Source organism: Amyelois transitella, chromosome 7, assembly GCF_032362555.1.
Source record: "Amyelois transitella isolate CPQ chromosome 7, ilAmyTran1.1, whole genome shotgun sequence".
In the NCBI taxonomy this organism is placed as follows: Eukaryota; Metazoa; Arthropoda; class Insecta; order Lepidoptera; family Pyralidae; genus Amyelois; species Amyelois transitella.
Genome location: NC_083510.1, coordinates 9,503,409 through 9,636,037, shown reverse-complemented (window position 1 = coordinate 9,636,037; position 132,629 = coordinate 9,503,409). Strand labels below are relative to the sequence as shown.

General features: G+C 35.4%; 2 protein-coding genes and 1 long non-coding RNA gene across 3 annotated transcripts; all 3 read right to left on the bottom strand.

Moving 5' to 3' along the window:
• Positions 1-3,644: 3,644 nt before the first annotated feature.
• LOC106130207 (uncharacterized) lies at positions 3,645-8,156 on the bottom strand. Its single transcript, XR_001228492.2, has 3 exons — positions 7,580-8,156; positions 5,258-5,534; positions 3,645-4,367 (listed from the first exon to the last, which is right to left on the bottom strand). It is a non-coding gene; the product is annotated as an uncharacterized LOC106130207 (long non-coding RNA).
• A 9,255-nt stretch (positions 8,157-17,411) lies between these two features.
• LOC106130173 (uncharacterized) lies at positions 17,412-86,069 on the bottom strand. The gene is made up of 9 exons (XM_060945296.1): positions 85,269-86,069; positions 32,067-32,188; positions 26,332-26,533; positions 25,469-25,554; positions 23,609-23,738; positions 22,891-23,016; positions 21,723-21,838; positions 21,153-21,259; positions 17,412-21,072 (listed from the first exon to the last, which is right to left on the bottom strand). The coding sequence occupies exons 1-9, from the start codon at positions 85,641-85,643 to the stop codon at positions 19,607-19,609; spliced, it is 2,730 nt and encodes a 909-aa protein (XP_060801279.1). The 5' UTR covers positions 85,644-86,069; the 3' UTR covers positions 17,412-19,606.
• Positions 86,070-86,657: 588 nt separating this feature from the next.
• LOC106130174 (uncharacterized) lies at positions 86,658-112,774 on the bottom strand. Its single transcript, XM_013328949.2, has 12 exons — positions 112,762-112,774; positions 97,241-97,379; positions 96,932-96,996; positions 96,055-96,193; positions 94,648-94,760; positions 93,432-93,566; positions 92,917-93,051; positions 92,254-92,473; positions 91,536-91,681; positions 90,817-91,155; positions 90,213-90,410; positions 86,658-89,726 (listed from the first exon to the last, which is right to left on the bottom strand). The coding sequence occupies exons 1-12, from the start codon at positions 112,772-112,774 to the stop codon at positions 89,626-89,628; spliced, it is 1,743 nt and encodes a 580-aa protein (XP_013184403.1). The 3' UTR covers positions 86,658-89,625.
• Positions 112,775-132,629: the final 19,855 nt, after the last annotated feature.

Sequence of the window (132,629 nt, the reverse complement as noted above, 5' to 3'; positions counted from 1 at the left end):
ATAATGGAGAGACTGTGAACGTAACAAATATGAACGAAGACCTTGACAAAGCGTTATGTTTTATCATCCCGCTGTCTGTATCTCTCAAATCAACCGCGGGTAAGCGGGAGGGGGGATAGATAATACCTAATACATTTTGCTTTATCAGCGTTCGAAAATCTTGCTAATATGAAAATTAATAAATTTTACTGCATAGGTAAATCTAGCGAAGAAGAAAATGAACGACTTACTGACATACCTATAAACGTAAAACCGAAATCGCTGGGTTTAGTGACTTGAAATTTGGCGTGTAGCTTCTTTATGTGGTCTAGGGATGCACTAAGAGAGGATTTCCTAAAATTCCCGCGGGAACAGGAATTATGGTGATTTTTCCTTTTACGAGGGCGGAGCCGCGGGCTTATTCTAAAAAATAAACCTATAGACTTATAAACTTGGGAGTTTTCACTTGTAGTCAACGGGCTAGCAACCTGTCACTATTTGAATCTCAATTCCACCACGAAGCCATACAGCTGCACGTGGCTTTTCAGCCTATTCGAGACTTTTGGCACTGTCTTCCCCGCAAGGGATATAGACGTAATTTTTGTATATATGTATTTTTTACTTTTTGTAGGTACCTATATTCATACCTACTATATTATTCTGTATATTCTTGTCGAAAATTTGGAATTATAAGTGAATCTTTGGACACACTTGATTAAGTCACCAATCAAGCAATATTATCTTCAGTGAGTTTGCACACACACACAGACAGACATAAACACGTACACTTATAACACAACGCTTTTTTGCACCGGGGGTTAAGCTAAGAACACTCGATTAAATCATCATTGCATATATTCGATCTTCCTTTCTCACTTTCAACTCTAAAATATCTAACAATATCCGCACGCACGACACCTTTAATAAAAAAAAAACTTAATTGAAATCGCTTCATCCTCTGTGAGCTATGACGCCATAGAAAGACAGGCAGGCAGACAGACACATCAAACTTATAACAATCCTCTTTTTCCGTCAGTTTCCGATTTTAAAAAAAGGAACAATTTTAACAGTATTTTAACAGTGGACGGCCTCTGTGGCGCAGCGGTAATACGCTTGTCTGTGACACCGGGGGTCCCGGGTTCGAATCCCGGCCAGGGCATGATGAGAAAAGAACTTTTTCTGATTGGCCTGGGTCTTGGATGTTTATCTATATAAGTATTTATTATTATTATAAAATAAAATATAGTATCGTTGAGTTAGTATCTCGTAACACAAGTCTCGAACTTACTTCGAGGCTAACTCAATCTGTGTAATTTGTCCTAAAAAAAAAAAAAAAGTATAAATAAAAACGTAGCAATAAAGATAGAAAACTCTTACCTATTTTTATTGACACACAGTAATGATACCGTCTGTCTGATGGACATGTAGGTAAACGTCGTTATTTGTATACCTGCCCGACCACCAAGCACGTGAGAAGCGGCGGTAAAAACAGATTAAAACGGTGAATCGACGATTTTTTAAAACTGTATAAAAATAATAGCATTTTTAAGGATGATGTCATGATGATTTTCATGGTCCCAGTGACAGTCCCTGGAAGGTACCACGGTAATTATTTCACCCGTGGTCCAGGAATTTAGTATAAGCCAACTTATAATACTTATTTTAGGAAAATATTGGCGAATCGTACCTATTAACACACGAAGGTTCCGTAGGAATACATACAAAACTAGCGACCCGCCCCGGCTTCGCACGGGTGCAAAATTCGGAAAAAATTATACATAAAAACCATCTTGAATCACTCTACCTGTTACAAAAAACCGCATCAAAATCCGTTGCGTAATTTTAAAGATTTAAGCATACAGACAAACAGACTAAAATAGCGACTTTGTTTTATACTATGTAGTGATAAAATCACATATTTATCCCTTCATGGGATAGACTGAGTGAAAAACCTTGAAAAGCCTAGGTAGCTTAATGCTGGAATAAGATAAAAATGATTCGTAAAAATAGAGAATGTGAATATCGAAATTTGCTCATAATATTAATTTCATCAATATGTCTTATATTTAAATGAACGTAGCTTTTGAGATTGTTGACTCTGTTTACCCCGTAAGGGATAAAGACGTGATTTTGTGTATGTATATGTTAATGAAATATAAGATTAACTACCTTTCTTGACTGAGGCTCTAACTAATTTTTGTTAGAAGTTTATACAATTTATTTCTTACAATGTTACCCTACAAAGTTTGTTTAGTTAGAGTTTGAGGATAGACTCTTATTGACTTTAAGCGAAAATATACAAACAGTTGGCACAGTCTAAAACTGTCTTAGCAATTCCTATCGATCTGCATAATTGACAAATATACGTAGATACTTAATTCAAAGCTCTTCTCTAAATAAAAAATTAAAATGACTGTGACATAGGAACGGAAATAACGAAACGTTATTGCCATTTGCCTACGGTACCCTAAAAATACTCTTTCGCAAATTATCGCCTTAATGCCCATTTCTAGATTCGATCGATTGACAATAAAAAAGAGAAACCATATATTAGGAACCATTCCTAATGGGGGAATCCCCTGATTATATTTATAGGTATTCTCCAATACTGCCAAGCGTTTTCGTTTAAATTTTATGGGGAATCCCTCAACTTTATCTACATCAATATTAAGAATATACATATATATATATATATATATATATATATATATATATATATATATACATATACAGGACAAATGTAATGCCTGCGGAACCGCGGCTCTTACGATGGTCTTATATATGCTCCAATCCGTGGAAACTTAAATATCGCGATTTAGATTTTATTGCTGTTATTGGATGATAGCGTCGCGTGATTGGCTGTTGTGATTTATGGCATACAGATGTCGCCACAAGTTTGTTCTTAAACTAGTACCTACCTACTTTGTACCTAAAAGACTGGATCCCACAACAAATTGTGACCTGTTGCTTTTTTGTTTGTGTGCTTTCTTCATAATGTTTGCTTCTGATACGAAATTATCTAGAACTACTAAACGGAAGAATCTTAGAAATCTCTTTTCCGGAGGCAGAGACTACATCTTTCCACTTGCTACGATCCCTGTATACTTTGTTCTCTTCATCCACATTCATAAGTCTCTTCATGCAAGCTAGTCGGTTTCGGGTAGGTTTCATCTTTTCTAGTTAGTTAATACTCTAGAAAAAATGCAGTTGGTGGAATTTGTGGTCTTTCAGTCTTTGTGAGACTATTGGCTCTGTCTAACTCGTAAGGGATAAAGGCGTGATTATATGTATGTATATAATTTCATAATGGTTTCACAAAATGTTTTTTGTTTAAAGCTCTACTTGTTAAACTCACTTGTTGTTGTAATGGTGTGATGAGCTGCGATAAGACAGACGTACATATAATTAAACTTTTGGACTAAGTACGTAAAAATATGGTGAAACTTGAAGACTACGGAACCCTAGAAAGAGACAGTCTACTCCAGGTCGAGTTGGAGGTCTAAATTCTAATAAGTATTTCAATTTCTTTTTTTAAACCAGAAGGGTTGATTCATCTAAAATTGTAAGCAGAAATTCATTTAACACCTACTAGCCCGTGTATGGAGAGACACGTTCTCAGATATTTAAACATCCAGAGGTTCAAATTCAAACAAAGAATGATGGAGACTAGCACAGTAGAGGCATTTATTAAGACAAAGTATATTAGTATAAAGGTACCCTTATCACAATAATTTTCAGCGTTATTTTGTTGAATGATTGAGATTCTGATGATTGAGAGTATGTAATAACCTGCTCATTTACAGGCATCAGAAGGTGGAGGCGGGGGTTTTGGTTTGCACACTTTACCGCCGCCGCCTCGAGCCGACCTAATCGCGGCGGCCACATTGCCGACACGCTCACGGACTTGGGCAGCGACCGCATAGACGAATTCTATCGTTGCACACGGGTCTAATAAGACAGCACGAATGTTCTCCAGGCGGGATCTCCAATCATATTCTCGCATTTTGCATAGAAAGTATGCAAACGAGATGTACAATGCGATCATACCAATAAATAAGCCCATCCAATAAAAAAATCCTCTACGTCTGGGAGGCTCTTTCGGTTTCAGACAATTATGTGGCGTGGGACGTGAGGGCCGGCTTGAGAAAAGGCTTAAGAATCTGGATAAAAAGGAATCGTCAGGTCTGCTGCGAGGAGCGGGAGCGGCGCGCTGCGGCGGCGGCCGGACCACCCTGACGGCTATGGGTGAATTGCTTGCACCAGATGACCTTGGAGAATCAGTTCCTTTGCTTTTTTTAGCCTCCGCTGCAGCCTGGGCGGCTCTCGACGCTCTGATCTTACATTCCGCTTCTAAAGCTTCCTTTAGTTTCCTTTCTCTCTCCTCAAAACTGAAATAAAAATTATAATGGTAAACTAGGTAAGTAGGTTGTGTATAGATAGGGACTTTTGCAGAAACTTCCAATTTCAAAACTATTTGACCCAATTGTATGCCATAATTTAAAAAAAATCCGATGTATGAGTATCTAGTGCATAGAAATATATCAGTCATCTTTTACTTTCATACCAGAACAATATAAGCTCGCGGCTCCACACGCGTTAAAAGTATAAATAATAAATATAGGTATATGGGACAAATTACACAGATTGAGTTAGCCTCCAAGTAAGTTCGAGACTTGTATTACGAGATACGCACTCAACGATATTATTTTATAATAAATACATAGGTATAGATAAACATCCAAAGCCAATCAGAAAAAGTTCTTTTCTAATAATGCTCTGGCCGGGATTCAAACCCGGGACCTCTGGTGTCACAGCGTAGCGTATTACCGCTGCGCCACAGGGCCGTCGTATCACGCTGGTATCTGAATTCCAGGGTCTTTGGCTTAACGTTGATAATACTCGTATGTTGGTGGATCAATCAGTGTCGTTTGTTTTAATTGATAGGTAGGGTATAAAGCGCTTTTTTGCCGTGTGGTTCCCGGCACCAGTACAAAAACGAATAGGACCACTCTATCTCATTGTCATGGATGTCGTAAAAGGCAAGTAAGGAATAAATTAGGGATTCTTTTAAGGCGATGGGCTAGCAACCTGTCACTATTTGAATCTCAATTCTGTCATTATGCCAAGCAGTTGAATGTGGCCTATCTGTCTTTTCAAGATTGTTAGCTCTGTCTGCGCCGCGAGTGATATAGATGTGACTATATGTATGAATGTGATATAATTATGCATACAACTCTCAATATAGGAACCAATTCATTACAAACGAAGGCTCACTTACCAATCACACATAATTTAGTCTGAGCTGACAGCGGCATTAATTTTAATAATCTTCATCAATGGACGAAGATGACCCATAAAATGTTTGGGGTCATTTTGAGGTATTTTTTAATTACATTGTTATATTAAGTTTTATTATATTAGGGTTTGTTGTAGACCTGAGTTGTAGGCTGACATAGACATATCTGTAGATATGTCTAGTGACAGGATACATTTTCATCACATCAAGAAGTATTAATTGTACTCCCGATTCATTTTTTCTTCTTGTGTATTTTGCACTGCAAGAAAAAAAATAAGAATAAAAAAAAAATTAAATAAAATAAAAAGATTTTAATTTGTATATCGTTATAGTTATATTTATAGGTATAGTTCTTTATTGTTAGTGCAGTGGATGGTATATGCGCTATACGAATTTCATTCAGGTCTGTGGTGGCAGGTCAATTGATCCTGCACGTCTTTGTCCCCTTAATGGAATTTTAAAATCATGTACTTTAATATGATTTTATCACGACAATTGATTTGTTTTTACTATAATTATACATTTTTAACTAGCTGTGCCCGCGACTTCGTCCGCCTGGAATAGTTGTTTTGGGCATCATTCATTGATCCCTCAAGGGTGAATAATTTTCCCCCTTTTTTTCTCATTTTCCATTATTTCTTCATTCCTAAAAGTTGCAGCGTGGTGTACTATAAATGTCCTTAAGCCTTCCTCGATAAATGGTCTATTCGACACAAAAATATTTTTTCAATTCGAACCAGTAGTTCCTGAGATTAACGCGTTCAAACAAACAAATTCTTCAGATTTATAATATTAGTATAGATGTACAGTTTAGTAGACTTAGGGTTCATGTTTGATATGATTTTTGCTCCTTTTTTGTTTGAAAACGTATCCCGGATATGCGTTGTATGGATGAAATACCTATTTCTAGATGATGTGAATGCCGTGTGGTTCCCGGCGCTTTCTCATGGATGTCGTAAAAGAGGACTAAGGGAATAGAACATTCATCTCGCGCGAGCTACCATTTAGATAGTTGGGATTCAAAGCAGACAGTACATTCACATCAGGATGTAAGTAAGTAATAATATAACAAAAACTTAGTAGATAAGTACCTACATTGAAACAAAAAAATGTATTTAAAATAAACACTTCCACTGATAACTTTTTATCGTTATCATAATGATGTTGATAACAATTTCTTAGAAGGTTTATTGTGTCTTGTACCTAATAGATAACAAATAATTTGATCATTGTTTGTTAAATATAGATATAAATAAATTTTACTAAAGGGGGAATCACAAAACAACAAACTAACATACATGCATACATATAATCACATCTTTATCCCTTGCGCTGTAAACAGAGCCAACAGTCTTGAAAAAACTGAAATGCCACGCGTTATGGAATTGAGATTCAAGACGTGATAATATGTTTATATGAATTAGGTATAATAATATATATGACATGGATCTATCTCAACTTTTTGATTTAATTTCATGTTCATCAGATATGCTTGTGGTTCCCGGCACCGATACAAAAAAGAATAGGACCACTCCATCTCTTTCCCATGGATGTCGTAAAAGGCGTCTAATGGATATGCTTATAAAATTGCAATCCTTATTTTAGGCGATGGGCTAGCAACCTGTCACTATTTGGATTTCAATTCCATCATTAAGCCGAGCAGCTGAATGTGGCCATTTAGTCTTTCCGGGATTGTTGGCTCTGTCTACCCCGTAAGGGATATAGACGTGACTATATATGTATATGTAATATGTGTTCAACAGATACGAATGAATACAGTGATTTGATTTTCATGTAAATTTCATCATTAAGCCTTACAGCTGAACGTAGTCATAGCGTTTTGAAAAGGCTATTGGCTCTATCTTCCCATAGGGGTTAAAGACGTGATTATATGAATGTGAATAGTTAACAGGTATTTAACTAGGACCCGTCCGTCTCGTTCCCACGGATGTCGTCAAAGGCGAATCAGGGATAGGCTCATAAACTTGGGATTCATTTAGGCGATGGGCTAGCAACCTGTCAACTATTTGAATCTCAATTCTATCATTTAGCCAAACAGCTGAACGTGGCCTATCAGTCTTTTTAAAACTGTTGGCTCTGTCTACTCCGCAAGGGATATAGTTATAGACGTGATTATATGTATTTCAAATTCAAATTAAAACATTTACTTGCATAATATGAGTACAACAAGGTCTTAAATATTATGTATAACAGATCTTCATATTTACCCTTTCGGATGTTGCAAACATTTTTTATGTATTAGTAGACATACAAACTTATACATAGTATGTATTAACTACTTACCGGTGTATCGCCTTTAGTCTTCTTACACGTGCAAGTGTACGGTGCAGCGAGTTGCTGGTTGTAAGTGTCTTTCAGAGACCCCCTGCAGCCCGTGAAGTACAACTTGTAGATGAGAGCTAAGACCCCGGCCCCCACCAGTAGACCAGCGGCGATGGGGACCCACTCGTTGTCCCCAGACCCACCACGATTACTCATACTGAAGACTTATATAGGTTCCCTGATAACATGGCATGACATAGTCCCAACATTGGATATGGCTTTACTTGTTTTTGTCTTCAGCCGCCTCAGGTGCGACCCAATGTGTTAAGGCAAATTGCTTAGTTATGTTCTCGTCAGTACCACGTAAAGGTCCGTAGTATTATTAAGTTGAGTACTCTGTGGCTTATTTTTAGAGAAATTTGTAATTCATAGCTTATATTAACGGGGTACCCATTTTCACAATCAATTTATCATTTGGAGAGAGTATTGCAGATTTACGAGTGACAGAATTGAGTTATCAATGACGGGACGTTATCAAATATGGGTCAATATCTGTCAATGCAGGACAGATAAAAAAAAGCATTTCTTACTTTTAATTTTCTGTATTCCTACATAGGCACTCTATTGTACAATTATAATTCTTCATTCCTAGGTGTTGCGCTCAGAACCACAGATTAAAAACTCAGAACAATCAATCATTCCACATAATACAACGTGTTCTCACTTTTTAGAATTTTGTTTTTTTTTTTTGTATACTTTTTGAATTTTATTTTTTACAAATGAGCCGAAACATTGCTGGAATAAGTTTGATAAATATAGATAGATTTCGTTAATCACCTTCAACTTCAGGTTAGGTAGGTACCTACATATGTTATAAACATACACAGTTTAATAAATCTGAATTCCCATAGGAAATGCTACAAGTTTCCCATAGGATTAGTTTTCTACTGGATGTGGAGACTTCATATGCAAAAAATGGACTAAGAATTGAGGATGTTGAAGACTGAACAAAGTAGAAGTGTCAGTAAGTCAGATACAAGGCTAGTTTTTAAAATTAAAAATCTATGTTGAACTCTGCGGCGTCGACCCTTATTAGAATAATAAAATCAAGAAATAAGATAACAACTACCTAGTTTTAATAACTAGGTATCAAAACAATTTCGTTCCGAGTAATAGTATATCTACTACCGTAATAACTTCCGTGAGTGTCTTATCACGTATCAGTCACTGATATAAAAAATAGATCTGTTACATATCGCCATCTTTTGACCAGGCACAAAATAAAACATACTTTATGAAACAAAATATATTTAATACCACCTTCATTTTACAAATTATTTCCTCAGTATTGGCCTCGTACGGCGCTGACTATAACTATTACAAAGGTATGTAAAAGACACAACCGTATTAACAAAATGTTCTAATTGTTAGTGCCTTACAAAACAAGGAACGTTAGATATTATTTACAGAAAAACTTACATCAACAACAGGACAAACACATACGAGGATATTTTCATAACATAGTATATTTACCGGACATTTTTTATTCAATGTTTATGAGGACTAAAATATTATTTAATAGATTTATATCCCCGCATGCGCCGCAATTTCTAATCTTCAAAATCACTTGTAACTTCCTAGTATTGTGAAAATGATATGCATGTTACGGTGAAACATTGCCCCTGATAAACAAACTCTAAATAAATCTATCTTTCCGAGTAAAGGTAATTATTTAGCGATAAAATTAATTCGTTTTAGATGATTAAAACTTATTAAGAAATCACAAGGTCACGAAGGACTTGAAACTGTTGTAGCGGACTCACATGCAGTTCCATAAAAAAGTCGTCCTCAAGAGCGTAATTAAAATAAAATATAAAACCACGTGAGCGTCCGCTTTGCAATTTCAAGCCTAAGGGTCAATGCACATAGCAGACCGGCATAGCAGAAGCTTTTTTTATGGAAGTACTGCACTTATAAATTAGAAATACGGAATTAATTGCAGCGTTCTAGGTCCATTTCTCGATAACGATATCCGATTGCAGCAATTTTACTATCATTTGACATTCAAGAGAATGCTACCTAGCGCAATACTGTTGCGAAAATTATAGCAAAAGTCCTGATTAAATTACGAGAGAGGGTAAGAAGGAAAGTGTCTTAACAACAAATGTGAAAGTGTCAACTTTACATTTTTATGTAAAGTTGACACTTTCAATTGTTTTTCTGTCAAATATTGATATAATTTCTAATCAAGGGCAAACTGACTTATATTATTTCTTGTCTTACAAGATGTTTTTTTATTGGAGTCGAATACCTATATTTTGGCAAAACATGACTGATAGAAAATAAAACATGTTCTATTGCACGATTGAACTAAATAGCATATGTTAGTATACTCCCAACAGGTACATCTGACAAATCTAAGTTAAATCTATGACTTAAAGTTACATTAACTAAAAACCGTTGTGTCTAAATCAGGCAATTCAGTCTCTTAAGGCGATCTCCAACCGCAAATAATTGCAACGTAAATATTTGTATAAGTATCAATAAGTTTCCTTAGGCTGCCTTCACACTGGTGCGATAGTAGGGCATGCCTTCTCATTAAATAGCCGCACGACTTCGAAAATGCGAACGTTACGAATCCAATGTGGAGGTCCTCGTGGACAGACAAGTCCGCTGCTTTAGGCCATTACGACCTTTTCTATAATAGGTACTAAATTATTTTTAAGCCAGTGGGAGTAATTTCACATTTTCTCACGCTGAAGAATGAACTCAATTGTTTAATCTCATGAGTACAAAGTTGTTCATTTTCATTATGGTCCTTGTAGAATTACTAAAACTGCCAAAAAATAACCTTGCCTGGTAATTAATACGCGATGATCGCACCATTAAGTCAACGTAGATCTACTTCCTCTAAGACGTAGATACAATTCGATAAGTACTTAGAAGATAATGTTTTAATATATTTTAGTAATATACCTATTGTAGGTATGAAAAAGGCTTGGAACTGCGACGCGCCGTTCCCCAAAAAATGATCCTACGCGAGACATTTTGTATGAAACTGCGCGGGCGTTGGCTTACTCCTCCAAATGCTTGGGTTTTCACAGAAACAGTTGTTCGTTATCAATTCCAAATAATACATTGATTTCGATGTGGCTCAAACAATTCAAGTGTTCAGAGGAGTTTTAACGCAGTTACAAAGGCTTTAATTTGAAGTCTACAGAAAAAAAATATTTTTGCTATAACTGTGTCCCGTGGATTCACTCATAACGAGTGATATTATGGGAACAGTTTGCGATAAGCAGCATTTGAAATTTACCCGCTTTTAAATTTTAACGTTACGAATCCCTACAATAAATATTATCGATGTATATATATTTCATATAAGTAATTTAATAGCGACATTTTGCCTGAAAATAAAATGTTTATTAAACATACTTACCTTATTCGAAGCTTATTATATGAGAGGGGCAGCTATTTCCGGTCCTAGTACTAGTCTTGACTTCCGGTTTAGGTCCACGCATCCCTCCTTCCGTCTCCTACCACGCCTCCCCCCACCAAGCGACACTAGCGCCACCACAGGCAGTTGGATTTTGAAGTCCAATATTTTCCTCATTGAGTAGTTTTTATAACACCAGGTAGATGTATAAACTAAGCTTCGAATAAGGTAAGTATGTTTAATAAACATTTTATTTTCAGGTAAAATGTCGCTATTAAACAGTACTGTACCGTTATTCGAAGCTTATTATATGAGAGATTTGTCTATTATCGCCTGGTGGTCGCTAGGGAACGTCAATGTGATCAAAAAGACTTTAAAGTCATCGAACCTATATTTTTATTAAAATATAGGTAGATGGTATAGGTGCCAGCAGTGACGAGGCATAGGTGATTATTAATGTTTTATTGTAAATCAACACATTGTTACTATATGTAGACAAATATATAAATTATAACAAACAAAATTATAAAAAGAAAATATGAAATCTGAGCATATGATTTTCTAATTTAGTGTATTAATCAATCATCTGTAGGAGTAAACAAAGCGGAAATAGAGTGAGCATGTGCTGAGGAGGGTGTTAACTCTCTCCGATAAAATCTAAAGAACGTATTAGCAGATTTCCAGTTTCCCCTGGAAAGTATGTCTTCCAGTTGGAAATTTTCTATCCAACTCTTAGATGCAACAGCTGATCTCAGACTTCCTGGAGTGGCTTCTATTCCCGCGTCATTAAGTAGTTTCTTCACCCAGCCTCCGATAATTGTACGCGAAGCGGGTTTAGGGGTTCCTGTTATGGTTACAAAAAGACAATCACTTTTAGCCCGGGATCTTCGTTCTTGCGTAAGGGCAATTAGATGTTTTACCCAGTATACTGGACAGAGTAGGTTATTCTCCTCATTCGGCATCAATTTCCAATTGGATTGTCGTCTTTTATCGGTATCGGTTTTAGAGCCGAAGGCAGGTGTGAAAATTATTGCATCTTCTGACACTGAGTAGTATTCAGGTGAAATTCTTAGTAATGTGAGGTCATGCACTCGTCTTCCTGAACAGAGTAGAAGAATGGTTGCTGTTCTTTTTGCTGCCTCTAATATCTCAGATTGACCGGTCGCCTTTATGCTCAAAAAGCGAATGAGGATATCCGTATCCCAAATGGGTGGTTTACTAGGTCTAGGGGTCGCTAAAGCAACGGCTTTTAGCACTTGCTTTACCAGGCTATTAGAGCTTAACTTCTCTTGGCCTTCTGGGTTGACAAATGTAGAAATAGCAGATTTATGGACAAGAATAGTGCTAAGTGAGAGCTTTTCTTTTTGGTGTAAGTCGGCTAGGAAACGCGCGAAATCAGATCCCGATGGATTATACATATCAATACCTTGTTCCTTTGCCCACTTTATCCATCTCTTCAATGCGGGCCGATAAGTGTTAAGCGTGGACCTACGCCAACTTGATGACAGCAATTCACGTTGTTCTGTTGACCAATTGGTTAAGTGTTGACTCCACCCCCACATTTCCATATCTCCTAAGTCATTTCTAATGCTTTGGATGGAGGTAGTCCTGTCGATAAGTCTATCGGAACTTAGCGTAGATTTATTACGATGAAGGGGGCAGTCAGATAATCCGCTGATGCGTTGTTCAGATGTGATGGAGGAAACACCCATGCTAGGTGGTAAGTCCATGTTTTGTTGAATGCATCGTGAACTTGCGCTCGGTCGTCCGTTCTGTCGAGCAATGTGTAGGGAACTACGTGAGCCCGACGTGATGTGAGTAGATCGATTACCAGATAGCCCCACTTTTTGAACACCTTCAGAGTCATAGCAGATTGAAGGTGAAGCCATACTGGGGAGGGTGCACCCCGTGACAGACAGTCTGCTTTGCAGTTGAAACTTCCTGAGATGTGGTAAATATTCAGGTGAATATAGTTGAGTAGTTGAATTGCTATTAAGCAAGTAAGTTTTATCAGGTCTGTGGATTTCGTTCCCCCTTCCTTGCGGAGGTAGGAAACTGTTTCGTTGTTTCATTTCATGGCCAAGGTCGTAGAGTTCAGGTGCCGACCGTGATCTTTTAATGCATTGATAATAGCGAGCATTTCCTTCGAATTGTAGTGGAGATGCTGCTGGTTCGGTAACCATGTACCTTTGAGCAAGTCCAGTGCGAATGTTGTCTGGTTGCGTAATAATGCTCGATCCTGATTTACTAAAAGGAAGTCGTTTAGATACACTAGTACTAGAGTTCCTTCGTTTTTCAGTTGTTGTGTGATCCAATTCGTCATTGTTGCAAACACTTTTGGAGCAGAACTGATCCCGAAGGGCAAGCAGACCATTTGTAGGAGCTGATTGCAAAAAATCAGCCTTAGGAACCGTCTGTGACTCCTGGCGATAGGTAAGTGGAAGTAGGCGTGATGAAAATCGATATTCATCATCCAGTTGCCTGATTGAATGAAATTTGGTACCTTTTGAATGTTTATAAGTCTGAACTTTCCCGGACAAACAAATTTGTTCGGGTTTTTTAGGTTGAATATGGGCCTTGACGTGCCGTCGCCTTTGGGGCATGGAAATATTGTCGACACAAAGCTGGGTGTGGACTTTACCGTTTCCAATACTTTGTTTTGCTCTAAAAGCTTTTTTATAATGGCAGCAGCTTCGCCTATGTTTCGAGTTTGACGTCGGAAACTTGGCATTCTCGGTGTAGGCCTTGATCGAAGTGGTATTCGATAGCCTTTTAACATGTTGAGGATGTGAGGCGGCGCCTCTCGATCCTGCCAGTGACGAGGAAACAGACTGAGCTGACCGGCACGGAAGGCCTGAGAAGAGTCAGTATCTTTTATTTGAGTCTCTCCTATCCCGGCGGGATGAGGGAGAGAAGGATCTGTTACTCCTGGGTTTGTCCTTGGGTCCTTGTCCTGGGTTTCCTCTTTGACTCTTATTTTTTTCCTGAAAGGAATACTCTTTTGTCTTCTTTGACTGTGCACCTTTTTGCTGGCTGAATTGAGGCTTTTTCTGGGTTGTGCCATGCGCTGATGTCCCGGGACCGTTCTGCGGAGCAGAGTTGCGATCCCTGGTTTTCTGCCAGAAGACTTTCCTGATGCCGCCAGCTTTTTCCAAAGCGGTGCTAAATCTTTCAGTTTCAAATAAGTTCGAACTTGATGGAGGTATTTTCCGTAGACAGCTTTTATGAAGCGGATCCTTCACCAAAGAGAGGATATTTTCTCTGCGTTGCTGAATAATCTCCGCTCTATGCCCACAAGCTAATTGCATGGTCTCGTTTGCTGCTTTACTGTAACCACTTTCTAAAAACATGCTGTTTAATTTTTCGTGAATTTCGGTGTATGTTAGTGAACCATTTTGACTTGCTAGTAAAAGGAGATTTTGCATCTCTATTTGTAAGGCCTCACCTTGTTGTAACAAAGCAAATGTGATGCCTGCAAATGCCTTCTCCATGTTGACATATGATCTGGAATTGTCGTATTGCTTTACCTCATCATTCGCTTCTAAGCTGGTAAAACCCGGAGAGTGCAAGCAGGTTTTCTGTACGTCAGCATAACGCACACTGTTCCAGTCAGAGCTGTTAAACCGCTGTAGTTTCATTAATTGTTGAAGCATATGATCAGGGGTGTTAGGGATAGCAGGTTCTTTGATTTTAGTGCTCAAGGTAAAATTGAGCTTTGCTTGGTTAGAATCTGGACAAGAACCATGATGTGATTGATTGTCTGACTCATATAATTCCCCACTGACATAAGGGTCAATGCTATCATTACAGGATGGAGTATTGTGTATGTTAGTTGTAGAGGCTACGTGGCTCTTAAGTTCATTTACTTCCCTGATCAGCTTTTTAAACATGCGGTTACTCACGTTAAGCCTCTGTCTTTTCCTCTTTTTGCGTCCATGATCATTTGATGAGCTAGATGAGGATGAACTGGAGTCTGAACTCGATGATTCAGAGTGCTTCCTTTTATTTTTCGCTTTCGGGCGATCGTTTCCAATTTCACCAACAGTGCGCTCTGTTGGGGTTTCTTCATTCATACTGAAAGAAACTCTGAAAGAAACCTTAACGAATTACGGGCTTTGAACCCGTCCGTGGACGTTAGATATGACAAAGGAAATAAGTTAAAAACAATTTACGAACAAAGCGTTTGGAAAAATAACCAAATGAACTGACAAAAATATTGAAGGTAGTTTTATATTTTATTAGATAGGTAAACCAAAACACTATCTATGAACTGTATCACAGTTAGAATATCTGTTGTTTCGAACAGATACGGAAGTTTTAAGGAGAAATTAATAATTTAAAAGTACTCACAGTTTTTTCGATATGAAATACCTTTTACAATTTCTCAAATATTTTTCCTTTTACAATTTCTCCTAGAATATTTGACTAGTACCGATTATGCGGTCACAAATATGCGTAATGCGTATTGTAGAACCGTCTCGGACGGAAATAAAAACGCCAATGAGGAAAATATTGGACTTCAAAATCCAACTGCCTGTGGTGGCGCTAGTGTCGCTTGGTGGGGGGAGGCGTGGTAGGAGACGGAAGGAGGGATGCGTGGACCTAAACCGGAAGTCAAGACTAGTACTAGGACCGGAAATAGCTGCCCCTCTCATATAATAAGCTTCGAATAACGGTACAGTACTGTTTAATATATTATATAAGGTTAGCATATTAATTTATAAATAGGCATAGCTTAAGTTAAAACACTTATTCGCCAAAGTATCTAATAAAATATGAAAGTGCAAAAATTAAGGATGAAGCAACAGTGGTTGAAGATTGAGAGGTAAAGTAAGAACTATCGGATGCATACGGGGTACTAATATTAGCATTGATTCGTTCTTAAGTGTTATTTTTTTTAAGTTGCTAGTTTTAAGTAAGCTGCCATTTCTTAAAATACCCCACTATATCATCGCTTACAATTCGATAGCTCGTGAAGCATTACTTGAAAATTCTCATATTGCAAGTGCATAATTAGCTGAAATAGAAGAACCTGTCGGACTGGACGGACATTCTTAATTGCTCTTCGTTATAAAAAACAAACGCTTACTTTCAAATGACACATTATCATGACAATATGTTTCAAATTAAGGGTGAATGGTGCGTAAAACATGAACGGAGTCGCACTTAAAACGAATAAAAATTGACCAATCAGGTAACTTTGTCGGTCATGGAGAGATGCTATTGGTTGACATCACAATGCTCCTAATAAGTGATCTTAAAAGGTCTATTTAACCTGGCACGTAACGTGACCAAAAGTATGTTTTTATATTATTCTTGAATATACGATTATAATAGAGAAGCTGCGAAATAGCGAAGCAAAATATAAATAAAAAGCAGCGTTAACAGAATGCGAACAATTATGCAGATTTCAAGTAACATTTTAGATAATATTTACAATATAACTGTTTTGGCACTGAAATGGGAACAATTAACTTTTTAACTGAGTTGGTGATTTAGTTAACACGTTCAAAATATGATTTCACCTGATTTAACGCTTCCGAAGTTATTCGATCTAACAAAAGATCGCAAAGATTACCCTGAACAATTTAAATAGATGTTTAATATTAAATACATATACATATAATACTGTATTTACAAAAATATTTGTATATAAAATTATTGTTATGTTTTTATGAGATAAGTAGAATGAAACGTGTAAGAAAATTAAAAAAAACCTGGATTAAATAATAAACTACTTAAAAGTACTGAAAATACAAGGGGCTCCTTGTACCTACTTTGAATTTATGGTTACAGCGGTGGCTGATCCTTACAGTTACGCCACTGATGTTGTTTAAAGGGAATACTAGCTTTTATCAGCTCATAGAATATCAATTAGATTAGAAATCTAATCTAAACCGTCTTGCCCAAGTAAGAAGAGGTCAAAGCAGAATTAATAGTCATGCTTGTAGAAATTTTCTTGGAGAATTCCTATCTTGTGTTTAGTTTGTGGCCTGTGGTAAAACGCTAAGAAAATGGCGGAACTCGATCAGCTGATCATTGTGGTGACGAAATAATCACTGTCATTCATATAACAACCAAAGTCTGATATCTAAATCAATAAAAATATAACCGTGACGAAAGACACTTTCTACTAGCTCCAATGGTAATGAAACGAAATTAATTAGGTACCACAAAAATAAAAACAATGATTTTATTATTTTCCGGGTCGGCGTCCTATTATAGGATCTAACTCGGCATGAGGATGACGAAGAAACTATTAAATTTCTGATCCAAAATCCTGTCCTTATTAGTCTTTGGTGTAATTATCTCATAAAAACATAACAAATTCCCCAGAAGGTTGATTTGACACAAGTTTGTACATTTTTCCTATGATTTTTTTTCTTCAATGTTACTTCATCGCCATTACCGGCTTCGCTTAGCTCGAAGTAAATGGAATCCTTCAAAAAGATTTTACGGGAAAGGACAACAAATGTAACACAATTGAAACTGGTTGCGTTTTTGTTTTCGTACTGGTTAGTTTTTCTATACCGTTTTTTTTCCATTGAAATCAGAATTGCACTTAATTTTTTTTATGAAGTGACTTCCTTACTAACTTCTTACTTTGAATTAAAACGCGTCATTTCTATGCGACAACGGACGGGCCGACAGATTATTTGATATAAATAACTATAAAAATTAACCATAAACTAAGAAAAAGAAAAACAATACGGCAAATATTTATCGGCTAAAATTACGGTGTCTAACGGTAGTTATGTAATAGACAATAACTTACTACTTATATAATTAGCTATAATTAACATCAGTTCTTATTTTCATACCGAAATACAAAAAAATATTATGACGCTAGTACCTATTGAAACATATATTTATTTAAAAAGAAACATTATGTACACTTAAATAAATCAACTGGCAAGTACTAAATATAATACTGTATATAAATTATAGTTTTTTTTAATCTCATTATATTTACAGGACGTCTCTTTTTACATTAATGACGTAAAATTACTTTACTATAACTGGACTAACAAGCCTTGTTCAAAGACCTCTTCCTCATTTCCGCTACAAAAATCAGAACTAACTTCAACCTTTCCTAATAGCTAGTCTTTTTACGACTATAATTATTCGACTATTAGTCCCTGTCGATTTGAACAAGTTCGATATAAAAAAAAAAAAACAAAATAAGGGGCTAATTCACTAACTTTAAAGATGCATATTGTCTTATCTACCTCCCTCTCCGACTCTTAAACTAAACAAAGAGGTAGAACAAGACATATCGCTTATCAAGGTTCGAATAGCTCAGAGACCCAACTTAACTGAGAAAAATATGCTACTTTTAAATCATTTCAAAAAACTTTGAACGATAAATTGAAGTAGTTAATAATATTATAATTCCGAATATATACCATACTAAAATGTTTTCGTTATTCAATTGTGCCAAACCTGTCTCTGCAAAATGGCGACCTATTGGTAAAGGCAAAGGCGATCGTCGGTGTTGCCAGGCTAACCCAAGTGTTGCTGACAATAGTATGTTTTTTTTTCTTAACGGGGTGAAAATTTAACTTTCTCAAACGACAAAGACCGATAGACGGTGTTTTTTTTGACTAGCTAACTGGCATAGCATAGACGCATTCTCAAAACAATAAAATGCCGTTTCTTCAGTCGAAAAATTAAACTACATAATGCTATTTAAATATCTCATTCCAAATTTCAAAGTTTTGGCGCTTTGACTATGTAGTTATAAATAAAATGGATTAGAGTCGCTACATTTTAATGTTTCGTATTAAATTTAATTTTTATATCAAAATCAATGAATTTGGAGTGTAATTTCAAATAGCAGTTTGTAGTAAGTTTAACTTGATATAATATTGTCGTCAAAATTTTAATGTGTTCTACTGACACGAGCCTTATATTGATTGTAAATACGGATCAATTTACAATACTAGTGGTAAATATAACATCTATTGGTGATTCTTAAATATGTTTGATTTTAATGACTAATATGACAAAAAGGGATCGATTAAAAATATTTTTTAATATTTCTGTGACATTCCGTCATATATTTTTGGTGTGTCCTCTTATCAAATTATTTCCCATTCGCGTACGAATGATTGATAAAGGGACGGGCAAAATGGAAATCACATGTTCCTATATTCAAAGCAGTTTTAACACTGCAATGCAATTAAAAGTTATAGGACACATGTGTTTTAAAGTAAAAATTGGGGAATAATGATATTAAAATCCATTTAAATTTGGATACACATTGTATGCGTAATCTGACAATGATCACCTAGTCACTTTTCTTCTTTCGATGAACTCGAGTACAAATTTGTATTAACGAAATAAAAATATCGAACTTAAGAGTCTTAAATATGATTATTGCTTTGCATTTATATAGGTAAAAATATCTATATTTCTGTAACACTATGGAAGTCACGAATCTTTTGACACATGCCGCCTTAAAACACTTTATTGCACATCCGCTCCAGAGAGCTGAGGATCAGTCTGTCGTGAATTTAAAAATCGAAGAGCACGAACAGAACATTTCTTTTAAAATGAAATTATGATTGGTTCACACAGCCATCCCCGGGGGAACGGCCGGCCCCCGTTCGCTATGATTTCTTGTCGAAAAGTGGTAGTTTAGACTTAACGGCGCCCTCGCAGATCATCAGCCGCTGCTGCGCCAAGCACTTTCTGCCGCAACCGTCGTCCACCAGCTCGCACAACCGGCTGGCCCCGACTCCTCCGCGATGCTTCACGTCGACAAAGTATTCCTTCTCCGCCCGCTCCCCTTCTTTTCCCTTCCCGAATTGCAACATCTCCATTTTGCTCCCGCTCATTTTAAACCTCGAGTGGCCCTTTAATGATCTTTCGCATTTGAAATCGGCGCCCTTCCTCTCGAAGTATTCGACTATCTTGGAGATCTGCGCCGAGCGGACGTGCCTCGGGATTCTGTCGTCGCAGTACAAGCTGTCGGAGCCGGCCAGAGACGCCACATCCTCCGAGCTGTCCGTGTATACCGATGACGTCCTCTTGCCGCTCAACAACGGCGGCGCCAGCGGGCCGCGCAACGCGTAACCTAGCTCGGCTTCGTCGAGCGGCGCGTGCGAGACGCAGCCGCCGGGGCACTTGGCGCGGCCGGCGCAGCAGCAGCGCGTCAGCACGTGGTACTCCTTGACGCGCTCCCCGGGCTCGGGCGTGGCGGGGTCCGAGTCGGGGCGCGCGGCATCGAGGCGGCCGCACAGGAAGGGCGAGGCGCGCCCCGGGGACTCGTCCGCCTCGTCCGCGCCGCGCAGCGAGCCCAGCGGCGTGCCGCCCGCCGAGTCGTCCGCGCCGGCCGCGGCGGGGCGCGGGCGCGCCGGCCGCGCGTTGAACATGCGGTCGTAGATGAGCAGGCAGTCGGAGCACATGCGCACGCGCTCGCGGCCGCACTCGGAGTCGGCGTCGGTGTCGCGGCTGGACTCGTCGAACTCGTCGTCGAGCGAGCGGTCGGAGGCGGCGTCGCGCTGCCACCACCAGCAGCGGTGGCAGCCCATCAGCGAGCACGGGCACATGGCGCCGTAGCAGCAGTCGGCGGGGTGGCGCGGGCAGAAGTCCTCGTTGGCGACGGAGAAGATGCCGCTCTCGCAGGAGCCGCGGCGGCGGAGCTCGTTGCCGGGGCGCGGCGCGGGCGGCGCGGGGTCGGCGCGCTCCACGCTGTTGCGGCGGCTGAGGCCCGGCGAGGAGGGCAGCGAGGCGCAGCGCGGCTCGTCGTCCGAGAGGTAGGGGTCGCCGAGGCGGACGAGCGGCGAGGGCAGCTCCACGCAGGAGGAGAAGGCGCCGGCGCGGGAGTGCGGCGGGAGGATCTTCTTGACGCCGCGGAAGCTGTGCAGCGGGCGGCGCGCGGGGTGCGGCGCGGCGTGCGCGTCCCGCAGCAGCATGATGTGCGCCAGGCGGTGCAGGCGCGCCAGGCGCGGCGGCGCGGGGCGCGCGGCGCCGGCGCCGCCCAGCGCGGACGCGGAGCGGTGCGGCGCCGCCACGCCCGCGCCCGCGCCCGCCGACACCCACTCCAGCTCCGACAGCGAGCGCCGGTGCTGTACTGTAACAGAGGACGGGCACGTTACTAGAGATCATCGCCTTGAAGTTGTGACTACTAATGAAATGCGAGTGAGAACTGACGTGGATCGTGTATGGCGTTGCGCGGACTGCCCTCGGAGCGGTACCGGTGCGGCCGCCGCCAGCCCAGCAGGCCGGGGCACGAGCGCGGGCCCGACGACTCCTCCTCGCTGGAACACAAATATCATCAGCATTGGCAACGTTGTTGTCAAAGAAAATAAATAAACAAATAAAACTACCCTCTCAAAACAAAACTTGATTGGAATGACAGCAAGACAGACATATGACTATTATGATGTAGGTAGGAGCGACATAGAAATATGAATTTTACAGCTCTCATTCCAATCATAACATTTTAAGAATTTATAGAAAGAAATTGTCGTAGTGGTTGGTATCCCTGCCTCTTCTCTTCTTTTCAGGTGAACTACTATGAGAAGGGTATTCATCTCGAAGGGGTAGTAGCCGATGATGTTAAGCCCCTAAATTAATAACTCAAAAGGACTGAGCTCTCTGTGACCAACATATATTTTCCAATATTCTGCAATTAATTCAAAAGTCTGCAGTGTAATTCAATTAGGAACAGCAGTGACTTTAACTGTAAGTAATGTTTGATCTAATTTAAAAAATGCTCACCTCTCGTGCGTGTTGTTCGGCGTGTGGCATCCCCATGCAGCCTCGTCCAGCCCCTCCTTCACTTCGGCGAGCTTGCTCACTATTTCCGGGAATAGTGGACGCGCCTTGGGCTCGTACTGTGACACGGTAATACATGAGAAAATATAATATTATGGTTCTCAACTCTGTCGGAAGGAGACGGAGTTGAAAACCTTTGCAAATCTATCCGAGGACGTCAAAAAGGAAAAAATAAAAGCTAAAATCTGAAAACAGTTTTTAACGAGCGAAGGACTATCGCCGTTTCGCATCATATTATGACGTGTAACGGGACAGCGATAGTTTTTCGCGCGATAAAAACGGCATCGCGCGTGACTTGCTAGGCTTGTTTTTTGGTTGGCGGTCAGAACGCAGTCTACCTAATCAGTTTTGTTAGCTATTCCTAACCTGGGCTTTGAAGCAACACAATTATATATAGTTGTTGAAATATAACTTGATCTGTCATAGAGACAGAAGAATGGCATTACCTGTATCTATGGCGTACGAGTAAGTGCGAAAAAGACAGACATATTGTACGCATTTGTCACCTGTCACAAGAGGTATATGAAAACCGGGCAACCCCCCAAATGATGACAAGTCACAAGCATCGATGTACAATCCCAATAAAATGTTCCAAACAAATTCGTCCATCCGTTCAAAAATAGATAATAATGTATTACAGTAAGGCACACGATCTTCAATTATAAAACCCTTTTCATTGTGAACGAGAAGGGTTTGTGTGTTTGATTGCAAAAATAAGTTTTATTTTCGATGGTACATATCTATAAAAATTACGTATAAAATGGTAAATCTATATTATCGTTGATCGAATGTGACACGGTATAAAATAAGTGAATAATTTGGTGGATACTCACGATGATGATGCCGTGTGGTTCCCGGCACCAATACAAAAAAGAATGGGACCACTCCATCTCTTTCCCATGGATGTCGTAAAAGGCGACTAAGGGATCGGCTTACATACTTGAGATTATTTTTTAGACGATGGGCTAACAACCTGTCACTATTTGAATCTCAATTCTATCCTAAAGCCAAATAGCTGAACGTGGCCTATCAGTCTTTACAAGACTGTTGGCTCCGTCTACCCCGCAAGGGATATAGACGTGATTATATGTATGTACGTATGTATACTCACGATGCAGCAATTGAATGCGAGTCGCAAGAAGTCGGGGACGGTGGTCTCGTCGCAGAGCTCCACGAACGCCATGTAGTTGAGGCCGAAGTTGTCCGTGCGCGGCAGCACGTCCGGGTCGGCGTCAACCTGCATTGTACAATTTATAATTGAATCGTTTCAGTGCCCGTTTGAAATTGGATGTTACAAAGTAATAATATGTTAAAGAGCTCGGTGTTCGAACGGTTAAGGTGCCACAATAAAATGCACAAGAAATGCGTGTGTGCCCCCACAGCGTTCAAATCCTACTCAGAAAAAGTAATTGGCTGCACCAATGACTTTTCTGAGTTATGCATATTAGGTTGAGTTCCAACCGATGCTCTTAGGGTGAGGGAAACATCGTCAGGAAACCTACAACATACAGGCAACACCCAATCCAGGATCCACGATCAAACTCTTACCCCGGGCTCCTCTCCAGAGTGGTGAGGATGTTACCGGGATTTTTACCCGGAGTAAGAAGAAGACCAATATGGGCTAGGTACCCCTGCAAGCGTTATTACGGACAGTTGCAAGTCGCTTCGTGTTGAAAATTATAAGGAGGATCTAAGATTATAAGGATCCCAAGCTCGTTTCTAGAGACTGGGACGAACGCCAGGATGAAGAATGGCATGTATTATACACTCTGTGTAAATTGAGTGAAATAAGAGAAATTATTCTTATTCCAATAACTACTGATACTAACCCTGGCGATGAGTTGGCACAATATGATGCCGTATGAGAAGATGTCAGACCGGTGGTCGTACCAACGCCCGCGCAGGCATTCCGGGGACATCCACCACGGCGAACCCACGCTAGGTAACCGGTAACCGTTGCTGGAAAAATTTATAAAATGTCATATAAAAAAGAAGAACAAAGCCTTCAGAAAAACTTCTTTAAAAGGTACCGAACCTATGCCTACAATATTACTTATGAAATAAATATAAATAAATAAATATATACGGGACAAATTACACAGATTGAGTTAGCCTCGAAGTAAGTTCGAGACTTGTGTTACGAAATACTAACTCAACGATACTATATTTTATAATAAATACCTATATAAATATAAAAACAATCAGAAAAGTTCTTTTCTCATCATCCTGTGTCACAGACAAGCGTACTACCGCTGCGCCACAGAAGCCGTCAAATATAGGTTAATTCATATAATTCTAGAGTATGCAGTGACTACTATGGTACTACAGTGTTATCAAATTCGCGACTCATGAACTTGTACATAAGACTGCTTGTAATTATATACCTGATTAAGAAAATTAAAGAATACACGTTGTATATTTATGTGTGTGTAGAATGTACGGCACTATTGCGGGTGCTTACGTGATGATACCCCTTGCGGGATAGGCAGAGCCAACAGTCTTGTAAAGACTGATAGGTCACGTTCAGCTGTTTGGCTTAATGATAGAATTGAGATTCAAATAGTGACATGTTGCTAGCCCATCGCCTAAAAGAATCCCAAGTTTAGAAGCCTATCCCTCAGTCGCCTTTTATGACATCCATGGGAACGAGATGGATCCTTTTCTTTTTTATTGGTGCCGGGAACCATACGGCACTTACCTAAGCTTAACCCGTTCAGTAATTTTGCTTCTGTCTAATGAATACCTGATGAACATGAAATTAAAGTTGATAAAATTATTAAACTATATTAAAACATAAATACATACATATTATCACTTTTATATCCCTTGTGTTGTAGACAGAGCCAACAGTCTTAAAGACCACGTTATGGAATTGAGATTCAAATAGTGACAGGTTGCTATTCCATCGCCTACAAGAGGAATCCCAAGTTTTTCAGCCTATATCTTTGTCGCCTTTTACGGCACTAAAGACATATTATAAAGTTGGCTTCAATTGTACTTTTGCGCTATAAATAATAAGAATTAACACATCAAATGCGCTCAAACGATACAGAATATATTGATCAAGGGACGATCGTCCTTCAACGGTCACTGGCTGAGAATGGTTTGTTTTATAAATACCGACACATTTACTAAAACAAAGGTCTGTAAACATATCTCGAATTTCAACTACCTACCATTTATCCGACCGTGTCGCTGAGTAAATAAACAATCTTCCTAATAGAATGTTTGTTATTCCTTGCATAATCTCGACTGTCAGAACGCTCGTGCCGCCATATATCATCATAATGGTCACGCGAAATTGCGTGCAAGTTAGACAAGCGGGAGCGTATAAAAGATACTTTAAAGAGTACATAGACACATCATGTCTTCATCCCTTACGGGGTAGACAGAGCCAACGGTCTCGAAAAGACTGAAAGTTCAGTTTGATTGTTGGTTGTCATGATTGGTTATTCTAAATAATAGTGCCTTGTCTCAACAAATAAACTTATTAAACTGATTTTGGAAAGTATTGAGAGTGATTTAATTTTATTAACATACAAACCTATCTAACTAAATTAATTACATGACATGAGTAAAAAAAAAAAATTACTTTCTTTAACGTTACGTTAATTTAACACTGTCACATTAAATTTATACGTAAAGTTACATATTTATTTATAAATTTAATGTGACAGTTTGACACTTACACAGGATGAGGGATCTTGGCCGCTAAACCGAAGTCCGCAACGACAGCCGTATACGTTTCTTCCTCGTGTCTTCTTAATAACACATTCTGAAATCGAACACGTTAATATTTACTCAATATTCTATTTTAACAAATAAGCATGCTCAGAAAAGATTTAGTAATTTATAACGAAGTTGAAATAGAACTTTGAATAAGCAAAGTTAAATCTAGAACCACCTGATTATCAAAGTATTAAGACTTTTTATTGCGGAGGAACGTTGCTTGACTTACAAACAACGTACCTTCATATAGTCACGTCTATTTCCCTAGCGGGGTAGACAGAGCCAACAGTCTCGAAAAGCCCACAATCACGCACGATCTAGCAGTGGTGAGTTTGGATTACGCAAAGCCACTTTAGCGTGACCCCCATTTATGTACTCGATTAGGGCGTATTGTTTCATTACTCACTTCAGCAGAGAGCTCTGGTCGTAAAATGCCTTATTCACAGAATATCTCTCGTCTCTAAAGTAAGTTTATAAACCAAAATTTTGTTATCATGATAACTCTAATTTTAATAATCATTTATTAAAATTAAAGAACTGAAACTCAAATATGATTTTCAAAGCAAACTCATGTTTGCTTTAAAATCAGATTTGAGTTTCTGGCGCTACATTTAGCAAAAGAGACAATCAGCAAAAGAGACGTTTGCGCTTAAACCCTCTATGGAAGACTTGAGTGATTGCAGGTTCTAGACCCAAGATGCTCCAAGGAAACTCAACACATATATAAAGCATTGATATCATCAGCGACATCGGCAGGAGTTCCGTGGTCATCTTGCTCTATGTAGCCTCTACTAAGATCTAATAGTATAGTTTCATTTCCAACCTTAGCAGTAAGGTCCCTATGGAAGACTCCAAGTGAATGCAGGTACTCCATTCCCGCGGCCACGTCAGCAGCCAGAGATATCCTCAGCGATTGCGGCAGGGGTTCCGGAGGGCGGCCCAAGATAACTTGCTCCAGGGAACCTCCCTCCATATACTCAGTCAAGGCGTGTAGTTGACCTTCGTGGACACACACGCCCATAAACCTGTAAGGAACAAGATGTTATGAGGAAAAATTGAGACTGTAAGAATATTGGAAATGTGAAATTAAGGCGTTGTGGATGAAGTGAAGGAAGTATGCAGGGATCGTGACAAGTGGAAAGATGTGGTATCTGCCTACCCGTCCGGGAAAGAGGCGTGATTTATGTATGATGTTAAGGGCATGGAGATTGGAGACTATCCAATATCGATAAATAAGTTAGAAATATTTTCGGATTATCTTAGAGAGAAGTTGTGAGTCGGGTTGTAGGCGGATAATATGAGGAAAATACGGATAAAAATAAAGTCACCGCTCGGAGCCTCGTGTTGAAAATGGTTCTATTGCAGACAATCTAAGTCATCGTCGAGATGATCATTAGACTTGATAGGTATGTAAGTATTACTTATACCTATTAAGGGTTATTAATTTATAACAGACCAAAGTAATTACAATAAAACTATGCTATGAGTTTTTAGTGAAGTGTAAAGCAAGAAAATTTGCCGATTTTTTTTGTATTTTAAACTAAGAAAAGCTTACAAACTTTCCATTGCAATATGAACACCTAGCTTTATGAACAAGAGAAAATTCAAACTCTAAGGAAACTAGAAAATAGATTTTAATTGAGTTTCTGAACAACACATAGTCCTTCTACAAAGAGTTGCAAACAAAAGTTCGCCAGCTTCTACAAATTCTTGTCGCGATACCGGCATTTTGCCAACAGGACAAAGGTAATATGTTTGTTCGCATAATCTTCATCACTGACTGATATTTATGAACAATATAATTAGAATTCCTATACCCATAATAAAAGTCCGTATTTCTAAAATATAACAACTTCAAAATTACCATAAAACAATACAAACAGTCTTAATGTTCTGCGAGCATATCATTAAAACTTAAAAAAAAACCAAAGATCAATATCAAGAGAGAACAGAAATTACTTACGAAACTCAACAATTACTCATAAATAAAGCATGACATTCAGATGGTAATCATCAAATGCTCTTTAGTCACACATTGATACGCAGAGAACCACACATTAAACAAAATAAGACGTTGCGTGGTCATTTAAATAAACCATCACATCTCGATTGCAGAGAAAGTGAAATGAAATAACTCATCATTTAAGCTGAACTTGTGGCGTGGAGTTAAGATAAATATTGTGGAGGAAAAATAAAATCTTCGATTGCTTATTCAGATTAAATAAAACATTATTTACATCGAAAGTTTAAGAACCTAACAATATGCAGCGTTAGTTTCTATTCTTTAAATTAGTCTCGAAATTTCCCAAGTCTTGTTCCATGGGTATTTTTTATCTGATTAAGAGAAATGGAGAATGCAATTGAAAGAAGGCTTTGATGATAGTGTAAGAGAGGTAGAAATAACTCTTGAATGTGAAAAAGTCCTTGTTAAATGAACCATTGCACACACCAACATACAGTTTCTTGAAACTAATGAAATAATAATCCAAACTTTCTCTTAGATCTGTATAATAGAATTTGTATTTCCCCTTAGAATTTTCGCCCCTCAGTAGTAGCCGCTTAGCCGTTCAATGGAACTTGATCAAATACATCGCCAATCCCCATCATTAAGTTTTAATCAAAAATCGATCGAAGTATAACTTGTGTTTAACTACCGAAGTCAGTTTATATACATATCTTCCTTATCAACTCACCTAGGGTTAATAACAAAACAAACATATTTTTGTAAGATATACAACCAAGGTGCGTTTCATTAAAATCAAAATAAATATTAAGACGTGAGAAGTCCGAGCAGCATTTGAGCGTAAGTCAGTAAGTAACAGTTGACTTATGCAATACTTAATATTTGAAATATCGCAATATGCAATCTATTACAGTTTAGCTCAATTTATTAAGAAGATTATAATTTGAAAGTGACATTGAAAGCCATGTAACAGTTTATAAATAAATTAAGCCGCATTAATAATGCATCTGAACTCGACTGGATCTGAATTTGAATACTAGCTAATTATTTTAATCCTTTCTAAATTACAACAAGACAAGGCCGTGATAGATGTAAAGAAATAAAAGAATCGCGTGTGAAAATTACTATATTAAATGTACATTAGATTTTACAGATACAAAACATCGAGTCTTGACACTTATACGTGGTATGTGATGTTATGGGCTTAGATCTGTATTAATATTCGGAAACTAGTTTTTACTTCACCTACAAAAGAATACAGATTTATCGTAAACGACACGGGACCGTTAGTATTTATAGGGATAAAAGATACTCTATGTCCTTCTCCAGACTCTTTAATTATACAAACGCGAAATCCACGAAGATTGGTTGAGTAGACCATAAATTCATACAAGAACATAAAGATAAAAAAAACACCGTACACATCGGAGAGGTTCTTTAGTCTACTTAATCATCACGCTTTGATGATGCAGATATCTGGCGATTGCCTTGTTAGACGACAATTAATGCGCTAGCGTGCAGGTAGCCTAACAAGGTTTAATTATGGTTTAAATTAGGATGAGGGCGAATAGGTCTTGGTAATTGTGTGTCGAGTGCAATCATTTCACGTTGTTTTACAAGTTAACATAAAATGGTGGCAGTGGTTAATTTACCTGTGGCTAGAACGGTACTACTTAGTTCAACCAACTCTTATAGTTGTATTCAGTCCGAGCCAATAAAAATTACTGCAGTATATAAAGTAAGTTTCACAAGCAGTTCCTTCTTTAGTATATTAAGAATAGGTATTTAGAATATTTTAGCTCTGATACCCGCCAAAAAAAATTGCAAAATACATGAGACCATTCATTCGAGCGACAGACGCTTCTTTGTTTTTAAGATCCGATAAGAGAGCAGGAAATTAAAAATGCAGGACAGTTGAGGTACCATTGTTACATTTGATTGTGATGCAATAGTTACGGAACTCCGTGACTTTCCTCTTGGCGTAATTCCCGGTTAAATCTTCACCTCTCTGGGAAAGAGCCCGGGACGCGCTTTTGTCCACAATCCTGGATTGGCTAAGTCAGATTTATACTTGAAGCGACTCCCGTCTGACCTCCGCAACCTTTGCAGAACAACCTAATCTATATTGAATCATATGCAGGTTTTACCCATATTTTAGCTCATCGTAAAAGCATTGGTTCACTAAAAACTAATGTAGGTAATGTTGGTACTCAGAAAAGTCATTGGTACTTTGACAAAGGTAGGTTATGAACATGTGCCTCCCTGTTAATAACGCTTTATATTTGGGCATTTAAAGGTTCCACCATCGAGAATCTTCCGTATTACGTGACTTCGTGTATGGGAGAGTAAAAGTAGCTTCGAGAACAAAACAAGTGGACAACAATGCAAATAATACAAGTAAGAGACTTGGTCAAGACTAAAGAAGCGTTTGTTATGTGCGACAATGTTAATGGTGTAATTAATGTCAATGTCTTCATGAACGACGCTCAAGGTCACACAGACAATATTATGTATAATTTAAGAAATTATACTCCTGTTAAGACTTGCAGTTTGTCATTCATATAAAATTATTTTTTAAAGAAAAGCAATTCGTGTATTGACGGTTAAACAAGACATTCTCCACATTTTCCTTGGCCTGAAATGAACTCAACGACCTCATAAAGAACTGATTCTGACCACTATTAATATTGAAACAAAGGTAGATTGAACACCGCCCCAAGCCCAGTAGCGAACCCGGCTGAATCATGCAAATATTTGCCATTCGCCTTTAGCAGAGGTGAAATTTTTGTTTCAATATTTATTTTGCCTCGATGAATTTTTTGCTTTCGCATTTTTATAACTTTAAGAGTCAGTTAAAAATCACCAGACGTGTCAATAGCTGTATTTTAACTTGATGTAAACAAGAAACTTATATTAAACATTTTAGCATTCATGAATTCAACACACTCTTCAGCACAAAAAATTGAGTAGTAAGTACTGATCAAGTGATGGAAAAATAAAATAAAATCTACATATGCACGTTCATCATGCTGTGGTCACTCCGAGGTAGTTAAATATATCTTTCCTTTTACAGAAAGTGAAGTTTAACCTGGCAGTTAGGAGATTAAAGTGACGGCCGCAATGAGATTACGATGCGGTCTGACTGCAGTGATGCGGCAATATTCGTACCAATCGCGAGCTAGTGATATTGAATAAATGAAGCTGTCATATTGGAGAAACGTATTTCTGAATCATGGCATAAACTAAGGTGAATTTTTAGATTAATATAGAAAAAATCTGAACAAATCTGGTCTAAACAAAGCCAAATATGAAATCAGCGGATTTTATTTTATAACAAGTAATGTTGTGGTGATAATAAAAATTATGGACATGATGAAAATTTGAATTTTACTTCGTACCTTGGATACAACGAGAGATTACGAGAGTCAAGGTGCAATAAGTGTGAAGATTTAGAATTTTTCTCATCACCTTGTTAGACAAAAATGTCTTGAACTGAAGTTAAAAATAACCCGTCATTGTTCAGGTCGCCACCATGACAACTCTTTGACGTCATTACTTATAAATAATGAACAAGCGAAAATTATTACCAAGTAAGTAACTACCTACCAATCATTTACGCGACAAAACAGAAGAGTATTGTTGAATATTGTTTAGTAAAAACTTGACTTTGCGGGCATTCATCTCGACTGAGTTTTGCATTCAAAAGCGTCATTCTATTTTTTTACTATTATTCATGATTCCAGTTCCATTGTTCTTCTCGAGAACGCCACTTCTTTTTTTAATTTCAATTACAATGCGATTAGCTATGAAGTCTATAAGTTATAGATCTGTATAAAGTGGTTTTACCATTCCCAAGGCATGCCAGGCCAAGTCGTAAAATTTATTGCCAATTTATTTTCTTAATGAGTTGATATGAATGCAGCATCATCTTTCACCTTGATGACAATGGCATGACTATATTTTGACATAGTTATATCACCAAACAATAATAATAAATAAATGTCAGTGTCAAAAAGGCTTTCCCTTCAAATACATAGTATCTGCTTGCGTTGACAAATGTACGTTTTACACACGGGTCTCAAAACAATTTGAGCGATGTGATGGACTTATAAGATACAATTTTAAATATGCGTATATACTTATTGTGCAGGTAATAATTTTAACTCCCCAGTTATAATGTCAATACGAAAGAAAGAATATCAGGTTAGCGACGACTTTGGACGCCCTGGTGAAAGGTACGCTAACCCAAAAAACTTGTTAAAAAAAATAATCACACAAATATAAAGAGTGATGAACATGAAAGCAAAATAAAAAGAGTAAGCATGAATTGTCACAAAGTGGAAAGGTGTAATCTCTGCCTAACCTTTCTATAGAGCGTAATTTGATTATTATATTTACACACCAGCCCGCGTTATCTGGAAGAACTCATTAATTTCCTTATCCGTGGGAATTTCGGAAAATCGTCGTTTAGTGCTCGCTTAGAACATATCAGGAACCTTCACGCCAAATTTATAATCTCTACTTTGGGTAGTGTTTTGATATAGTCAATTAGTATCCTCTTTGATATAGTTTGATAACAAGATGTCTCAACTTACCCGAGGATATTGGGATGTTTGAGCTTGTTCATGAGTTGTACTTCCCGAAGCATGTTGGGCCGGTTCGCCCTCTGCTGGTTCATCTTTAGCACCATCACTTTGTTCGACGTTTTGTGGGTCACCTGGGGACAAAAGATAGATATTAATTAGAAAAATTTGCTACAATTTAGGTATATGGACATATCTGTCAGTAGTTGCATATGAAAGCCAATCCTTTTGTTTCAGTCTTACTTATAATTATTTACAAGGTGAGAACTACTTAGTAACCAAGTCTGGGGGCTGACATTGCCCCTAAACCCAAATTTTCTTTAATTAACTGATGAAAATATAAAAATAGATGAGAAATTATATAATGAAATAAGTTTCATAATCAGTTTTAAATTTTCCTAACAGCGAACAATGTGAGCGTTCATGTGGACTGCAACTGGGCCGAGACCGAGGCGGCTTCCAGCCTAGATCGGATTTCTAGATTTCTAGTCGGACAGATTACGTGATTGACTGATATCACTTAATAGGTTGGTGTTGTGATACATACCACATAATTATACACACGTATATACAAATATCACGTCCTTATGGGATAGGCAGAGCCAAGTCACAATGAAGAAATTGCGTCGGCTAATAATAGAATTCATGAGAGAGAGTGACAAGTTGTTAACCTATCGGCTTAACTGAAAGAAGAATCCTCGCGGGAAGAAAAACAGCCTAGTACAGTAAGCTACAGTACTTTTGGTAACTTTGTCGAGCCCCCGAAGGCATTTATGGTGACGATATGTTTTGAGAAGTTGGGCAACCATATGCACCATAGGGAGGTCCCAAACATCCCAATTACAAAAACCATTATCTAAATGATATCTATTTAGAGTTCGTAATCAACTCTTAATAGTATTCAAGTAATATCTTAGACTTTAGTCAAAATGCGACTCTTAAGTTAACAATCCATGCATATGCATACGATCGAGATATGCGAATTAAGGTTACACAACAACTGTTATACGGATTACGGCCACATGAGGAAAACCTCAGAATAGTTCGCTAGAATTCCATTGCTTCATTTGAAAGTGTTACGTGGAAAGCAAGATTCCGATCTAAGAAGGTGTTGGTACGCGGTTGGTTCATACAGAATTGATTAGTATCTTAATTTAATGAATGTACAGTCAACAGCGAACGAAAGTAACAGATTACATACATATAAAAATACATAAAATCACGCCTCTTTCCCGAAGGGGTAAGCCTCTACAGCTTTACACTTGCCACGAACCCTGCATACTCCTTTCGCTTCACCCACATTCATAACTCTCTACATGCAAGATCGTTAGATCATAGCAGATTACATGGTGAAGTAAACACTTTTATTTTGAGAAAAGAAAAAGTCCAGTATACATTTGTATGACGTATAAACAGTATACAACTGGTCTTCTATATATTAAGTTCTACGTTCACGTCAAGGCATTCCTATTGAAACACTAATATGAAATGGTAAATTGCAAGAAAGTTTGGATAGATAACGATAAGATTTATGGATATATAAGTCATGAAGTTTATAAGTAGGTAAAAAAATTCTTATAATTACATCAAATGCACATTAGCATACGATGGCTAGAAAGTAATTACATATCAGTATATCGTCCTTTCTTATCATCCTTGGAATATTTGCGATAATGATACACAGACATCTATTAACACAGTTAAAGCGATGCCTTAGATTGTTTCTCGCTATCAGTCTGATTGCTTTAACTAAACAGATAACATTCCTGACTATAAATAAGTTTCTGTGCAATTAATCTATTTATTCAGCGTTTAACTCGAATATAGATATCGAGAAAATAAACATGAACTAGATAAAAATATATATTGGTAACTATCGTGTACCGTATTGGTTATTGTTATTTTTCACACTCATTCTAAACTTTGTACCTATATCCGACGAATATTATAAACGCGTCATGATTTTGATGAAATTTGGTACACGGGTAACCTGGAATAACATAGTAATTATTTTTGTACTGTATGGTTTCCGGCACCAATTTTAAAAACTGAACGTGGCCTATCAGACTTTCAAGACTGCTGGCTTTGTCTACCAAGGGATATAGACGTGATTATATGTAGGAATGAATCAGTATTTTCATCCCGAAATTTTCAAAGGAGGAAAGCTGCCCGGAGAGCTAGTTTCTAATAAATGTTTGTAGAAATTAACTTTTCCCCTATTCCCTCTCGTAGCCTGCGGGGATTAGAAATAGGAGAAAGATTCGGGACTTTGATATATTGCTTGAATATACTAAAACCGCAAAAGGGTCCCGAGGGCGGATGCCCAACTTTCATAGTGATATAACTTTAGTACATTTTCCTAGTATATTTATTTATCAACCAAAATGAATTGTTATTAATAAAGTTAGCCTAATGGCTAATTTCATTTAGCCATACAGGTGTACGTGGCTTTTCAATTTTTCCTATCTACCCCGTAAGGAATAGGGACATCATTATATGTACATATGTACGTAGATAATTTTAAGAGTAACAACTCATTCTTTTTAAAACCTTAGTTCCGAAGTACCCAAGTCCAAATAACGATGTGTTCACATTTCTTTGGTAAACGTACAATCATCAATCTAGAAGGAGGGTCACTGCTAGGGAGGGCCCGCATTAAGTCGCCATTTATATTAAAGGTGTCAAAGCCAGCGAGGAAAGCCCTTACGGCAGACGGAAATCGATTTGAGGGGTGATTTGAGTAATACAAGTTCGAATTTGAGTGATGAGATTAAGGCCGGCTTAGGGTTCGTTCAACTGTCTGGTAAGAAAATGTTCGACAAGATTGACAATATTATACGAAGATTCAAAGAAAGCAATTCTAAATTCAGTACGTTTCTAAGTGTGTTTATATGTGTTCGACCATTCTTAAGTCTTAATTATCAGCATCAAGAACTGCAAGAATCCCGTAAAAAGAGACCACAACAAGATGCTCTATATATAACACCTTTTCGAAGGTACAATCAGGTGTTAAAAGACGGCCCTCCCGTTATTCGGTAAGCGTTGGCGGCATGCACAGCCTCCCACGGCTTAGTAAACAAGATTCTGCCTAATTCCATGCGCAAACATTCCCAGTTTCGATGAATTATGGTCAGGAAAAGTTTGTACTTGATAAACTTTTGACTTTCTGAGACTGACACAGGCGTCGACTGAATAATTTTGTATAATCAATTACAAATACAATTATTTATTACAATGTATTTTTAGATTGAACATATTTTCAATATTGGTGATAACAGCATTATCTTACTTACTATCACAGTTACATTCTTAAAACTGTTCTCGGAGTTCGCTAAAAATTCATCATGATTTCGGAGTAAGAAAGTAGAAAATTAATTAAAATGTACATTTAATATCAACTAATAACGGCTAGATACGATCGTACGGAAAACCAATAAAGCTGACGCAAAAAAGTTATGATATTCGATTCATATAACAACTGTAGACTTTCAAAAACTCGTGTTGTAACAGTTCTTAACCAACTCTCAATGATTTTTAAATTAAGCAAAATCAAGCATTCCAGTTTCTTGCTGACTGTACTCGCTAACTGCACTTGACACCCACGTTCCAATAGCACTTGACACGGCTAACGAATCGATGACGCCCCGTCAGCAAATGACGACGGAGTCTTCACTCTAACGTTTGCACTCACCATCTAGAAATTAAGAATTTTCACATGATTTGCTAAAAATCAACGAGTCAAATTCAACAACACCCTTTGTTGCTCTCAGGCAATACAACGCCTAATACCAATTCATTATCATTTTTGCTGAATTAAAAAAAACAACTTTCCTTGAGTAGTTTGCACTTCCAATGACAAGCAATTTGACATAGTTATATACCTCTGGAAATTTATGTATCTACTTGTTGTGCAAAAAATCCGAAAGATAAAGTAAAATCCATTCAAGCCACTTATAGACCCACAGTACAGAAACATAGATAGTAAAAAGAAAGCACGGTAGTTTGACAAAGTAAATACAATCTATATGTTAATGAGTTTGAATAATGACATTTGATTGTGGTGTTGCTATTCAGCTGTAATTTACTTTCTCTGAAATATACGGTTTGGAATGTGATAACGTCATGAATCTTCAGTAATTAAGATGTAATTTGATCGCCATAGGTACTGGAATTTCGCTCTTTAATTGGTTCAATGTCATTCTCATGTAAAGCATAATTATGAGCATACTTTTTACGACTATCATCATTGATTTCATGTAATGGTTATATTTTTTTAAGTAAACCATGTTGTTTCCTTTTTGGCCTCCATGAAAATAGAAAGAACATACCTTAATCTATTCTTACTGATGACGTCACCGTCCACAGAAGTGTTTCGGGGCTCGGGATCCGCCTACTTTTGAAAGTGTGACCAAAGCATATATTAATTTTGCGTTCATACAATACAATAAAATATTTCAAGCATCCACTCATATTTAATTAATTTGCTCGGTAAGTACTTATATGTCTATATTATCTTAATATTAAAGTTCTTCTGGATTAGTCGACTAGATGATGCTGATACATACGACAAATGATTAGATTTTACTTTATCACCGAGAAAACATTTTTTGAGGGATATCATATCAGATCAGATAAAGACAATTCATCATAAATAGCACTGTATATATTCGGAAGTTGTCATAAGTGGAAGAATGAAATGGCTCAGAATTATACTGACTTTTTGCTGGACGTACGACGACGCTTCACTATAATCTTACAGATTTACTCGATTCAAATATTCGATTTTAATTTAAAAAATGCAATTAGGTGAACAGTTGTGGCCTTAATCAAATAATGAATCACCTTTTGACGTTGTCAGAACTACCCAAATGCTGCACATGAAGTACCTTAGTGTAGCAAAAAGGTCATTTAAGGCTTAAACACTGAAATCAATTTAATTAGCCTTATATTCATTTGAATTCTATGAATTTTACCAAAACATGATCAAACGATCATATTCATCCTCAAAGTAGCAAAAATATGTGCCTGTCACGCAGTTACACGCCATCATTAATATAATTTAAATCTGTGTTAATCTCACTTAGATCTTTCTTTGCAAACTTAACTGTACTTCCTCTTTAGTAAAATCCCAGTCCGTGACAAGATAAACACAGAGGGCTCCCGGCAGGAACCCTGAAATTTCCATAATTGCACATTTAACCGCCGCCCGACATAATAGGGGTCCACTCTGACCCCGGCCGGCCGAATATGGACCGGCGAGATGCTATCGCGCATTTCACACGCCTCGAGGATATGCAGTTAGGAGTCGATGACTGAGGATTCAAGATTAGCTTCATGTGGTTCACCAATTGATATAAAGAATTATAAGAAACTATCTGTGTAGTCATAATTGAAATAGTTGATATAACTGTCAATTTATTACAATAAATAATTGCATAATTCAACTGCAAGTCGTAATCATCTTCCTGCGTACTTTGCGTTCTCACCTCTTTGAAGAGGTGCTTAATATTCGTCTATAATCCTGCTTTGAGGAAAGTCAGTTTTTAACACAACGCGATTTCTGTTTAACCTCCGCAACCTACTGCAAGTATAAAAGTAATTAAGTATGCTTTTATAAAAAAAATCGTTTGTGGAACGGAATAAAAAAATGATATTTCGTTCAGACCATAACATAAAGCCCGTCTCAGACCAAGTTTGTATTATGACTGTTAATCCGTGTGCATTGCAACAAATGGTTGACAACGCTGTCCGTCGAGTCGCGTCGTGACCAACTAATGCATTTAACTGCGCCTGCCCATTGTTCCGACATCATGATTATTATTTTTGTTAAGGCACGTTCTAACTTGGGCAATACAATACGACAATCATCCTCGGTGTATAATACAAATTCAAGTTGCGTTTGTCCAAGTGCCGAAGCGGAAGCATGGGAATTAAAAAATTTGGATGGAACTACTAAGACTGATAAGTATTCTAACACTTATTCTTATCTCTGCACCTGAGTGATATGCAACAGATTACGAGACATAAAATTTTACCAAGAATTTTGTAAACATACATGAAAAGAGTTATGAATGTGGATGAAGCGAAAGAAGTTTGCAGAGATCGTGGTAATTGGAAAGATGTAGTCTCTGCCTATCCATCCGGGAAAATAGGGTTTGATTTAATGAATCTATGTATACAAAATTGTATGTAACAACCAACTTATCACGACTTATTTTAAATTATAAAGTCAACATGCAACTTCTGATAAACTACGATTAACAAAAATCAATCGTTTATTAAAGAAAATAGCGTTTTGATGATAAAGACAAGACAAATAAAATAAAACTTTCATCATCGTGAAAAACATTATATTTCTATTTGGAGAAAAATAGGCAAACAATCGAAGATAAAGACTGATAATACAATCTGCTCTGTATTTTCTTTTGTTGTTCAGAATACCATTGTAGTACTTTCTTTACAGTGTAAACTTCATTTGTGAACATTTTGGATAATATTTTTCATAGCACTCTTTACGGAGTTCATTAAAATATGTTGTAAACGAATTGGGTCGTTAGTTTGGTGGTCAGCGGCAATTTGCCCGATAGTGTTATCTTTGCATTGTTTTATAAGTTATTTTTAAAATTATTATCATTGCTATTTATTTTTGTTGTATCAAAACTTCGGTCATTAACACCTGAAACATAAAACGAGTTTCTCAAAAACAAATTATCTAATTTCACAGAATATAAATTAATGTCTTAACGTACTATTCTATTGTATTCTATTAAGTTACTGGTAAACATAACTGATAAATTAATTACATGACATACATATTGTCACGTCCCGTAACCAAAATTAGATAGACAGCTTGTGATCGTGAGGTGGCCATGTTTAGTGTTTTGTAAACAGTTTCAATATTGATATGGTTATTTTATTATATTTGATTGGAAAGTCACCTTAACTAATGTGCTTATTCGACAATGGCATATAAAATTTATAGTTATAAGACACTTGACTGATATACTGACATATACAATACACAGTCTAGAGATTTTGACATAAATACATATACGTACATTATCACGTCTTTATCCCTTAAGTGGTAAACAGAGCCAACAGTATCGAAAATACTTTTAGCCGAATGACTTAAGATTTTGAGTTATCATTTATATGATCTAAGAGAGATAGGATTTGCTGAGATTCCCGCGGAAACGAAAATTTGTGAGATTTCTCGTTATACTAGGCAGAGCCACGACCGTACTATAGTAATGTTCAAAAATAAACACTCATGTACAATTACTATGTAAACACACATACTTTGTAAAACGAGCCGAAATACGATACGAGGATTTCATACCTGCGGTTCTTTATAATGCACACATAATAAATATGATCACGTAACATTGTTTGAATAAGGAGTAAAATCATAGAGTCTGTTTAGCGAGTCATGGCACAACAAAATCGCGGCAAATTTAAAAATATTAAAGTTATTATACATTATACAGTTGTTACAATGATGAATTTACTACGATCAATAGACTGAAGTTTGATGCTTACGTTCTTCTTGGTTTTTTACATTCATAGTAAATATATAAAAAAAGGGTAGATAATCCTATAATAATAACACTTATATTAATTGATTAGCAAACATTAACATTCCCCTCTTGTGACCACGCTTTTAGCCGCACAAAGTTATATAATATCAAAACGTCCTTAGCGTCCCTAAGTGTTTCATATGAAAGTAGGAAATATACGTTAAACAAAATAAAGATATTTTTATAATAAATAAAAGGGAGGAGGGGATAGATTTATTTTTTCAAAGGGTTAGTTTGATAAGACTCTTTCACTCATGTGATTAAGTCCTACTGCACAATTTATTTCTAATTTCTAATAAGGTAATTATATTCACTTTCGTATTTTAAAGACATGTTGGGAATGACTGTCATCACTTAATTTGCTATTTAAATAAAAGAAAAGTAAAACACATGTCACATTACAATTACAACCTTTTGAAATTGCAATAACTAAATAACAATTTATTATGTTAAAAAATTACGGTAAAACAGCATAATGCGTTAAATGATCTCTGCACATTTAAAATGTTTTCAAAGACTAATGCAACGTCACCCCAATATAACATGTAAACGGGACATGTAAATGGACATTTTGAGAATTGGACATTCTGAACTGAAAGGATAAGAAGGGGCTAATTGCAGCCTTCCCTCTGGGTTAAAAGAGTGTGCAGAACCTAGTTATTTTCAACCAAAAAACTGCGAGAATGATGACAATCAATACTGAATCTTGACCATCGGAAGATAAGTGAAGAGTGGCTTAACTTATCTAAAGTCAGATGGTCAATTTTATTTATGACCCTTTCTCGAATGCGAAAGGATCATAGGAATTGTGTGCATTTCATGAAGTGGCCTACATGCGTGCATCGAAACGTCGTGGCTATTTACGTACCACTAAAAATACGGGCATCCGACTCGACGACGCCGATGCATTTTTATAATGCATCTCGAAAATATTTTATGGGCTTGCACTCTTGTGCGGTCAGCGAAATTTCTGGAATTGACATTTTAAGAATTCTTACGGTGTTCATACGACAGACTCCATACAAACAACTTTAATCAGTCGTGTGTCGTAATTGAAAGGCAGGTTGAACCAAGACCAATTTGTTTATTCAATACCCACAAATAAATGACATGCACCAATAATAATCACAACATCTTTCCCTCACAAAAAAAAAATTAACAGAAAAAAAAAATTAAAATAATTTGTTATGTTATGAGTCAGCAACTTAAACAATAATATACATAGAGAAAAAAAAAACAAGAAAAATAAACATATAACCGACTTCAATACTACATACCTTAATATATATATATTATATATCTAGATTAATGTATATTTTTACAGTTTTTTATAAAGGCTAATCTTATCATTGTAATTTTTATGGGATCACCGCTGATATATATAAGCCCTTTTAAACAAAAATATATTAATCGAAAATTTGGAAAAAAAAATGACTAAGAAAATTGGTGAACATACATACAAAAATAAAAATACTTACATACATTTAATTTTATGAAGTCGGACAATTAACAATAACAGCTTGGGTGAAGTAACATAGTACAATCTTTTATACCAATTTTATACAATTCTAATTTTAAGCTCAGATTGCATTATGATTTATTTTTCCCTATTTAGTTTGGCAATAATAGTGCGGGCCGCCTCAGCCGCCGGTCTGCGCGCGCGATCTAACCGGCCTTTCAAAATATCACCCCGGGAGTCCTCAGAGAGACGCGACCCATCCCCGCTGGTTAAAACAAACGTAGGATCATCTGCGTTGTCCTCACTTTCGGCCATGGACCAATCCTCTTCCTCGTAATGTTCTTGCTCCTCGGGCGTATATTGGGATGGAGAAGAAAGAGCTGCCTCCACATTAATTAAATGGCGTCTATTTCTTCTGTACCGCTTTCCTGTTGAGTCTATTACGAAGTAGGAGCGTGGTTGTGGCGCCCGCGCCTGGACGCGCGCGTGCTTCCTGTCTCCGGCGTCCACCATCACCACACGTTGCCCAGCCCGCAGCTCCGGCAACGCTCGTGCTCGTTTATCATAGTGCTGTTTGTCGCGGGCTTGCTTGCTTGTGATAGCCTTATAATCGTCACGGTTGTCACGGCTGGGTTGCAGTTTACAGTCGTGAGATGGGAGCCTGGAATTAAGCCTGCGTCCCATAAGTAACTGAGATGGTGAGCTAATTCCATCCCTGGGAGTTGTTCTAAGGTTTAGCAACCCTAAATAGAAATCAGAACCAGATGACAAAGATTTGGTTAACATATTTTTAACTATGTGTACTGCCTTCTCACTTCGTCCATTTGATACCGGATATTTCGGCGAACTCGTAACATGTTTGAACCCCCATTGCTTACTAAATGTAGCAAATTCCTTCGAGGCATACGCTGGCCCATTATCAGTTATCAGTTCCTGTGGGATGCCGTGCCTTGCAAATTGATCCTTCATCGCTGTTATGACTGTCTTGCTAGTAATGTTCAGCAGTGGACAAACTTCGATATAATTCGAAAAATAGTCGACTAAGATTAAAAAATACTTGTTACCGTTCTGAAATATGTCCGAGCCTATTTTAGCCCACGGCAGGCTCGGGATAGGATGTGGCAAGAGCGGTTCCCGCGCGGGCCGCGCCACCCTCTCGGCGCACGTCGCACAGCGGCGTACTGCACTCTCGATGTCTCGAGACATCCCTGGCCAGAACATCACATCCCGCGCATGCCGTTTGCATCTATCTATACCCATATGCCCATCGTGAACTCGCTTTACCATTTCGTACCTTAACTTAAATGGAATATAAACCAAATTATCTTTAAATATTATACCATCGACATATTCAAAACTTTCCTTATACGACCACTGCTCTTTTACTCTTTCATCCACTTCATACTTATAATTTGGCCAGCCATTTTTTATATATCTTATAATTAACTGACATTCTTCATCTTTCATTGTATGCTCCTTTATCATACTCAATTTACTGTCACTAAACCTAACATTTTCTATAAGAAAACATGATTGCTCCGAAATTTCATCACTTACTTTTTGTTGTAACTGTTCAGGTAAAGGTGCCCTCGAAAGGGTGTCTGCAACGAACATATATTTTCCAGGTTTATACGTAACCTTGAAATCGTATCCCTGTATACGTAACATCATGCGCTGCAGTCTGGCTGGAACGGAATCCAACGCCTTATGAAATAGCGTTTCCAATGGCTTGTGATCCGTCTCCACTGTGACATCTTTACGGCCATAAACATATTGGTGAAATCGTTCGAGCGCAAACACGATCGCCAACAGCTCTTTTTCAATTTGAGCATACCTGCATTGCGTGTCGGTGAGTGTGGATGACGCATACTCGACCGGCCGGCCGCCCTGCATGAGCACTGCGCCGAGCGCGCGAGAGCTCGCGTCTACTGATAACAGCACCGGCTCGCGCGCAGAATACAAAGCCAGTACAGGCGCGGCGCACACTGACTCTTTTAAACGCCGCACGGTCGCTTCATGTACTTCGTCCCAATTCCATACAGAGTCTTTTTTCAAAAGGATACGTAGAGGAGCCGCTATCTCTGAATAATGTGGTATAAATTTTGATAAATAATTTACCATGCCCAAAAAACGCTCTAATGAACTCCTGTCTTGCGGATTCGGCATGTCACGAATTGCCTTAAGTTTACTTTCATCTATTTGCATACCTTTGGAGCTAAAGGTATGTCCAAGGTAAGTTACCGTTTGAACACAAAATTCACATTTTTCTTTATTAAATTTAATACCAGCATCACGTGCCCTATTTAATAAAAGCTTAAGCCTCTCGTCATGTTCTGAAATTGAAGACCCCCAAACTATGACATCATCAACAAATGAATCTACGCCCTCTAAGCCCTCTAATATTTGACGTATTTTTTGATGAAAAACTTCAGATGCACAGTTTATACCATAAGGTAAACGTAGATACTGGTATCTGCCATATGGTGTTCCAAACGTACATAAATCAGCGCTATCATCATCTAACTGAACCATCCAAAATCCAGATCGAGCGTCTAATTTACTAAAATACCTAGCTCCTTCTAATTTAGTCGCGATATCAGTGAGCGTCGGCAACGGGTAGTGTGCGCGTCGCACGGCCCTATTAAGCGGCCGCGGGTCGAGGCACACTCGAATGCTGCCATCTTTTTTCGCCGCCACTACGATTGCATTCACCCACGGGGTCGGGTGCGTCACTCTTCTAATAACGCCTAGATTTTCCATTCGATCTAATTCGATTCGTAACTTATCTCGTACGCCCACGGGTATTTTTCTAACGGGACAGACTGACGGCTGCGCGCCCGGAATTGTTACTATTTTGTATTTGCCAGGCAACTTTCCCAAACCTTTGAAAATATCATCATACTGGTTAATATCTATTGAATATAAACGTTTTATTAAGCCTAGTTGTTCACAAGAAAATTTGCCCAGCACATTTTGACAGTCGTGTTCAGAAATTATGAAACGTAATTTATACACTTTATTTTTATAAAACCAATTGATGTAACATGATCCAACAATAGGAATAAAATTGCCACAAAACGATAAAGCTCTCGTATTATCTGATGTTAACTCTGATAAGTTCAAACCCAATTTACAATATGTTTTCAAGGACATTACATTTAAATCCGAACCAGTATCTAGCTTAAATCTTTCTTTTAAATCACTACCATATAAAAATAAAGTCTCATACCATTTGTGGCTGTCCATACCGTCACCGAAATTGTCGACCGTGGAGACGTAGTACAAATCTGAATCGTCAGTTGATAACTCTTCCTCAATTTGGTATACTCTGCTCTTTAACTTAGGACATGCACTTTTAAAATGTCCCCGTTCACTGCACCAAAAACATTGAGCATTTCTAGCCGCACACTTATAGTCTCCGTCACACTGATCCTTCATGCAAGCCCGACACGCACTCCTAGAAGCTGCCCCGCGTCGGCCGCCTGCAGTGGCCGCTCCCCGAGCGCCGGCCGCACGGAGCTGGCCCCGCGGCCGCGGCCGGCCCCAGCCGCCACGCGCCGCTCGCGACGGTCCGCCTGCGCCGCCGTACACCACGTCCACGGCTGCCGACGACGCGCCCCCGTCGGTTACCGCCTTGGTTCCTTCTATCTGCCGTTTTTCCTCTGTAGACATCTCACTAGCTTGACAAATCTTCACAGCTCGTGCGAGGGTCAGATCCTCAGCTCTCAGTAATCGATCACGTATTTTTCCATCGGTGACCCCGCAAACAACACGATCGCGTATCAGACCTTCTTCGAGATGCTCGAATTCACAATGCTGCGAAAGTATTTTCAATGCTGTGACGTACTCATCGACAGATTCACCATTTTCTTGATTTCTTGTAAAAAATTTGAAACGAGCCATGGTAGTATTTTGTTTCGTACCGAAATGCTCATTAAATTTGCTGACCAACTTGTCGAAATTCTCCCGATCAGTCTCCTTTTCGAATTTAAACGTAGTATATACGTCGTAACCTTCTGAGCCTATCAGGTTAATGAGGAGACTGGCTTGTACATCTGTCGGTTCTTTATAGACTCCCGAGGCCTTCAGGAACACCAAAAACTGCTTGTACCATTTTCGCCACGCGTCAGCGCGGTTTGCCGGCCCGCCCTCTAGGCATAATTCCGATGGCGGACGCGCGTGTTCCATAGTAATAATAAAACACTATCACTTTTTCTACGTACGAACACTTAATTTTAGCTTAAAGTCGACTTTTTATACCGAAAATTAATTATTTTAGACGACACCTGACACCATGTCGTAATTGAAAGGCAGGTTGAACCAAGACCAATTTGTTTATTCAATACCCACAAATAAATGACATGCACCAATAATAATCACAACATCGTGTATCTTAATATGATTTTTACACTAAACTAACGAAGCGATTTTACAAGTATAAGTTTATAAAATACATCTGTTAACATTTTTTACCGAAGTAATTAGTGTTTTACTTGGAAAGCTGTATATATAATACTTTATTAATACTTTTCTTTCAAAAAAGGTAAAGTTCTTCACATAGGTTTCAAACTAAAATTTAGTACTTAAACTGGACATTCTCAGAATTAGATAAATGCGTGCCTTGCAAATTTCAGGGAAGGGCTTTATAGCTACAGTCATTCAGTAAGCTCTCTTGGGAAGCGGGACTAGGTAATTACTAATCTATTGAGACTCTAAACAGCTTTTGATTGCAACATTGTACCGAATGGACCCCGCTGGGTTTAAACTACGTCTAAACATACCAGCAATATACGCTTTATGGTATAATTGGTTACCACATGCTGGGTCGTGGTCGCAAATTTGTATTTACCATTCATTTGGAGTTATTGTGGTGTGGCCCATTTATGTCTCCTTAATTTATTAGGACTACACGATTATTGCAAGGACTAGTAGTGGTTATTTATCATCATTATTATATTATTTGAATCTACATGACTGAATATGTGAATTTGTTATTATTATTATACATTAATTTGTGTGCTAACCCATGCTCTTACAGTGAGAGAAGACGTCATGAGAAAACCTACACAAACAGGCAACTGAATGTGATAACATAAATGTGTAAGTTTCCCCACCATAGGCTAGGAAGGTCAGGCGAGAGTCGTTACGTGTTAAAACCTGACTTAGTTTAATATTGTACCCCGTACCCATCGTATTGGTCAAAAAGCGTACTCCGGAATCTACTTCACGTGAGGTGTAACCTGGATTAACATCCCAAAGATGAATAAAATTAAAACTAAATTTGCTTGTAATTAAAAGTACAATCTTATTAAATCAACTGTTGAATCAGTGACCTAAAAATCGAACAGTTTTGTAGATTCTGCACCAGCTGTTAGTGTCAAGTGTGGTCACTTTTCATCGAGCATCGAAGGCCGACTGCGTCATAAAACTACGCGGCATAAATAACTAGAATATTCAGTAAAAAAATAGTTTTTTTTGAGACCGCCCCGACCCCATTGTGGTCGTCTAACGAGATCAAGTTAATTCTATTTTTTGAGTCAAATTCTAGACACACGAAATGCGATAGATATGTCAAAAAATCCTGTTGCTTAATCTATCTCAAATTACGTTACCATAATTATTATAACGGTAATATCCATGGTTAGGAAGAAAAACCTATGGGCATTTGAGGCAGAATGGTTCCGTAATTGTAGCGAATTCTATCGAAAACTGTTGAGGTGTCCAGAAAACCAGGTGGTTTAGACCCGTTTGCTTCACACTTACGTACATCTAGCAATATTTTTTTATCTTGCAATCTAGCTCAAGGAAGTTGCTGAATCTGTAGACATACATAGATTTGTAATCAATTAGTGTTGAAACACTTAACTGAGAAGCCTTATTGGCATGATGGTACGTATGTATACGAGTATCTCATTTAGAATTTGAATAGTTGGCCATTCGTCTGTATTCAGTGTAAGGATTTGCAATGCTATTAGTTTGCATTTGTGTGACCCAGAAATGCTTTGGCAGGAATGCAGGGTTCGCTGTCTACGGGAACGATCGTCGTGAGTGATGGGGACCGATATTTTATGTACTTTCGGTATTTTACTTTTCTTCTACCTGAACTGAATGGTTGGTATCATTTTATCTCTTTTAAAAACAAACAATTTAAAGAAAATTTAAGCTGGCGTATATTATAAACTTGGATTAAGTTTTGCAAAATGATAAAAATTTTACCATTTCACACTGTTTCAACAACAGTTGGTATGAACAGGTATAATTTTATTTCATTTACGTAAATGTATATTGTTATGTCTAACCTCAAATTCGATTACTGATTGACGGAAGGCAACTTTTACAGATTATTTTTTTAAACAGCTCATACTTACTATTAACATGCAAATGTTCAATAGTTATTACATAAATTTTGTAGGATGGTCGTGAAATGAAATTGCAACTTCGTGATTCACATATTACACTTCCTTAAACGAGAAATGACTAAGTGTTAGATTATATCACATGACACGTTAATATCGGTGCAAAAACGTCAATATCTACCCATATAACGTTACGTGATTTATTATCGTTGGCAGCAAATATGTTGTGATAAATTTAATGAGCACAGATTTTTCAGAATCGAAACAAAGATTATCAAAATAACTTTTTATTGTTATAGACACAAAAAAGTTTAAAATTAAATAGAATTTGTGATGTTGACCCAAAGTTTTATTGTATCGAAGTTCCTTGAGATACATTTTCACTGTAATTATCTGTAGGTATGGTGACATTTGCAGAACAAATACATTACCAAAGTTTAAAGAGAAAAGGCTTTATCAAATGCTTTGCTGGCCATAGCTAGTACCTTTTTTACTCATGAATTCCACTAGAAATTTACAAAGTTTACGGCTACTTAAGCAGTTAAAGCTAACGTTATCCATTTGCAGTAAAGTACGGTATTCAAATATTTCAAGTTAGTAGGTACGAATATTATTCTATTGGATGCACTACGCAAATAACGCTGTCAACGGATATACGCTAGTCGTTTCTGCTTTTAATATAATATACAACGTTTCAATCACACCTACATTTTTCATTTCGTTGTCTCAACAACTAATTTTAACTTAATTTTTAATTTGTTAGACACGGGGGCGAATGTTTACTTTTACAAGTATACTGCTTCTGATTTCAGATTTAATTCCTTTATTCAGCCAGTTCGATTCTAACCATTCAACAATTTAATGGTATTACATTATCAACACCTAGATTGCAACTATTACCATTACGGCAATCGCAACAACACACATTCCTGATGTGTTCAAAGTTCCAACAATTTCTAGTCTATCGAGATTCTATTATCTGTACCGTTGTCATTCTCTCCGCACACGATGGCCACGCATTCCTTGAAGACATCAAATCATGGGATTCTGTAGATTCGTCTTGAGTTAGAATCGCTTCATGTTCGGTCTATTTTGCTTTGAAATCACACATTTGCGCCACAAATTTTGTTATTAATCAATCTTATTTGTGAATGTGAATGTTAGTTGGAATTTTATTGATTTTGATATATATGATATTAAAGAACGAAAGATAATTTTTTTTAATAAACTGATCTTGAAAAATATAGATATTTTGACTCAGAATAAAAATATGTATTAAGAAATAATGGCTTAAAACATGAAAAATACTTTACTAGTTTGTACGGAGGAACTCGAACTGTGTCTTTTCTTAAATGTTACTAGTATGTCCCCTGCTTCTCCTCCATATACCTGTACTCGTACCATCTGATCGTGTAAAATTACCACTTCACATATACATATATACCAAAGCGTTTCATTGCAAAGCATCTAAAGTAGGCTTTGTCAAATTGGTAATTTCACGTTGGAAGTGAGATCTCAGAAAAGAAATAAATCAGTTCTAATGGGTATTGCCATTAATTCAGACATTGCGTACGCTCCGCTATGCGCACGCGACGAGACGGGGTTACGTGGCGCCTAGGTGGCGTACCAATTTCAGGAGATCGGTAGGGTTACCACAATAAAGTGAAATACTACGCCGGTCATTTCTTCGTTCCTAAGTTATTCTCAGCTATCGCTTCTAACCGCATAAATTACGAACTCTTTGGTTTATAAGATGTACACGTGGTCTTCAAAGTAAGTGGTCCATTCTCAGATATTGTATACCACCAAAAATTATCAACTTCTTAGGTGATAATGTGGGCGGACATGATTAGATCAAGGGGTGATGGTTGCAGTCATGCGTATACGCAATAAGAGGTCAAATGCATTTTGATATTATATGCCAAATGTATAGATGGCCTCATTTATCGTTGGCCTTTCTTGGTCCTAAAGTGTTATATAAAAATATAAACCACTTTTTTTAAAGATTTATATATAATTTTTCTACCACAATTACTAATATAGTCGATAATTTTATATCCCGTTTGTAATCTGACATCGGTGTGCAAATTTAAATAACTTAATGCTGTTGTCTTACTTATCTTACTACGATTTTTTAATCCCCCTTGTAACACATAAGTAACTTTCAGTTATTTCCTAATCATGGCAACCCCGTTCTTCTTACGGTAACGTGACAGTTTATCGCGAATAACAGTACGGAATTGGCAAGACCGCTTTATAGATGATACAGTTTTTGAATCTAAAATCTAATCTCGATAATTAATCTGCAATGGCACGCAAACCTTATGAGAATTTCTTTAAGCTATTGAATAGGTATAAATCACAATTCTAAAAGGTTTTTGAACAAGAATTATTATGATTATAATGAAATGTAAAAAAAAACTAAAGTACTTTATATTAAAAGTAGATTGGCTCCCGAAGAAATTCAGTAAGTTACCTCAGGAGGAAGGAATATTTTTTTTCCGTCAAATTTCATAAAAATAATTATGGGTTCTAAGTATTATATTTCATACAAAATACAAATATTGTCTTTTTAATATACGGAATTAATATGAAGGAATGAGACAGAGTATTATGAAAATGAAATGAAAATTGTACAAAAAAAATATCTTATAATTCTAAAGTCGTGAGGCGGGGTTGCTTCCAGCAGACATAATGTACAGTCACGAAAAAAATAAGAATTTCTAATCATCATTAGGCACTGTCATGGCAACAAGCATTTTGGAAAGTGGGTCAACAATGACAAATAGATGACAGAGGATTGTAATGGTCCTTTGAAACAGTTATATTTAGAGTTATTTGAGAATTTGAGATGTTTATGACGGATTTTAAAATGTGGGCCGAAAGTTTATTTATGTTTTAGACAGATTCCAGTTAATTAAGACGATTATAGCTTTTTACTTTATTTTACTAGGATATGAATAAATTCAACAGAATAATCGAACATATAGAAAGTTTAATTTGAAATAAAGGCGTGTGGTAAAAAATAACAATAATCGTTTTGTTTATTATAATTTGGATTTCAATAACATAAAGACCAAGTTTGTATTGTAAAGAAGTGATGTAATTAGTTTCTAGAATACTGATTCTTTCATATGTTGGTGATCGATTGTTTGTTGTTTCAACAAACATTAATAAAAACAGTTTGTTGTCTTTCCAGAATTTGCTATCGCTTTTTGATATTATTATAGAGGACTAGCTTAATAAATTATCTTCGGAAAAAATATAATTTTCTTTTGCTTGGTGTTCGGCAACTCCTGTTCAATCTCTGAATTTCAGTTCCATTAGTTAGCCATCCAGAGAAACGTGGCGTTATAGGAATAAATGTGTGATATTGTGTATGCATGTAGCTTTAAGCTGAAGTTTTTCGTAAAATTGAATTGTTGCTTTAAAATCTAATTTTGATATCTAGTCAGTTTATGACATATATGATACTAGACTTTTACTTTTCCATTTATACAAGAGCCGGACTTCAACAAAGCAATGATTAAAGCATTTTCCAACATCTCGCTCATCAAATCACAAGCTTGGACGGGTGCGAACGGGAGTTAATTTTGATGGACTAAGTGGATTACCCTGGATAACTCGTGTCCAGTGGGATTTTATTCGTCGCCCCGCCGGGTTTATCATGTTGCCCTAACTAGATAGCTTTTCAGTTTTATCGCTTGTTTTCGAATATGAATTACGTCGTGGTTAAATAAGTAATGTCTTTAGTTTACTCGCATTTTATTTTACTATACTACTGACCGATTATGGTGGACACCTATAAAAAGAAAACTGTCAACATCATCAAATTCAAGTACGAATATGAAATAGAAGGTCTATACGTGATTTGGAAAATGAAATCTATCTCTTTGAAAACAAATCTAATGGATATGCAAGCTTCCATATTTACAAGGTTGTGTCTAATGACTGTCAAGTCCATAAGGGATAGAAACATGTGCGTGTGTGTGATTTGTTAATAATTACTTGTAAAATGATACAACTAATGGAATAATTTAAAATAGTTTTAAATTAAGTATCGAATTTTGACAATGTGCGCTCATGTAGGCGTATTGGAATGTTTGATCTTTCTCAGCTCACATTTCGGATATCTTAGGTCAATAACCTGAAAGCAAACACATGAAAGTCTTCGGTAACACACACGAGTTTGTCAAATAAACACACCAGTTGAGTAATTAGAAAAAAGGGTCTGCTGATCTTATGAAGTGGGTTCTGGTTTTGCCCACTTACTTACCGCATATATTTACCAAACATACGTTTTTCGGTTAACATCCAAAAAATTTGCTTAAAGAGAAGGGTTAAGTGGTTTGCACTGCACTGGTTGCAGCGGTTAGGGAAAAGATGGTGAGGACACCTGCACATTGAGGCAACTGAATGTGTAATTATATGATCCAAAGTTGGATAATCTTATAGGTTACAGGCAAACCCGGGGTTCTCTCTGGACAAGTGACCTGGACACAACCAGAACGGGCCAGGAGGAAGATGATATTGGTTCTAACAACAGTGTAGCAGCTAAGCAAAATCAGGTAAGAAAGAGTACAAGGGTAAGTAAACGTCTCCAAGCCATACCACTTAATGTTACAACCATTGAACAGTTTTATAGAGCTACAAAAATGTAAAAAGGAAATAAGAAACAAACAAACCATGACCATACATAATTATAATAGGAAACACAGTAAGTATAGTGTAGAAATGTCCGAGATGCCGTAGGGATTATGATCGCTATAAATACGAACTGATCGCCGGTCGTGTGAAGTGGAACGAAAACGCGCGTCAGAGCTAATGCTGTAATTTACTAAACATGGTATTTTTAATACTATACCATTGACTTTAAGGCCGTCAATGGGAAAAGGCACACTGACAGCTGCTGTTGACGTATTAATTGACACAAATAGGATAAACACCAAGTGTACAAATGTGGAAGGACATAATATTATCCAAGAAAATAATCAACTGATGTACAATTGCGGGTGCAACAGGGAAAACGATAAGATATGAGACAGATTTATTTGTGGCAAATTTTCAAATTTTATGGCAGATAGATCTTTTTTGTGTACTTTATTTTCAAATATCACATTCTTTTTTTAAAGAAGGCAACATCTTTATATATATTTTACGCTTGTCGTTTTATAGCTCCCTTCAATTTAAAATATTGGTTCAGGTGTAATGACTATACTTACAACAACAAGTGGCTTATGAAGCTTCTATATTAACGAAGGTGGACTTACCTGAAAAGTAATAAAAAATATAAATTAGCTGAAGCATACATGTAACAAAAAATATCTTAATACATACTTAATTAATCGGAAAATTTATTATTAGCCTAAATTCACAGTGTTAATTAACGAATTGAACAGGATTTAGTATGAGTACGCAAATGAGCATCACTGGTTTTCATTTATCTACCTATATCGTTATAAATTTCGACAAGTTCCTCCTGTTAAAAGATAACATAAGATAAAAAATAATTCTTCGGACGTTTTATTTTCACTAATCGAATCACAATATCAATACATAATTTCCAAACATTCGAAAAATAATAACAATGATGGACAGGTATTTCAGATCCATTTGAAACAATGGCCTATCGCAAAAGCCGGGCAAAAAGTATGAAAACATCGGCCATTGTGTCGGCCAACAAAGGGTCAGTCTTGGCCCTTCCTAATGTACGGACGGTAGATTAATTCAACGTTTTTGTTTATTTGTCAACGGCCCAACTGATTCGTGGAAGCATTCTGCTGTGGGAGAAATGTGGCAATGAATTTTTGTATCTTTTTCTTTGAGATAGAGGAAGGAATTATATTTGTCGCCACGATGTTTCTTTTATATTACTCCTAATTCCAATTCTATTTTGAATTACACCCATGGTTGTAATATTTAGTTTTAAACCCACCATATCAATTAATTGAATAGTCATAAATGGGTTAGTTGCTTATAGGTATTTTCAGCAAATTTTTTGGTTAAAGCATAGATTGTTGCGTATATTATATAAGATGATATGTGCTGCATAAATCTGTCTAAACTGTTCATTAACGCATTTATATATTAAATGGGAATGTATGTCTGTCTTTAAGAGCTTTGGGCTGATTATTTCTGGTAATACTCATGGGACCAACTCGAAATTTTTTTTTTGACAATTTACTTAAGTATTGCTTTCCTTAGAAAACCTAAAGTGGTAAATTTTGTACCGTATACATCGTCAATGATTAACATCTGCAAACGGTACCCGATGTGGGACAAACGTGGGCACTGGTCGCTGCGATCTGTTGCAACATCCTCCGCACCCACGGTTTTGGAGAAAAACTGGACACATCAATTGGTCTGTCGAATCTACACGCAATGTTATCAATCATTTGATGCAGTTAAGAAACATTAAAATAACAAATCACTATACTAACGATATCTGCCCTATATTGTATCTTTAATAATTTCATTAGGTATGTTAATGGTTTATTACAAAACTAATAATTTGATCATGATGTGATAATATTGATTCATCTATTAGATTAAAATTATAAGTCGTTTGTACAATGAGATAAAATAATTTTTATTATTGTAAATTATGTATATACATGGTAATTTAAGGTAAATATATATATAATATGATGAATTAAAACATTCAGACCATACACAACTAACAAAAACCAAAAAGTGTTGAGAAGATCGCTGCACACCACACACATATACATATATGTGTATATAGTAACTCTAGGAGCATTATAGCAATAGAGAAAAAGTTACAAAGTAAGAAAGTAGTAAATTAAATAATTTTGATTTGCTAGAAAATAGGTCAACAAACTATTATGCCAGATTATCAAGATTTATCTGTTAAATATATCTCAAAAATAATCATGATATATATATAAAGTTTTCTGAATTAATGAAAACGAATGTTACAGCAATTTGTTGGCACATTTCAAAAGATAACCAGCCAAGTTTTTGTCGTATTTTATCGTAGCTATTTAAAGTGAAATGGTGAATTAGAGCAAACTGAGAATGGTGGGTTGTCTTATGAGTGCAATGTACGGTGGGCCCAAGAGATGGCTGTGTCACCTCACCTTGATTGATGTATGAGGCGTATATGGGAGGTGGCCCAGGTATTGCTTGACTCGTGTGTACAACATTGGTCATAGTAAGAAGCTTTTCTGTTTTTAGGAGAAAATTACCATTATAATACTATATTATAATTTGATCTCATATAACTAACATTCCTGTTTGTCAATACAAATAATCACATTCACGTAATGCAACAAGACAAACAAAGCAAACATCCATTTAATCTTACTTCTAAGCGTTAGGTGGGAATTCTCAGGGCGTTCGAAATTGAATAGCGAATAATTTAGGAGTAATCGACGCAACACTGCGAAGGTGTGGATGGCCCTAAACTATCCCACGCGGTGCCGAAACATGGTTATGCAGTCATTACGGTGAAATAACAAGTCTCCATCGTATTCTCTCTGGCATGGTACAATTTATGCGTCGAAGACCTAAAAAATTAAATAAATAATCATTGAAAAGAATAACAGCTAAGCAATCAGCTGAGGTTGTAATATAACAAAGTTGCAATCTTTTACCAAAATGTTTAATTGAGACTTTAGAAAAAGGACAAGCAACAAGAGTAAAGGCGTTTCCGCGCGTATACGACTGTTTCATGTGTTTGATTAATTTTTATTAACATGTATACGTTATACGTTCATAAACATCAAGTATAAAATGCTGAATATTCGTCCGTCAACCAACCGTATATGCAATGGCGGCAATGCGGAAATTAGGCACATTGGCGACCTTCCGATGCCCCGATCTGATCCAAATATGTCATCAGCACATCCTAAACTTTATACCGGGAAGTACTTGATATACATGACTATCAGAGTTAAGAAATTTATTGGATAGGTGCTAAAAATTTGATAATGAGAAGTAATGAAACAATTCTATAAATCTTATTACAAGATTGGATCCGTATGGATCAAATAGTTTGAATGACGTGGTGTATTTGCTGCATTCTGAAACATATAATATGTTTCATATCGTAATTGAAGGTAAAACAAAAATGAAATGTATTTCACACACCCAAACACTTAATGCGAAAATTTTGTGTGATAAAAATTTCTACGGCTTTTTGAAAAAACGGCTTTATATTCGAAGGTCAAACGAGGAGAGTCGATTTAAGAATACTCTCCTCTCTATTACCATTGAAATATTGTACGTCACGAGAAATTCTAGGCGGTATACAGACGCTAGCAGGTGTGAACCTATTCTCGAACACCTATGCAACGTGTTCTGTTATTTATAGTTAATCTGCTCCAATACTGTGCAAAACGAGATCGACTTTAGAAATGAGTGTGGGCTTTTGGTTATTTATATGCAGTCTAGTATTTATCGGCTTTGCCGCTGCTTTGGCGTCATCCAAATAAATTGATAGCTTATACTGACGTATTGAAAAGGACACGGAATATGTCATGGAGAATTTAAGTGAAAGTGTAACATTGGTTACTAAGAATAAAAACAAAGACATAACGTGATTAATGAATAGTAGTAATATAACTTCATTATTTAAGAAATACATGTTAAGCAAATCGAAGTAATTAATTCTTGGAAATGTTAATAGTGAAGCGTATTGAACCGTGTTTGCAATATTATTGTCTGAATTGTAAACAGTTGTGTTGTTAAACAAACTACGAATTGACTACGTCACTAGTTCAGCTGCAATGCGGTTAAAGACACCGTGTGATCTATGGGACATAATTAAGTCTTTATAATACTTCAGCCTTGAAATTACTTGTGTTTCTAAAGTTATACGGATACACAACAAAAATATGACGATGTTGCCAAAAGAAACAATAATATGTGATAAAATTAATGTAGAAATTTTATGAAGCTAAGTGTAAATAGGTATGAAACCTTATTGCGTAAAAAGGCGATCGAAAGTCAATTGCACGTGAGTAGTTAGCATAAAACAGATTGCGAAGACACAAAACATAAAAACAAGCTCCTTGCCAACAATAAGAAATCGCTTACATCCTGAGGAAATTGCAATAGTCTAGCGGGAAAATAACGAAAACATTGTGTAGGCAGCGATAGAAGCGACAACGGCTGTTATTTATAACCTTCTACTAGTCGAACTTGGTAAATTATAACATTTTGAAGTGTTTACTAGTCAAGTATTGGTGGATTTTGATATATTGGAGCGATATGTCAGTCAATGTATGACGAAATAGCGTTCTTTTTGTTACAATTTAAGACGAAACAACAAGTATAGCAAACAATAAAAAAAAATTATAAGTAGGAAATAAAAATTCTATATTCGGTTCTCTCAGCAAAATAGTCTTAAAAACTAGAGAAAAAGTGAATACATTTCTTATGACTACATGGCTAGTCTCAGGTGTCCCATCAAAAATGATTACATAGTAGAGGCCGATAAAAAGCAGTGGAAAGTATAAGAGCAGTCATCGACATTTGGTGTCGAGCCAAACCGTGGCAAGGTCACTGGCGCTTGATAATAGGCATAAGACCATTATGAAGTAATAGATCGTTTGTTTAGGTTTTTTTTTTGTTGCGGGTCAATGAATCTTTGAGTTCGTAGCAACTGTTCCCATATTTTTTCCTAAAACATTGATAAAATTACTATTTTTAGTACCGATGAAATACCATTAATAACCATATAAGTTTGATTTGCAATTAAGTTTATTTTGTAAAAAAAATTGACTTCATATGTACCTACATTGATATCACGTTTTTATGTGTCGGTAAGGAAATGCGTCTTGAAGACCGGCCAAAAGGAAACCCACGTTCGTTTTGTATCACTACTAAAGTAGTTGTTTTTGAAGTTTCCTGCTGAACTTATTAATAATTAATGAAAAACATCGGGGTAATTGCAACATTTTCCCGAAGGCACGATGTTCGAACTGAAAAGTCGGAGTACTGAGAATGAAGGATTAGAAGTAAGTACTTCATATCCTTCATTCTCAGTACTCCGACTTTACACAACAACATATAACTTACAACAATAATATAACTTATACCTCATTTAATTTAAGGGAGAGAGAAAAATTTTTATGAGTCTGTCAAACTTCATTGAATTAATAAAAAACATTATCTTAGTAATATAACGATTCTTGAAATCAAAATAGACCAGACATTCAAGTTGGTCAAGAGCGGTTTTTATTCTCCACTGGTACGAATCTCCCATTTTAATATAGTCCCGATCCAAGAATATAGGATTCAGTTTACACTTCCCCTTTGATCGAATAGGCTAAGTCGCCTTATATGACACCAACGGCAAGTCTGCCGAGATATCTAATTTACTTCGAAAATCATTTCTTATGTGTATAACAGTTGTTGCAAAGTAATTTATATAACATGTACGTAGAGTCACATGCTGTAACTAATGGCTAACTCTCAGGAATCTGTAACGAAGCGATTATTTGAAACAGTTTTGATGTTACCTACAAAACCATGTTTTACTACCATGACAAGTAAGTATATCTGCACAAATGATGCATCTGTTTGGTAAGCTGGATAATTGAAAAAAACAGTAGACAACTGGCTATAATATAATTTTCTAGTCCCTTTTAATAGAATCACGAATGCACCACACGAACATTTCAAAGACCGCAGACTAATTAACAGTTTTCATCGCTCATCTATCTATGATCAGAAATCATTACATGCACATTTAAATTTGCATGAAAACCAGACAGACATTTCAATCTTAACACACCACAAGCACCGATTGATTAAATTAAACGCGCAAAGTTACACAAATTTTTATAGTCATTTTATAACCTGTGTCTTTAATTTTAACTTCAAATAATGAAATCTGGAAAATAAATTAATAATATGATGTGAAGTTGAAGAGGATCCTAAACTTCCGAAGCTCAAAATGTTTATTTCTGGCAAGAGAATTCCTTGTAAATCAATTTTCAAATAAATATAACGCTACATTAATCACGTGTAAGACGGTTAAGATTAGACACAAGAGTTTATAAGATATGAATCTTTAAATCACAATCAATGCAACCAAATTTTACATATTATTTAATTACGAAACTTTATCTGCAATGCAACAATGGTTAAAAATATTGCAATACTCTCAATGAAAACTAAATTTTTATTAGATTTTGGTTGCAGTAAATAAAATCGTAACGTCAAGATTGCGTGCAATATAAAATTGACATTTAATAAAACGTTGAATAATTCACACGCCATCGCAACTTGCATCGTGTTACATGTACATTTCTTTGCTGCATCGCTTGAGGCTGTTTTCCTCTGAGAGCACCATTATTACAAAGCAACTCTCTTTACAACACGACGCAGTACTTAAAGCTGATCTTTCCAATTGGACGACATAATACTTTCACGTTTTATGTAATCACGCGCCTCTTGGTTCGCCCATCCGTCATACTGTTTACTTGTTATCTTGATCTGAACGATGAAAGTTTTTATCTGCTCTTCTTTATAGAAAAGCGATAAGAAAATGTTCATTGCAGTCGGTTAAAAATTTATTTTGCTTAATGTCATCTTTACTTAAAGTAACCTTTGTCTAACATCATAAAATTTTACATGGCGCTTGGCCTCTAGGGTAATTAAGATGTTTTCCTTAATTGAAGCGTCGTTTGAATGCTAAATTGAAGCACGACCTCGACAATGAAACAGCAAATCGAATAATCACGTGTATAGAATGAAAATGACAGTGTGGATTCAACAAGCAAATTTGAGTAAAACACAATAAAAATAAGCAGAGAAAATCTAGGTTTAATAAAAATAGCACACAATGCAAATCAAGAGTTTGTTTTTATAAAGAATAAACTAGACTGAAATAATGATGAAAGTCATTCTCAAAGACAGTATCATTACTCAAATTAAATTCTATAGAACAGAATCTGAAATGTATTCGAGCTCCGCAAAGGCTAGATTCAATGAGAGGCAGTTAATCTTTTCAAAAGCGGATTACAAACTGCTTAGTCAATAAAACGAAGCCTTAGGACTGGCAGTCCACACGACTGGGTCAGCCTGCCACTACTGTATACACAACTGATTTATCAGAATACCTGACGGACCACCAACTAGGTCGACATTAGATAAATATGTTTGTTAGGCTCAAAATTATTTGGGAACGCTTTACTTTTTGTCGAAGTTAAATTGGGGTCAATGTGAATTACTATTTGTTCTAATTAAAATTTAATTACGTATAGACAAACTGACGTGGAGTGTGACGAATCAAAGATAACAAGTGAAGGCATCGAACAGCAATAAATAACGTCGTAATCGATTAGCGATTCACTAAACATTTAAAAAGAAGCCGCCGTCCGGTGGCATTGAAAAACACCAGTTTAACTTGTTTATTTTTGTTTGATAGAAAGAGGCATCCTAAAGAAGTATGGTTTATGAGAGTGTAGCTCTTATAAACCTAGGATACTTCTTATAGAGTACAGATTAGTAATCTGTTACCGAGCTAACGACGCCATGGTATTTGTGAGCACTTGTCGGTGATACTGGAGATTATACCAGCCTGCTGATCGTAACAGATGGAGTGATGGAAACAACTGTTGGAAAAATTTCGAGTCAAGCGCTACTGGAACTTTCGAGGATCGCCTCAGCAATGGGCCAAAAGCCAAAGGCTGGTTAATAATAACTCCATTTTAAAAACGATGCTAAAATTGTATCAATAAAAATAAAGTACAAATAAAAAATTACAGTCATTTTCAAGCTATCAATAATTGCCATTGATTTATGTAATCCATACTTGTTACGTGATATATTAAAACTGCTACTTCGACAATTAATTTTCAATCTTCATTAACATTCTTATGTAATGTAATGACCATCACTGGAATTCCAATAAGTATATTCTTTACGAACTTCCGTGTTATTAATTAAATTAGGATTCGAATATACATATATATGAGTTATTAATTTTGCTGGGCCTCAACGCTAGTTGCAGAAAATAATCTATATCAGATGAACAAAAATTTAAAACGGTCTTTCTTAAAATCAATGAGATTATCAAATCATAAACAAAGATCAATATTTCAAACCTAATTTCTGTTCAGAAGAGGATTGAATAATTCTAGATGCTAAACAGCAACCAAAATTAAATTTGGCGACATCAGACTTTATAATTTAATTTTATTATTCAAACATAAATTATCAACTTCTGCTATATCCATCAGATATGGTCATGTCGCCTTTTTTAAAATGTTTTATTATGTGGACATATGTACATTTAACTACGTACAATGTACACACACATGTCAAGTGATTCAACATTTTTATATAATAAAAAAATATTGCGTAGATTTTTTTTACGCAAGGCCTAATTATAATGCATTTTAACATGTGATTATAACAATAGGTACCTATTTATATTCTATTTTATCTATTGAGGCAAGCAGAGTGGGATTTTCACACGTATGTAATATTTGAATTTAAACATCTCTGAACACTGGGCAAGATAAGTGTTTATGTCGTGATTTTATTTAATACTGTTTAGCATTTGTCGTCAATTTGAAGTCGTCAAAAGTAGAATTTCACAACCGGATCACAATTCTGAGTTCTTAAAATGTCATATTTTAACAACAATAATGAAAATGTCATAAAATGCTTAGGTAAGTTTCGTTAATGTCGACTGATTTGAAAACATAATTAATAAATAAAAAGTTGAAAACGCAGGTAGAGTAGAATTCCAAACAGTTCAGTTAAATTTAGAAGGCGGAAACAAAAAGGGCAATAAAATTAGAATCGTCAGAACCAATTAATTCCATTCCCGGCGAGGCCCGGCTCCCAGTCGACGAAATGTTGACAACTTCCGATTCCAGAGCAGTGTTGCCAACTCTAAAGTAGAATAAAACTGTGGAAAATCGTAAAATAATTTTCTAAAAACTGAACCAACGCTTTTTGAGACGTCCCGGACCATTTTAAGAGAATCGAAACATGTTTCAAAAACTAGAGAACTGAGAAATGCTCTTTTGGAAAATGAACCAACATTATTTTGGAGATGAGGCGGTCCATTTTTAATGAATTTCCCCACGGAATGAGCTTTTTTTGGTCGCTTTCTATCAAATTCTCCGTTTATTTTTGTAAAATGTTACAACTATACTATAAAATACATTTCGACGTCAAAACTGAAATGAAAAATCTATAGATCTATATTTAAAACTTGGGGGGTTGGCAACACCGCTCGAAAGTAATCGCTTTGCGTTCCTGATTATGCAACAACCTCTGTTGTACCGGGAAATTCCGGGTGATAAAAGAATTTCAGGCCATTATACTATCTCAGATTTTTATGAGCTGCAGCAACAATGTAAAACTTTATTAGTTAACTTATCACGTTGTTGCATCTTATGAAATTCTGGTAATTTTTTATGCAAAATGTCCAATTACCGAGTACATTTTCCTTATTTTGGGAACTAAGCATATTGCATCAATATGATTTGCCAAGAGTTTCGAAAGTACCCAGCGAGAAATGATTTACACTTGTAAAGATCCGAAAGAAAATGATTTCAAATAAGATGCATCTTCTGAAAGACGAATATTGTCCTTTGGGTATATCTTTAAGAAGTATGAGAAAAAACAATATGTAACGAAATACCACGTTATGAAGTACATTGTTTAAAATTAACCTTAAAGCATAACGTAACCGTTTCCGTAATTTATTCTTTGGAGCTTAATTGTTTAAACAATCCAGTTTCCAAGACTGTGAGTTAAACAATTGAATCATTTCAGTCATAAAATCGTTCGTTTGTGATTCCTCGAGTTAAATGAACGGTAGCGCCGTTTTCAAGTAATTTTGTTTTTATAGACTTATAATTTAATTTAAATTCGAAATTTTATAACATTTGGAGTAAGCAATTGCTTAAATTTAACTTAGATTATATTTGTGTACAATGGCTGTATTGTTTGGCCTCGACAAAATATTTCGAAATGTATTTGAAAACTCTAGGAAATTAGGTTTTGTTTCCAGACCATCAACATTTTTTTCAAGCCATCCATTTTACCATATAATTATTTTCTTTTTTCAAACTTATTATCTGAAGTTGAAAACATTTCTTTTGTCCGCCTTGTGTTCAACCAGCTGGCTAAGTCCGACAATCAGCGTCTTATCGAGACTGTACGTACTACCATCGTCATATTGACGTCAGGATATAAATCTCAGATATCGTGCAACGATATTTATAGCAACGACAAATTTCAAGCCTTGATAAGCCTTGTCAAAATAAAGTTTGAAGAGTGACGGGAGACAGGTACTTACGAGTGTGTTTTCTATGTACTAGTATGGCCAATTCAAAATTAAATCACTAGTAAGAATAATAAATGATTTTGCTATGGTTGTTTTATTGAAAAGTCCACTTTCACAATGAATAATATCATACTAATTATTAATCACCAAATATTGTGATAACAAATCAGACACAATACCGTCACATTAACAAGATCAAGATAAATTGGAAGGAAAGTAATGCATTCCTTAAAGTTTTTGAATGTATTTGAGAATATTGTGACATAATATTTGCAACTCTTTCACGCTCCAATGCGTGTATGGAATTTGCAAAATAATCTATCGATATACGGTTGGGTAAGAACTCCAATTGACAATTAGGTATGGTATGAACAAAATTTCAATAAGAGCAAAGCTTGAATTAAATATTTCATTACTTGTAATGATAAATTAATTCACAACTTGTTTTACTGTTTGTATAAAGGGCAAATTCTTTCTCTTGAACATTTGATTTCACATTAATTGTCTGATATGGACGAGAGTACCGAGCGTCCCACACGCGCAAAACCGACACCACCGATGTAAAAACTCGGCCTCGATCGCTATTCAATGTGTGGTTTCATTACCAGCAAATTATTGAATTTTAATTTCTGATATCACTCTTGGAAGATCATCTTTAAATAAGGTATTTTTTGTATGATAATACCGTTGCACTTTTGCGAAATAAAAAAAATCTATACATTACTGAGTTTACACTTAATTTACCATAAGAGTATTATCTAGAACAATAAAACTCGTAAATTTGACGTATTCTCAAGTATCGGACTCCGAACACAAATAAAAGTTTATCTGCCAAATTCAAGCAAAAGCTTCTGTATTATATGAATCGAAAGCAAATTTTACACTGCAATTTAATTGTCCACGCATTGGGTCAATCGCGATGCCATATGTCGAGGCACCTTTGAGAAACTGGTCGTATAGTTTTTCATGTAATGGATGTTCAAATTAAATAGTATTTCATTTAGGTTCACGCTAGCTCGCCGATTTAGCGTACTGTTGACCTGATATTTCGCCAGAATATCCCCGTTTTGATCATGGTACTTCTTGGCATTCCCCTTCAAACTTCCTTGTATATTTGCTTCGTAAACCTTATTTCTATATATGTAGCGACGAAGATATAATTTCTACTGAATAAGGCTGGAAAATAAATATAAGAACTCGCTTGCAATGACACTGCACCTAACGTGGCATAGCTACACGCGTGGCGCCGTGTAGGCGACGATGCCATCTGTCGAGACACCGTTGAGAAACTGCTTACCTGTTCAAACTGGGTTCTGTAAAGTGTCCAAACTAAAATACTAAGGCAAGAAAACATGCAGTTTAAGACCTGTTTAACATAAATGCGCCTTTAAAAGATGTTTACAGAAAAGTAAGCAAATTATGGACGAACAAATTCAGAACTTATGAGATTTGATTTATAAACGTCTAAAAGTTATCTTTTAAGCTTCGACCATTTTTTTGTATTTTAATAACCTATTGAAAATATGTATACAGAGATATTACTTTTAATAATAGCCATCTATAGAGGACTTGTTATTGGGTGATATTTTAGAAATGAACTGAAATATTTGGAATAGGTAATAATAAGAAAGTGAATAGAAATTTAGGGGTAATAATATCTATTAAGAGTCCATATCACGAGTTTAGTTGATCGGTTACTTCCTAATACACTGGCTTCCCACGTAAAAGGGTCAGGGTCCATTAGGACGATGTCGACACTAGCTGAATTGTACAATTTCGTTTAGTTGAATTTAGCTCGCATACCTACTGCTCCAGAGAAAACCTATTTCGAATAAATTTTTGTTTAGACAAAAATACATCGGAGCTTCGGTGAGTAAAATTTTTATGAAATCTTTAATGCCATTGTCATTATCATTATGTAATGTACCATTGTCATTATGTAATGTACAAGAAAAAATATTAATAAAAAATCACGTATAAATTTATGAATATATCAAAAAGCTAAATGCTTGTAACAACAAATAATAATACATGAGTCCAGCTTATAGGCGGTGCCTGTTCGTACGCGTATTTAGAATAATATAGTGTAGACTAAACATTAGAAACAATGATGTTTTATAATTGGAAAATAAGTTAATAGCTTTAGCAAATTACTGGACTAACAGTCTAGATATTTACCTAACCTTGAATAATAATGAAGCTAAATGGTGTGTTATTTAGACTTTTGGCAAGTTTTAAGCTCAGGCACAAAGAAACAAATTAGGACTTTGCGTTGTATTCTGTTTATAATCTGTTGATGTGGTTGTTAGTGTAATTTTTATCTTCAACTAGTTTCAAATAAAATTGCGATGCAAATTTTACGACTATCATTATTATATGTATATACATATATATTTATTAACAACAGTAGTTTCTAGAAGCCGGTGCAACGACCTTGCATCGTTCCCCACAGGAAGGGCAAGGTTTGGTGGGCACGGCATTGACGAAAGCGGTCACAGATTGACTGAAGACCTTGCATGTTACCTTTTACAGTAAACACGCCCAAAACCCATCCTCATTACCGTATATTGTCGAGTTATAAAGAGCAGTGGTTCTGAAACTAACAAAATTATTTAACGTTTTATTGAATACATACCCATAAAATCACGCTTCTTTCCCTCAAGGGACCACATCTCCCCGTTTGCCACGATAACGGCATACAAAAATAAATAAGGGACAAATGACACAGATTGAGCTAGCTCCAAAATAATTTCACCTCCCTAAAAAGTTAAGTACATATCGGGTAAATACACTATATGTATTAAATTGGGTTTCTAAATAAGTGGTCGAAAACTGCTTAAGTCTTCGTGCAACGAATGGCTTCTGTTGGTACCGTAATACTTTACTACGTAATAGATAATAAGATACGCCCTTGGCCACCTGTCTGTTCTGTCAAACACTGTATGGCTTTTATGGTCTAGTGGAGATAGACTTATACCTTTTAATCTAATATTCTTAATAATTTTAAAAAGCAGTAATTTTTATAAGGTGTTTACAAATTTATTTAACTAATCAAAATGAATTATTTTAGCAGATGTCAAATCGAGTCATGGTTGAACGCCAACAACTTAAAGTTCAAACTTTTTATTCATTATTATGGGACATATCAGACATCATTTAATAATTGTCAAATCTTTAGGTTCCACGACATCTTATCATTTTAGGTTCGTTGACATCAAATAAATTACTTAAAATTTAGTTAACTGCCGCTTTCAAAGCGCCAGAGCAGAAGAAGCGGCAACAAATTGCACTGCAGAAGTATGCAGCAGTAAACAAAGTTTTCAAAAAATTCCCTTGCAGAGAACCGTATAATTTCTTATGCAAATTTGTAATAGTTTATTTTCGTTGCTGAATTAGGGCGCGCCGCAAAAGTTTGACTACCACTGATGTCACAAAATGAATTGTAAGGGCTTCTAACGACCGCGCGGTATGATGCGTAGCCACGCGATGGCAAGACCACCTGTCAGGCCATACGGCTCTCATGCTTCGGTGCACTGGCGGCAAACCGGCTTAAAAACTACGATCAACATCGTATAGTAAAACTAGCAGCTTAATCTGATGGCATGGTCACATTTATTTGTTAACTAATTCAGCCATTAGATTTGATAGAGTAGATGTAGCTGATACAAAAGCATTATTTAAGTAAAAAATAATAACATTGATTTTACAGTTAAAATAACTGCAAATGATTTTTATACTTAGGGCATTAACAGCGTAATAAAATTTTCGCGCTTTCTACATTTCGTTAAAATAAAATTGTAATGAGCGAATTATGCAGATGATATTGTATTGTTTACATTTTATGAGATAAATCATCAAATGAAATACCAAATTTGTAAGTCTAGGCATTTCACTTTTGTTGAGACATAAATGTTATAATTTACATATTTAAACTGAATCTCACATTAGGCAATACTTTAATTTTTTACGGTATTATGTAAAGGGGCATACGTCATATTACGATATGAAACCGTTACACTGATATGCAATTCGGGGAAGTGAATATAAACATAAAAATTGCATAACCGATATGTAGGGGAGTAGGACATGTGTATTACAAACTGTATCGTATCATGAATTCATGTCACAACAAATATGAATGTATTATCAAAAGTGAACAAAATGACACTAAATAATAAGGTCGGGTAAGTTATAATAGTTAAAAAAAAAACACAAAAACGATATAATAAACATTTGATCAACAAAAACCGAAGAATAATATCATCAATTTAGATCGATGACTAATAAAAGACTTCGGTGGCCACTTACTATTTGTGTTTGTAAATATTCACGCACAGTCATATCAACTTCATGTCCGACGGATGTGAGTTCATCAGTACGGGAGTGTTGCTAATGTTTATGTTTCGCGACAATATACTACGGATCATTGAACAACAATTTATCTCTTGTGTTGTGTCCTTCATAATGTAGTACCAGTTTCTAGGCACACTGAAGTACCAGAGCGAATTCATTCGCTACGCGATAAATTCGAACCAATAGAATCGAATAATGACGCATTTTTATACACTTCGCTGTATCGATATAGAAATAGATTTATTTTAAAAATAGGATACAACATATCACTTACTGAGGTCATAACAATTAAAGTTATAATTTAATTTACTATACTATCTATCGCCTTCAAAGCGCAGAAGCGGCCGAAACGATACCGCAAATTTTCAACGTCAATTTATATATCACTAAATTAATTTAACACGAAATATATCTTCTGAGCAAACGTAATTACCCAAATATAATAAAAGCTACACACAAAACTGGAAATGATTCACTTTGCATAAAAGGTGCATCAATAATATTACGACGGAAATGTAATAATGCAGAAAAACACGAAAAATTTCTACCACATTTACATTCCAGGTTGGTTATATAGATTTATGCAAGCTGTGTTTCGTAATAAAAATAAATTGATAAAAAATTATTTGACTATAATATCGGCAAATAATTAAATAAATCGAGGCAGTCAATCATCGCAGGTATGTACATTTTATATATTTATGTAATCCATGGAATTAATTCAAATGATAGTGTGGGTTTAGAAAACAATTCAATGAAGATTTATGTCAAGGTTTCCTTGAAATGTACAACGTTTAGTATCAGCGGTGTATTCTATTACTGTAATTACACCGGGCGCCATAACTTTGCTAATCTCACAAACATTATAATTGCGATTTCGGGTTATTCTTATTGGTAAAATCTATGAAACATATTCAAATCCGTTAATTTCTGTTCACGGGATAATTTTTGGAAATCAAGTTTTTGAGTGCATCCCTAACCCCTAGACAATATAAGGCAAGGCACCTACAACATACCCAATTTCAGATCTTTAGACAAAAAATCAAGTGAATAATGGGTTAGTGTCCACATTTATATATTTATGTATAAACATTTAGGAATTTAATTAGAGGTTCGTATTTACATACATATAGTAACCATAAGTGAAGTGAGTTTATTTGTCTCCAGCGTGTTAACGCATCCATCACGTTTTGGACGCAGCGGACGGCCTGCGACGGTCTATTTTCGTCGCGTAACCCACATTCGAAACCCAACAGCAAATTAGCTAAGCCGAGTGTTGATTAGCTCAAAAAATTTGAACATTTACAAAAAATGCTGGGCACATGGCCAATGTGAGTGCAGATAATTGAGTACGGGAAAAATTACACAGATTTGTTTGTAAAGGCATTGTGAATTATATCAACAAATCGTTCAAGGAAGAGAAATATACACGACCAACATAGAAATAAAAATCAATTGCGGAACAAGAAAGCATCAGGAAGATGTTTGCATGTGAAATCGTTGTAATAATATACTTGGTGACATACTAAGTATTGTTTGTAATGAGAGTTCTCGTATTTGGAATTATTTCCGATGTTTATGTAATCATATGAGCACCAGTCTCATAAAAGTGTCTGTGAACCGTTAAGTTTAAAGACGCTTTATTTTTTGGCCATGGTATGAATTCCATTGTATTAGCTTCATGAAGCTTGAATTTCGTTCGGTCTACAATTTTGCTAACGATCAATTGTGTCATTGTGTGGTATTGTATCTAGGAAATCTTTATTCAGGATAAGCTGTTTATGAATGATTTCCTCTTTCCAAGTACTTCTTAAAATTGGTTGTCTGTATGTTCACAAACATTAGTACTATTGTTTGTTTTAATTCGTTAATCGACCCTTTTTTTACAAGTCAATATAGACATTCACATTAATTTCTACATTTAACTAGGTAAGTCCTTTATTAGTTTACATCTTACACAAGTGGCGAAGGCAGCCGAGCCGAACGCGTTACGTTTTATACAGCCCACTTAGACCATACATTTACGACACCTGATACAGTAACAGATTACTATTCATAGAGTGCAGTCAATATTTGGAGCATTACTTCTGGCCAATTTTATTTTTATTTCCACAGCCCAATACAGCGCTTGCTTGCGACAGCGGTCTTTGTATAACTTACTTCATTTTTTCACGATAAATGCAATTTTCTATAATTTCACGTTTGAAAGCGTTGTTTAATCGCGAGGAAACGACATATGATTATACGGCGACTTACTGGGTAACTGGTTCTACATACTGACGCTTCCTTACATTATTCAAATGTTTTTGAGCGTCATATCCGATGTTTGTAGTATTTATTGCTTTCATACGTAAAATACTGACGAGTTTATCTATTGAGTGTTCTTGGGGAAATGAATGTAAGGAAACACATACAATAGTTACGAGGAAGTTATTTGTAAGTGCATTATTTCCTCCAATCAGATGAATGTCAAGCTAATTCAATCTCGTAACGTCGCATGTCTTTGAGTTATTACAAAGCACATGGGGACGGTACTCGTAGAAAGCGCCCACTGGGTAATTGGTGATTTTAATTAACATAGTCTGTTATGGTAGAGCTACGGGCAATAAATTTTATTCCAACTTGCACTTTCTACCATTTTCGAGCACGCCACTTCCGATTCGCTTTCCACGCTTATTTAAAATTCTGATGTGATTTTGAACGACCTTGTGGAAGATATGACGTGACGCGGTGGTCCTAACGCGCGACTCGCATGCTGAATATATGAATCATGTGTTGATTGTTGACGTTTAACTCGGTGACTCATTCACTGTTATATCAAACAGTAGGGGTGCATTGTCCTATGTTTTAAATGTCCTGCCAAAAATATAATGTATTTGAAAAGCATTAAGTATTTGTAAAACCAACTCCTTTACAACGTATTTAATACGTTATTGGGCTACACCGCGCACAAATTTGATAAGAAGAAATTTCAATCGGATTAAAGAAGATAAGGGAATAATAAAAATTCTCGATCGAAAAGTATAGGTATTGATTAATGAATACTAAAAACAGGGGAACGACGCTTATCGTTTATGAAACTTTCACGTGCAGCTATATTTTCAAAAACAAAATATATGGTTTTTATACTTAAGTAATTTCAGGCGTATGTTTGTTTTGTTTTCTCATTTTTTTCATTTTTTTGTATAGTTCCAAAGTTTTTCCTGAACAACAGCAGTCAAAGTTCAATAGTTCAGTTCAGAAAGACGAAGATCAGAAAGACGAAGATCAGAAAGACGAAGATCAGAAAGCCACCTGTTAATTTATAAATAGGATTTATTAAAAGCGCTGTGTTTTTGGTAATAGAATGAAACCTAAATATGCAGCGTAAAACTTCTCTTGACCTGGTGTCTTCAAGGCCTTTTGCTGTTATCGCAAAATTAAATAACCAAACGTTATTAACCAGTTTTGCAGAAAAGTTGTTTATCCACATTACTGTCTTAGGTCAGCAGTTGTTATTGGGTAATTAGTGGTCGAGTATAACGTTACACGAGCATTTGTTGCTAATAATGTTTTTACAACTGATAGTGCAAACAAAAAGGGAAAACATTTCGAACTGATTTGAAAATTGAAATGTTTCAAAAATTACTTTTATCATTGACGAATTATAATAATAGCAATAACACTTAAAAGCATCTCTAAAAATAGAAATGCGAGTCAAAGCATTGCTTGATCTTATTTGTCGTTAGTACGTCTGGAATCAAGACCAAAATTTAGGGAATCCTTTTGAGAATTGTATATCACATGTTCTTTTAATACAATTTGGAGTGGCCTCACGTGTAATTATAAAACCATTTATATAATTGACTGGCACGTGTTGTTAACAAGATAACAGCAATCGATTCGATTTCCGCAGTGAAGTGAATTAGATTATACTTAGTCTTTTTGCTATTAGGTTTGTTTGTGGAATGTGGTAAACCTTCTTGGTGATATTTCGTGTTGGATGTTTTAATAATTTATGTAATTATTATAATTGTTAAACGATCACTGATGTTCTTTACCCTTCAATGCCTATAAGTCATCTCAACATGCATCACCAGGTATTTTGAATTCATAAATTATGATTTTAATTCTTGGAAAGATAAGCATTTTCTTGAACTTACAGTCTGAAGAATCCATTGTTTCTTTTAAAATATACAAATTATTAATAAAAAGAAAAAAATAAGTCACAAATACAGCCCAAAAAAAAAAATGCTTCAAATTAGTGAAGCTCTCAAACTGATTATATTAAAACAAATCTGTATGCACTTAATACTCTTCCCGCTTACATAACATACAGTAATATGCGTAACACCCATAAAATTTAAACGGACCGAAAGTAATTGCGGTCATTCTGACGTTGATTTTATCATAGGATTACATATCAAGTAGGCACGTAGCCAACCGGAACTAAAACAGCTGAAGTTGTCGGATTGTTTCTGATTCCCAAATTATTCTTTCAACTTTTTGTTGAGAGTCCCTCTGAAAAATTCACGACCTTTTTTCCCCGCCCAAGTATTATTGGTTTCAAAACTTTCGCCCACAAAGGATTTAACTTTCAAGCATCAAGATTCCGATTCTCCTTTTTTTTTTGGAAACCTGACTAACTCACGTTAATAGAAAAAGGGATACCGCCATTACCCATTGACTATACTCTCAATAATAAGTTTCGTAATGTTATCAACAATAGGAGCAAAATAACTTTTCTGTCGAAAAGTATTATTTTCACTGCATCTAAAGATTTGTTTCAAATTCCAAATAAAACAGTTCACATAATATTTTTCTTATGATTACCATGTCAGTATTACTTACTATTCAAAATTAAAAAAAGGTATATCTTAATTTCTGTCTAAGTAGTTACGTGTCTTTGCCAAAGCCAAAAGATCTGGGCCGTACACTTCATCGTCAGCCTATGCTCGAAACATAATTTCATCACTATAGAGAAGACTTAATGAGACCATTCATTTACCGCGTTACAAGATACCCGAGAAGATATTTTCATATCAAACATGATGCGGAAACAGTTCATCTCAGCGGGTCACGTGTGAAAAGTTAAGCCTCAATTTGACTGTTTCAACATTAAACACTTCATTCATACGATCATTGTTGAGAACTTTGCGTAACAATATTTGAAGCAAGATCTGTTGTGTTAATTGAATAAGTCTGCGTGTCAAAAGTTGCAGTGTTGTCAAATACTCATTGTGCTGTCTAAATATTAAATGCTAAACGAATCATTGTATGTCTTACAATGTCATTTATAGCATGTAGTTCTTGCAATTAAACTGATGGGCTAGATCAGGACAATCAAGCTATACCCACTAAGGAGGTAGAATTAGTGAAATAAAAAAAGAAAACATTAAATAACTTCTTCAAACATCGGAACGATGAAGTCATTAAAACTGAATACTTGTAAAAGGCCGCAAGTTTTTACGACATTATTGTCATGGGAGGGGCAACAGCAATTGTATTGGGTCGAGTAATCCGAGTTAACGATTGCGTACGCGACTGTCGACTCTCGTTTTCGTTACATAGGAATGTCGCCGGTCAAGTAGGTCTGGGTGTTAGGCCGCAACTACACGGAGACATTGTTTTTGCAATGCGGTCGCCTAAAAATAAGTTGGTGCTGCGTCTTTACACAATTCTGTTCTTCTTGGCAAAAGTTTCTGTAGCCGAGAAAATGATTTCTGACATTAACGTTATTTTCGTTAGTTGTTTTGCTGTTCAACCGTCATATACCTACTTGCATGTAGTAGCTCCTTTAAAACAATCTCGTTTTTATGTAAAACGTAATATATTTTGGTTATGAAATGAAATAAAAGTTACGTACGTGTATACGTCTGAATAAATCTGACCTGTTTGGAAGCGGGTAAGAGTTGCCAAATACATCAACACCATATTTGTTAATCGTTAAGGAACATATTTAAAGCAAAAAACTGCGCAAGTATTTCTACCGCAACTACTTTCGATTTCATGACCCGTAATTACTATTATCAAAAATTTAAAGAATATAATATTGTACATGTCTGCAATTTTTCAATATTTAGATGGTTCAACAATGTTTATAGCAATTTAATTTAACTACACGGAAGCAAAAAAATATAAAAATAAGTATGTCATCGAACTCATGTCAACCTAGAGAACTTTTTACAAATAAATATATATTAGTAGTTAGTCGTTCTAATAATACATTGACAATGATATCAGTAAATTACTAAATCATCCGTTGGATTAGCCTGACCGTTTATCAAAACGTAACCGTTATTAATTTAAATTACGTAAGACCATAATTATACAACGAAATAGCCATAAGGTAAAACAGAAAACAAATGACTATGATAAGGATCGAAATATTTATTAAATGATTGCTTATCGATGATGATAAATTATATACCGCTGTAAGTTATCAATAGAAGCATACTAAATATTGTTAGGCCACTAAATTTAATGATGAAACTGAAAATATTTCTCATATCATTGGTAAAATTCTTAGGAAACTTAGAAGCTACAATGAATAAAAGAGAGGCGTAAAATAATAAAGATGAAAATATTACTGGTTTGTATCCAAATGCAACAGTGTATGGCTTGGTGCTAAGTACGCTTTACATACAAGCAATAAATTATTAACAAGGTGTTAAGAATCTTCGGTCCAAAGGCATGCGGCTTTGTCCATGGGTCAGTGAACTGGACCATCTGGGTTTGAGGGACTCAAGGGGGAATATAGAGTAGATGCTAAGGACCGAGGAGAATAGACATAAGTCTTGTAACATGCGTGTCATTATTCATCTTTCACGGCTATGTAATTAACAGTTGATGTAGTTATACTTTGACGGCTGTCTGTAAAGGATTTCAACGATCATTCGACTATTCCCTTGTACAAAGTTTAAATATTTATACTGTAACTGTAAATTTGGAGGGAGAAAAAAGCTGACATAAGCGCATAAAACTACACGATACATAACCTAATAAGCAGATCGGTTTAAGAAATCTCGTGCCTTAACCCGTGCCAGGGGTCATCGACCACTCTGTGCCGGCTAAGCGCCGCCAGCGCAGGCCTTATTGTTGTATGTAGAGAATAGTTTTAGATTTAGATGACTATATTGCTAGTGTTTGTAGCAAGGTCAAGTTAAGCTAAGGTTAAATTATAATTTTTATTTAAAAGCCGAAAGGTCATTCTGTCACTATTTTAGAACAGTCAAAATAGATCCAAAATTATATCACAAATAAAGACATAAGTATCATAATAATTACATACATTTTATTTTTTTATTCAACAAGCTAGATTAAAACACAGTGAATTTCAAAATTGTAGTGAAGTTTTTTTTAAGTATGATAAAATTAAATGAAAGATCTTTCTCTTGGCTCTAAAGCCAGGATAATGAGTCAGGAGGATTCACCCGGGACTAATATCGGGTACATCCTCGTCACTCACTCTGGAGAGGAGCTCGGGTTGTGCCTTTGACAATGGATCTTGGTTAGGGAGAGTCTGGTTATTACATAAAACGACTCCCACTTCAATAGGTACTTTAGCTGGTAAACCTGACTCGAATTGGGTCGATCATGGTAACACATCCATTATCGTAACACGAATGTGCAGGTTTACTCACCGTTATAGCATAGAATTTGAATGAATTGATAATATAATTTACGAATATTTTTAAAGATTTAAATGAAAGGAAAAGTAATATTGCATCTCGAGAAAGTTGATGGATGTCACACATGTCAAATGATTTATCGCTAATGAATATAGCGAAGAGTAAAATCAATTAATTCTTTAGACTGAGAGACTGTGACTTCCTGGTTTTACAAAATAATTATAGACAAGCTTATCTTATTCAAAGTTTACATCATTCCGTGGTTAAGAACAAAATTGATGATACCAATATCAACACAAAAGGAAATTTGTTTTGTTCAGTTGCGTAGTGAGGGTTTTGCATATTAAATTTCATCTTCAGATTTGCCATAATTCCTTTATTTGCCTTTTTATTCAAAATTGACACAGATAAAAGAAGTGATATAGATAAATTATTCGATAAGATATGTATAGACACTGAACCAAGACAAAAATCGAATATGTTTATGTGTTACAAATACTCCGTCATCTACATTATTAGTGACGATGTCATCCAATAACTTCACAAAAAAACACCAAACTCTCTAACGAACGAACTTTTCTCTACAATAATTTTAGTTATACGACATAAATTTTATTCGGCAATTATTAAGTAAGAAGTACACAAGTTGCTATCATAGATTGCATGCGTGAAACTGCGACATTTCATCTTTTAGATCTATCACAAAAAATGTCAAACACTTTCCACGGAGGTCGATGAAAAAGTGAACAATTTCCATTGTTAGGCCGTAAGTACCTACCCATCTTTAATGGCTTCGCTTTTTTAGTTGCTATACCATTACTTTGTGTATCTCGATCAACGTAGTTGCCAGCTAATCGTGTAAATTCACTAGGTAGTCGCGTTTTCTATTGTGAAAACGTAGTGAGTTTACGTACATGGTACGATCTTAGAAAGCGTGGGCGATCCGATCGGCAATTAATGGCAACATCGGTGTACGTTCGAGATTTTGCTTCTTTGCTTCTTGCTATTGTTCTATTGCTAGGTTTAATTAGTGGCGAAAGTCTAACGAGAGTGCCGCGAGAAAGTTTCCTACATACGTTTTGTCCCACGTGTAACAGACCTTTTTATGCTGTAACATGTTTACGGTTGTTATTGCGTTTTGTTATTGTTAATTTATTTATATTGCTCGTTACGTTGTTTTTAAATTATTTCCCCGTTTCTAGTTGAGAGCGTGAATTTGTTATATTTCCTTGTGATTTGTTACAACTGCGGTTTATTATATCGATTTATTCATTGCACGATCAACCACTTACAAAAGAACAGACTGAAATGAAAAACGCAGTTTGTGCAGAAGTTTAAATGATAAACACAAGAATAGCATGTGGTTTCGAGATGTTGATGGGATCAGATAATGTTATAACACTAACCTAACAAATGATTAAAAATATCTAGGGAATGTGATTAGTTGTTAACATACATTATATCAAACCTATTTCCCGGAGCGGCAGGTAGAGGCTACATACTGATTGAATTGATTGATTCTTCTCGCTATACTGTTTGATACACTTATTTTTTCTAGTTTGGTTAAATACTTTATTTTTGGTTTCATTTTTTTTCTGGTCCTTAACGTATGTGAGTCACAAAGTTTACGCTCTAAAAATAAAGTTTTGTGGACACGTCTTAGTTTTATTCCGAGAATCGCAGATAGCAAAAAGAGTCGGCTCTTGATTTGTTATTGAGCTAAAGTAATTGTTCCTTAATTAGTGGTTAATGAGTGCTAAGATGAGCGGAGGCTTTGTTAAGAAATTCTCACGCCGCGAGATTACACTTTTTAGGAGTTTCTGTGTATATCTTTATAAACATTAATAGCAATTATATTGAAATTGTCAAAGAGAAGAATTCTAAAAGTGACAGATCAACATACAACTAATACCTGTTCTATAGTTTGAAATTTTGGATTCTTTTTGCGGTCTAAGGGTGTACTAAGATGGGATTTCATAGGATTTTTCTTCGGAGCGTACTCTTAAATATGGAATAAAATGAACACAGGAAACAAACCAAAGGCATGGTTCCACTTATACGCTACATTGATTGAATTAAAGCGGAAAAGGGCCCCTCTTGCTCGTTTGAAAGGATCTATGTGCTGTGCACATATCAATTTAGGTAATTGAGCACCAATTATGAAGATGAAGCGGATATTAGAAAAAATTAGAAAGGGACCGTCAATGAAGTATAGAAGTGGCAATACATGAGTAAGGTTTAATTACTTAGAACTTTGAAAGAGATCGGTTATAAAATATACTCACAAGTTACAAAACATATTTTCATTTTATATACATATATTATCGCGAAATCACATATTTCATATGGTATTAAAATTTATTATAGAGTATCGAGCAGACAAGAACCTAATGAGAAAACGTTAATCAAGAAACTTTCAAGAAAGTGAATTACTATTATTACAAATTATTGTGAAAGATTTTTAATGGAATTGTAAATTAAAGCTCGACATTCCACGGGCAGTCGTTCTACACAGCAATAAATAACAATATAAAATAGACCGTAAATTTCCTATAGAATAATTAATACCAAACATGTAATGCGTGTATACAATCCATACAATCAGAGAATTCCATTGCATTACTTGAATACAAATTCTGAACGAGATAAGAAATCATCTAGATAGACGTAATAGTTTCCGCGTTTTGATCGCGCCAGGGAAACGAGGAAAATATTTAAGTTGCTTGTTAAGACTATGTGAAGCATCACGCACTTTCACTATATGCAAGATTTCCATGATTGCACTGACAACTTTCCAATAAAGATGTGCAAAACCGTGATGACCATTCTTTGTATTATGCTGAAAATGCGGAGTCATGCGCGATCATATAGCTCGAAAGTTTAAACCAGACGCGTTTTACGACTGCTGTGCAGACGGAGCGGGTGTAGAACATTGTTTGTCGGGTGAAACTGACGCCGCTGGTAAAATGTAACAAGATATATCACGTATTGCCTACCGGTAAGTTAAGGTAGCGAAGAAAAAGCTATAATAAAATAATTTCTATCAGATTGTAATCAAGAGAAAGGCTTCAAAACTTGCGAGTACTTCTTATAGTAGATGTCACCCTCTCAATTCCTTCATAAATATCGTATCCTCTAGTACAAGAACTGCTATTTTATATTGAAAGAACTGGATCAATTTATAATCTCTACTATTGATAAAAAAAGGTATGGAACGTTTTATAAAAATCTAGTTTAATTTATTGAGAAATTTGATTAGGTAAACATGTATGAAGTAACTCTGCATAATTTAGATATAAAGGCGATCATTGTGAGGACTCAATGGTAATGCAATAGCTATGTTGCTTATCTAGACCCGAACGCCAATAAATTCTTTAACTTTATTACATTTAACTATAGTGACTATAAATTCATCTGCTTCATTAATGGTTAGGTATAATCACTGCATTCCACAAAACAAGTATAAAACCAAACAAACCGTCTGAAATCAGACAAAATGTAACTATACTCGTATCTACACCACCCAATCTCAGTTGACTACAAGACAATGTCATAGGCTAAAACCGCCGTTTACATGTTAAATAAATATAACGCAAGCAAGAAACTTTGAACACAAGAAAACAATTTGCATGAAAAGATACTTTACAAGGCTCATTACTTTAATAACACGCATATTTGTAACTCCCAATGACAGTATCTTTACGTTTTAAGATCTGTAATGCACATACGAAATTGTGGTTGATGATGATAATGGTAATTTACATATTCAAAGGACAATTTCAAGTAAAATGTTTCTGAAGCATGTTTATTTGAAGTGCGAATATAAAGCCTGTAAATTGCAGGAGGCTATAAAGTTATAAGACATTAAGCGAGCATGAGCAGTAAGTATGTTATATTTCAGCGAATATAGAATATACATATAAAGAGAATAATAGCGAAATGCGAAAGTAAATTTTCAGCGAAATTTGTTCAATATTTTCTTGACTTTTAAAGATAACAGTCACGTTTTTATTTTGATTTCTTTGTTATACAAGTAAAAATATAAGTTCTCGGTATAATACGGGCAGCTTAATGAGGCTAAATGATTACAGAAGGTAAACATAACAAGAATGTAACAGGTACTAATAAATAAGAATATTTCATCATTACACAATTACTATCTCCCTCTTAAGCCAAGTGGAACATGGCCAAAGTTATAAATATGGATTATATTGCGTACCTGGATATTATACATAGTATTATAGTGGTAGTATAGTACACTCCACGACTCTATATACAAATTTACAAGAGAAAAATGCATTATGATTACATGTTTGAAAACATAAAGTAACGACGTGATATAAATTCGACGTTTTTCCCAGACTTATAAACCTATCTGAATTTATAAGTCATAAAATCTTTCTAAGTGTTTTGAAGATCAAATAATATAGATGCATACTAAAAGAAAATAATGGAAATTATTATGATTATGTTTAATAGTAATTATAAAGTCAGGGGCAGACCAATTCCAAACTGTAGCCCTAACTTATACAGTTAAAAATAAGAAAAAGAAATTAGGTAGTATATAAAAAGTGATATTTGTTGGATTAAAACTAGACTTAAAACTGAAAACATTGAAAACTGGACCAATTGGAAAGAGAAAATTTTGAAGGCCCACCCAGGCCTCGAAGTGTAGGGGCAGAGGGAGCAACAGGGAACACGCTAAGATGTGAATCAGAAACAGAATTACAAGTCAAAGCAACTGAATATCTTAATCTCTAAAACATTAATAAATATTCAACATTCATTCAGCTGAAAGACTTTTAAAACTCATACAACAAAAGGCAAAGAAAATTCCAACCAGACAAGATGCTATTTTTACGTCCACATACCGGCAGTGTATTTCAAGACAAATCGAGCCTTCGCAGCGAGGTTGTGTCCGATACCGACCGGGCGATACTCGGCACCATTAACCCAAAAACCACAGTTTAAAAGAGTTTGCGTGAAATGCCAATTGCAATTAATTACGTACAGTTATGATAAGCCCTTAGAACCAGTTCGTCGGCCTTCGCAAAGGTGATCTTCTGTTAAATTAACTGGATTTATGTTGAATGTGAATCCAGTTCTGTTCTCAGGATTGAAATTGGATATTTGCTATACAATTATCGTATCTGCAGTTTACTCTGTATTCAAAATTCAATTAAGTATTATTTTACCTGATTTTAGTATGTAGTGTATCAATTAGTTTAAATTTTTCGAAATCAGATCAGAAAATCAGATTTTAAATAACAAGAAATCAGTCGTACGATGCAAGTTTTTTTTATAAAATCACATTTATTAGTATGTATGTCTTGTTCATCGGAAAATCATGAGGTGCATACATATAAACTTACACCAGGCAATTTATCATTAAGCTAAGGTCGTTAGAAAAAGTTATCCTCATTTTTATTACGGAACCATTGGTTCGCTGCCAATGACTGGAGGTTTTATAGAAAACCCCTTTCTTGATGGTTTTCCAAGAATTGAAAATACTGATTGAAGTAATTTTAATTCATTGAAGTATGTCTGTTTTGAGCCCATAAGCAAAAACGGGGGTGTTATAAGTTTCTGCTTCTTGAAGAAGAAAAAAATGGAAGAGTGGGCAAAATAAGAATATAATATACTACTCGTACATGAAACTGAAGTGTGTGTGGTCGAAGTCATCTTCTTATATATAAAATTCTCGTGTCACAATGTTTGTCTCCGTACTCCTCCGAAACGGCTTTACCGATTTTAATCTTACCTATATATAAAATTCTCGTGTCACAATGTTTGTCTCCGTACTCTTCCGAAACGGCTTTACCGATTTTAACCAAATTTTGCATGCATATTCAGTAGGTCTGAGAATCGGCTAACATCTATTTTTCATACCTCTAAGTGTTAAGGGTTGTCCACCCTTAACATTTATTTTAACTAGAAATTACTTAAAAATTCTTATATGGCAAAACAACGTTTGCCGGGACAGCTAGTCTGTTTATAAAAATTTAGAACTAATATCTAAGGTAATCTAGTAATTTATAAACAGTATGTAAGGTTGCGAACTTGAAGCTAACGAAGGTTACATCCTGATTTATGAATCACATAGCTTCCTTATCTGACCTCAAGTTGGGTGTTTATTTGTTTATGTTACGTTTAATACTTGGTGTGTATTAGATATATAAATAAATATCAAGTAATATTATAAATGCGACAGGAAGTTTGATCGTTTTCTATTTACGCGTTATCTACTAAACCAACCTTCTTGAAATTTTGCTTTCCTATATACATATATTATATAGGTAATTAGATTAAGAAAATAAGATCATGGTTTAAGTTTCACAAATTCCTGTGGTTGCTGCGGCAAAAAATGCAAAAAAGTGAGTGGTTTCGTAACAAATTCAATAAATCTTTTTCTGTGGCAGCTAACTTTTTATCCCGGCTACGCTTGGACAGTTATAATTGATGACCCGCGCCCACCGCAACTTGGCAGTGAAAAAGTTAATTCGAAATACAGTCTGATTAAAAATAGTAGAGGTAGGTACTACAAAGTAAGTGCTTGTCACATTGGTCGGACAATTGAGACGATATCATTAGTGCCACTTTTCCCAAGGAACTACTGGGACAAAATCGTCTCGCTAGTCTCACTGTGGGACAACACGACTGTTTCTGTGGGACTTATCCCACTTCGCTTCGCGCGTTATTAAAGATTTATTTTTAATAACGCGCAGAAATTAAAACAAATAATAATAAACGATTTTACACCGCACCACAGCCTCCTACGTGTTATGACTCAAATAAAGTACCAAACGAAAAGTAAGACATAAGAGGATAGTAATGAAGTTGTTAAATTCCTATTTACAATTCATCTACTGCAACGTTCAACCATTCTGGACAATTTATAAAGGATCAAAACTAATAGGTAGCTTAAACGCAAGATAAATGTTAGGTGGTAACATTGATGAAATGACGAATCATAATTCGGAGAATTCAAAGAAACATAGAGAACATTGGAAGTTGGTATCTGCCGAAAATCTTGCAAATTTAAGAATGAATACTAAGGCACAAGCTTTTTCTGCTCCAGAGCGAATCTGCTCTGTAAAATCTTTGGTTTTCATGTCACAACTCTTAAACGGTTGTTAGTTTTTTTACACACTTTTTCACAGATCCTTTCGCGATTATTAGCTTGTTAATTATAAAAGTCATTTGCTATAACTATCTATTACATACGTTCGGAGATAAATATTTTTTTAACGAAATATTTGATTGATACACTCAGTTTGTAAACATAAGTGGTATTTTGTTTGTAGCTGAATTCTACATGCCTACAAATAATTAACCAATGATGTCATATATGAAATATGCTTTTCTTTCTGCACTTGTACTAACATAATGCGTTGTGTTGTGTGACAAACGCGTTTAGCTACGCTCCTGCAATGTTACTGCGAAATAACTTGGCTGTTATTTATTGTACCTATTTGTCATGTCAGCTCTAGTAAGTAACAAACAAATAACCAAGGTAACTATGAAAATACAGCAATGGATAAAAATACACTTGCCATACAAGTCAAGCATTTGATAGACTTATGGAAACTGAAAACTTTATCATCTTTCATTGTTTTAGCTATTCATATAAAATATTCAGTTACTTTGACAGAAAGTATTTCAGTAGCTTGATTGCAGAAATAAAAGTTCGATGAATAACTACTATCCTTGATTATAGCAAAGCATGATGAATTCAGTTCTTGTTTTTATTGCAGTCCTGTTAAAGCACTAAAAAATTTTAAAGGAAAAGGTAAAATATATCCGTCATAGCAAAGTCCGCAAACCATGAACTTTCATAGCAATTTGGGCTAAGCATAGCACAAGATGAATTAGTTAGTTGCCTTTTAAGACTTCCACATAGTTATACACATAGCAGAATATAATAAATATGTACAGGATGTAGGTAGCCAACAATGGTACTATAAGAAACAGTCCTTTGTGGTCTCATCAATGGGACACAATCCTGGGACCGAAAAACTCACTCGAAATGGGTAGGCAAAGACTACATCTTTCCATGTGCCACGATCTTTGCATACTTCTTTCGCTTCATCCACATTCACAACTCTCGCCATGCAAGCTCGGCAGAATACACAGATGCAAAAAAAAAATACTAGAACAACATGCTTACTCCAATTGACATTATAATAATAGTGGCCAGTATGAGTAACAGGCCACAGACATTAATCACTCATTCAGCTATGTATGAGTAATAAGCAAAACGGTTTCCCTGACCTTGACGTGACCATGTAAACAAACTGACACTTCCCTGTGGTCGTTCGATATAAAGTTGGCAAATGAACTCAGACTATGTGCTATTTGATTTGTAGAGTAAATAAAATCTTTGTTATTTGACTAATTACTACTAACCTTTAAGTGGGACGATGTACATATAATTTTAAATACCGCGTCGAATTTTGCAGTGTGATTTCTGGCATTTTAGAATACGACCACTCCATGTCATTTCCATGGATGTCGTAATAGGCGACTAAGGGAAAGGCTAGTAAACTTGGCATTCTTAAACTTTTTCTTGCAGGCAGTGGGCTAGCAACCTGTCTCTATTTGAATCTCAGCACCATCATTAAGCCATGCAGCTGAACATGGCCAATCTGTCTTTTCAAAACTTTTGGCTCTGTCTACCTTAAAAGGGATGTAGTTGTGATTATAAGTATTAAATATGGTTAAAGAAAGTGATAAGGAAATAACTATCCAGTATCACAATTTCAAGCTATGAATGAATGGGCAATAAGAATTTTAAGAACGCTAATTTCAGGGCATGTTATAATGTTTTTACTTGTTTTAATGGTTTGAAGTGGTACCACCATAGATCTCAACTTACCATAAAGTAGGTTGGGCAAACAAAATACAATTTTAAATAAAATCAATATAACATATCAAAAACAAATTCAAATGTAGGCTAGCTGATAGAAGAGTGAAGGATAAAAAGTTGCCTTTTACGTCATCCATGGGAAAGATATGGAGGAGGCTAGACTTTAAGTGCCGGTAACCATATGGCACTGTAATTTAAATTGAATAATAGGTCTATTTTAAGGTTGGTGTGAGTTTAGCATCCTACTGGTGAAAAACTGTGTTAGTTAACTAAAACAATCCATCGTAAGGAATATCAAATTGTTATTCAAATGAATTAATGCAATCAAGCCACATCCGTGACATTGAATAAACATTATCTTTTGGTAAAAAATACTTTTATTATCACTGCACTCTGGCCTGCAATGATAGCCAATATTTTTTTGACCTTTGAATCGCAAGGTGGAAAATAATCTATAAGTTTAATCAAGAGTTAGTCTTGACCTTGCATGTATTTTGTATCTATTAAAGGAAAAATATTTGTTTTAGTAACAACAGAGACATTAACCAATATCATTTAACTTTATAGTATATAGCATAGGTATTGTAAAAAAATATTGAAAAAAAAAAAAGTAAGCTCAGTCCATTTTTTTCCTCATTTAAAAAGGTGACAACGGCATTAAATTTCATTTGTTGTGTTGCCTTGTTCATTATAATTTTAAACTAACAGAACTAACACAGAAATGAAATTACCTACATCAAATAAATAACCAGCTAATTATGAAAAAGAAACAATAAAAATACAATAGAATTAAGAAACTCCTCTTTTTCTTAAAGTTGGTTAAAAGTCAAAGTAACTACAAAGTGTGTGTCAGTTTTGTCAATTGTTATTTTTCAAATTTTAACAAAAAGCATTTAAAATTTGCATATGTATGGATATATCATAAGGTCACAAAACAGGTGTATTAAATAAATTCAATTGTTTTTAGGTAGTCAAAAGCTTGCAGAACATTTACCTACAATGAAAGAGAGCTAAATACAGGATTTGCTATCACGCATTTGAGGATACAAATTATTTTTTTTTTAGAATATAGAATACCCAAACAAAACAAATAATAGCCAACAAATGTCTGAATAAAGCTCTGGGGCTGATTGCAGGAGTTAATTAAGTACTGGACAAATTACACTGATAGAGTTAGACTCTAATGAAACTTGAGTTATAAAATACTATATTATGATTTTACGATTACAATTTATATATGACCTTTCATAGATAAATATTCAAAAAACAAGCCAATTGGAAAAAGTTTATTTCTTATAATACCCTGGGTGGGATTTAAAGAATATAAGATATACCTATCTGCCATTGCGTGTTAACTTTTTGTTATAAGTTCTCTTTTTCATAAACACAGATAAATGTGTACCTATTAAAAGCAATGCAATGTTTGTTTCATCTCAATCATTGTAACAAGGCAGAATGCCAGATAGGATTGTCAAAACTATAACGAATTCTAATGTCAATTTGCGAATAAAAAAGGATTGAATGTGAAGTGCCAAGTGCTTGATCTTATGATTTTACATATCTACCTACTAAATAAAGTTTATATTGCAACCCCTTTTAATTACCTAAGGAATTATGGGGTTAAATAACATAATCAGGGTTGTGAATGAAATATATGAGATTCTACATGACCAGTCCATGTGAGATTTAATGGTTAATGAAGGCAGTACTTACTTTGAAAACTTCAGAGAAAAATCCAGACCCGATTTTCTCCAAAACGAAGTCATCAAAGGGATAGAGCGCCGCCACGGCTGTCCTGAGGGCGGTGCAAGAGGAACCTGTCACCCTCCTGTCACCAAGTCTCTCACACTCCTCACTAACACTGGACTCCTTATCACATTCCTCATCACAACACATCGCACGTTTAGTCCTTCCTCCGTTTTCATCGCGGTATCTACGACCCGACTTGGAATGCGGGCCACGGACATAACGTCCTGCCTTCGCGGTCTCGTCCAAGTTCGTGAAGCTCTCTGCTATCTTCAGCACCTTCGTTGGCTTCCGCCGCTCGAACCTGCCTCTGGTCTCGTCCGGCAAACTCTCTTGTTGCATTATAGACAAGTTATAGCAGATGATAATGCTATTCACCACATTTATCCTGCATCGAACATACTGTCCGAGATCAAGTGTCTTCGACACAAAGAAGATATCCAAAACGTAACATATCTAGCAAGTCCACTGCACAAAACTAACAGGAGGTACTTGAATATATGCGAAATAACATTTTAATCGCACAAAAAATCAAGTCGATCAGCGACTGTCACTTTCACATATTTCTTAAATCCTTTTGAATACTGGCACTTTAATAGTTTCTTTTCGACTTTGTTGAGAGCACTTGAGTTTATTTAACGAATTTGTTTATAAAGTGATAACTGTTCTTTCAGATAAACAATCCAATTGGCCAACGACGCGAGTTCAAGCAAAGTAAAGAAGCAAGCAAGCCAAGCAACACCAGCTATACACATGACATAACTGACGTCAATGTTGGTAGCGTTACGATAATTTTTCTAGTATATTGGTAGCATTGTTGTTGAATGCGTTCAGAAATGGTTTGTCAAATCAAATTTTTTGATTTTAAAAACGAATATCTAACGTCACTGTCACTTGGCTGATATGTCATTAATGTCATTTATATTTAGGCGGGAATTAGAATTTTGATTCAAATACTATTCAGTACAATATTAATTTATTTAATATCTGTGAGTGCAATTATATCGATGGATATATGGTTATATCGTGCAGTTATGTGGTTGTAACCATACCATATACATCCATATAAAACATTCCTCAAGTACCTACGTGGAAATAACTTTTTGGCGGGGACAAACATTTGTGTTACATTTAACTTGATAAACTAGAGGTACCTACGCTAGTTAGTTACCATTACTACGATACGAGTAGTTTTTCAGTTTATTGTAAATATATTCTCTTATACTTATTAGTTGAGATTTAGAAGTTTATAAGCATTTGGACAATTAACAAGAAAAAAGAGCATTCGAGAAAACTGATTTGGATTTTCCCATTAGTGACGGTCTTCACAGAAGGGAAATAAAACTACGCACAAAATAAATTTCGCTGTTTATTATAATCCATGCTGACGACTATGTACTTAATTGATTTTAATGTATCTAAGTATATCACACAATGGAAACATAACGATGATGTAATAACTCAAGAAAAAATTACAGGAAGCATCCCTCGAATTTTTTCCTGAGATTCACTTCCCCAAAGAAATAGTCTCTGTCACAATATAAAATAACAATCGCTAGCTCCATTATTCACAACTGTCTAATAACTATTAAAAATTTAACGCTCAATAGCTTTAAATACAAATATATTATTGCTGTCGCGATTTTATAACTACTTAATTTGATCTTAACTACATCGTACACTGATCTCAAAATGAGTACCTATTCGTTTTTCCTTATCTAAATTCACTCTTAACTATTCTTATTTATATTAGTATTGCTTGATTTGGGAAAACATAGCTTTCCCATGAAAATTGTTGTAACAAATAGTTATCATAGGAGCAACCATTAAATGGTGCGTTAATAACAATCATGTTATCTAGAGAAATCGTGTCTACTCATTAATTACTTAAACAAAATATACAAAAAATATGCAAATTGAAATTACTGTAACCTGATGATTAGCTATTTATTCCAGGCACCTATTTTCATGTACTGTAACTTTTTAAGTTTAAATAATATTGTAAAAATACAGCTAAATTATTCTAGCTACATAAAATATTACAATAAGTTTGTACATGTTTACCTAAACTTCTTTTTATGGTTTTAGTTCGCACAGCTACCTACTGATTTTTTTATTATATGAGTCATTTATTTTTTACACTCAGTCTATTTCAGTTAGCACAATGACATATTTTTTTCATGTAAGTACTTTTTAATATTCGTTTTTGTAAGTGCCTATTGAATTTCTGAGTTTATGTGAAATGAAATATTAGATATCAGTAAGTTGTAAAAAAATACACCATAAAATAGGTAGGTATATACCTATTATTATATTTATCAATGTAAATACCTAACTGAATTCTAATTTGAATTCAGTTTGAAATAAAGTAATTATTTTATGTGCATTTATACAAATAAATAAAAACAAAAAACCGCAAAGTACCTATCTGGTGCTATCGTGCTAGTAAATACCGATATTTTTTTTGTGCATTTATGATATGCCTTATTTTTTTAAATGTGGCAGTTGAATGTGCGTTGTTGAATGTTAATTAATTCAATTCTTACTGTAAAAAGGTGCAGGCACGGACTGTAACATACACAGAAAAATTATGACAGTCAATCACAAACATTACTTAAGCAAGGTCAAGAATTACAGATTTACAATTATTAGTAGGTAGAACGATGGCTCATCTTTGAGGTAGTACCATTACCTACCTACTTAACAAAACATACGAAATTAAATTAAACATAAATACACAAAAGAGACATAGAATGCCGAAATGTACGTGGTAGGTAACAAAAAGTTTAGGGTTCCGTGGGACATAATTATGATGGCACAGGTATATCATGTTATATTTTCTGAACAAAAAGTGAATGACTTTAGAATGCGATACTACGATTTCGCATTTTCACACAAATAATTCATATTTAAATTGAGATATCAGTCACTATAAAATACAAATAGTCTCAAAAGTTCTATAAAACCGATGCAACAAGAAACATTATTCACAACCATTCGCGTCTTCTTTCAAACACTGTCAACTATTTCAAATTGTATGTCTTAGGTTATATAATATTTTCAAATGAAAACCAGAAAAAAAGGGAGACGTGCGGGAGATTGGCTTAAAAAAGAAGGCTGAAGCAGGCTTAATGGCGGCATTGTACGGGTGTGAGTGACAGAAGATGAGATAATCTATAACTCATATGACGTAATGGCGGCCTACTGTCACACTATTAGTGAGAGTGTGTGCATGAGGCGTATATGTATATTTAAAGTGGGCCGGCATACTATTGGTGTTTCATTTTTCCGTACTCCGTCTCCCTTTTTTCTACATCTATGCGAAAAAATTACAAATGAAATTTAACTAAAATAAAAATTAAATATAGTATGAGATAAACCTTGAAATTATATTAAGAAAAAGACAATTTTGATGAAGAAAGCCTAAAATATAATTAAAAAAATTTATATTTTTATGATAGTATACTTGCATGAAGATACATTTTTTAATACCATAATATAATGAAATGTTTCATACCTAACTTGAATTTATTTTATGAATCTTCTTAGTCGAACACTCTTGTCAGAGTGGTCGTGGTTGCGCAGACGAGGTACACGGATATGAATGTGTGTAAATGTACATTTAATGAATAGCATTACTTCAACCAAATATACTTAAAACTTAAGGTAAAAAGTTTATCTCATATTAAACGAAATAATATAAAAATGGATGTAATAACACAGTTCCTATTAGAGACACTAGATAACATTTTTACAATGGTAAAGCCCACATAATTTTGTTAGTACATGTATTGTATATGTAGATAATTTTATTCAGGCGATTTAACTATCTATGATATAGGTGTTAATAGAAATGTGTATATTTAAAATACAAAATATTTTCAAACAATGAAAAAAAGAATTAAAAAAGAAATTGAAGTCTGCAAAAATAAAAAGTAAATTCTATAAAATGCTGAAAAATGCGTAGTTTCTTAGTTGGTGATGCACCTAAATTTAACCTGTTTATTTACCCTAAATACATTAGTTAAAAATTCAATACATTCAATACAATAAGAATACAAAAGCGTCGTGACTGATAAAAAGTTTATTACTTACTTTATTATACTTCTATATAAATATAAAAGTGAGAGGTACCTATTCGTAAACTGTGTTCATTTCTTCCTGGTGAAGTAACACTAGTGCCACCACCAACCAAAAAACCAGATTATGAAAAACCTTAGAACTAAATTTGTTTCGTCTACAGATTTGTTCCTAAGCCTGACTATGCTATAATTACAAGGTTATGGGGTTCTAAAACGACTATGGTATTTTAGTGCTGTTCGAATCATCTCGGTATTATACAGTGTAGTATCACGATTACTAAGGACAGGAGTGAAGATGGTATCCTCAGGAGGGGTTGGAAGTTCGTTTGATCTTGACATTCCCCTGTAAAGAAAAATAATATTAGTGTTATAGCAATTAGCATGAATTGTATACAAAACGCTATAACTAACCAAAACAGGCAATTACGGTGTGTAATTAGTGAACTATTACAAAAGTTCAGTACAGTAGTAATGTATTATACCTAGTATTACATAACATAAGGTATCCCGGATATATCTGAGATACCTTACGTTATCCACCTTATGTTCTGTACAGTAAGTGGCGGAGTGAGTAACGTAGAGACTTCCGCGATATGAAGCAACAGCTGCGTGAGTCGTCGACTTTATTCCGACAAATCAGTTGTTTATGACATATCTTACCTACCGAAAACGAGCTCAGTTCCCACACCACCTTGTTTGCGTTTGGTGGCTAAGCAGGTGATAATAAAACTTCCTCGCGACTTGCAGCATAAGCAGCGTGAGTAGTTGATATCAAAATTAAATACCAATTGTATTTATCTAAGTGTTCACTTAGATCTGGGATACTTACCTACAGTATCGAAAACAAGCTCAGTCCCCCCGCTTCCTCGCTCGCAGTTAGTGGCTGAGCGCGTTACGACAAGACTTCCACCGCGTACTTCCCGCGACATAAAGCAGTATCTTCGCGCGGCGGTGCTGTCGCGCGTCACTGGCGTTGTCACCACGAAAGACGCGCCTTCTTCGTACCAACCGCCATGGCATGTGTATGCTGTGGAAATATGATAAAGTTAAATAATTTTATTATGTAGCACAACGTTATGGAGGCAAACGACGACCTGCACTTTTAGGCAACGGGATGTGTAAGAAAGATCCAACTTAGGGTTGGGTTCCCATGCAAAAGTTGCGAAAGTCAGACGAGAATCGCTTCGTGTTAATACGTGACTTGCCCAATCCATGCGCACCGCACTCCTCTCTAAAGAAGTGAGGAAGCATTTATATAAGTCTACATTTCACTTTTATGTAACAGTGCTACACACCGTCTAACAAAATGCCTACCCAGGACTGCTCTTTCAAGGGTATACAACAAAGAAGAACATTACGCTTTAAAGTTAGATACATGATCATAACTCCTGCAATGGCCTATGCTTAAAAATACAAAGCATGTTAATACTGACCTGTTACTACTTCCTTATTCTGACACGTCGAATAAAACTCCATATTCTTTACTGAGTTGCATCCGACCTCCAGTCTATGATAGTTGCTGACTACACACGCAACCCCCTTCTCCTCCGCCTGTCTCCTACTCCTCAACATTGGAGTACTCGACATGTTCCTTACGCTAAAATTGAACAACCTAGTTCCGTTATCTTTACGATTATGTTCAAACATTGCTTTCTCTCGCTTAATCCTACTATCTTCATCACTCCTCGGTGATATAACGCTCCTCTTGTGCCTACTGCTTTGTATTGTGTATTTTCCAGAATATGGACATTCCTTTGATTCTGGATTGCTGGCTGCAACAGAAAAAAAATTTGCTAAATTAACTTTTATTATCTACTCATATTTTCGTTTATGCAATCTAATATTCTTGTCTTGATCTAATTTTAATGCTTTTTATGTGCCGACTTAAAATATTTATCTATTTTTTAATAATAAAAAGCAAACGAGTAGTGGCAATTAGTTTGTTTGTAAACCGTAAATTTCACAAAAAAAAAAATATAACAAAATACAAAACAGTCGTTCGATTTAGTACAATGGCGGACTTATCTCATTAGTATTAATGATACTTAGTGGAAAATTAACGCATGGTACTGTTTATTCTTTGTAAACCAGCAATATTCAACTAAAAAATCGATTATTAGCTCTAAAGAATAATGGAATTGGGAAAACTTACCAACTAAAGTGATATACGGCGCTGTGACCGCGTTGAAATGATGTGGCGAGCACGCGTCTTCAGGCCTTGAAGTCGGAGTTCCTCGTTGAAGCTCCGCGATGTAGGTGTCTCGCCGGTACAGCACCACGCATACGAAGCGGGAGACACTGTGAAGAGATTTACATGAAGTTAAAATAAAAAAAAAAGGGAACGGAAAACAATAAAATAGGTACTCGTATTGGGAGTTAGACAAAATGTTAAACTATTCGTCTTCTTCCTCCTGACTTTAGTCCCGGTTGCATCCTTAACATGAGAGGAGTTTATCACCAAGCCTTTTGCGCTTTTTATCCGGTATAATGTCAAATAGGTACACTTTACTTTTCCATCATGAAGCCATACAGCCTAACGTGGCCGTTCAGTCTTTTCGCGACTGTTGGCTCTGTCTTCCCCCATGGGATAAAGACGTGACTATATCAACGTACTCATTACTTTCTTACAATTTTTGTATCGACAATACAACTTTACGTTTCTTACAACCGATCAATATGAAGATATATAGGCAGATGAATGCCGTGTGGTGTTTATTATTTGGAATTTGACCATTCATTCATGTTGGTAACTTCTAGTAAAAAAAAATTGTGTGCCTACTTTTGTTCGATCAATGGAAAGCTTGTAAACTAGGGGTTCTTCTAGCCAAAACAGGCAACCGGTTAAATCGATGATAAATACAATAACTTACCAATGATGCTGCCAATGCGCAACTAGCGCCACGGAGTTTCCACTTGGCGAGCTTGCCTTCACATTGACACAGTACACTTTGATATCAGCGCCTGTAGCGTTAGTGATCCTGAGCGTGGCGTTCCGCTGGTAGAAGGTGTAGTTACTGCTGAAGTCCAGGGTGTGCCATGTGTGGGAGAATGTCATCCATGTTGGGAATTGGCAATTGAAGCGTACTGATACTGGAAATGTTGTTAAGTTTTATTTATACAGTATTCTTAATTATACATGCACATTGTTTGGAATAACTGTGAGGCATATCAGATTTATAATAAGTTTGATTTTTGCCCGAAATTGAAAACTGACGTATGTACTTACTATGCTAATTAATATTCTATGGGGATTACAATACATTAAAAGTATAAACTATTGTTACAGATAAGAATCTGGTGACAAAGAGTCTACTATTAATAATACCTTAGCTAATATTTCACAAGCAGAGTCAAATATTTCCAATAAAGCCTTTGTTAACAGTACGATTTTAGGAAGAAATAATAGATTGTGACTTAAAACTGTTTACGTTAATATCAACGGGAATACTATATCACCGGATCCTATTCACGATTACTACACACGAATCTAAAAGAAAGAGAGAGTGAATTTGCAATTTCGATCTTTCACTCACCTCGTTTCAAAGCCATTGTTCTGGACCCTTCTGTGGCACTGAAGAGTCCGTTGCACGTCGCATCACCAGATTGGGCCACTCTATACTCCACACCTCCTGGTGATGTGGGGCCTTCTTTAGCACCGTTTCCTGATGCTGGAAAAAGATTTAGGCATTTCATTTTTTGATCAGTTATTTTTTGAACATTTGTTTTTTTTTCTATAATTTTATACAGATGATTAATATAACAAATTATAATGACAATAATCTATCAAGAACGGCTCATGCGAAAATGAGATAAAAAAAGGATAATAACAACTATGCAATTTTACTTCTCCTAATTTACTATGAGCCTTTAATAAAAACGTGACATATCAACAAGGTAGTCATTCAAGCAAAACTTAAAATAATCTTGAAAAAAATAAGTCTCATGCATCCATAAAAAAAAAAAATAGATGAACACAAAAATTATCTCGTTAACTTCTTTATATGAATTTATTTCCTTCAAATACTAATTTCTAAACGAACTATCTTACCAATACCATTTGTCTTCTCGTAGACGAAGCATCGGTATCGGTCCTCGTTGCTGGTTGCGTGGTTGTGGTGGAGTTTCCCCACGAGGAACCGAAGGCTGCCTTCCTTCCATGTGGCTAGGCACTCGAGCTCTTCGACTGAAATTTAATTATATGAGATATTGTTATATCAATTTATATCAATGCACAGAAAAAAATAAGTATAGTTAAGGCAAATAATCAATTCATACATACCTACATACATACATATAATCATGTCTATATCCCTTCAGTTTAAATTAATTTATGAACAAATATTCCTAAATAACACAAATATTTGTTTGATAATAATGAAATAATTAAATTAAATATTTGTAACGCCATAAAAGATTAATTTATTTGTAAGTACTTAGGTACACTTGCTTTGTGTATTTAGGTGAGTGTCTCGTGCATTGTTCGTTCGAGTTCCAAACTATTGCGTCTATTCTCAGAGCCATCTCTAAATTACTGTATTGTGCTGTGCCTAGGTGTATCTATTCAGATTTTTATACAGCTAATAAAAAGACGTTCCCATGTGGTTTCCGGCACCAATAGAAAAAAGGATAGGACCACTCTATCTTTTTCCCATGGATGTCGTAAAAGGCGACTAAAGGGTAGGCTTATAAACTTGGGATTCTTCTTTAAGGCGGTGGGCTAGCAACTTGTCACTAATTGAATCTCAATTCTATCTTAAAGCCAAACAGCTGAACGTGGCCTATTAGTCTTTACAAGACTGTTGGCTCTGTCTACCCCGCAAGGGACATAGACGTGATTATATGTATGTAATAAAAAGACGGCAGTAAAATTCGACGTTATTGGGGGAGTAATCGTTTCATTATTCTTTTAAAAATATACTTATGAGAAAAAATACAGAAGAAATATTAATTAATTTTCTAACCCAACTTACTAACTAAATTTCTTACTTCTATACCAACAAAAAATCCGATTGATAAAATACTGAAGCTACAATTTGCAAAGGGAACAATATGAAAGTCAATGAGAATGACTGAGAAAAAATAATAACAATTATCGCTCACACTTCTGGATCATGATTTGGATCATAAGGAATCCAGGTTCCTTCCTTTCTCCCTAGAAATGATAGATATCCCTATATCACATGATGATCAATGACTGACTGACTGATGAAAAAGAAGGATGATGACATATAAACTCGTAACCACATTATTAACACTAGAAGTACCTGTGCTTTCAGAGCCGTGGACATCAGGACATGCTTGGTAATTAAGCAGGAGTCTGGAATCTTCAGTACAGCTCTCTATTGACGATACTGGACTCTTGCAGTCACCATGACCTCTGAAGATGGAAAATTAAAAGTTGGTAATTTATATTAAAATACTTAACTCATTATATAGTATGGAAAAATACCTTTCCTGTAATGACACTTCCTGACCAAGGAAGGAATTTTATATATCAGCTTGTATGTATAAATTACAGCTCCTTCAGACAGGGTAGACAGAGATATTTCCACTTATCACGATCCCTGCATACTTCTTTCGCTGCATCCACATTCATAACTTTGTTCATGGAATATCATATCTATACAATATTAGCTACTTAGATTGTAAAAGTAACTTAAGATGAAATAAATAAAATATATTTTGGGGATAGGTTACTAGTACTGATAGCCATACTTAGGACTAAAAATCTAAATGTGTTTATTCATATAGCTATAGAATACAGGAGCGAAACGATTCACTGCGCCGTCATTGATCGAAGGTAAAATTAGATATCTTTGCACCGGACTTAATTTGCTCTTTCCAACTAAGTAATTTCCAATATGGGTATAAAAAACATATATGGCTAAAATGTTAAAACTCAAAACTTGTGTGAACAGACAGTTCTCTATGTTTTTTTGATTTATAAAAACACGACTTCAAGCATCTAAGCTGTCCGACTGATTGATTTACACACAGCAAAAACTACTGATTGTAAAAATCTATAATTAGGCATGTTGCCTTAGACAGTGTAGCAACTTAGAAGCAGGGAAGGATTTCCAATCAAGTAATACTAGGTAATTGGCCATCAGAAACATCAATGTAGTTGATCGAAATCCAATAACGTCAATGAAATTATTCTTTATCGGACGGATGTGCGTTAATTAAAAATTCTGGCTCACGTCACTCAGACGGACAGAAATAGTGGCGGTCATTATGGGGGTATAATTAAAATTGTGTTAAACAGGGGAGCCTAGAGGGGTGGTCATTCAGCGTTAAGTTTTTTTGACGAAATTAATCATACAATAATAACGGATGATGTTTTTATTACGCAACATGGTGAATGTTTCTGCATGGATAAATTAAAACTAATTTCCGGCCGTGTTTATTATTTGTGTAGTATATGAAGTAATTGTTCATCCAAATTATGTCTTGCTCGTCTGACCTTCTAAAATTCAAGATTCCAGATGTCATAATGAAGTAACCGTTGTGAATCGAAAATGCCCAGAACTTAGAAACGATGCTGGTGAAGATACCTACTTGTTTAGTAAACCGAAATGTATGAACATGGAATCTTATTTAAAAAAAAATTGCCTTTATTTATTATGTATCCCATATTAAGGAGAGAAACAATGTATTTGATTTAAGTTTACCTGTTATATGTGAACGAGAACGGACCCCTAAGGGGGCAGTCGACGGAGTCTGCGTTCTCTCTAAACATGGAGTACAACAGGGCATCTCCAGTGATGAGGGTACAGAGGTGGGGCAAGGCGTCACGCCGGTAGCAGAACGCTGGAAAAAATAATAAGAGATCAAGGAAATGATAATGAATTTCAATTTGTTATCTGGATCTACACATACGTAAATATAATCACGGCTGTATTCCTTGCCGGGAAGATAAATACTATAGTCTTGAAAAGACTGAAATACCACGTTCAGTTGCATAACTAAATGATGGAACTGAGATTAAAATAGTGACATGTAGCGCCTATAAGAAGAATCTCAAGCTTATTAGCCATTCCCATGAATGATCGATGGGAAAGATCCCATGGATGTCCTTTAAGAACAAAACAAACGGATTGGTCCCTTTGTATCGTGTGGTTCCCGGCAACAATACAAAAAAGAATAGGACTACTCTATCTCTTTCCCATGGATGTCGTAAAAGGCGACTAAAGGATAGACTTAAAAATTGGGATTCTTTTTTAGTCCATGAGTTAGCAACCTGTCACTATTTGAATCTCAATTCTATGATTAAGCTAAATAGCTGAACGTGGCCATTCAGTCTTTTCAAGACTGTTGGCTCTGTCTACCCCGCAAGGGATATAGACGTGACCATATGTATTTATGAGCCGGCAACCACTCGGAATTAATGTTATCAATTTTAACACTAAGTAAAGTAAAGGATTGAAGGATAACTGATTTTGATGACTCCATGATAAAAAAAGCCTTTTACATCATATGTAAGACTATATACTATTTTCACTATTAGGTAATCACGCAAGATTTAAGTTTATTTTTAGTGATACTTACTTTCCTTGTACTGAAGAACATTCTGATGCTTTTCATGCATCACAACACAACGATAGCACCCTTTCCTGTAAAAAGAAGAAGTGCCCATGTAGAAGCTAGATTATATTAATCGTGCTGTATATTTGTTTTTGAAAGGCAAGTAAAACTTTGCCAAACACTATATTCATGAAAAGATTTCGTAGAAATCCGGTTCTTCTGGAACCTTCTTCGCAAAAAATTTGAGTTAAAAACCATTGAAATGAAAAACATGAAAGTAACCTGGGGTGCGCCTTTTGTTAAGTAAAACAATACAAAAGGCATGATACTCACTCATCAACAATAAGAAACTTGTCGCCCTCAGAGGAGATACACTTCCCCTTGTTGGAGAGACGGTCTCCCTCGATGACGATGGGCTGGATGACTCCAGACTGGAACCAGCGCCCGTGCCAGCGGGGAGGGAACGTACAACCTGGGTACAGAGATTTTAATCAATATTTAAGGAGTGAAACACACAAGGATAGGCTTACAAACTTGGGATTCTTTTATAGGCGATGGGCTAGCAACCTGTCACTCTTTGAATTTCAATTCTATCATTAAGCCATATAGCTGACCGTGGTCATTCAGTCTTTTCAAGACTGTTGGCTCTGTCTACCCCGCAAGGGATATAGACGTGACCATATGTATGTATGTATTTATGAAACACATAGATTGAGCAAGTCGCATAGTCAGTTCGAGACTTGTTAAGGGCTATAAACTATATTATATAATAAATAATTTTATACTTTTTTCGTAATAGGTTGGATTTGATTCTTGTCGATCAGACGCAAAGAATACTGCCCACATACAAATAGGCTGTGACTTTTAGTAAATAAAAGAATTATACGAATAGTTAGCTATAAAATCGCTTCAAGATAACTTTCATCTAAAAGTTTAAAATGGAAATTGGGAGCGACGCATGACAAATTATCTAAATGAACATTCAAAAGACATACTTTGTTACCACTAAACTATTGTGAATTTTTGCCTGTAAGTATTTGAGATATCAGAAGGTAATATCAGTCAAATAAAAAAGAAAGGCGTATTTACGACTTGACAAATTAATGAAGGAATAAATTGAAAATTAATGAGCTGAGACATTGTTAGCTTATTTTTCTATTTTTACTTTCTTAGTTCACACACATAGGTATTTCTGAAGAAGACAGGCCTATATTGTCCGCTTAAAAAGCCCCAAAGAAAGCACAATAGCGTTTTCAAACTATACCCTCAACTGTCAACGTATACTTTACTATCAAAGGTAGATTATTGATTTCACAAAGCTATCAATCGTAGCGTGACGGTAATGGCCTGAACTCATTAAAGCTATGATCAATTCTATAGAAGCTTTTGTCGCATCACTATGAATATTTCATTTTTTCATTACTATGAAAACACACTTGACGGCTGAAAGAAAGTTGATGTTCATGTTAGATTGTAAGGCTCATAGAAGTTCGAGAAGGATCAGGTGTGTCATTTTTGAAAATGGTGACATACTAATAAACATTATATCGTAAAGCGAGGCCGACAGAAAATGATATCAAAGTGGGCAAGGTCATTCAACCTTACGGTTCTATAAACTTTTAAAATACTGAAACTATTTTCTTTTATTGAACTATAGAGCACAAAATTTCGCCTATAAGGCTTTAAAATGGAAATTTCTATTCTCGTCACATTCTATATCAACAAAAAACTGATATTTCCATCATAGTCAGAATACGTCTGTTTTTCTCAGTGTGATTACGTACAAAGTGCTTTTTGCTTTGAGCGAAAACCAGGTTAAAGTCACAACTGTGTGTGTTGTGAAATACAACCCAATTGGGTTGGTTTGAAATAAAATAAAATAATCTCAAATAAAAATAGCGTAGTTAGTTATTGCATATTTTATATTTTTACCAAAACAGAGAGGTGAAACAAAAACATTTGTCGTTTCTAAATCTCAATTCCATCATTTAACCATCCAGCAGTGATCCAAGTCTTTTAAATATTGGCTCTGTTTACCCCGTAAGGGATAAAGATTTATGTTAATATCGAAAAAGTGAGTAAGACAGATTTTTCGAAAACCCGAACAAAATTTTCGTTTATGAATGTATTATGATCCCAGACGCTGTCAACTCGTCAGAACAATTTTTATTCATCATGGCGTTCAATTGGCGTCGGGATTCGAACCCGGACCCTTTGTATTGTAATCGAGGATTATTGCTTTCATTTGTTGGTAATCGCATAACAAAGAATGTTAAATGGTGGTCGTCGACATGGTTATTCTAAACTATAGCTGTTCGTATTATGTGAAAACTACTTATATGGTACCAATGAATATTTGAAATGCAACTTCTTCAATCTTCCTTAATTATCTATGCCATGATCAGTTCTTCTTAAGTCCCAGTTTACCCATTGGTTGGATATTTTTTGGGTCTTTTGCTGACCGCTTCCAGGTGTTACCGTATAAAACTTTATAAATTTTAATGCCCAGTGTATTGGTGGTATAGGATCATCATTACACGCAAGTTAACAATCCCCTCTCCAGAATTGTGATCCACATCTGGCCAGGCATCCACTCTAAAGATTCCTAAATCTTGTAATTGCATTTTTTTTTGTTTTTCTAAATGTACACACCGAACGCAGGTCAAAAGTAGCGCTGTTTAAAAGCGGGCATGTGCTAAATTGTAATACTAGAATATCTTCAAAGTCGTCAGTCACACTGTGTGTGTGACAGTGTGGTCAGGTTTTAAGTGTAGCATTTGTTGTTCACTTTAATTTGTATAACTCGAACTATTATTATGCAAATCTCTGTGTAACGGCGGGGTAGTAGAAAGTTCAGTTAGAAATGGGACGTAGGAATTCCGCCCACTAACGAGTACATTAAGATAAGGTATTAGATGTACAGGTATTTAAGTGACGACTATACCTAAGTATACATACTAATATATAACTACTGTAGGTTTTTTTAATTTTGCTTGTCCGTATAAGTAATTATAATTTCTGTTTTCTAAAATAAGGTTGTTTATTAAGTGATTCCTTAGGCAGGTCGGTGTCTTTCCACATCACACTTCGCGCTTTGTATTCAACAGTCACCTATACACATATCACGTCTGTATACTAACGAACAGACTCGAAAATACTAAAAGGCCATTTAGTTAGTCTTAAATTGCTGGATGGATGGAATTGAAATTTAGATATGGACAGGTTACTAGCTTATCGCCTAGATACGTTTTTTATTTGCCACAGTTGAAAATGAAATACCTACTTATTTTATTTAAGTAAGATCGAGTTAATCTGTTCATTGTGATTACAGGTACTAACTTTTATAAAATAATTTAGTAGACGTGCGTATATAAATGTTGCCTCTACTGAGGAAAAAATGAATTTGTTTCCCCCTTATAAACAAAATTTTTATGATTCATTCATGTTTATCTTATTTTTGATATAATTAATGATAGTAAAATTGCATTCCACAATTAATTACTCCCATAATATTTTCCACATAGTCCGTATGCACATTTTATTTCCATCTATTAAGGCTTTGTCACACAATTATAATTACCGAATTACGTTAATAAATCAGCGTCCAAATGCCCTTAACGAAATTAAGTAATTAACGTTAGCCGCCGGAATTTAATACGCTGGCAGTTGTTTGTACTACGTGCAGTGGGAGAGCACTTTAAACTCAGTCGGTTGTTGTTAGGGCTGTGATAAGAAGAAAAAACAACTATCTTTTTAAATAATAATCTATTCTAGGCTATAAGAAAGGGTTTTAGCAATTTGGAATCGTGATTGTTTATTTTATACGCTCAAAACGTTTTCTAATAAATGAATCATTATTATATGAGTATGTATTTTAAAGAATCTTATCCATATTATCTATTATTTATTTATAAACATTTACCATTACATCGCTACCGTCGGCTACACATTAAGTGACTCCTGTCCATCTCATATTTGGATGGTTTCTTAAATAATATCTGCTTAATTTTACTATCTTCAATGCTATTGTACGTACAGGTGAATAGAAAAAAGAGCTTAATAAGTACGTTGTATATACATACTTATGTTTATTGCTCAAATTCTGCATACTTATTTCTTGTAAAATAAAAATAAAATAAGAGGTAGTCTCTGCCTACCCCTCCGGGAAAGAGGCGTGATTTTATGTATGTATGTATGTAAAAATAAAATAAAATGTACATAAGTTAAATTTGCCATTAAAAAATTTTTATTTATTAATCATTATCAAAATTCTTATTCATTATAATGTTAAGTAATTACCTAGGCTGACAAAGTTGGGATTCTTTTTTAGGCGATGGGCTAGCAACCTGTCACTAGTTGAATCTCAATTCTATCATTAAGCCAAATAGCTGAACGTGGCCATTAAGTCTTCAAGACTGTTGGCTCTGTCTGATATAGACGTGACCATATGTATGTACTCGTATGTATGTAGTCATTACCTATAGCGTTAAGATAGGTCAGGAATGCAGATTTGCCAGCCCTGGGTTAAGGAGCATACACTCGCGTTGGTAAACACCATTATGCGCTATATTGCTATCCGGTGCACCGATCTAATAAGTTTTTCACTGCTTTATGTAAATTTTTGAATGTAGCCATTAAGGAGTGCCATTTTAATATGAATGTTCAGTTCAGTAATTATTGTCGTACTGGCGGAGGAATTTTAAATTCTTAAATTTCTTTGTATATTTAAGTTGCGGAATATCCATACAAATATAACAGTGTGAATGTGTGTTTCTTCGTTCGTATTTCATATTAAATTTAGCATAGGTTTATATAGTGTAGATTACCGAGAAGGATATATCACTTTTTACGCGGATGAAGCAGCTTCGAACGAAAGCTAGTAGTAGTACCTTATTGATTGATTTCATTGTAATTGAGTGATTCTATGAAGTGTAACGAAATGTTTATTGATTATTGGGCAATTCCAACCTAATATTTTTTCGACCAACCTACCTGTAAAGTAAAAATTTATAGTCCTATATAGTAAGTACATTTGGAATTAGCGTTGTTTCAAATTTCCACAACCGCACAGTTTATACTTTACAGTCATAGTAAGTGCGAGGGGTTCTAACCAAACCTAGATTAGGCTTACACATTCAGTTGTCTGAATGTGCAAGTTTCCTCACGATGCTATCTCTCATCGTAAGAGTCGGTTAGCAAGTTATCAGGTTCTCGTTTTTTTGTGGGGAATCTTAACCATGTAATATAGTATGTTATACATACGCACAAAGGCAAAATTATATATGAGCATGATCAAAATAATATTCGTCTCTTAGTCATTGTATTGTAATCCAACAAATAAAATTTAAATAAACACGTATCATTCATACTAATAACAATGCATGACTCAAGCTACTCATTATAAAACCATACACGTCTTCGCAAAAAGTCTCATTTGTATCCTGCTCCTTAAGTGATGCGATTTAACAAAAAAAAAAATCTTATACCAAGAAACCCTTATTACATTAAACGTTCACAAAAGTTTAAATTAATCAAACTGTAGTTCTAAAAAAAGCTAAACATTCTTTTTTAAAGTTCGAACCAGCTTTTACCCAAAACCGTATACGAGTATATATGTACCTTTAATGTACCACCTTTAATCATAAGGTTTAACCAATCTTAGATTTCTAATAAATGAACATAAGCATAAATTATTAAATATTCTATAAAAACTCTCTTTATCATGTATGTAAGTAAGGTTATCTTGTCTAATAAATAAAGAAAAAAAAAACAACTGAAAGCATTATGAGCGTTCACCTTTTCATGGACCAAGACTTCCATGTTTCGGGCGTAACTCCAAATATACATAATTGAAATTACTTACAAAGTTACTTAAGACAGTTCACAATGGGGGAGTATGTTATCAACATCCTTGTTCAACACTCTTTGGCAGTGAAATGCGTATAAAGACCTGATTTAAACAAATTAAGCCCGAGGCGCAGTCGGTGGGGTTTCTACGAGACGGGACGATTACGATGCGATTTCGGTACCTACGATGGCCAAGATGGGATTTGAACCTGCGCGCATCAAGCATTTTAACCGGACATCTTACTTATTCGACCACCGACAATTTACACTGTTTGATATTCCTGTCCCTTGGTAAATATCTCCGCAGTTAATACAGAGATACCCTACTCTATATTATGTAGTACCTATCTATACTAATATTATAAAGCTGAAGAGATTGTTTGAAGTTCCTGAGATTAGCGCTGAACGCGCTAAAATGAAACGCTTCTGGTTCGAATTGAAAAATTATTTTTGTGTCAAATAGACCATTTATCGAGGAAGGCTTTAGGCTATATATCATCACGCTGCAACTATAAGGAGCAAAGAAATAATGGAAAACGTGAAAAAAAAAAACGGGGACAATTATTAATCCTTGAGGGCTTCAATGATAACCAAAATAATTATTCCACGCGGAAGAAGTTACGGGCACAGCTAGTAAATAATAAAAACCGTAGATGTGCAACTCAAAACCAGATAAACATAAATCATGAGATTAAAATAAACAAAGTTTTGATCAGCAGAAATACTGACGCATTCATACAGCATATTATGTACTACTTATGGTACCATAATAAAAATGCCTTTGTCGTGAAATGTAAAGTGTGCAATTGGCTAAGTACACTCAGTCTTTATGAGAAATTGGCCAAGTTATGTACCAACTGACGAAGCAATTTTGTCGGCACCACTTTACGCTTGTTGCTTTCTGCAGATTATAAACGGAAACAGGATTGACAGCCCGACAGCCCGTCATAGTTTACCTAACTATAAGATTTCTGATAATAAACCATTCAATTTCGGTAGAATTCAGTACTCCCAGAACCAATATTGAATGGTAAGACCTTTAAATATTTTAAAACTTAAAATTGTATAAACCACATTATTTTGTCATAGGTATTGTATTCTACTTCACAAGTCCTTTTATTTGATACCCATATTGAGAGAGCTGAAACAAAATTGTAATTTGTCAGCTGCCATACATACATTTATACTTATAGTTATACGTCTATATCCCTTGCGGGGTCAACATGCCGACAGTCTCGAAAAGGCCACATTCAGCTTAAAGATGGGATTGAACTTTCAAACCAAAAAAATAATAATTAAGAAATTCATAATCGGTTCGTCCGTTGGAAGCTTCTATCGACATACATCGACAGACAGACACACTTACAGACAAATAATGTTATTCTTACAACACCCCGTCGTTATCTCTTCGGGGGTTAAAAATCAGCTCCTTTACAAGAGCCCAAGTAATAGCTATGTCACATGGGCTTCATCGCGTTAATAAATCATTCGAATCCTGATAAATACACCAAGTTTATCCATGATTTAGTAAAGCTACGGGGTTCATCGAGGCGTTCAACTGAGAAACTTGTATATAACTTTGATATAGCTATATGATATAGTGCGACTTAGCAGAGACACTGGTTTAGCTTTGTAGGTGAGTTTGGTCTAGTTAGTGTGTTCTGAGATTAAGTTAAATCTTCATCAGTAGGAAGATATTTGCATGCGAGCTAACTATTGTCCGATCGAAATCAAGATTTTCGGGACAGTAATTAGAAATAAAACAAAAATAGAAATTTTATTCATATTTGTTATTCTAAATAGTTGGACTTAATAATAAAAGCATAAATATTTATTGTTCATTAATTTATATCTTTGCACAACATAAACCTAAGACTGCTGATAACGCACCCGCATTGTCTACCAGTTAACTTTTCATTCAAAACTTTAAAATCCAATTTTTATTTACATTATTAGGGGACATTTCAAACATCACTTTATAACTGTCATTTTTGTTGGTTTCACAACATTGATTGACGTGAAATAATTCACTTAACAGTTAGTTTTCTGCCAAAGTGTCAGTACAGAAGAAGCGGCAACAAACTGCAGCAGCATTTTCCTTAATATCGTCAACTACACTAGGTTGACTAAGCAGATATACAGGGAGAGTGTGGAGGGAAAGGTCGGAGTGGGAAGACCTAGACGAACGTATCTTGATCAAATTAAGGACGTCCTGGTAAAGGGTCAGGTCAAAAGTACCCGAAACCGCCGAGCTTGTATGAAGAGAGTTATGAATGTGGATGAAGCGAAGGAAGTATGCAGAGATCGTGGCAAGTGGAAAGAGGTAGTCTCTGCCTACCCCTCCGGGAAAGAGGTGTGATTTTATGTATGTATGTATGTACACTAGAATATAAATGCGGATGAGAGAATGCATTGTTATGATGAATTGATTTAATTTAAATTTAAATAATAAAACATAGTATATAATGTGGTCAAAGGTGTGCTTCATCTAACGTCTGATCATGTAGTGGTTTCTTACTATAGGTACCTACTGTAATCGTGTCAAACCACATACTAACGACTGTAAACAATGGCCGAAACTTAGCATTACGCGCGACTTCTCTTGCATTAAATAAATCTTGTTGACGAGGTCGCGGCTTAACTTGTCCAACTCTAAACTTTGGGATTCCAACCCGCGCCGCCATTACATTAATCATTTTGAGACAGGCCGTTACTACGCCTTTTATATGTGACTATGCGTGCGATTATCATGTACTTGGTAACGTTTTGGTGATCTGGTTTCAGTTCGAAATTCAGTCCAAATAATAATATATGTACATATGTTACGGCTTAACTACATATATTTTATTATTTGTCCATCCAGCTAGACATGGCCACCGATGCTTAAGACGCTGACTCTATCTACCCTGTGATGACATAATATAATCGTGTCTACATCCCTTGCGGCGTAGACAGAGCCCACAGTCATCAAAAGACTGAAACGCCACGTTCAGCTGTAATAGATAAAGATACGCTCAGTACCAGGGCATAAAATAAAGAAAGAACAACAAATATATTAATGGCTTGCGCACTCGGTACAGATGACAAGGGAAATTCATAAATTTCGAAATTGGAAATAAAAAGGGGTGCGTGGAAACTCAGGTGGTCGGAAGCGGGCCCATCATCAATTTCTATTCAACTCCAAACAGCCGAATCAGGCTCCATCGAGTGTCGTTTGGACGGAGGACGTAAAACCGCTTGGAGTATTAGGGGACTTGAAATCAAAATGACCTAACAAATCAAGCGCATTAAATAATTTTTAACATTTTAATACTTTTGGATCCCAAAGTCTCGCAAATTTAATATTGGAATTGAGATTATTAATTACCGGGCTCTGTCCACCCTGTAAGAGATAAAAATGAGATTATATGTAAATTAAGTCAGTTGGGCACATCTGCAGACACAAAACATTACATTAATTGTGAAGGCTTAGCTTTTTCTTCTTCTCATGGACGATAACTGAAAATCAATGTTTCAGTTCTCAGGTTCAGAAAAATCGCCAAATATTCTATTAACTTAAGATTTTGTTGTGTTAATATATAATATAATATTATTTTTGGTGTGTGTAGCAATTCAAATAAATGCATTATATCAAACTTAAAACACTTACATTTCGGGTGAGGTACATAAAGTACTGTTATCAATCCTTAGTACTAAAATAGTGGGAAGCACCCCGCGACAATCAACCCTATCCTCCCTCGGGATAGCTTGATATATCTACCTACTTCCTATAAAAGATCGCGCGCATTAACAGTAAGTACTTATGCCACTGTTCACACTACGCTGAATCATGTACAAAGATTTGTATGGAAATATTTTCACTGCGTCGCTAAGTGTGGAGGCGGGGGGTTATTTAAAATGTGTGATTTATTTAAATTGAGATTCTTTTTTCACTATGTAAATTAGTTGTATGTGGGACACCAACAAACATAGGTACGTATATTGTTCTTGCCCCAAAGAAAGTATTATATAGTATAGAATTTACATACTTGCTTATTTGAGAATCGAAATGCAGTTCATGTTTTTTTTTATTTATTTCCTAGAAATAAAATAGCACCCTGTACATGCTATTTATTAAACTTGATTAAATCCGAAATATTTTGGACAGTTGTCGTTCCCATTAGAATTTCGGGATATAGTCTTTAGTGATCGCTATATTTCCTAAGAAACGTTACAAAATGTATACAGCTTCATGCTCTTAGTAGTTTCAGTTGTACGTATATACAATCAATATATATAGTCAATCAGTTAGCAACGCTTGATTTATATTATATTGATTACTAGAAAGGTTAAAATAAGTGAGGTGATTTTTAACTCATTTAACTAAAACGGTTCAGACAACTAACGAAATCAATCAAAACCTTCCGACACGGCTAGTAATTATCGAAAATTGCTGCGATTTTCCCATTTTTAATACCCCCCACGTGGATACGTATAAATTTCTCGAAGCCTATACTTAACCCTGTAATGGCGGCGTAAATAAATACTATCCTCAGTATTGGTGTTTTAGGGTTGGCAGTGTTAAGTTTATCTATGACCATTTGTGACTTAGCACAGTGTCTACATATTATAATACACACATATTTGATAATAATAACCTCTTTATCACTTACTGAGTAGACAGAGCTAATACTTAAGAAAGTCGAAGTTTAGCTGGAAGACTAAATGAGATATATAGACAAGTTTGTAATCCCTTGATTAACATTAACAATCTGCGCGGGAAGCCACTGCAGCTACAAAAAGTAACATTTTTTAATGTAATATTATTAATTTTATTAAAAATCGGCATTATTCAGACATATTTTTACATGCATACATATTATCACGTCTATATCCCTTGCAGGGTAGACAGAGCTCAAGAGTTTTGAAAATACTGATAGGTAAAGTTCAGCTGTTAGGCTTAATGATTCTGATGTAGTAACAGGTTGCATTCCAGTCGCCTAAAAGAAGAATCCCATGTATATAAGCCCTTATATTAGACATATTTTTAACCATGACAATATCGCCTAGCGTTTGTTGCGCAAGAAAAATAAGGACAAAACTTTTCTAAGAGGTTTATTTAGTATTATGATATAAAACGAAGCTTAAATATAAAGTACGTGTTGAAGGAACTTGATAACCACAAATGTTGAACGATGAAAGCAACAAAGGGCTGCCCTATCCGGTGATATGATAAGGCGACCACAAATAACTTACGCCCACGTAAACTTCGACAAATTTATTCTCGTAGTTGTCTTTTGTAACATTTAAATAGTGGCCTTCACATTTTTTAAGGAGATAATTTTATACCATCTATAAATATGTCGTTTATGTATTTCTAACAATAATTGATGAGTTACAAAAAGGGTGAGAAATACATACATACATACATACATAAAATCACGCCTCTTTCCCGGAGGGGTAGGCAGAGACTACCTCTTTCCACTTGCCACGATCTCTGCATACTTCTTTCGCTTCGTCCACATTCATAACTCTCTTCATACAAGCTCGGCGGTTTCGGGTACTTTTGACCTGACCCTTTACCAGGACGTCCTTAATTTGATCAAGATACGTTCGTCTAGGTCTTCCCACTCCGACCTTTCCCTCCACACTCTCCTTGTATATCTGCTTAGTCAACCTGCTTTCATTCATCCTCTCCACATGACCGAACCATCTTAACATACCCTTTTCTATTCCTGTAACTACATCTTCTTTCACATCACAACATTCCCTTATCACGCTGTTCCTTATCCTGTCACTCAATTTCACACCCATCATACTCCTTAACGCTCTCATTTCCACTGCATTTATTCTGCTTTCATGCTTCTTTTGCCATACCCAACTTTCACTCCCATACATTAATGTCGGGACCAACACGCCCCTGTGCACAGCCAGTCGAGCCTTTTTGGATAGTTTCTGACTGCTCATAAAGGCATGCAAAGCTCCATTCACCATGTTCCCCGCGTTCACTCTCCTTTCAATATCACTATCATACTTGCCATCTGATGTAAACTTTGATCCTAGATATACAAACTCTTTCACTTGCTCCACTTTTTCTCCTCCAATCAAAATATTACATGCTGTCATTTCTTTCTCCATTTCAAAAACCAGTGTTTTAGTTTTACTTACGTTCACTTTCATTCCTTTCTCTTTTAAAGCTTCATGCATACAGTTTACCATCTCCTGTAACTCCTCCGCTGATGACGCCAGTATAACCTGATCGTCGGCATAGAGCAGACATTTGACGAGTAACTCATTCATCCTTAATCCACTTTTAGACTCTTTCAAATCTGTCAAACAGCTATCCATAAATAGGTTGAACAGCCACGGTGACGCAACACATCCTTGCCTAACGCCTTTCTCAATCTTAAACCACTCAGTGTGCGCTCCGTTTATCCTGACACAAGCACTCGAATCCTCATATAAGGATTTCAGTGCTCGTATTAAGAGACTGCTCACCCCATGCATAGAAAGTGCTGACCACAATTCATTCCTCTCAACTCTGTCATAGGCCTTTTCCAGATCTACGAATGTGCAATAGACTTTTTGACTCTTGGCCAAAAACTTTTCGGCTATGCACCGCAAGGAAAAGACCTGATCAGTACATCCCATTCCCTTTCGAAATCCCGCTTGAGCATCCCATATTTTGTCATCAGTTTCATTCCTGACTCTATTAATCAATACCTTAGCATACAATTTGCCGACGACGCTAAGCAGGCTTATACCACGATAATTTTTGCAGTCCAGCTGTGACCCTTTTCCTTTGTAAAGTGGCACGATAACAGCCTTACACCAATCTTTTGGTACTCGGCCGCTTCTCCAACACAAATTGAAAAGGCAGTACAACTGACTAGCTACTACGCCTTTTCCTGCTTTAAGCATCTCGACCGACACTCTATCACACCCAGCAGCCTTTCCCGCTTTCATACTCTTAAGTGCTTCCACAATTTCGAACATTTCAATTTCGCCTTCCATCTCATTCTCTTTTTCTTCGCTATAGCAGAAATCTTTCTTATTTCCTTCCTTTTTTTCAAATAAACTTTCAAAATAGTCCTTCCATATCTTTAGTACACATTCTTCTCCTTTCACAACGCTACCATCCTGGCATCTGATCCTAGTCAGCTCTCTGGTTATAGTATTTCCTCGGGCTGACCTTACGGATTTCCAGAATACTTTCAGATTTGACTGAAAGTCTTCTGATAGCCTTTTATCAAAATCCTCTTTATACTCTTCTTTCTTTCTAATCACAGCTTTCTTAACCAAATCTTTCATTTTCTTATATTCCTTACGTGCTTCATTCACATCTTCATCTATAACCTCTTGCATTCTTAAGTTAGCTTTTGCTGCTAACAAATCCAGCCATGCTTTCTTCTTTAATCGCACAAGTTCTTGCACATCTTTACTCATCCACGCATTTTTGTGATTTTTTCCTTTCCTTCTTCTACTTACACCACACACTTCAACAGCTACTTTCACAATTCTTTCTTTAAATTCCTTCCATCCATCTTCAATATCGCTCATTTCCTCTAAATCTTCAAATTCATCCTTCAGTCTATTAATATACTTCTTACCTACATCCATATCTTGCAAATTTTCTACTTTTACTCTTTCCAAAGCGCTGGTTTGCTCCCTTACCCTGTGCCGCCAGCGATTGAAGATACCCCTTATCCGGGATATCACCAGTAAATGGTCCGAGTCAATGCCAGCACCGCGATATGCACGGGTATCCAGCACTTTGTTCTTCAATCTTTCATCTACAATCACAAAGTCTATCATACTTTTTAAAATACCTTCCACTCTTGTGTAGGTGTGGATCTCTTTATGTTGAAACATTGAGTTCGACACAAAAAGATCCCACTCTAGACAAATTTCTAATACACTTCTTCCATTATCATTCACCTTTTCGTCACCAAACGCACCAAGCACCTTTTCATATCCATCACGCTTTACACCCACCCATCCATTAAAATCACCTAACATAATAATCTTCTCATTTGGCTTGGTAACTTTCAATACTTCTCTTACACTATTCCAGAACTCCAGAACTATGTTGTATTTTTTTTTTGGTGAGAAATATGTTGTATTTTTTAAACTTATAATTAATTTATTAAAGTTCTGCATTATTATCTAGTGCCTTGTGAATCAAAGCTTGATGAGTCTTTTTTACACAAGTGTTTTGGTTGGGTTATTGGCCCCCTGAACCGCGTCCTCTATTAAACGGTTTAAATAGAAATAGATTTTAGTAACTTAAAAGTAAGTAACTAATATCTTTAATATAATTAAATCTAATATCGATTCCAAAGCACAAGTGTAGAAGTAGTGGTAGAATAAAGTACACTGTAGCGTTGAACAACGAATGTATACGCTTTCCGAAATATTTACATGTGCCAACCCTAGTAGGTATCTAAACACCTATTAATACTTAGGCTGCTGCAATACGAGGTGCTTACCTACTTAGAATCAATTTGTTTTATTCACAATACTAACTGAAGTTTGAAGTTTTATGGAATAACTAAAGTATTTAAAGCGAAATGCATTTTTTCAATGATCTTTGTACGGGTCAAAATAAAACATACATAATAAACAACAAAATGAACTGAATAGATTCATTGACTTTTTTCAACGTGGAAAATCGCTAGTATATCGTACTATAATTATAATCCTTGAGGTGAGTTACACTGCTATGTATATCATTAGCCGAATATCAAACTCCAAGTATTAATAGCCATAAAAATATAGAAAAGTTGATGGTAAAATACATTGTTCAATAATTGTATGAATCTTTGTAAGTTAATAAAATGGTTACTTTGTATTTTACCTCGTACACATTTAGGCAATCAGACATATATTTTTTTTTTACTGAAATACGTCCCTAAACCCCTATAGAATATTAATGGGGAAGCTGCAACGGTGCTTGGTGTTTTTGTGGCCAATAATAAATGGTCGACGCAGGTTTATTTATTTTATTAGAATTTGTAATCTTTTCTTGGGCGACCAATATAAGGATATAAAAATATGTAAAAATGAAAATAATAAAAATGGGAGAAATTCAATAAGAAATGCGATCTATTCATTTGAAAGTTCAAATTTCATCTCTATTATAAACCCATACCTTTTCTCTGAGTAATGTTTTTAACTAATGCTCTAAAAAAACCGAAGGGCCGATGTATTTTTAATTAATTTACATTCATTTTTTCATTACATTCACAGGAATATGAAAAATAATATATCTGATATACCTGCCTATTTCAGGGGGCTTACTTCGTATAATATTTAGAAGCCCGATTCGAAGCCGGTACCGCCCCGTTGACCGATTGCCACTTTTTACTCGCACCCGCCTGGAATACTAAACTTGTCTAGATCGCTCATTGATTTCAAAACATCGACTGCGAGGGTGGTTCAAATATTATTTAAATAGTGTTATCTCTCTTTTTCCCCTATGTGGACAACAGGTGTCCAAATTCACTATATTTTCTGTGTTTTCTTAAAATCTGATCATATAAATATTTTAACTATTTGTAAGTCTCTTATTGTCGTCAATCATTATATGTAATCTATACTAATATTATAAAGCTGAAGAGTTTGTTTGTTTGAACGCGCTAATCTCAGGAACTGGTCCGAATTGAAAAATTCTTTTTGCATCGAATAGACCATTTATCAGGGAAGGCTTTAGGCTATATAACATCACGCTGCAATATAAAAAAACGAAAAATGTGAAAAAAAAAACGGGGAAAATTATTCATCTTTGAGGGCTTCAATAATGCCCATAATATCTATTCCCTGCGGTCGAAGTCGTGGGCACAGCTAGTTGTTTAATATACCGCTTGTAAAGTCAAATTTAACTGCAGCATTTTATACCGAATAAACTGATAAGGAATGGCACCAACAGTATTGGCAAACATTTACATGTAAACAACTTACTCAACAAATATTTCGTATGATTTATATATTCCAATGCATACATCCTTGTTGCAATTTCAAGAACCCACCTTTGTTCGCCATTGTAGCACAAAACTTGAGAAAAATCAGACTGAACCCAGTCTTAAAATATTACGATCGCATTGAAAAATTGTCGGTGTTCCCTGAAAAATAGAGTGAATTTTCCTTTGTCGAGAACAAATAGGTTATTTTTGGAAGCGGTCGGGATCTGCTGGCTCCTTTCGGGGACTTACACGCCAGCTTATCAATTTAATATCGTTTGTTTTAGGCGAAAAGCCGCCGTGTCATTGAAACCCAATGTTCGTATAAATAGTAAAATGTATTGGGAACTATGTAGAGTCGCAAGAAGTTCGATAATATGATAATGTTTTGACTTTTTTTTTATTTGAGCGCAGTCGACCCCTATCTTCGTGATAGGAATTTAAGATGTCCAAAAGGTATACTATAACACAAATATAATCAGGTATCTTTCTCGGGGATAATGGCAGAGATATCGAACTTCCACAATATTTGCTTAGGTACTTCTTTAAATTCATCCAAATTCATTAAGCTTGTTAATTATGGGTTACTCCTGAATATAACAAAGATTTTCAATCTTCAAATAGACTTTATAGAGAAAAGAATAAACCTGAAGCCCATTTAAATGTTAAGAAATAGGTCTGCATTAAATATCACGAGAAATCCCAAACTATAGCAATATCGGCGAACTGTTTCATAATTTACAGTAACGAACCAATCGGGGAGTTGCCGACAAATTAACTTGAATTAATGCGTCCGTAAATTGAGGTCGTGGGTTCGATTCTCGCGGAATAAGTGCCAATATCACGCGAACGTTCAATAGATTTGCAGGACAATATTTTGATAAGCCTTGTTACAAAATCTAGCATCAGGAAATCAAGTTTCAACCTATGAGTTAATAATATATATAAATAAATATAAAAAATAAATAAATATATACGGGACAAACTACACTGATTGAGTTAGCCTCGAAGTAAGTTCGAGACTTGTGTTACGAGATACTAACTCAACGATACTATATTTGATAATAAATACTTATATAGATAAACATCCAAGACCCAGGCCAATCAGAAAAAGTTCTTTTCTTATCATGCCCTGGCCGGGTTTCGAACCCGGGACGTTGCGAATTTTATAGGGTGCATAATCCTTATTACATGACAAACTTCGATCAAACGTGTGGCCGTAAGCCTTACGCCCGGAATTATGCAAAAAACTTCGGCATTATCAAATCCATAGCTAAATCCACCTCTTGGAAGTTTAATAACAATAGTTGCTCTTAAGCCTTTAATAAATGAAGGAATGTAAGAAAGAACAGGTACTCCATGCTCTAAACTCCCCGGACTTCAGAAAGTCTAGAGAGACTCTAGACTCTCTGGAGTCCGGGATCCACCTACCACGATCCTGGATTGGATCAAGGTCAGGTCAAGTAAACCAAAAGCCAAAAAGTAAAAATCACGTGGTTTTAAGTTAAGAGTTCATTACACGGAAAGGGTCTCAAGTTAAGATGGTTTAAATGCTATTTCCCATTGTATATTAATCTCTGTCTGTTACCTCATAAGTAGATGAGCATTGTGAAATATACTGTTTGGTGCTGCTACAATGATGATAGTATAAGATTAGGCTGATAACACACTACATATAGAAAAATCTTATAAGTAAAGATCGAAAGATAAATACAACTAGCAATTTATAAGTGACAGATTTGGGTATCAAATGCATTGTGAAAAAAATTAAGGTGCATATAACTAATATGAACAAGGAAAGTTTAAGGGCCTAAAACTCGTTGGCAACAAAAAAATTATTAATTCTTTGTTAACTAAGTTATAATTAAACTTATGATAGATATGTGACAAATCATCAGAGTGAGACCCACTTTATTAAAATTAGTAACAGTAAGTAAAATAATTCTTAAACATATATTTATTTACTAAACATAATGTGTTCTAACCTTAACAATGCACGAAGTCGCCGTGGCAATGTGTATTTAGTTTCCTTCCCGGATTATGGCTTGATTAATAATGATTTTAATACAGTGCAGTGGCGGGCCCTTAAAATCTTTATAAATGACATCATATTTTTAAACCACCGCTTCCATACTTGTATTTTCAACCTTAACTAGATCGTGTTAAAGTTGAATTAAAATCGTTAGAATATTTCCCGGAGATACTAAAAGGCTTATTGTTAATGTGTTTGAAGCTGAAATAGCGGTTGAATAAGTTTACACATGTTTATAAGTCTTATTTTTATGGTTGTCTGTGCTCGGTCGAAGTTAAAAAATGTAAAATGTGACGTGAAGCCAAATAAACACTCGGATAGCCGTTAATTTGTGGCTGTCAATTTGTAAGCATGTAAAGTGCATTCTTTATTTTTAAATTTAGTGTTAAAACATGGTTGGTATGTTTGTTTATAGAGCTAATCGGATGGAACTTTCTTAATAAGACAGGAAATAGACAGTTTTTTGACAAACACAAATATCTCGTCTTAATCTCTTACGGTGTACACAGAGCTTATAATCAGAGATTGTGACAAGTTTCTAGCACATTGCCTCAAAGAAGCCTCCGTACCTAGAAGTGAGTATAATATCTATTTACGGATTTTAAAAATAAATTTCTCGGTAAACATGCTACTTATTTCAAAGAACTTTCTTATTTTATAAATATGCTGCTCACAGCTAGTATTTGATAAATACACAGCAGATAAACTGCAGAGTTTATTTTCTTGTCCGGCTTAAGATACGGGTGTTCTTTAAATATTTATTTTAAAGGAAAGCTCAAATCTACGAAATTACTGTTTTATTCAATTCACACTTGTTAAGTGTAGTTAAGCTAAGTATTTAAAAAAAATATTTCTCTGTTTATTTATTAGACTATACCCGCGACTCTGCCCGCGTAACAAAAGCTCATTCGTTATTAATAATAGCGACAGGTTGATCGCCTATCGCCTAGAAGAAGAATCCCAAGTTTATAAGCGTTTCCCTTAGTTGCCTTTTACGACATACATGGGAACGAGATGAGTGGTCCTATTCTTTTGATTGGTGCCGGGAACAACAACTTCAGTCACATTTAATAAAAATCACTGCATTTGCCCGTGCACTAAAAAAACGAGCAAATTCAACGGATTAGAAGCCGTATGAGGGACGACCAACTAAAATATTTTATAAATACAAATCGAATTCTGCATTCTTTTGAAACCAAAAAAAGTATTTTAAACCTGACATTTTAACCGTAATTGCTATAAATGCTTACAATACCACGCAAATCGAAATTCTCGACTACGCTACCCACGCGGGTACATCTGACCGCAGGGTTGTATAGGGTTAAAATGCTTTCCATGTTTGACCCATCGCTGTCACCTGCCCCGGGCCGGTTTTAACCGCTTTTAACCGGTTTTCTATACGACCAAAATACTCTGGTTAAATGAAATATGATTGCAGGGTAAGGGAAATTGAGAAATTTTGTCTTGAAACGTTTTCCACGTTTTCATAATAGCATACTATGCATGGCATGGCTTCGCAGAACATGGTCTGCTTAAGATACTTACAGTATAGATACTTTATATACAATAAAAATCAAGTGACCTGATAAGAAAAGAAGATATACTGACGGGAATGGAATAAATAGTTTGGTTATAAAACGAGAAAGAATAAAAGCAGAAAAACTCTTCTTTTTTCACTCTTAAGCCCAGTCACTTCTTGACTTCTCTGGATAGGAGCCCAGGGTGCGTCTTTTGATCATAATCTTGGATTGGGTATATAATCAGGTTTTTACGCAAAGTCTCCTGTGATTGACTGATTGATTGATTGATGACTCCCATCTGGTCTTTGCACCATTTCAAAGGTACCTAACCTATCTTTGAGCATGATGAAGGCTGCATTAGATTAAAACGGCTATTTCTCTAATATAAGCAGGTTACCTGAGCTAAATTAAGGCGAGTGTAAATGAAAATGTCAAAAGTTGTCGGCCTATAGCGTAAAAGAAGAATCCCAAGATTATATGTGTTTACAAGTACAAATCTTTTCGCTTCATAATTTTAGTCTGGATTTATGGTTCTAGCACACCTTAGTCAGATGCTTCGTGAGTTATGTGTAAATGCTTATTGCTCCACACATACATAATACAATTTGCAGCAAGTGTCGCGTGCTTACGTGTCATGGACGGTATAATCATAAAAATATTGCTAATGTGCTTTTAAAGTTGCTATAAAATTACTGTCATTATGCAAACGCTAAACCCTACGCTAGTTAATTAGTGTGCTTTTGTTATTTAAAGTTATTTAAATTAAAATTATCATAAAATATAATCTTGTCATCTATGATTATGACATCAGTTAGGGTATTATTGTAGGTGTCTCTGATTTTAATGAAAAATTTTCTATTTTAAATAGATTATACTGTTTACCCGAAATCGACAAGCTTGCATGATGAGAGTTATGAATTTGGATGAAGCGAAAGAAGTATGCAGGGATCGTGACAAGTGGAAAGATGTAGTCTTTGCCTTTCTCTCTTGGAAAGAGGCTTGATTTTATGTATGTTTGTAATTATTGTCATTATTTGAATCTCAATTGTATCATTAGGCCTAACAGCTGAACTTGGCTTATTGGTCTTTTCTACACTGTTGGCTCTGTCTCGCTAGGGATATAGACGTTATTATATGTATATATGTTATTATTTAGCTTTGGTATTTAATTTTGTCAAGTAACAGTTTAAAGCATCTTCAAAACGAAAAGAGGAAAGATAAGAGAAAGCAGATCCTAGGCCTCAAAGCAAAGCGGCGGAGGCTGTAATGAAAAAGGAGACGAAGGTTTATACCTACCTTTAATAAGTGAATTCGTATGTAAGGCAATCCAAGACTTGCCTATTTAAGACATACAGTAGGTAAAAATATAACTTTAATGGCATTTACTTACCTACTTATTTCATGCCATTAAGATCTTGATAATTTTCAACCGATTTCTCAACCGAAAGAAGTGATTCAGTAGCGATAAGAGCAACTTACCTCATTGGGTGGTCATGGTTAGCCTTCGGGAACTTTAATTAATGTCAAAAGTTAGTATCACTTTGCTTTGAAAAATGTGTGGGCCGTAAATCCAATATTTATTGTTAGCTCTGTTAGAAGGAAGATTATTTAAAAAGGTTAAGTTTAGTTCAATGTATAAAAATTATAGTACCTAGTGTGTTTTTTCTGTCATTAGGTATATACATACATATGTTTATTGGTGAAAAGTACCTATCTTTAATTGAAATGTTATAAAGAAATTAAATATATTAAGTAAAATAATAAAAAAAACCTTGCTAAAACAATAATATGAGTATTATGACACACAAACTTAAAGGAGTCATCCATTGCGACTAATTTTATTTATCGCCCGCACCCTAACACATTTATTACCGCGAAACAGCCGGCCCAATAAAACCACTGAATCAAAGAGAAAAAGTGCTCTCCGCTCTATAAATATTTTATTTCGGATAGTGAGAAATAGGGGTCGCATATTGCAAAGCGTTTGTAGGAATTTAACACTTAATTTTTTTTTTAAATTAGAAACGTGTACATTTTTACTGAAAAGAGGTAGAGGTCGCCCGCATTTGATCTGGTGACACAACGTAAAAAGAAACCGAGAAAGCCCAATGGCCAGATCAGGACAGTCACAACCTAGGACAAAATAAACTGACGCAAATTAGCGAGGACTTCCGACCTCTATACTATTTCCAAACTATATGATTTTTATACATCTTCACACCGAAAACTTACAAATACCTGAGATATTTTTCAGTTTTCACAAGTACAAACCAGAATTTTCAAATATTAACGTATCAGGATTTGCTGATTCGTGTTATTCACGCGAGGTTTCCGTTCGTTTCAAATACCAACCGTCTGCTTCTTATATCTACTGCACATATAAAAATAGGGATGCAAATAAAAGTTGATGTGAGGCGGAAATGATAAGACGTGAAAAACGGGCGGGATATTTACTCTTTTTGGCAACAGACATTGCATGACATCATGTTATAGACTGACAGGAAAATCCTCCCCAACCGTGACTCATGGGCACCCCACATTGAGCGCTCGAGAACTTTTACTAATGCGTACTAGTCAAATGGACTCTAGAGGCTTTAGTCATCCAATAATGAACCCTACACACTTAGAATAAAAGCCAAAATATAATGATTTATGATATTATATAAATAACAAGATAGGTGGCTACTCATGCATATGTAGATTGGGACTTAGGTCATAGAATAAAATACCTACTTGATAGTTTTATTGGCCACGCCATTTCGAGTTTGGGGATAGAATTACAGTGTGGGTATCAATTAAGGTTTAAGCCCTTTCGTATGCAAAACCGATGCATTGCTTTTGAATGGAGCGTAAATATTTAAACAGAAAGGGGAAGTAATCTCGTAGGTATTAAATGGACATTGAAGTGAGAAAGCCTTATATATCGCTATAAGTTCGGAATTATTTGATTTTAAAAGTTGTCACACTATACATTATTACAAAACTTCAAGTTTGCCTTATAAATAATTTTGCGTATTTTATTGGTGTTACCATTTAATGTTCGTAATTAATTAATTTCCCTTAGCCGCTTATTGACATTCAAAAACAAAAGTTCATTCACTCAAATATTATTTTACCCGAACTTATTTGTTAACATTATGCCCAAGTCATCAAGCTTTTATTGCTCCCTATGATTTACACAGCGTTGTTCCACACAATACGCATCCGTTCTGATAAATACGGCTCGTCTGAGTTCGCCGATAATTAGTGGCGCGTGTGCAAATTTAATAACTCGTGTGGCCAACGGCCTAAGTTTACATGTCACGGAAAGACGACGCGAAGTGGACGGGATGGCTAAAAATCTCGAATGAATGAGTTTGAGAGTTTCACTAAGTATTGTTTGTTCTGATTATTGTTGTTCCGGTAAAAATTAAATAAATCGATTATATGAAATTCAGATAATACCCAACACACAGACATATATCTCAATAAGATTATATTTTTTCCGTAAAGTAGAGCCACAAAACTTTTATAGATAAATTTATATCTAATAAACCATTTTTAGTTTAAACTAAGAATTTTTTATAAAACATAAATGTACCTATGGCTAACTCCTTGTAATACTCAATCAAACTGTGTTGTGTTCTAAGTGCATCCGAGCAGTTTGTCTCAACATTTATGTTTTTCTATGTCTATTTATTCCCACTACCACTAACCGCCAGACTCTTGACAAAGTAACAAAAAGGACGCACGCTAAAAGCATTTGCAGTCAATAAAAAACATATAAAACAAGTTTTCGTCTGGCGCTGTTTGAACGACATCTCCATACGTTACACGTTAATTACTAGATTACTAAAATAGAACAATCGTTGTATGCAATATGACCGCCCACAGTACCGTTAACATGCATTGTAAGTTGTTTTTTTTTTTAAGTATGAATCTTTTCATTCATTTAATTCTTATTTATAAAATAGATATTCTTAAAATAGAAATAACTAGCAGGATTGTTATACTACCACATCATATTGTCACATTTGTTTTAGAAAAATTTAACTTTATCCTTTACGGGTTAGACAGAGACAACAATCTCAAAAATACAGAACAGGTAGGTTAATGATGACATTAAGATTCAGATAATATAATCAAAAGATAACAATTTCATCAAATTGGTTTATGAATCAGGTTAATGATATAGTTATTGTGAATGTCTAACATCTGGCTTAATAAGCAATTTAAAATGTCAAAATAAGCTTATGGAGAATTACACAAAGACATAAATCAAGACAAGAAGAATTTTAAGGGAACTTTTCTTCCAAGCACAAGTCTGAGTAAAGCTCTAATAAAAAAGTGTAAAAAATTATTGTCAAAAAAATTGTTCATGTATCAATTTTTTTTAAATATCCACTGATGAAACATGGGTTCAACATACAGAACTGTTTCATCTGTATCCAATAAAAACAGAACGGATCCCGCGATGTGTAAACGTATTTTCGTATCGTATTTGCTTACCGCTGCCGCTCGTCAATCACGCGCCGAAGCTGACTGTGCATTTCAATTTAAGGTCGGTAATATATCGCGCTATGAGCTATACAATATGCTACAAAAAGTAAAAAAGAAAACAAGAATAAATAGATACACCAATATTTTTGACTTGTCAGGCAAACGTATAATCTGAAGCGTAAACGATATAAGTTGGTATTTAACAGTTTTCTATTACATTGGGTCAAGATTGACAGTTATTCTTTTATTGATATCGACTTTTGTCTTAAAAACACGGTGACACGGTTTTTATTTAAATAAAAACATTTTGATACTTATGTATTTTTGGATTAAATTGACAAAGCCAATACAATAAGTTAAGAAAGTAATTAAGACGTCAAATTGTTAGTTCTGTATCTAAAAGAAATTTTCTTCTCAAAACTTGAAGCAGTAACGTCGCGCGATGCATTGTATTATCGTTTTCACTGGAACTAAAGCCTCATTCACGAGGCTACCGAAATTAAGACTAACGATTTCCCAGCCTTAATGTGCCTGTTTTAATTTTAATTTGGAAACTGATTCGCCTTAACGACGCACATTGGTAGTTAAAATGTGGACGAACATTCGGCTGCTGACTGATAAATTACAGTTGCAGAAAAGTTAAAGTAATGTACCAATAACCGTATTTCACCTTTAGGTGATGGTTGGTAAAATACGTCAATATTTACCTCAACATAATATTTATGGAAATAAAAAGTTGCTGTTCGATTTTCTCGATAATTTGAGAAATATTTTGTTGAGATCAAACTTAAGAATTAGTATAATTACTACTTTTATAAAATTTTCTACTTACTATACTTGTATTGTATTGACTTTCTTGTAAATGTTTGCTTAAAGATTTCACTTACCACCTGAAACAAAGAAAATAATATTTAATAAATTCAGACATGTAGGTATACTTCAGTAATTGTTGGAATAATTTGAATCACAATGCCACTACTAAGCAATACAGTTAAACGTGGCCTTTCAGTTTTTTCAAGACTAGTTCTGTGTACCCCGAAAGGTATATAGATGGGATTATATGTAGTGCCGTGTGGTTTCCGGCACCAATACAAAAAAGAATAGAACCACTCCATATCTTTCCCATGGATGTCGTAAAAGGCAACTAAGGGATAGGCTTACACACTTGGGATTCTTTTTTAGGCGATGGGCTAGCAACCTGTCACTATTTGAATCTCAATTCTATCATGAAGCCAAATAGCTGAACGTGGCCATTCAGTCTTTTTAAGACTGTTGGCTCTGTCTACCCCGCAAGGGATATAGACGTGACCATATGTATGTATGTATTATATGTACATATGTATGTGTGTATGTAGGAATACTTCATTCAGCTTTCTCACTACAAAACAACGAAAGAATCGTCATAATTCCCCGGATTTCCGAACAACTGGCAAATTGCTGTACTTGGCTTATAATTATTTTTGCGTGTATCAAGAAAACACCCAAGCTGTTATTGACATGTGTGAACGAAAATGGCACCGTACGAACATGTGTTTTTTTATCTCTGAAGTATCTCTAAGAATATTATTAATGCGAAACTTTATTTATTTGTTTGCTTGTTTTCTCTTCACGCACTATCTACTAAACCAATCTTCTTGAAATTTGCGTACGTTAAGATTCTGGAGAAGGACATAAAGTATCTTCCATTCCAGTTAAAACTTAAGTTCCCATGGAATAAGCGAAAAACCTGTACGAGTATACTTTTGTAGGTGGCGCACGTGAGAAAAGATATGTCTAAATTATGAAACGGAACTATGAAAAGTATGAAACCATTGTGTTTTCCTCAAACGAAGCTGCGGGCATAATTACGTAAAATACAATACTGTAGTGATTTTAGGTTATAACCATAGCATTAAAATGATCAGTATTACAGTGTCTAAATGATTTCAGTCAGGTGCAGTGCGGCATAATTCTGTAGGTTAGTTCGTTAAATTATTCGTTACCTTGTGTAAATCCCTTTTATGATTCCGCGCCATTTTCCTAGCAACTAAAACCGTCATCTGAGTTGAGAGACAGCACGTTAAAATGTACAAAGCATTGCCGGCGGGAAATTTTAAAAACTCGTTCTATTTTTGCTGATTTTATAAATGGAATCCCTAAATAGATTTCTTTTATTCAGTATGCCGGATTGCATTTATTTTTTTGTTATTGCGGCCAGTGTTTACTTTACCGCAAAACGAATATATTCAAACATGTTTTTATTGTGTTACATACCTACCTACATACTTTTTTACATTACACAATATAAATTCTGTTATTATTTATGCAATCTTTATTAATTCAGTTTAAATATTTATATTTGAAAGTATTTTGAGTCCGTCCCCTGAACAAAACCGGTAACAATGTAGGAATTTATAAGACACAAACTAGGTATATATTACCTCTTTATCCCTTACGTGGTAGACAGAGTCATATCTCAAAAAGTCTCAAAACTTACGTTGGCCAAGAAAGATGGCTAACTGATTTAATTCCATCAATTAAATATAAATTACGTTTCATCATAATTATCAATCCCTCACAATAAGTATAATATAATAACAACATTTTAAAATTCACATGTAACAAACATAATACACCTAACACCACAGAGAGATTTCACAATGGAACTAGGAGCGACGCAAAATAGAAAGGAGAATGGGCAGGTTACAAGTGGCTGTTATCAAATAAATCGGTCACTTAGACCCGCCGGGAACGAGAAATTCCGGCATCGCAATACGTACTGTAAGTTATGGGGAACATATGATTTATGTACAAAAATCCCATACCAAAATATAAGTAACATTCAATATTTTAATAACAAAGTGCGACGGTGGTCTAATCGTTAAAGTGCCCGTTTAAAATGCGCGATTCGTATCGAGGCACAGGTTCAAATCCTACATCGGGCATGTACCAATGATTCTTTTCTTAGTTAGTTCGTTAGTTCTCATACTTTACATAGATTAGTTTTAATGCTACCGATGCTTCCACGCCGAACGAAACCTTAGTGATGATACACATCCAGGCATCTGCAATAACCATGTATCAAAGGTTTATCTGTAAAGGTTGCGGTGGTTAGACGGGACTTGACAGGAGTTGTTTCGTGTAAAAACTTGTCTTACCCAATTCCGAACCACAGTTCTAAAGCATCTCAGGCTCCTCTCCAGAGAGGTGAGGATGCAACCGGGATTCACGTCAAAATGATGACATATTAAATCAATTCCTTTATCCAGTGGCTAGTTTCAGACATCTTCCTTCTTCCTACGACTTCTGCGTAGTACTTTTGCTTTATCTTAATGTAGATCAATCATTTCAAATATGTTCGTCATCCTCATTTTAAATGTTACAATCACAATAAAGCACTTTTTCTCTTTCTCTTATGCAATTCCCAAAAGGTTGCCTGAAATTGATTGCATATTACGATAAGGCAGCGTTTTGTGCATTTTGTAATGAAAATTTTCTTCAACAACTAAAGATTTTCTGCATAGAAGTACATATTTATTTTTACAAGGTTTTACTTTTATGAAATAAATCCAAATTGTAAGATACCAATGAATTCAATTCCACCCTGTATGTTTATAGCCAAAGAAATCCTTTCCTTTTTATGAACGTGATATTAATTTCTTGTTCGATATCAAGGCGAATACCTCGTGAAATATATCTCCGAAATCGCTGCCGAATAAAAAAGTTCTCGTTAGCTGGCAGGCGTTTCATTTCCGCCTTTTGGATAAAGTTCGGCCCATTGGTTCAGCTTTATAAATTTCTTAGCATATTATCTGCTTTCTGAAAAAATATTTCATGGAATCTACACAAATAAGCTACTGTAATGGCTTTAATTGTACGGGTTATTCAAGAGAGTGGAAGAAAAAGTTACAGTAGAGAAAATAAGTGAAGGGTAGTGAAATATTGTCCGCCTTATTAAGACGGAATAAAATTGAAAGTAACTTTAGTAACATCTCAGATGCCTTTACGTGGCCTTAAGTATCTGACACTAGTTTCGGCTTCTTACAAACTCAATAAAAAAAAGGATGTAACGCTCAACATGAGTGAGTACATGCTGTTTTTTTATCATCGTAATTTTTGACATAAAAGTATACTTTCAAGCATCACAATCGTCCATAGATTTGTGAAATACACACAAAAGATACATTATAATAATAATAACGTGTATCGCTCGAGCTTCCCCTACCAAGCAACCCCTTAGCTTCAAACGATGACATTCGCGAAATACGAAATGACAGACGAAAGCGGCTTCGCAGCGTGTCAATCGAATTTTACTTATTCACAGAAATATCTTTTTTTGCCATGGTAGAGGCGGATAGCGGATTTCTTTAATTCATGTTTCAATAATTATTGAAACAAACTATTCAAGGTCAAAGTCAATTCAGGGTTAGTTAGTTATTTCTTCTTAAGAGTTTAATCCGAGGTAACAGATCTAATCAAATATTTTCTATCTGTCAATAATAGGACAGATCACATATTTTACAAGAAGTACTATTACTAAGTTCTTATTTAAATTCACCATTCTATGTTTAAGAACAAAATCGGTTATAACAAAAATCTCTTGTTTTTCCAATCTCCATAGTGATCAATAAGGTCATTGTGGTATATCGGTCGCATAATAATGTGATTACGCAATGCATTATTGTTATTGCTTGGAGAGAAGCCACAACCCTTATTATCCATTTGACTTTGGCTCCATCCGCGGTTTGTTTATCATCCAGTGAATAATTACTACGCGAAAGTATGCCACTCTTATTTTTTGTATATTTATTGTGAAGTTCTTGTGTAATAATATTTCAGTCTATCAAAGTTATATTTACTTTTTTTATTATAATGATACTTTAAATTGAATGAACGTATGTCAAAGGTTTGCGTTATAGGCTAACTGGCAGGAAATAGCCGAAATTACTCAACTTAGAAAATAAAGCACGTATGTTTCTGGGGCGTTTTTGATGAGACACCAATAGAAAAAATAAACTATTTTATGTTAAATATCATAAAGTAGGCCCTGTTATGTCTGACTAACCTATTTCAGGATTAATGGACCAGGGCTCTACAGATGAACCCCGGGCTCGTTTCCAGAGAGGTTAGAATGTAACCAAACTAACGCCCGCCTGTAGCATGGCACGCACAACCCCGTTATTATCGCGCGAAAAACTATAGCTTTTTCACTTTTTATTATGACATGAAAAGGGACGGCGATAGATTTATGCGCGATAGAAACGGCATCATGCTGCAGGGGCAGGAGAATGTAAATAAAAAAAATAATATCTACTTTAGAGTTTTAAATATCTGCATACATACATAAAATCACGCCTCTTTCCCGGAGGGGTAGGCAGAGACTACCTCTTTCCACTTGCCACGATCTCTGCATACTTCCTTCGCTTCATCTACATTCATAACATCATTTTAAATATCTCTCAGCTTTTAACTTGTACCATCGCCGATGTCTTGGGTTGATATGACGGCTTTTATCAGGTATTGTTTGTTTAAGATTGATGGCGGGTTGGAACAGATTGGAGGCAGTGAACGCACAGTGCCTTGTTTTATACCTAGACATATCATCATGCTTACTATCACAATAGGTATAAAAATGTGTTAAAAGTCCGTCTCATTTTGTTTCTAAGGCAGAGTCTTAAAACTGCTTTATTACATCTTTAATAGTAGATTTAAACTTTATAAAATAGAATTTTCCCAAAAAGAAGAAAATACGTAAAAAACGAAGATAAAAGGTCATCCTGGCTACACATTCAAATATAACATGTAACAGTAACATAATTCTAGGTAGCTTATATATTTTTTTGAAAATATCGAGTTTAACATACTCGTTAAACTCGATATTTACTTTACACATACATTTACTTATTTGTTAATATGACCATACCAACATAAAAGCTGAATAATTAAATGAAGTCTACATATTTTCCTCGGACCGTTCGAAAATCTAAACGCATTTTGTAATGTAATGGATGTTTCATTTAAATAAACATGTTACCTTCGTATAATCTCACATCATGCTTCAATTACTAAATATCAGTTCAATCAAATATGCGAATCCAAGTACAGAATACATTTGTGAATACAACCCTACAATTTTCCCCCAGTGAGCTATAGAAACTACCAGAATTGACGGATTGATAAGGGTTAAGAACATTTAGATATGAATGTTGAATGAGTTCATTTGTTATGAGCCATTATGCACATTTTAATTTTGAAATACGAAGAGAGAAATATTTTTAAAGACGTCTTTATGAAAATGTATGAATGGATTTTTGGTTCATTGTGTTTCGGGAATGAACTATTTAATTTGTATGCATTCTCGTTAAATAGAGGTTGAACATTTTGATTACTTCTGGAACACTTCGATTATTTTTGAATAAACAGAAAAAATAACTGTAGGTAAAGAATGCGAGAGAAATAAAATATTTATATATACATCTAAAATAGGTAGCAGTGATTACATCTTTCCATTTACCATGATCACTGCGATCTTTCGCTTCATCCAGACTATAACACTTAATGCAAGCTGGTCGGTTTTGGGTACTCTTAATCTGACCTTTCGCCAGGACGTCCCTGATTTGATCTAGGATATTTATGCTATCAAAAGTAGTTATCATAAAGATTTGTGCCGCCTAAAAAAGTATACAGGTTTTTCGCAAATTCCACGGGAACTGTATCTTTGTCTAACTATCTCTTTGACTCTAAATATATATACGCAAAATTTCAAGATGATTGGTTTAGTTGTTAAAGCAGGAAGAAACTCAAAACAAACAAACTTACTTTTTGGATTTATAATATTAGTAAGGATTCCACACTGGGCCCTAGGTATATGTCCTATCCAAGTTTTTACCATAAATGTAGGCGATTGCAACTTTAGCGTTTCACTATTGCATCCACAGTTGTTTCGATTTCACTCAACATTTGATGATTTTGGCTTAGAGCTGATCTCTGTAACAGATGTCAAATGCATACAATTTTTGGTCTGTCCTTTTCGCACCTTCGTCATTGTTATCGCTTCATCTCACTGACACAGAGAACAAGTTAAATTTTAAGACCTTATCAAGAGCGTAACTCCTATCAGGTTCCCTACATAAAATCAAGACTAGTTTTCCTGGAATCACGAGAAGAGAAGCCGAGAAAAAGTCTAAATAAAAAAGGAGGTTAAATATTCTTTCAGACAAGCAAAGCTTGGCATGATGACGTCATAACTGCAGTCCCTCGCAATGCTAACGAGCGAGTACTAATTGCGACACTACTTGCAAACCCCTATTTACTGTGCTGTTAGTTTAACCCCCTTTAAGAAAAAACCGGTCAAGTGCGAGTTGGACTCGCGGACGGAGGTTTTTTAACATCCTTCTCTTTGTTTTTTTTTTACATACTTATTACGCCCATGTCTGTAGAATACCTACTGACTCCTCATTTCATCAACCATCTGTTTCTATCGGCTGCGATCCATCGCTTGGTGCAGCGCGGCGCTGATCAGTGTTTCCAACCTCTCAGAGATCTGATCCGACTACCGCTTTGGACTACAGTCTCTAGGTGTTATTTCCTCTACTTTTCCCGTCACCATTCTTAATGTGATTAATAAAAATATCCAAGTTAACTTACAAATGTGGATGAAGCGAAAGAATCATTCAGGGATCGTGGCAGGAGACGTGATTTTATGTAAGTAAATTAAAACTTGTATTCCAAAAATGTACGCTACAATAATAACCAATAACTGCTCTACAATGATGAGCACCCAGCACTGCCTGCAGGCATTCCAGGTCACCTGTCATCTCGTAATCAAATGACCTAAATTGCGCCTGTGTGGTTCTAATCGCATTGTGCCGGGTTTACTCATAATTGCTTGGCAATTGTTTGAAACGCGTTATAAACATATAACATATTAGCTTTTACCTGAAGTAAAAAACTACGGTCCAGCGGACTATGTCTACTTAGTAAAAGGCCTGTGTCCGCCAAAACGCTCTTTTTAGTCCATGTAGTAGTAGAAAGTACATATGTTAAATTTTGTTTCTTTACTAGTTTACGACAGAAACTCCACTCATGTTCATACGCATAATCACGTCTATATCCCTTGCGGGGTAGACAGAGCCAACGATCTTGTGAAGAGGGCACGGCCACGTTCAGCTGTATGGCTTAATGATGGAATTGATTTTCAAATAGTGTCAGGCTAGCTTAGCATCTACTCAAATCGACCAGTCACGAAATCCGCAGGAATTTTAGAAATCTTTTAGTTCATTCTAATAAGTAAATCAGTTAGTCCTTATCAAATATATAGATAAAAGATAGATAAGGAAGTTTCATGCATCAATTACTATATATTTATCTTACAAATTATTAAGTACATGTATTTGCCACATGTGACAACTACCAAAACAAATATATGGTCATTAATTATAACACATGTATCATTAGGTATCTATCATCGGTACATTGCTAGTCTGTCTGTTTGTACAACTAGGTAATTAATGCGGAATCTTGTTCAAACAAGTGTCCTTCAGGCGACTGGCCTTTTGACCTTTCTAGGCTTCAGTACTAGTTGGTTCACAGAACTCGAAAAAATAACGGTAAAATTTTATGATTATACCACGACAGAAATAAGGCATGGATATTTTAAAAGAATTTTACAATTAGTTTTGAAATTTGAACTTCACGTGATCTTTTAGTTATGGCATGAACATCGATAGTGTTAACATCAATGGTGAATGTATCATCACTACACATAATAAAGTCCCCTTATTTCTGCTGTTTACATGTATGTGTGAATTTCGGAAAAAGGAGAACGGATTTTTGAAATTTGATTCCATTTTTGAAATTTGAAAAGTGGGTTTTCTAAGGAAGATTTATATCTATAAATGCTGTCCGGGGGCGAGCTATTAAGTATTTTTTTAATAAAGAGTAAGTATAAAAAAATAAAAAATCCAAGCCATCCACCAGATATATGTATGCGAGCATTGCAACAATATAATATTTGCATTGAAATTATTAATTTTATGCCTATTCAATTTTTTTCAATGCAGACACTGTATACCTATATTTGTAACCCGGTAAAATGACTGCAGTGCAGTTTGTTCCGTCGCTTCTCCTACCCGTGCTTTGGAAGTGGTAGCAGATAAAATTAGACTTAAGTTATGTTGACGTCAGTAAGTGATACCTTCTATCCAATTTTGAATATAAATATATTTTATTCTAATAAAAAAGATCACAAACGGTTTAGGTCATTGTATCCTCATTCGTAGTAAGTTTTTCAGTCATGACCGAATACAACAAAATGCGAAATTGCTCAATACAGAATGTTGCTTAGATGATAATGGATGCAAAGGTACACAATTTTCGTATAACCCAAATGTATTAGTAACAACTGCTATTTTAGGAATCAGAGAATGTATTTTTAATGAGTTCCCGACTCATAGTCGAGTTTTTGACCTACAAAAGAAAAGTTAGCGCGGTGCACTTAGATGTAGCTTCTGACAAGAAACTACGCGATGGAATAAGAAAAAGTGTTTGCGGAGAAAGCTTGGAAGAAAGCTTATGTTTAAAACATACACACAGACTGAAGTAGATTTCAAAATTAAATTATTACATGTTACTATAACTTTTGAAATGTTTACAATTTTCTCTTCTTTTTATAAACAAGTATATTATTAATTTATTTAATTTATAAATCTTTTATCATGCAAACCGCTGTGATTTGGAATTCTCTCCGCGCATCTATCTCTCTTCCCCGATACATATAACTTGGGGATTTTCAAGGCAAGAGTGAATAAGCACTATTTGAGTTTGCGTGCACCACCTTAGGCCTCACCTTCTTCAATCTTGTTTACCACCAAAAAGATTAAGGTAAAACTTTTCAAATTTAAAAAAAAAATAATAGGCCTTAGTACAAAAAAATTATGTGATATTTGCCATGTGTAAACTTACGGTTCTGCGTAAACTTTCGGATATTAATAACAGATATTCTCAGACATCATTATTTTATCACGAAGTTAACTTATTCAGTAAAAACTTAATCGATTCAGTTATAACATTATCAAGACGATACTACAAATCACTTATAGCTGCACTGAACATAATAAAACTTTATCTATTTAAGGGAGCAATGAAGAAATGTCTGTCCCCTCAGTGCTCAGAGTTGGTGCTAGGCGAGGCAATAAAAACCATATCTCCAAATGACTAAAAAGGAAATGGAGCTAAGTATTTAGAGGGGAGATCATGATCAGTCGATATCGATAACATTTCCCATAACGCTTGTATATCATAACAACCCAATAAGAGTGTCCCACCCCTAGAAAGGGTTTATTCCACTTTGTCCTCTTAGGTGTTTTAACACTGGTGAACAAAATAACTTCAATAAAGAAACATATAACAAGAAAGTCCTCCATTTATTTCTGGTGATCCTGATCAAGGCCACATAGACAAATAGAGGACATTTTCACCTTGAATTCAGATTAACAGTTTTAAGCAAGGGCGACAATTTACATACATACATGCCTTATTCCCGTTTTTGTAGGCGATTTTGTAGGCGATAAAAGAAAAAAAATATTCCACGGTAAAAAATGTCCTCTTATATTTAAAAACTTATTATTGAATCCTTTGCTCCGACTAAATTAATTTGATGTTAACCACGGTGATATTATTTCAAAATGAAATGTGATATCACCTGCACATAGTGGAATTAACTCCTAAAAATACCAAATCGTGTCCAAAATAGACACAGTCGGAGGTACGCCAAAGCGTGTTCGCAGCAGTAACAGTAAATTTGGGGTGTAATTTAAACACTTATTGTCAGTGAACAGCCCTAATGGCCGAGGCGTGATAGAATGGCCCGACCATTGTCATTACGAACACATAAAAGTAAATATGGAAGTTTTCAGAGAAAACAGTAATTAGGTACACAATGGGTAAAGGTATGTAATTATATTAATGTAATATCCGGCCGCTGTGTCATTGGAAGAAAGGATTGTTGTTACTTAACAAAACTCTGTATAATCATAAAAATATAAAAACCTGTTTTTAAATCAGTTCATTTGTATTCATTGCTATCTGTTGCGACCGATACCAGCTGGTTACAAATGTTAGTTTGAAATTTTTATTTTATTTTTAATTTGATTGTTTACGAATTATTTACTTATTATATATGTAATTTTAGTTAATCCGTCCAATTGGGTCTTTGGATATTAGTTGGTAAATGAGTTTGATTTTATACCTATGTATTACAAGTTTATTGGTATTCTAAAGATAATAAAATTATTGTCTTATATGGAATGTATATAGCACATAGAACTGAAGTCTTACATCTCGATTAACCATTCAGTGTTACAAAGAATGACACAACAAAAAATATACAACAAAAACAATACGATGATCAAATTAAGGACGTCCTGGTAAAGGGTCAGGTCAAAAGTACCCGAAACCGCCGAGCTTGTATGAAGAGAGTTATGAATGTGGACGAAGCGAAAGAAGTATGCAGAGATCGTGGCAAGTGGAAAGAGGTAGTCTCTGCCTACCCCTCCGGGAAAGAGGCGTGATTTTATGTATGTATGTATGTATGTAAAAACAATACCAGCGTCTCTACGACGAGCCAGTATTTTGCACCAAAAAGTTAAACTTCCCTAATTTATATTTATTAAATTTTCTATAACCATTCTTGGCCATCTAATTATTATTAATGCTGGCAATATCAGAGCGGTATCTCACAGCGGAATTTTCTTTGCTTAGGGTCAATGGAAATTGAATACGACCGACTTTGTAATTTACTTTAGCAAATCATGGTTTTATGATACTTTTTAAAGAACTTAGATGTCTGTCTGTTTGAGTTTTTATTTTTGTTTCGGCTTTTTATATTCTACTTTTTATTTTTGCCTAAAGTCTTTTACTTTATAGGT

Excerpts from the sequence above, each read along its gene's own strand:
- LOC106130173 (XM_060945296.1), bottom strand. The coding sequence starts at position 85,643 with ATGCAACAAGAGAGTTTGCCGGACGAGACCAGAGGCAGGTTCGAGCGG. Across the intron at positions 32,189-85,268 it reads TTTTCTCTGAAGTTTTCAAA|GTGACCCACAAAACGTCGAA; the intron begins GTAAGTACTGCC and ends TTTTGTCCCCAG. Across the intron at positions 21,073-21,152 it reads CAACGCCATACACGATCCAC|TACAGCACCGGCGCTCGCTG; the intron begins GTCAGTTCTCAC and ends CCTCTGTTACAG.
- LOC106130174 (XM_013328949.2), bottom strand. Across the intron at positions 93,052-93,431 it reads CGAGAAGACAAATGGTATTG|CATCAGGAAACGGTGCTAAA; the intron begins GTAAGATAGTTC and ends ATCTTTTTCCAG. Across the intron at positions 92,474-92,916 it reads AACAATGGCTTTGAAACGAG|TATCAGTACGCTTCAATTGC; the intron begins GTGAGTGAAAGA and ends CAACATTTCCAG.